Source organism: Salmo salar, chromosome 03, assembly GCF_965601325.2.
Source record: "Salmo salar chromosome 03, fSalSal1, whole genome shotgun sequence".
Classification (NCBI taxonomy): Eukaryota; Metazoa; Chordata; class Actinopteri; order Salmoniformes; family Salmonidae; genus Salmo; species Salmo salar.
Window position 1 is genome coordinate 5,683,626 of NC_138293.1, and position 144,179 is coordinate 5,827,804.

Genomic DNA, 144,179 nt, shown 5'->3' on the forward strand with positions numbered 1-144,179 from the left:
CGTTTATATTTTTGTTCAGTGTAGTTACCATAGCAACAAAATACAGATATACTTAGTTTGAACATTATAGCTGCAAAGGCCTACATGGAGCATTTGACAAAAATGGCACATTGATTAACAGTCATGTAATAGGCTACAGAATACTATTTGTGTGGTTCACTAAAATGCGTTATTTGATTACAGACAGTGTTACTAAAGTGACTTACCGTACACACTCACAAAGCCGTTATTAGAAAATAGGGTGGTAAGCTAATACAGGACTAGTAAAGGCCCAGTACTTTTGGGAATTATTTTTCTTTAATTTAATAATATTTTTTTATTTCATATTTTTTTAATTTCAGACTTCACTCTCAGCACCCCCTTCCCGCAGTTATGTTACGCTATATAACTCAGTAATGATGACTGAATATTCTACATCACACTTTATTTACAGGGCATTTAAAATAGCAACACCAGGCAGTCGCGGTTCACGGTGTAAAAATAAAAGGCATTTAAAATAGCAACACCAGACAGTCGCGGTTAACGGTGTAAAAATAAAAGGCATTTAAAATAGCAACACCAGGCAGTCGCGGTTCACGGTGTAAAAATAAAAGGCATTTAAAATAGCAACACCAGACAGTCGCGGTTAACGGTGTAAAAATAAAAAAACATTTCAGAGTTGAAGACTAGAAGCACAGCTGATAAAAGCGACGGTAGAGGAAGCGTTTGGCATCTCTTGAGTTCCCGTGTGGCTCAGTTTGTAGAGCGTGGTGTTTGCAACGCCAGGGTTGTGGGTTCGATACCCACGGGGGACCAGTACGGAGAAGAAAAAAAATGTATGAAATGTATGCATTCACTACTGTAAGTTGCTCTGTATAAGAGCATCTGCTAAAATGTAAATGTAAAAAAAATCTCTGTCCTTCAGTGGGAAAGTGGTTTCCAGAGTCATGTGATTGTAGCTGTGCTGGTAAACGGAGAGCTTCACTTAGCTAAACACACAGCGACCGAAGCTATTCTCCTCACGAAAGATGTGAGTTTTCTCTCATTTTTCCCCCCCCTTTTTTTTTTTTATTTATGAAGAAAAAAGTTTCTTGAGAATTTGGTTGCAATGTTATTGAAGTACAAGTCAGGTGAGTTTGTTGTTTTTGTTGTTGATAGCAAGAAGAAACGCTACTGGCTAGCGCACGATTCGAGCTAGCTAACGTTAGTGTTTGGGATGTCCGTTAGCCTACGTTAAGATTTGTTCAAAACTCAAACTAAACTAGCTAACGTTAGCCACTATTTTAAAGAATTGCATTTTCGATCATGTAATTTGGTTTCAGAGTTTTATCATTTTACTTTTAATTTCACAATGAAATTGACGTTCGAGTGGCTGCTAACGTTAGGAAAGTAACAGCTGCTCCTATGTAAAAATGTAGTCTTATTTTGTCGTTTGTTGTACAGTCGCCTAAAAACAAAATGCATTTAACCGTTACAGGTGTAACGTTGTTAACAGTTGTAAGAACAATGTAACATGTTTACGAACTGCACTGTAATTACCAGGATTGGGGAGTAACCGATTACATGTAATCTGATTACATGTAATCTGATTACAAAGAACTAACTGTAATCAGTTACGTTACTAGCAAAAAAAATACATCTTTGTAATCAGATTACAGATACTTTTGGAAAAACTAGATAAATTACTCTTTGGATGATTTTTTTAAATTCAGAAAGGATGTTTGCTGGAAGAGAAAAAAAAACGACAAAAAAAAAACATTATGACACCTTAAGTTTTCTTAATGACATTCAATTCAGCATTGAAAAAAGAGGCATGTTTTAAGTACTGTTCCACCTGAGCGAGATTACTATGATAACACACCAAATGTGTTTGTTTGATGGATCATTATTTTTTTTGTCTTCTAATGTCTCTTAAGGGGAATGTAACTGAAAGTAACTGAAAATAATCAGATTACATTTACTGAGTGGGTAATACAAAGGTTACTTTACTGTTTACAATTCTGGACAAGTAACTAGTAACTGTAACAGATTACATTTAGAATGTAACCTACCCAACCCTGGTAATTGGCTAGGTATTTATGTTAATGTTATTAATACAAGCTCAATATTCTCCAATTAGAAGTTATCTATAAATTTATTTACACACAAAACAAACATGTGTTTTGACAGAAAAGAAAGTTAAATAACATTTGAAATGTAGTAAAAACAAACAAATAAATAAAAGGACACAGCCTCTGTTTTTTCAGGGCCCCAAACCGGGACCGGTCTGGACCACCCATATGGGGTGTAACACAGCCCAGTGGTCTGTAGCATATTCTAGGTAGTTTCATCGGGCTAGAACCAGTGGCAGTGACCCGCTGGGATGTTACGGAAGAGCAGTGACACTGGAGGAGGAGGAGGAGGAGGAGAGAATAATACTAAACAGAACAAACAGCATCGCTCCAGCTCTACCCAGGGCCTGTCTCGCCTCTCCAACCCAAACACAGGGTCACCGTCGGCTGGGTCAACAAAGACCTGGGACATGGGCAGGAGCTCCAGGACTACTAACCCTCTGGGGAGTATGGGGCTGGGGTTCACCGTGGTAGGAGCGCCTGGGGTGGATCCGGATTACGTCATGCAGCTGTTGAACGACGTGCGGAGGTTCGCAGATGTACTGCTCAGCCTTAAAGAAACCTGCCACTCTAAAGGTGAGTCAGTGCCAAATGGCACCCTATTCCCTACTTAGTGCACTACTTTGAACCAAATGGCAACTTATAGGTGAGACCAGAAAGGAAGTTACAGTACTAGTACCTAGTGTGTGGCAGGGTGGGTGATTAGTTGGTTGGTTGTCATGGTTTTTAGGCTAACTACAGTAGCATACCTCATGCCAAGGTTTCACAGAATAAGTCATGTTTGTATTTTCTGTCTGTCTGTGTATAACAAAAGTTATAACAAAATGCTTGTTCCAGTCAGAGCCAGCCAGGCTAGCTAACCAGTTGAGTGTCAGCTCTTGGAGAAGATTGACAACCTCTGTGCCGACACAACGTTATCTTAGCGCTCCCATCTATCCCCTTATCCTGTCCGCTGGCTCAGTGATTCCACAGACTCGCGTCCAAAACGTCACATTGCGATAAATATAATAATTTTGTACGATAATGATAAATACAACAATAAATGACTTACTTTTCATTAGTGCAGGCCTCTAGACAAGCTATTTCATCTAATATCCAGGGAATGATTGATTGATATTTTGATATGCAACGTGTCAAAAAATATAATCCAGAATGATCAGATTTAAATTTGCCAACTTCTTTGCATATTGGCCTAAGCTATATTATTAACCGCTTGAGGAACTGGGAACTTCAAAACACTTAGCTAGATTTAACTTTAAATATAATACCTGTTGCTAGATAGATGAATCAATTAGCCTATATGGCTATCAGTAAATGTAATGTCCCACAAAAAACTTTCCTCCAAAATCGTCACGCTCTGCTCCGCGGTCGCATCAAAACAATACTACATAGCCTACTCCGGTTGTAAAATGGTGCAGTGAACTCAATATTGAGGAGGTGATAAATAAACGATGTACTCCCAGAAGGCTGTGTGTGACTCTCCTCCTATGTTGCTAGAATAACAGTAGTTGCTTTGAAAACATTCTCCTCCTCCTCCTCCCCCCGCAATTTAGGGCTAGGTGATATGGCCAAAATATCATATCACAATATTTTTAACGGTATTTGATGATATTTTGTTTTAGTTATAAATATGCTTGATGATCTAGGGGCAACACATGTATACATTTATAAGTGATTTCAATGGCGCTTTTTCCATTCTCAATGTTTTATGTTTCAATCCAACTCCAAAATAAAATTATTTATACATTTCTGCACTTTTATCATAATTTCTACACTGTGCCCCTCAGAGCTAGCTGCATAATATGGGTAAAAATCTATGCCTAGTTATTTGGTGAACTGTTGGAGTCATGGAAATAGAATGATTATTTTAATCATTCTGCATCTCAGTGCTAGAGGCTTAACTACAGACCCTGGTTTGATTCCAGACTGTATCACAACTGGCTGTGATTGGGAGTCCCATAGGGCGGTGCACAATTGGCCCGGCGTCGTTAGGGTTTGGCCGGTGTAAGCCGTCATTGTAAATAAGAATTTGTTCTTAACTGACTGACTGTCCAAAATGCTCAATTTTAGTCTCTATGTTTGGTGAGTCTCCCACATTCCTTTTGGTAAACACCAAATGTGTTGGCTTATTTTTTTTCTTTAAGCAATGGCTTTTTCTGGCCACTCTTCCGTAAAGCCCAGCTCTGTGGAGTGTACGGCTTAAAGTGGTCCAATGGACAGATACTCCAATCTCCACTGGAGAGCTTTGCAGCTCTTTCAGGGTTATCTTTCGTCTCTTTGTTGCCTCTCTGATTAATGCCCTCTTTGCCTGGTCCGTGAGTTTTGGTGGGTGGCCCTCTCTTGGCAGGTTTGTTGTGGTGCCATATTCTTTCCATTTTTTAATAATGGATTTAATGGTGCTCCGAGCGATGTTCAAAGTTTCTAATATTTTTTTAATAATACCCTGATCTGTACTTCTCCACAACTTTGTTCCTGGCCTGTTTGGAGAGCTCCTTGGTCTCTATGGTGCTGCTTATTGGTGTTGCAGACTCTGGGGCCTTTCAGAACATGTATATATACTGTATACTGAGATCATGTGACACTTAGATTGCACACAGGTGGACTTTATTTAGCTAATTATGTGACTTCTGAAACTATTTTGGACTATTTTGTGTATGGTCCATTACATGAAATCCAAATAAAAATCCACTTAAATTACAGGTTGTAATGTAACAAAATTGGAAAAACTCCAAGGGGGGTGAATACTTTTGCAAGGCACTGTATCATATCGTCAGTCAGTCCTAAACTGTGGGTGAGACACTCAGACATGAGCTTACCTACTGTCTGGTCCCTAGACCCTCAACAGATTACTATAGAACTAGGCTACTACTCATTACTCCTCTTACCAAGCTATAGGGCTTATCCCAAATGGAACCCTATTCTCTCAATAGTGGTTTTGAACAGATCCCAATGGAGTCTGGTCGAAACTAGTGCACTATATAGGGTGCTATTTGGGACACAGGTCAAGACCCACTGCTGATTTACTCCACATAGAGACAAGGAAACATCCCCTTTCAGTTGTTTCTGCCCACTGGGTAGCTGTCAACAACCCTGTTAGAATTCAGGGCAGATCTGTCTTACTGTTCATAATGAAAGGATAACTCAGGGGTGATCCTTAATACTGTTCATGGTGAAATGATAACTCGGAGATCTGTCATACTGTTCATAGTGAAAGATGTGATAGCCTACCCTTTGTCTGTGTAAGTACTAGCCTATCACCTGATTCGGCACAAATGAGGCCAATCATTACTGAACTTAATCGTCACTTTTTGCTCTGTACAGCGAGATTGTTTTACTTTTCTTAAATTTAAAACAAAACAAAGCCATTTATTTTACTTGTCGACTAAAGTGGAACAGGACAGTTGCATCACAAACGGTCCTTGCAGCTTCTCTTGACCACGACAGCTGTAGTTTCCTGTATTACACAACCCCAGTCCAGAGACAGAAACGTGACAGTTGTCTGCATCTAATGACATACTAACTATGTTATTGCTGTCTCGTCAGTAAACACTAAAACAATGCCATGCATTCTCTGCAATGGGTGACCTGAGGGTCACAATGTAACGGGTCATAATTCTGATTTTAATTTACAGATTATACGTGGCTGCTATGTAACCTAGAATCTAATGTGGTAAAATTTCAAACTGCCAAAATTCCAAGCTAACACCTTTTTCTAGTCTGGTCAAAAATGCAAACTATAATTCACTCCAAAGCACTTATGCCGCTTTCACGTCATGTCTGGAACTCGTAAACATGACCTTCTTACTGCACGTGAACGACACTCCAACATGGAAACTCTGATATGATCTCTGGACCCCGATCTTTCCCACATGCTGAACTCTGACGTCACGTACCCCACTGAAAATAGCAACAAACATGGCCGCGATTTCAACTGTCAATGGTGAGAATGGTTCTTGTGTTCCTTACTGAGCTCCGAACACGTGAACGCTCGGAAGTCGTTTCTCTCAAGTAAACAAGCCGTTCCTCTGATCACCCCCCCCCCCCCAACACGTGAACACGGCACTAGACCTAACAAGCTGATGGTGGTCACACATCCTATAGGCTTCTCAGTGGGGAACAATGGCTTCTTCTATGGCCTTGAATGATGCAGCTGCCAGTGGTAGTGGTGGGATCATTATTGTTTCAAATCTCTTTCCGATGTTTAATTGATGTCAATACTCTAATCTGTTTCTCTTTCTCATCTTTCCCCCCGAAAGCCAGGACGGCTATGACAACTACGTAATGAAGTTATCGACCCTATTCTGTTAAAAGATTTTACTTGACAGATCTCTTTGTCCTCCTCTTCCAGAGTCCCATGACGCTCTCCCTCAGCGGGTACAGGAGAGGTTGGGAGAGCTGCTGCGTGTTCTCAAGTCTGTCATCGGCAAACACCAGACCCTCAACTCTGTAGACATCCTCAGGGCTGCTGGGACCGTCATCGCTAAGGTCAAAGGTTAGTATCCTCATATTTTCATTTAATTTTATATAAATAAAAAACTTTTTTTTTAATTTATTTGCGTTAGATAGGAAAGGTAGGAGAGAGTTCAAGTCAAAGGGCACTGGGGCGGATTTCAATTGTTATGTTATATATATATATATATATATATATATATATATATATATATATATATATATATACACTGCTCAAAAAAATAAAGGGAACACTTAAACAACACAATGGAACTCCAAGTCAATCACACTTCTGTGAAATCAAACTGTCTACTTAGGGAGCAACACTGATTGACAATAAATTTCACATGCTGTTGTGCAAATGGAATAGACAACAGGTGGAAATTATAGGCAATTAGCAAGACACCCCCAATAAAGGAGTGGTTCTGCAGGTGGGGACCACAGACCACTTCTCAGTTCCTATGCTTCCTGGCTGATGTTTTGGTAACTTTTGAATGCTGGCGGTGCTTTCACTCTAGTGGTAGCATGAGACGGCGTCTACAACCCACACAAGTGGCTCAGGTAGTGCAGCTCATCCAGGATGGCACATCAATGCGAGCTGTAGCAAGAAGGTTTGCTGTGTCTGTCAGCGTAGTGTCCAGAGCATGGAGGCGCTACCAGGAGACAGGCCAGTACATCAGGAGATGTGGAGGGGGCCGTAGGAGGGCAACAACCCAGCAGCAGGACCGCTACCTCCGCCTTTGTGCAAGGAGGACCAGGAGGAGCACTGCCAGAGCCCTGCAAAATGACCTCCAGCAGGCCACAAATGTGCATGTGTCTACTCAAACGGTCAGAAACCGACTCCATGAGGGTGGTATGAGGGCCCGACGTCCACAGCTGGGGGTTGTGCTTACAGCCCAACACCGTGCAGGAGGTTTGGCATTTGCCAGAGAACACCAAGATTGGCAAATTCGCCACTGGCGCCCTGTGCTCTTCACAGATGAAAGCAGGTTCACACTGAGCACATGTGACAGACGTGACAGAGTCTGGAGACGCCGTGGAGAACGTTCTGCTGCCTGCAACATCCTCCAGCATGACCGGTTTGGCGGTGGGTCAGTCATGGTGTGGGGTGGCATTTATTTGGGGGGCCGCACAGCCCTCCATGTGCTCGCCAGAGGTAGCCTGACTGCCATTAGGTACCGAGATGAGATCCTCAGACCCCTTGTGAGACCAAATGCTGGTGCGGTTGGCCCTGGGTTCCTCCTAATGCAAGACAATGCTAGACCTCATGTGGCTGGATTGTGTCAGCAGTTCCTGCAAGAGGAAGGCATTGATGCTATGGAGTGGCCCGCCCGTTCCCCAGACCTGAATCCAATTGAGCACATCTGGGACATCATGTCTCGCTCCATCCACCAACGCCACGTTGCACCACAGACTGTCCAGGAGTTGGCGGATGCTTTAGTCCAGGTCTGGGAGGAGATCCAGGAGCATGCCCAAGCGTTGTAGGGAGGTCATACAGGCACGTGGAGGCCACACACACTACTGAGCTTCATTTTTACTTGTTTTAAGGACATTACATCAAAGTTGGATCAGCCTGTAGTGTGGTTTTCCACTTTAATTTTGACTGTGACTCCAAATCCAGAGCTCCATGGGTTGATAAATTGGATTTCCATTGATTATTTTTGTGTGATTTTGTTGTCAGCACATTCAACTATGTAAAGAAAAAAGTATTTAATAAGATTATTTCTTTCATTCAGATCTAGGATGTGTTGTTTAAGTGTTCCCTTTATTTTTTTGAGTAGTATATATCATACAGTGAGGGGGAAAAAGTATTTGATCCCCTGCTGATTTTGTACGTTTGCCCACTGATAAAGAAATTATCAGTCTATAATTTTAATGGTAGGTATATTTGAACAGTGAGTGACAGAATAACAACAAAAAAATCCAGAAAAACGCATGTCAAAAATGTTATAAATTGATTTTCATTTTAATTCCCTCACTGTAAATATCACAGGAGGTTGGTTCTACCTTAATTTTGGGAGGACACGCTCGTTGTTATGGCTGGAGCGGAATATAGTGGAATGGTATCAAACACATTCTTCCCAGGTGTTTGATGCCTTTCTATTAGCTCTGTTCCAGCCATTGTTATGAGCCGTCCTCCCCTGGTGTATATGCCGTGGTCTGCGGCTCTAACCGCCAGACCATACAGGCCACCTCATCCACACTTCTGATTAGTTCTTCGAAGATATGACTTGGTTTTCTCCAACTCTGTACTGTTGAACGTTCAGGAAAGAAGATCTTTATTCTTTTACTTATCATGCTTATTCCCTATGGGCCCTGGTCAAAAGTAGTTCACTACTACTACCCCTATGGGCCCTGGTCAAAAGTAGTGCACTACTACCCCTATGGGCCCTGGTCAAAAGTAGTGCACTACTACTACCCCTATGGGCTCTGGTCAAAAGTAGTGCACTACTACCCCTATGGGCCCTGGTCAAAAGTAGTTCACTACTACTACCCCTATGGGCCCTGGTCAAAAGTAGTTCACTACTACTACCCCTATGGGCCCTGGTCAAAAGTAGTTCACTACTACTACCCCTATGGGCCCTGGTCAAAAGTAGTTCACTACTACTACCCCTATGGGCCCTGGTCAAAAGTAGTTCACTACTACTACCCCTATGGGCCCTGGTCAAAAGTAGTGCACTACTACCCCTATGGGCCCTGGTCAAAAGTAGTGCTCTACTACCCCTATGGGCTCTGGTCCAAAGTAATGCACTACTACCCCTATGGGCTCTGGTCAAAAGTAGTGCTCTACTACCCCTATGGGCTCTGGTCAAAAGTAGTGCACTACTATCCCTATGGGCCCTGGTCAAAAGTATTGCACTATTTAGGGAATAATAGGGTGCCATTTGGTATGCAGATCTACAAACTTCTGGAACATTCTTGTGCTGAAGCCAAGAGAAGAATCTCTCCCTCGGCGGAATGATCACGTCTTGGTTTTGTAGAAAGTAGAAACTTAGAATTCCTTTTGTCAGCGTGGCACTGTGTTGACAATAATAATTTATTCTCACGTCTACAACTTTCAGAAACAATTAAAGTCCTAGGTGCCAACTCCCAACTAACAGATGTGTCCCAGCGCAGTCAAGAGTCAAAAGGATCTTTCTTGATCAATCAACAGTATGGTTGAAGGAAACTGGGATGCAGGCTTTTTATTCTGTTGAAAACTGTTCTGGCGGTGGAAGTCAGCTCGTGGGTCCTAGTGAGGTGCAGTTTGCCAACCATTCTTTCTTTTTGAACGACTGTTTACAGACTCGAGAGCATGAGTCGTTTTTTTTTTCCCGTCATTTAGCAGACGCTCTTATCCAGAGCGACTTACAAGTTGGTGCAATCACCTTATGATATCCAGTGGAACAACCACTTTATAATAGTACATCTATATCTTTTTTTGGGGGGGAAGGGTAGGGGGGAGGGTTAGAAGGATTACTTTATCCTATCCCAGGTATTCCTTAAAGAGGTGGGGTTTCAGGTGTCTCCGGAAGGTGGTGATTGACTCCGCTGTCCTGGCGTCGTGAGGGAGCTTGTTCCACCATTGGGGTGCCAGAGCAGCGAACAGTTTTGACTGGGCTGAGTGGGAACTGTGCTTCCACAGAGGTAGGGAGGCGAGCAGGCCAGAGGTGGATGAACGCAGTGCCCTTGTTTGGGTGTAGGGACAGATCAGAGCCTGAAGGTACGGAGGTGCCGTTCCCCTCACAGCTCCGTAGGCAAGCACCATGGTCTTGTAGCAGATGCGAGCTTCAACTGGAAGCCAGTAGAGTGTGCGGAGGAGCGGGGTGACGTGAGAGAACTTGGGAAGGTTGAACACCAGACGGGCTGCGGCGTTCTGGATGAGTTGTAGGGGTTTAATGGCACAGGCAGGGAGCCCCGCCAACAGCGAGTTGCAGTAATCCAGACGGGAGATGACAAGTGCCTGGATTAGGACCTGCGCCGCTTCCTGTGTAAGGCAGGACTCGTTCATTTTAGTCGTTCGACCTAGCCGCAATTAATTCTACAGCGGGATTAATACGCGCTCAGGAGGTGCTCCGACCAGGGACTGTCGGTCATGCATGCGCTGAAAATACTTACTGTTGCAGGCAGCATAGAACAGACTTGAGATTATTTTTTTGCCTCATTTAGATGTTTCTGTTTTATAATTTCTGACATTTTGGCTTTTTGATAGTCAACTTGTCTATAATTAGATACAGGCAACTTTCCGTTTTGTCATACGTTGCCCTAGAAGATTAAATAAAGCCTGGTTCACCACAATGTCATAACTAATAGAATGAATGTCTAACTAACTTTACCCATGTCAACTAAATTGTTCTCGGTCATATCTGCAAAGATGTTTAGGGACCGGGGAGAAATATTTGAAACGATTTTCTGTGCAAAATGTCCAAATGACATCAGTCCGATCGGTTGTAAAGGAAATGGAAAGCTGTGGGGGGGAAAAAACGACCCAACGTGTTTCTGATCAGATTTCAGTTTGGCTTGGATGCATGTGACCGCATCACATCCATGTAAAGAAGATGGCTACGCTAGCCAGATAAGTTAGCCAACTAGCTAGCACGGCTAATGGAGGCAATTTTGCTGCACTCCCTGTCTTTCTTTGTCTACTCCATTCAGATTAAACAACAGCCAGTCTGTTGTTCGTTACTGTCCAGTCCTTCTCATTAAGGTGACTTCATTGTGTAATTTTAATTTACATTTTCCATATTATAAATATCTGCTATGCTACATACAGAATTTTCATTTGAGCCTGTTTGCTAAAGCATGAAAATAATCCTGCAGCAACAGGAAATGTGGTTTGTAATTGAACTCAGCACAACTGATTGGCTCAATGCATTAAGAAGGAAAGAAATTCCACAAATTAACTTTTAACAAGGCCCACCTGTTAATTGAAATGCATTCCAGGTGAATACCTCATAAAACTGGTTGAGAGAATGCCAAGAGTGTGCAAAGCTGTCAAGGAAAAGGCTGGCTACTTTGAATTGTGGAGACCAACACCAGGGGCTGAGGATTTTTCTAGAATAGTAGCCAATTCGTTGATGTAAATATTGAAGAGTGCAGGGCTCAGATTGCAACTGTGGCGAAGGCCTCGCCCCTGGTTAAAGAATTCTGTTCTTTTCTTGCCAATTTTGATGCTGCACGTATTGCCAGTATACATTGATTTAATTATGTCATGTTTTACCCCCTACACCACTTTAAGTAACTTTGTAGCAGTCCTGTATGCCAAATAGAATCAAATGCTGGTGGACATGTTTATCTATCAGGGTGTGTGAGGATAAATATGATCAGTCATGCGATGTTTTTGATATAAATCCAATTTGGCTTTTACTCAAGACATTGTGCTTTATTAAGGAAGTTTAGAACTCTTACATTTATAATACTACAGAAAACCTTCCCCAGGTTACTGTTCACACAAATTCCTCTGTAATTGTTAGGGTCAAATTTTGTCTCTGTTCTTAAAGATTGGGGTTATGATTCCAGATGTCAGGGAAATAACCTACACTCAGGATCAAATTAAACAGTTTTAATATAGCCAATAGAAATTATTTTTGCACTAGTGAGTTTGAGCAGCTCATTTAGGCTGTATGATTATTTTTAAATTGAGGGCCTGAAGTTTCTTATAGAGCTTCTGGTCAGTAATTGGAGGGTCCAATGGATTTTGATTGTCCTTTAGCTTTTTCTAATCCATTCAACTTCTCATGAATTTGGCATTGCTCTGTGTTTGCATCAATTTAATGTTGTAGTGTCACCATTTTTGTATCGCTAATTCCTCTTGTTTAGATGTTCCTAGGTTTTTTCCAATTTTGCCAGAAGTTTTTTGTGTTTATAGACTCTTCAATTAGTGTCAGCTGCTTGCTGTTGTACTGTGCTTTATGGGTTCTGAGTTTATAGAGTTTTAAAGTTTCACAGTTTAATTGTGTTCTAAAACAGTTTCTCTCTCTCTCGATCCTATTCTAGCCATCTATTTTTTCATACACCAATGAGCCCATAAATTGTCGTCCTCTGTCAAGAAAAATATAGTGTGTCATTGTGATCACAGACAGAATGACAGCAGAACTACCACACTAAGAAACTCTCTGCAACAGGCTCATTGTGATCACAGACAGTGTTGTCATGCTCTTAAGAACGGAAAGTCACAATGCGTCCTGGCCTGGGCGTGAATGATGCAGTTCCCATATTTGGCGCGTTGCGATTGGTGGCAGCCAGCGGTGGTATCATTGTTGTAGGACTGCAGGATGTCCTGAGGAAGACGCTCCGCACTCTTGCCTCTACAGGGGCCAGTAGAGCACAGCAGCAGAGCGCAGAACAAACAGCTGTCTAGCGTTCACGGCAGGGAGGCACGCTCTACACCTCTATCACCCCCTCGGCCTCCTGAGGTGCTGCCCTGGCCTGGAACGTGGGCTGTGGAGATCCCGTCTTCTCCAACCCCCCCCCCCCCCTCCTGAAGGGAACCGGAAATTTGACTTTTTGTTTCAGTTTTGTGTCTTTTTGGTTTTGTCGGCTCTACTGCATCATCAGGACAAAGTTCAAGTGTCAAGAAAGTGTTATGAAGAGAAGACTGCTCTTCTGTACAGGGAGGGCAGAGGAGAGCATAGACAATAGAGCTAGGAGGTTTTTGGAGTGTTCTCTCCAATTGACCGGACAGACCGTTGACTAGACAGAGAGACGGAGTGGGTAAGTTTTTTTTGCAGTGGTTGTTTTAAAGGTTTTCTGAGAATTCAAGCTGCCTGAGTCGTTTCCTGTGGCGGAGAGACAGGAAGCTACTATGTCAAGTCTGATTCCTCTTCTCTCTCTCTCTCTGCATGTTTTATTGGGCTTCCTCAACCTGGCTTCTGTGTCTCGCATACTGATCTGAACTGTTTCCTGTGTAAGAAAGCGAACGTGTGCGCCGCTGTCTTCTCGAAGAATCGTCGAAACTCTGTGTCCTCAATATTCCTTCAAAGCATTTGGACAGTGTATTTTCGGGCTGCTCACAGGAAAGGGAATATGGCTGTAGTCTTGACCGGCTCAGTGAGTCTGACCTGATAGTACATATGAATTGGAAACGTACATATTAAAGTGTATGAAAACCACCTGATAATAATCTGATGCTTTGGTTACACCATTCTCTTCTCCTGCGCTTCAAGAAGATTTCCAATACATTTTTTTAGACACAGAAAAACGGTCCAAAATGGACAACCCTGACTGTTCCGGTCCAGATGGACATCCCTGACTGTTTCGGTCCAAATGGACATCCCTGACTGTTCCGGTCCAGACGGACATCCCTGACTGTTCCGGTCCAGATGGACATCCCTGACTGTTCCGGTCCAAATGGACATCCCTGACTGTTCCGGTCCAGATGGACATCCCTGACTGTTCCGGTCCAGATGGACATCCCTGACTGTGTTCCTGTTAGTATCCATTTACAGTATGTCTGTATTTGTGACAATTTTGCCCAGGTTGCTGTTTGTATTTATTATGGATCCTGGGGTTTATTATGGATCCCCATTAGTTCCTGCCAAGACAGCAGCTACTCTTCCTGGAGTTTATTATGTATCCCCATTAGTTCCTGCCAAGGCAACAGCTACTCTTCCTGGGGTTTATTATGGATCCCCATTAGTTCCTGCCAAGACAGCAGCTACTCTTCCTGGGGTTTATTATGGATCCCCATTAGTTCCTGCCAAGGCAGCAGCTACTCTTCCTGGGGTTTATTATGGATCCCCATTAGTTCCTGCCAAGACAGCAGCTACTCTTCCTGGGGTTTATTATGGATCCCCATTAGTTCCTGCCAAGACAGCAGCTACTCTTCCTGGGGTTTATTATGTATCCCCATTAGTTCCTGCCAAGACAGCAGCTACTCTGCCTGGGGTTTATTATGGATCCCCATTAGTTCCTGCCAAGACAGCAGCTACTCTTCCTGGGGTTTATTATGGATCCCCATTAGTTCCTGCCAAGACAGCAGCTACTCTTCCTGGGGTTTATTATGTATCCCCATTAGTTCCTGCCAAGACAGCAGATACTCTGCCTGGGGTTTATTATGGATCCCCATTAGTTCCTGCCAAGACAGCAGCTACTCTTCCTGGGGTTTATTATGGATCCCCATTAGTTCCTGCCAAGACAGCAGCTACTCTTCCTGGGGTCCAAAACACATTAAGGCACTTACTTACATTACATATGAAACAAAAGATAAAACAGCACATCATATAACATCCCTACACCACTACATATGTACAATACAACATGTATAATATCACCATACAACAATATTACTGTGTGTGTGTGTGTGTCTCTTCACAGTCCCCGTTGTTCCATAAGGTGTATTTTATTTATCTAATTTGACTGCATTACCTGATGTGGAATAGAGTTCCATGTAGTCATGGCTTTGTGTAGTACTGTGTGTTTCCCATAGTCTGTTCTGGACTTGGGAACTGTGAAAAGACCTCTGGTGGCATGTTTTTTGGGGTATACATGGATGTCTGAGCTGTGTGCTAATCATTTGAACAGACAGCTCGGTGCTTTCAACATGTCGTGGTCATATTGTGTGAGTTAATGGTTCTGAAAGAGCTATCACACTGATTTGGCATGTTTAGTGTCAACACCTTTTCCAAAGTCCATGAAAAAAAAAATATATATATATATATAAATCCTAATACACAGTTGCCTTACTATCTGCATCTACAGAAACTAGGAAGTTATTACATGTAGCTTATTTCTTAAGTGCTTCATTTACTGTAGGCCCTAATGAATGAAATGACTAAATTGAATTAAATCAGCCCAATTAATGAAGCCATTATAGTGTTGATCTAACATGACAGCCATCTTACTGTGTTGTGTGTGTGTGTGTGTGTGTGTGTGTGTGTGTGTGTGTGTGTGTGTGTGTGTGTGTGTGTGTGTGTGTGTGTGTGTGTGTGTGTGTGTGTGTGTGTGTGTTGTCATGCTGACAACATACAGATCCATTATTTAGCTTTATGACCAGGCTAGCTTTATGACCAGGCTAACTCTATGACCAGGCTAGCTTTATGACCAGGCTAGCTTTATGACCAGGCTAACTGTATGACCAGGCTAACTCTATGACCAGGCTAGCTTTATGACCAGGCTAGCTTTATGACCAGGCTAGCTATATGACCAGGCTAACTCTATGACCAGGCTAACTCTATGACCAGGCTAGCTTTATGACCAGGCTAGCTTTATGACCAGGCTAGCTTTATGACCAGGCTAACTCTATGACCAGGCTAACTCTATGACCAGGCTAACTCTATGACCAGGCTAACTCTATGACCAGGCTAACTCTATGACCAGGCTAGCTTTATGACCAGGCTAACTCTATGACCAGGCTAACTCTATGACCAGGCTAGCTTTATGACCAGGCTAGCTTTATGACCAGGCTAACTCTATGACCAGGCTAGCTTTATGACCAGGCTAACTCTATGACCAGGCTAACTCTATGACCAGGCTAGCTTTATGACCAGGCTAACTCTATGACCAGGCTAACTCTATGACCAGGCTAACTCTATGACCAGGCTAGCTTTATGACCAGGCTAACTCTATGACCAGGCTAATTCTATGACCAGGCTAACTCTGACTGCTTTTTGTTGCCTGTTTGCTGGCTTGTTGAATGTAATTTGGTCTCTGGTTGATGTTCTCATGTGGTTTTTATCACTTTCCAACAGGAATTAACTTCAAGGAGGTAAACCAAGAAAACAAAACCGCTATATTTGGCGAGATACACGCGTCCATTGACACTTTGGCATTCACATTTGGCAATGTGTGAGTACGACTTTTTTTGTTTACCTTTTTTCAACACTGTTGTTGGCTTTTTAGTAACCTCTTGTCAGTTGGCCAGAGATTATATATTTTCTGCTAACAGTCAAAAGAACAAGTCTTGATTGTAATAGTACAAATGATGAATAGGCTCATGTTAACTATGTCCACATGAACATTTCACTTAAACCACACTGAACATTGTTAGGTAATGGTCTACATAAATATGTAACTACCCTTTTTTTTTTTAACTTGGACACTTATCTTTAACCTCTAGCCTTGGACTCTTTGTTATTTGATTGAATAAATATGTTTTAACCTCCTAGTCTTGGATCACTTAGTTTTCTCAGTATTGCTCACTTGTCTTTTTGTTAGGCCTATTTATTCAAATCAACTATATTTAAACCTCTAGTCTGGGATACTTAGCTTTGCTAGTCTTGCTCACTTGATAATGCTGACTCGTCTTCTTCCTGACTTCCTCCTCAGAGTGTCTGACTTTCTTATGGGAGATGTGGACAGCCAATCAGGGTTGGGGATCCCACCTACCAGGAGAAGCAGGGTATGCCATCAGACACTGACTCTGTGAACGATTCTAAATGTAGTCTAAACCCTGTTGAATTGTGTTGAATGTTCGGTTTACAGAACGTTTTCAGTAAAGTAGATACAAGTGGAAAAAAATATATAAATATTTTGGTTGTTTTTTTGTGATCAAATGTATTTATTTTTTTGCAAAACAGTTCCAAAATGACAAATGCAGACAACTATATTGAAGAAATGTCTCCATGTTGTGTTATTTCTAGTCTTCTGAGAATCTCTCTGTGGATTCTGGGAGATGTGTTCCAGAGAAGGATTCTGGGTGGAAGAATGACCTAGTGGGTAAGAGTCTCATTTAGTTATTTCTTCTCTCCCTTTTTCTTCTGTTTCCTTTTTCTTTGTTTTCCATTACCATTAACAGCAACTACAACAACAATATTAATGAGAATAATAATACATTACAGCAATAGTAGTAGACCAGTCTCAACCTGACTGAGAAGACACATGACCTGGTATGAAAGACAAAACGAAATGGGAAATATTAATTGACATTACATTGCACTTTTCACTGGCTGTCATTTAGGTGGTGGCCGGGGGACATATATTTGGCTGCCAAAACTGCACAATTGTGGCTTTTCACCCAATAAATATTTCATCTTTTATATTTTTTCAAATTCTTTGTACTGAATGATAATTTTGGGAAAGAAATATTCTCTTAGGTCTGAGTATTTAGTCATAGTGTAATAGGAAATGCAGCTCTCTCTCTACCTCTCCCCTGGAGCAGAGTGAGCACAGCCTGTCCTCTCTGGGCAGCCAGGTTTGTCTGTGACGACCGGTCTCTATAGCCAGACTGTCCTCTCTGGGCAGCCAGGTTTGTCTGTGACGACCGGTCTCTATAGCCAGACTGTCCTCTCTGGGCAGCCAGGTTTGTCTGTGACGACCGGTCTCTATAGCCAGACTGTCCTCTCTGGGCAGCCAGGTTTGTCTGTGACGACCGGTCTCTATAGCCAGACTGTCCTCTCTGGGCAGCCAGGTTTGTCTGTGACGACCGGTCTCTATAGCCAGACTGTCCTCTCTGGGCAGCCAGGTTTGTCTGTGACGACCGGTCTCTATAGCCAGACTGTCCTCTCTGGGCAGCCAGGTTTGTCTGTGACGACCGGTCTCTATAGCCAGACTGTCCTCTCTGGGCAGCCAGGTTTGTCTGTGACGACCGGTCTCTATAGCCAGACTGTCCTCTCTGGGCAGCCAGGTTTGTCTGTGACGACCGGTCTCTATAGCCAGACTGTCCTCTCTGGGCAGCCAGGTTTGTCTGTGACGACCGGTCTCTATAGCCAGACTGTCCTCTCTGGGCAGCCAGGTTTGTCTGTGACGACCGGTCTCTATAGCCAGACTGTCCTCAGTTTTCTCTCAGTCACAGTGGTCAGATATTCTGCCACCAGGTACAGTCTGTTTAGAGACAAATAGTACTGAAGTTTACTTAGATTTCTTTATGGTGTCTTTCCAATAGGTGATATATTTTTATTTTTGCTTTGTGATTATTTGGTTGGGCCATATTTTCTGAGTGCTGTCCTGAGGCTCTACGGGGTTGGTTTGGGTTGGTGAACTGAGCCTCAGAACCAGCTGGCTGAGGGGACTCTTGTTTCATCTCATGACATTGTAGAGCTGTGTGATGGAATGTTTTGGGGTCACTTGTTTTTAGATGGCTGTAAAATGTGATGGCTCTTTTTTTCCCTATTTGAATAAAGAGGGGGTTGTTGGCCTCATTCTGCTCTACCTGCTTTATTTTATTAGACAACAGACCCGTACTTCGCTGCCATGTAGAGGAGCAATTGGTTCTATAACTAATTGGAAAATGTTGAGCCAGATTCTAATTGGAATTTAGATTTTTAATGTTCCTTTTAATGGCATAGAATGCTCTTCTTAGTTTGTCTCTCAGCTCGTTCACTCATTCACACAAGCTACCTGTGTTGCTGATATTTAGTCCTGGATACTTGACGTTTTTAGTGTGTTCTAATAGAACTGTGTCCTAATAGAATTTATATTTTTCATCCTGATTTCCTGACCTTTTTTGTAATATCATTATATTCATTTTTTTTGGAGGGGGGGGTTTAACGGTCAGAGTCCAGGTCTGACAGAACCTGTGATTTAACGGTCAGAGCCCAGGTCTGACAGAACCTGTGATTTAACGGTCAGAGCCCAGGTCTGACAGAAACTGTGATTAACGTCAGAGCCCAGGTCTGACAGAAACTGTGCAGATGATCTAGGTGCACCAGGTCATCTGTGTACAGAAGACCCTCCTTAGTGGGAGACAGCAGCACCAGGTCATCTGTCTACAGCAGACCCTCCTTAGTGGGAGACAGCAGCACCAGGTCCTCTGTGTACAGCAGACCCTCCTTAGTGGGAGACAACAGCACCAGGTCATCTGTCTACAGCAGACCCTCCTTAGTGGGAGATAGCAGCACCAGGTCATCTGTCTACAGCAGACCCTCCTTAGTGGGAGACAGCAGCACCAGGTCCTCTGTGTACAGCAGACCCTCCTTAGTGGGAGACAGCAGCACCAGGTCATCTGTCTACAGCAGACCCTCCTTAGTGGGAGACAGCAGCACCAGGTCATCTGTCTACAGCAGACCCTCCTTAGTGGGAGACAGCAGCACCAGGTCATCTGTGTACAGCAGACCCTCCTTAGTGGGAGACAGCAGCACCAGGTCATCTGTCTACAGCAGACCCTCCTTAGTGGGAGACAGCAGCACCAGGTCATCTGTCTACAGCAGACCCTCCTTAGTGGGAGACAGCAGCACCAGGTCATCTGTGTACAGCAGACCCTCCTTAGTGGGAGACAGCAGCACCAGGTCATCTGTCTACAGCAGACCCTCCTTAGTGGGAGACAGCAGCACCAGGTCATCTGTCTACAGCAGACCCTCCTTAGTGGGAGACAGCAGCACCAGGTCATCTGTCTACAGCAGACCCTCCTTAGTGGGAGACAGCAGCACCAGGTCATCTGTCTACAGCAGACCCTCCTTAGTGGGAGACAGCAGCACCAGGTCATCTGTCTACAGCAGACCCTCCTTAGTGGGAGACAGCAGCACCAGGTCATCTGTCTACAGCAGACCCTCCTTAGTGGGAGACAGCAGCACCAGGTCATCTGTCTACAGCAGACCCTCCTTAGTGGGAGACAGCAGCACCAGGTCATCTGTCTACAGCAGACCCTCCTTAGTGGGAGACAGCAGCACCAGGTCATCTGTCTACAGCAGACCCTCCTTAGTGGGAGACAGCAGCACCAGGTCATCTGTCTACAGCAGACCCTCCTTAGTGGGAGACAGCAGCACCAGGTCATCTGCGTACAGCAGACACTCCTTAGTGGGAGACAGCAGCACCAGGTCATCTGTCTACAGCAGACCCTCCTTAGTGGGAGACAGCAGCACCAGGTCATCTGTCTACAGCAGACCCTCCTTAGTGGGAGACAGCAGCACCAGGTCATCTGCGTACAGCAGACCCTCCTTAGTGGGAGACAGCAGCACCAGGTCATCTGTCTACAGCAGACCCTCCTTAGTGGGAGACAGCAGCACCAGGTCATCTGTCTACAGCAGACCCTCCTTAGTGGGAGACAGCAGCACCAGGTCATCTGTGTACAGCAGACCCTCCTTAGTGGGAGACAGCAGCACCAGGTCATCTGTCTACAGCAGACCCTCCTTAGTGGGAGACAGCAGCACCAGGTCATCTGTCTACAGCAGACCCTCCTTAGTGGGAGACAGCAGCACCAGGTCATCTGTCTACAGTAGACCCTCCTTAGTGGGAGACAGCAGCACCAGGTCATCTGTCTACAGCAGACCCTCCTTAGTGGGAGACAGCAGCACCAGGTCCTCTGTCTACAGCAGACCCTCCTTAGTGGGAGACAGCAGCACCAGGTCATCTGTGTACAGCAGACACTTGATATCAGTGTTGTTTAGGGTGAGACCAGGTGCTGCCCATTCTTCTAATGTTTTTGCCAATTAATTAATGTAGACGTTAAATAGTGTTGGTCTTGAGCTGCCCTGTCTGTTTGCTTGTTGCCAATTTTAATATTTATTTTTTATTTTTAGTGTTATTTCATAATATCACATTTTCCCTCCAATACCACTTTCTATTAGTCTATAAAAAGACCTTTGTGCCAAATTGAATCAAATTATTACTTGAAGTCTACAAAACAGGAGTAGATTGTACCTTTTGTTTTGGTTAACTTGTTTGAGTGTGGAGGGTGGAAATGTGGTCAGTTGTACGATAATATTTTTTAAATCCAATCTTCTGCTCAGGTGGTGTTCATCAAGGAAATTATGTAGTCTGCTATTCCTCTGTAATTATTTGGGTCAAATTTGTCTCCATTTTTATAGATTGGTGTGATCAATCTAAGGTTCCAAATATCGGGGAAAATACCTGCGGTGAGGATAATGTTGAGGAGTTTGAGTATAGCCAAATTTGAATTTGTGGTGTGTATATTTGATCATTTCATTTAAAATACCATCAGCACCACAGGCTTTTTTGGGTTGGAGAGAGTGCATAGTTTTTCCAATAATTATTATTCTGTAATTGGGGTATCCACAGGATTCTGAAATAATCTTTGACTGCTGATTTCAAGGATTTGTAATGTTTCTTGTATATATTTTTGTTCTGGGCTCCTCGTTATATTGCTGTAGAGGTTTGCTAAGTGGTTTCTTCACATATCCAATCCCTCATGATGAGGTTTGTTTAATTTATTCCAATTCTCCCAGAAGTGGTTTGATTCTATGGATTCCTCAATTCCATCCAGCTGATTTCTAATGTGCTGTTCCTTTTTTGTTCTTAGGGTGTGTTTGTATTGCTTCCCGCCTTATTGAAGGTGTATATTTTTTGGTTGTGTGGTTCTCTGTTTTTGATTTAGATGTATTTTTTGGGGCGGTTTCCTCTTATGTTTCTGTAGATTAGCCAAGGAGGCTAATTTGTCATATATGAAGTGTATGTTCCAAACGGCCAAGTTTACACCTTCATTGTTGCAGCAGAATGTTAAGACTAAAACGTTGTCCAGGACGGATTGTATTTTTTGGCTACAATTTTGTTTTTGAGATTTCTGTATCTAGTGGTCTGTTTTAGTACCATTTCTTGGGCCGTGATGCTTCATGGTTGGGTTCCGCTTTTCTCAGATACGCTGTGATTTTACTGTGGTCTGAGCGAGGTGTTAGTGGGCTGACTGTGAAAGCTCTGAGAGACTCTGGGTTGAGGTCGGTGAGGAAGTAGTCTACAGTGCTGCTGCCAAGGGATGAGCTGTAGGTGTACCTACCAAAAGAGTCCCCTCTCAGCCTACCATTGACTATGTACAGACCCAGTGTTCGACAGAGCTTCACGAGCTGTACTCCATTTTAATTTTTCACTTTGTCATAGTTGTTTCTGGGGAGGGGGTATGTGGGGAGGGAAAGGTTGTTGCTTCCTGGTAGGTGTTTATTCCCATGACTGTTAATAGTGTCTGTTCTAGCATTCGGGTCTCCACAGACCAGTATGTTGCCTTGGGCCTGAAAGTGACTCATCTCCCCCTCTAGAATGGAGAAACTCTCTTCATTAAAGTAGGGTGACTTTGAGGGGTGGAACATACAGTTGAAGTTGGAAGTTCACATTTCACAAACTCGTTTTTCAACCACTCCACACATTTCTTGTTAACAAACTATAGTTTTGGCAAGTCGGTTAGGACATCTACTTGGCGCATGACACAGGTAATTTTTCCAATAATTGTTTACAGACAGATTATTTCACTTATAATTCACTGTATCACAATTCCAGTGGGTCAGAAGTTTACATACACTAAGTTGACTGTGCCTTTAAACAGCTTGGAAAATTCCAGAAAATTATGTCATGGCTTTAGAAACTTCTAATAAGCTAATTGACTGACTTTGAGTCAATTGGAGGTGTACCTGTGGATGTATTTCAAGGCCTACCTTCAAACTCAGTGCCTCTTTGGTTGACATCATGGGAAAATCAAAAGAAATCAGCCAAGACCTCAGAAAAAAAATTGTAGACCTCCACAAGTCTGGTTCATCCTTTGGCGCAATTTCCAAATGTCTGAAGGTACCACGTACATCTGTACAAACAATAGTACGCAAGTATAAACACCATGGGACCACGCAGCCGTCATACCGCTCAGGAAGGAGACGCGTTCTGTCTCCTAGAGATGAACGTGCTTTGGTGCAAAAAGTGCAAATCAATCCCAGAACAACAGCAAAGGACCTTGTGAAGATGCTGGAGGAAACGGGTACAAAAGTATCTATATCGACAGTAAAACGAGTCCTATATCCACATAACCTGAAAGGCCACTCAGTAAGGAAGAAGCCACTGCTCCAAAACCGCCATAAAAAAGCCAGACTACTGTTTGCAACTGCACATGGGGACAAAGATTGTACTGTTTGGAGAAATGTCCTCTTGCCTGATGAAACAAAAATAGAACTGTTTGGCCATAATGACCATCGTTATGTTTTGAGGAAAAAGGGGGACGCTTGCAAGCCGAAGAACACCATCCCAACCGTGAAGCACAGGGTGGCAGCATCATGTTGTGGGGGTGCTTTTCTGCAGGAGGGACTGGTGCACTTCACAAAATAGATGGCATGAGGATGGAAAATTATGTGGATATATTGAAGCAACATGTCAAGACATCAGTCAGGAAGTTAAATCTTGGTTATAAATGGGTCTTCCAAATGGACAATGACCCCAAGCATACTTCCAAAGTTGTGGCAAAATGGCTTAAGGACAACAAAGTCAAGGTATTGGAGTGGCCCTGACTTCAATCCGATAGAAGATTTGTGGGTAGAACTGAAAAATTGTGTGCGAGCAAGGAGGCCTACAAACCTGACTCAGTTACACCAGCTCTGTCAGGAGGAATGGGCCAAAATTCACCCAACTTATTGTGGGAAGCTTGTGGAATGCTACCCAAAACGTTTGACCCAAGTTAAACAATTTAAAGGCAATGCTACCAAATACTAATTGAGTGTATGTAAACTTCTGACCCACTGGGAATGTGATGAAAGAAATAAAAGCTGAAATAAATCATTCTCTCTACTATTATTCTGACATTTCACATTCTTAAAATAAAGTGGTGATCCTAACTGACCTAAAACAGGGAATTTTTACTAGGATTAAATGTCTGGAATTGTGAAAAACTGAGTTTAAATGTATTTGTCCAAGGTGTATGTCAACTTCCGACTTCAACTGTTTGTGGCACAGAGGAGGATGTTTTTATATGTTAGCCTCCTTGTTGATTTTTGATCAATTCGATTGATTGAGTTAGTTCAGTTTTATACCATATTAACATTCCCCCTGAGTCTCTGTCTCTGTGGGCTGGGAAGGTGTGCAGCAGGCAGGGCTGGGGAAGCCTGGCTGGTTGAGGTGGGCCCCTCTGCTGTGTTAGGGCAGGGCTGGGGAGACCTGGCTGGTTGAGGTGGGCCCCTCTGCTGTGTGAGGGCAGGTCATAGAGTGGTGATCTAGCTGCTCCTGCAGCCTGTCCTCTCTTAGTGTGGTCAGCTCTTTATTACTGCTCTGCCTGTCCTTTAGGAGCTCTCTCACCTCCTTTGTTAGATCAGCCAGCTCTCTTGAGTCCGTCTCTCTTGCTGAACCTCTTTCAGCTGTGTTGCAAGGCTGCTGTCCTGCTCTGTCCGTACCTTGGTTAGGAGCTCCTCTAAGGTGTGGATATCTGGTGGCTGTTTGCTCTCACACTGAGCAGGACCACCTCCCCCCTCCAGTCTGGTGAACTCATCCCTCATGGCAGCCATGGTGGTGAGGAGGGCCTGAGCCTGCTCTGCACTGAGGGGGGTCGCTCTCCTCCTGGGGTGTGTCCTCCACTATGGTGGGAAGAGAGGTGCTGGATGTGCCTTTTTTGGGTGGGGAGAGTAGGGGTGAGGGTGGTGCTGGTGGGAGGGCATGTCACTGGTGGTGTCTTCTCTCTCCGCTCTCTCCTTAATAGTCTGAAAGTCTGTTTCAAACAGCCTGATGTTAGCTGGCACCATGACAGTCCCAGTCTGTTACCTGACACCATGACAGTCCCAGTCTGTTACCTGGCACCATGACAGTCCCAGTCTGTTACCTGGCACCATGACAGTCCCAGTCTGTTACCTGGCACCATGACAGTCCCAGTCTGTTACCTGGCACCATGACAGTCCCAGTCTGTTACCTGGCACCATGACAGTCCCAGTCTGTTACCTGGCACCATGACAGTCCCAGTCTGTTACCTGGCACCATGACAGTCCCAGTCTGTTACCTGGCACCATGACAGTCCCAGTCTGTTACCTGACACCATGACAGTCCCAGTCTGTTACCTGGCACCATGACAGTCCCAGTCTGTTACCTGACACCATGACAGTCCCAGTCTGTTACCTGACACCATGACAGTCCCAGTCTGTTACCTGGCACCATGACAGTCCCAGTCTGTTACCTGGCACCATGACAGTCCCAGTCTGTTACCTGACACCATGACAGTCCCAGTCTGTTACCTGGCACCATGACAGTCCCAGTCTGTCACCTGACACCATGACAGTCCCAGTCTTGTAGAGGTTGATTGTTATCATGGTGCTGTCAGGGGGTTGTCTGACTTTCAGCTTCCACCCATTACAGACCGCTGAGCGCCATGCGTTTGGCTGGTCAGTGAGAAAGATGAGGTTACTCCTATCACAGTTTTTTTGTGTAGGTCTGCAAAAAAGAGTTTCTGGCCTCCACTTTAGTAGTTTCTGTTTTAAAAGCTTTCCTCGTTGTGTCATTTTTGGCCTCTGGGAGGTGGATAATGGACGTTGAGGGGGAGTGGGGACATGGTGCCTCTGGGCTCTGCTGCTGCTCTGTCCTGCTGCGCCGTTGCCATGGCAACCCATTTTGTTTGTCTTCTGCTGTTGCTACCTAGCAAGCTCAAAAGCCAGCAAAAATAGTGAAATATTCACACAAAAAAAAACAGAAGATATGTTTAAAGTTAAGAGTCCGTGCTCCTTTTTGCTTTACTCACTCAGTTTGGTCATTTGATGTAACTCCCCTTACAAGGTTCAGTGTGTCAGATCTGAGGGCCTGTTGTCCGGGCCTCTGGCAGTCTCTATGGGGGTGCCACAGGGTTCAATTCTTGGGCCGACTCTCTTCTCTGTATATATCAATGATGTCGCTCTTGCTGCTGGTGATTCTCTGATCCACCTCTACGCAGACGACATTTACTTCGCCACCATGGCCTATTTATTGCCTTTACCTCCCTTATCTCACCTCATTTGCTCACATTGTATATAGACTTAATTTTTCCACTGTATTATTGACTGTATGTTTGTTTTTACTCCATGTGTAACTCTTGTGTTGTTGTATGTTGTCGAAACTGCTTTGCTTTATCTTGGCCAGGTCACAGTTGTAAATGAGAACTGGTTAAATAAAGGACTTGTTCTCAACTGGCCTTCCTGGTTAAATAAAGGTGGAATAAATAAAGGTTTGTTCTAGCTTTTTTTTCTGGCTAGCTTGTTAGCCTGCTAGCTAGGTTTTTGTTGTGCTAGCGAGAGTCAACTTCTTAATTTGAGGCGTAAAGTGTATATATATTTTTTTTTCTATTCTGATTGAATAGAGTTCAAAACTGTCAACGGGACAACAGTAACAATAACCAAGGGTCAAAATAACCATACATTGAACAATAAGCATACAAGACATGTGCAGTTTGATTGGTCTGTCAGACACTGTCCCTTATCTTATGGCAGGCAGCAATGTAGTGCGCTGCCAACCCACAGCTCTCTGCGTCCTCCCCTAACAGGACGGGTAGCCTATTCTCATCAGAACCTTGAGTGTCATTTCCCCAAATTTGGGGAAATGACTCTAGTAGTTTTATACTTTTGACATTTTGTCAGGAAATGCAGCTCTGTCTCAGGCTATGCTGTGGTTGCACAGCCTTCTCTCTCTCTCTCTCTCTCTCTCTCTCTCTCTCTCTCTCTCTCTCTCTCTCTCTCTCTCTCTCTCTCAATTCGCTTTATTGGAATGACGTAACAATGTGCACATTGCCACAGCTTTCTTTGGAGATTTACAATATTAATATAATCAAAATTGTCGACGGGACAACAGTAACCAAGGGTCAAAATAACCATACATTGAACAATAAGCATATAGGTCTGTCAGACACCGTCCCTCATCTTATGGCAGGCAGCAATGTAGTGCGCTGCCAACCCACAGCTCTCTGCGTCTTCCCCCAACAGGATGGGTAGTCTATTCTCATCAGAGAGATCTTTTGAAACCTTGAATGAGGGTTTCAAATTTGGGGAAATGACACTCTCTAATTGTTTTATATTTTTTACATTTTGTCAGGAAATACAGCTCCGTCTCAGGTTCTGCTGTTGTGCAGTGGTTGCACAGCCTTTCCTCTACAGGGAGCCAGGTTTTCCTGTGTCTACCCTTCTCAATGACAAGGCTGTGCTCACTGAGCCTGTACTTTTGGTAAGGTTTTTCTAAGGTTTTGATCAGTAACCATGGTCAATAACCCATAATGACACAGCAAAAACAGTTTTTTTTTACATATAAAATGGAAATATCACATTTACATAAGTATTCAGATCCTTTACTCAGTACTTTGTTGAAGCACCTTTGGCAGCGATTACAGTCTCAAGTCTTCTTGGATATGACACTACAAGCTTGGCACACCTGTATTTGGGGAGTTTCTCCCATTCTTCTCTGCAGATCCTCTTAAGCTCTGTCAGGTTGGATGGGGAGCGTTGCTGCAGAGCTATTTTCAGGTCTCTCCAGAAATGTTCATTCAGGTTCAAGTCCGGGCTCTGGCTGGGCCACTCAAGGACATTCAGAAACTTGTCCCAAAGCCACTCCTGCATTTTCTTGGCTGTGTGATTAGGCTCGTTGTCCTGTTGGAAGGTGAACCTTCGCCCCAGTCTGAGATCCTGAGCACTCTGGAGCAGGTTTTCATCAAGGATCTCGCTGTACTTTGCTCCGTTTACCTTGATCCTGACCTAACATTTTTTTATTTAACCTTTATTTAACTAGGCAAGTCAGTTAAGAACAAGTTCTTATTTACAATGACAGCCTACCCCAGCCAAACCTGGACAACCTTTGGGCAATCTTGTGTCGCCCTATGGGACTCCCAATCACAGCCGGATGTGATACAGCCCGGATTCAAACCAGGGACTGTAGTGATGCCTCTTGCACTGAGATGCAGTGCCTTAGACCGCTGCACCACTCGGGAGCCCAATCCCTGCTGCTGAAAAACATCCCCACAGCATGACGCTGCCACCACAATGATTCACCGTACGGATAGTTCCAGCTTTCCTCCAGATGTGATGCTTGGCATTCAGACCAAAGAGTTCAATGTTGGTTTCATTAGAACAGTGAATCTTGTTTCTCATGGTCTGAGAGTCCTTTAGGTACCTTTTTGGAAAACTCCAAGCGGGTTGTCATGTGCCTTTTACTAAGGAGGGGCTTCTGTCTGGCCATTCTACCATAAAGGCCTGATTGCTAGAGTGCTGCAGAGATGGTTGTCCTTCTGGAAGGCTCTCCCATCTCCACAGAGGAGCTCTGTCAGAGTGACCATTGGGTTCTTGGTCACCTCCCTGACCAAGGCCCTTTTCCCCCGATTGCTCAGGCGGCCAGCTCTAGGAAGAGTCTTGGTGGTTCCAAGCTTCTTCCATTTAAGAATGGAGGCCACTGTGTTCTTGGGGTTCTTCATTGCTGCAGACATTTTTTGGTACCCTTCCCCAGATCTGTGCCTCCACACAATCCTGTTTCGCAGCTCTACGGACAATTCCTTCGACCTCATGGCTTGGTTTTTGCTCTGACATGCACTGTCAACTGTGGGACCATATTTAGACGGATGTGTCTTTCCAAATCATGTCCAATCAATTGTATTTACCACAGGTGGACTCCAATCAAGATGTAGAAACATCTCAAGGATGATCAATGGAAATAGGATGTACCTGAGCTCAATTTCAAGTCTCATAGCAAAGTGTCTGAATACTTATGTAAATCTGGTATTTCTGTTTTTAATTTTTTTATACATTTGCAAAAAATGTCTTAACCTGTTTATGCTTTGTCGTTATGGGGTATTGTGTGTAGATTGGGGGGGGACGATTTGAATTTTAGAATAAGGCTGTAACGTAACAAAATGTGGAAAATTCAAGGGGTCTGAATACTTTCCCGAATGCACTGTATATTTTAAGAATGTCATCTTTAAGAAGGAACACCAAAATAAAGCTAGACCATCAGGGAGTAAAAAAATTTAAAAAACTATTTAATTTAGCAGTATTGATTTTGTTATTATGTTTGCGCAAAGTTACACATTAGTAGATCTAGGTGATATGGACAAACAGTCATACGGCCATAAATTGACCCATTTTGCTTGATAATGATAAATACACCAATATGTTTTAATGGGCAGTTACTTTCCGTTAGTGGCAGGGCTCTAGACTGAATTTTTCTAGTGCCAAGTAAGACATGAATGATGTTGGCTATTTTCTCTTACGTGTTCAGGGAATGAATGGTGGATATTTTGATGTCAACAGTAGGGAGTTATTTTTAACTCTTTAGAGATTATTTTGAATGTTCTTTTGGCCTAGGCTATATGCTACATTATTTACCACCTGAGAAAGTGGGAAACACATTAGCTAGTTTGCTAACTTGAAATATGATATTGTTGGTAGTTATCCATGCAATTCATCGAACAATAAACTTTTTTTTTTTTTTTTTTACATCCATTCCGCTGGCGGATCATCTCAATTACTTTCTCTGTTTGTAAAGTGGTGTTATGTCCTCTATATTAACAGATGAGAAATAATTGTTAATACTCACATAAAGCTGAGAACCTCCTATTTAAAAAAAATAATAATTCATAAACAGAAACTGTAGTTTTAAAAACGTTGTCTTTCCCACAATTTACATTTTTGAAATGTTGCTCAACTGTCAGTAATGCTTGCTCATCAGAATGCATCTGTGTACAAAGAGGGAGAGGGAGTCAGCGGCGACACGGCGACAGGGCAGATACTACCATTGCAGGTTACTGTACGTTACTGTTGACCAAATAATGGTTTTAGAACCCCAAAAAAATCTACAGGAATGTTGTGTAGCCTAATCACAGAAATTGTCGACATAAGTAAAATTGCTTCCGTAAGAGAAGGGTGTTTTCTTCGTCCCAGCTCTGAACATTAGTCAGGCAAAAGGCATAGAATTGCTGAAATTAGCTTTAAAACTGCAACATTTCTCTCAGCTCCATGGCACTGTGTAGAATTATAGGAAATTAGCTTTAAAACTGCAAAAATGTCTCACCTCCATGTGGAAATGTATATAATTGCTGGAAATTGGCTTAAAAATTCACAAATTTCTCCACACCGCCAAGATTGGGCCTCCAATAAAACATCTAGTTGTGCTGATGGGCTGACCGCACCTATTGTCACTCCCCTACCACGCCCACCACCTTGAATATCCCTTTTGAGCATGGTGAAGTTATTAATTATACTTTCGATAGTGTATCAATACACCCAGTCACTACAAAGAGACAGGTGTCTTTCCTAACTCAGTTGCTGGAGAGGAAGGAAACAGCTCAGGGATTTCACCATGAGGTCAATTGTGATTTTAAAAGTTTGAGTTTAATGGCTGATAAGAAAACTGAGGATGGATCAACAACATTGTAGTTATGCCATAATACTAATCATATTGACAGAGTGAAAAAGAAGCCTGTACAGAATACAAATATTCCAAAACATGCATCCTGTTTACAATAAGGCACTTAAAGTTATACTGCAAAAAAATGTTGCAAAGAAATTCACTTTTTGTCCAGAATACAAAGTGTTATGTTTGGGGCAAATCTAACACAACAAATCACTGAATACCACTCTTCATATTTCCAAGAATAGTGGTGGCTGCATCATGTTATGGGTATGCTTGTCATTGTCAAGAACTAGGGATTTTTTTTATTTTTTTTGTAAAAGGTATTGACTTAAATTGGCTTATAAATCTATTGCAAGACTTTAAAATGGCTGTCTTGCAATGATCAACAACCAACTTGACAGAGCTTGAAGATGAGAAAAAAAAAAGAAAAGAATAATTGGCAAATATTGTGCACTCCAGGTGTGCAAAGCTCTTAGATTTACCCAGAAACACTCACAGCTGTAATCGCTGTCAAAGGTCATTCTAACATGTATTAACTCGGGGGGGTACTTATCTAATCAATATATATTAGTGTTTTATTTTCCATACATTTCATTTGAAATGTTAGAATTTTTCTTCTACTTTGACATTGTATTATTTTGTGTAGATCGTTGAATCCTACTTTGTAATAGTTTCTGAAGGAACTGTCTCTTGTACACATAACGCTTCTAAGTGTAAGAAACAACCCTATTGGAATGTACAGTGTAATCCATTACAGGTGTCCTTTATGTACGCGGAGCCCATACATAAGATCACCTGTAGCTAAATGATAAATGTGTAAAATGTGTCCGTCCACTATTGTAATGTACTATTAATAATAACTCATTACCGCTATGCAGATCTCCATAGATCGTGAGTAGCTTAGGGCTGACTGAGTGTCAGCTAAGCAGCTAAATGATATAGACCTTCAGATTCCTTTAATGGTGGTGGACCCCACCCTTAGCCTTTAGCCCTTAGCCTTTAGCACATACCCTTGTTAATTCTGCTACAGATGGTGTTCAGCCTGGGCTGTGGCTTTTTACCACCAAATGGCTGACATTCTTTGGCTGTTGTAGAAGTAGTTCTGTGTGATGCAAAACACATGGATCAAGTCCCAAATGGCACCCTAGTCTCTGTGTAGTGCCCCTAGTCTCTGCGTAGTGCCCCTGGTCTCTGTGTAGTGCCCTACTTTAGACCAGTGCCAATCGGGGTAGTGCACTTCTTTAGACCAGGGCTCATAGGGGTAGTGCACTTCTTTTAGACCAGGGCTCACAGGGCTCATAGGATTAGTGCACTTCTTTAGACCAGGGCCCATAGGGGTAGTGCACTTCTTTAGACCAGGGCCCATAGGGGATGCAGCATGGGGTTTCTGTAGAACCAGATACCAAGCAGATGGATGGGAGGGGTGACTGTGTTAGCTCTGTAATGCTGAAGCCTGTATTGAATCATATGGAAGGCAGCTAGGATGTGAGGTCAGAAGTTATGACAGGGTTTTATGACATCGCTATGCACGCATAGCATAGAATTTAAAACTAGGCCATATAAAGCTATATGTTGTGCTTTTACTATATAGGAGTGTTTTTTTGTCATTCATACCTGCATTCTGGGGCGGCAGGGTAGCCTAGTGGTTAGAGCGTTTGGACTAGTAACCGAAAGGTTGCAAGATCGAATCCCCAGGCTGACAAGGTAAAAAAATGTGTCGTTCTACCCCTGAACAAAGGCAGTTAAACCACTGTTCCTAGGCCGTCATTGAAAAATAAGAATTTGTTCATCACTGACTCCCCTAGTTAAATAAAAAAGTTGATTTACGCTGCTATATGTCACACTTCTAGGTGTACTGAATGTGTCATTCATACCTGTCCTAGCTTTCTCATCGCTTAGTGTAGGGTGGGTCTCCAGTCTAGAGCCCAGTCTAAGACTATCCTAGTCAACTCACATGAATACATATGGACTCTATGGGACTGAAAGAGCAGCTTAACCGGGCAATCTCAATTATCAAAGCACCGGTCGGGCACCCTGCCACTGTTTTGGTAAACAGCTGAGGTAATGGGGCTGGAAATTTAACCACTCAAATTTATAGGTAAAAATGAATTTACCTATCGCGGACTGCCCATTTAACTGTGTGAATAATTCTTCCTCTGATTCACTGTATCTGTTAGGTCATGTGGTTAGGAACCCCCCCTCCCCTGTGAAAAGCAGTCGTGTAGAAACAACAGTAGAAACTGTATGATAGATGCTCCTCCTGTACTACATCTCCAGGCCCAGAGGTGGCGCTGTCTGAGGAGGAGGATGTTGACCTGACGCTGCAGAGGAACGACAGCGGGGTGGAGTCAGCTCTGCTCTATGCCAAGACCTGGTCTAAGTACACCAAAGATCTACTGGCCTGGGTCGACAAACGCCTGGGACTGGGTTAGTTAGACGCATGCATTCACCTGCAAGCATGCACACACGCATGACCTACACACACACACACACATACACATACACGACTCACACATACACACCTGGCTAGAAAATACCCCAAGCCCAACTCATATAGTGCAGTGAAAGTATTTACCTCAGATCTTTAGTCAAAACCTACTAATTAAATAATTGGAATCAAAATGTTGATACTCATTTCATTCATTTAATTAACACGTTATGTGTAACACCCAATTCCCCTGTGTGGAAAAAGTAATTGCCCCCTTTTACACTCAATAACTGGTTGTGCCACCTTTAGCTGTAATGTTTCCAACCAAACACTTCCTGTAGCTGTTGATCAGTCTCTCACGTCACTGTGGAGGAAATGTTGGCCCACTCTTCAATGCAGAACTGCTTAAACTGAGCTAGACATCCATGTTAGTGGACATACACTATATATACAAAAGTATGTGGACACCCCTTCAAATTAGTGGATTCAGCTAATTCAGCCACACCTGTTGCTGACTGGTGTATATATTCGAGCACACAAAGCCATGCAATCTCCATAGACAAATATTGGCAGTAGAATAGCCTTACTGAAGAGCTCAGTGACTTTCAACGTGCCACCGTCATAGGATGCCACCTTTCCAAGAAGTCAGTTCGTTAAATTTCTGCCCTTCTAGAGCAGCCCCGGTCAACTGTAAGGGCTTTTATTGTGAAGTGGAAATCGTCTGTGCTCGGTTGCAACTGTTCGTCTGGAGCTTCATGAAATGGGTTTCCATGGTCAAGCGGCAGCACAGAAGCCTGAGATCACCATGCGCAATGCCAAGCGTCGGGCTGGAGTGGTGTAAAGCTCGCCGCCATTGGACTCTGGAGCAGTGGAAACACGTTCTCTGGAGTGATGAATCACACTTCACCATCTGGCAATCCGACGGAAGAATCTTGATTTGGTGGGTGCCAGGATAACGCTACCTGCCTGAATGCGTAGTGCCAACTGCAAAGTTTAGTGGATGAAGAATAATGGTCTGGGGCTGTTTTTCATTGTTCGGGCCCCTTAGTTCCAGTGAAGGGAAATCTTAACTCTACAGCATACAATGACATTCTAGACGATTCTGTGCTTCCAACTTTTTGGCAACAGTTTGGGGAAGGCCCTTTCCTGTTTCAGCATGACAATGCCCCCGTGCACAAAGTGAGGTCCAAACCGAAAAGGTTTGTCGAGACCGGTGTGGAAGAACTTGACTGGCCTGCACAGAGCCCTGACCTCAACCCCATCAAACACCTTTGGGATGAATTGAAACACCGACTGCGAGCCAGGCCTAATCGTCCAACGTCAGTACCCGACCTCACTAATGCTCTTGTGGCTGAATGGAAGAAAGTCCCCGCAGCAATGTTCCAATATCTAGTGGAAAGCCTTCCCAGAAGAGTGGAGGCTGTTATAGCAGCAAAGGAGGGACCAACTCCATATTAATGCCCATGATTTTGGAATTAGATGTTTGATGAGCAGGTGTCCATGTACTTTTGGTCATGTAGTGTATTAGACGTCCATGGTAGTGGACGGACGTGCTTACTAATTTATGAACCCTGTCAACAACACATCAACACTGACTTATCTGCTATATCTCCCCCCCCCCCCCCCCCAGACATCGAATGTGCCAAGAGCTGTGCCAAAATGGCAGAATCTGCAAAGATGCTTGCGAGTCAACAGGTAATATGTTTTTGTCTAACAATAATTTAACACAAGCACGGATATACACTGGGTGTACAAAACATTAGGAACACCATCCTAATATTGAGTTGCACCACCTCTCCCCCCCTTTTGCCCTCAGAACAGCCTCAATTCGACTCTACAAGGTGTTGAAAGTGTTCCACAGGGATGCTGGCCCATGTTGACTCCAATGCTTGCTACAGTTGTGTGAAGTTGGCTGTTTTTTTCTTAAACTGGTGCACCTGGCACTTACTACCATACCCTGTTTAAAGGCACTTCAATATTTTGTCTTGCCCATTCACCCTCTGAATGGCACACATACACAATCCATGTCCCAATTGTCTCAAAGCTTAAAAAGCCTTCTCTAACTTGTCTCCTCCCCTTCATCTACACTGATTTGAAGTGAATTTAATCTACATTCACCTGGTGTGGTCTGTCATGGAAAGAGCAGGTGTTGCTAATGTTTTGTACACTTTAAAACTGCAGCTAAACAGATTAAAACATAGCTTACCCTCTTAAACTGATGGCAGTGAACAACTTCACTGATAGAAAACAGCCTATGTGCATCGATATTAGTCCAACATTTGATTCTAGTGTCAAAATTAACTACAAAGTATAAATTAGATAATTTTGTTCATAAAGTCAGTCTTGTCCAAAACAGAGGTTTGTAAGTGAGTTCGTTATGACTTTGGGTTTATATATTTAAAAAAAAAAAAATAATGTTTTTGCGACAATGCCCACTAACACGTGATAAACAGCTACAGTCATTGCTCTCTATCCAATCCTACTGCAGAACAGACAGTGAGACAGACCGGCCCAGCAGCGCAGTGGATCGGACATAGTTTAAATAAGATGACACGTCGGACATTTTGTGTCTTGAGAAATACTTCACCAAAAAAACATCTTAGCTAGATGTAAAATTGCTCGACTTAAACCTTGTCAAAATGAATGAAAGATTTCATGAGTTTACCTTAGAGATTCTGACTATTTTGAGGAAGCGATCCCTCATTTGGTTCCTAATTTGTCTCACGGGGGAAAGAACCTCAGTAACTGCCTCATCAAAACCACATCCCCAAAAAAAACCTGAAATCTCGTTTTTCTTAAATGAGCAACAGAAAAACGAGGAATCGGTGTGTTCAGTCGCTCTTTTGAAGTGCAGAAGAGGATATGACTAATGATATGTTTCTATGTGTCTGTTTTGTCTGGCCCACAGGACTACATGCCATTCAGGGATACCTATATCTCTACATTTAAGAATGACACAGAGTACAGCCAACTCCTCCTGCAGACTGCCACTGCCCTGCAGACCAACAAATTCCTACAGGTAGGACTGGCACGCTATAACACACTAGTACAGGTAGGACTGACATGCTATAACACACTATAACAGGTAGGACTGGCACGCTATAACACACTAGTACAGGTAGAACTGACATGCTATAACACACTATAACAGGTAGGACTGACACGCTATAACACACTATAACAGGTAGGACTGGCACGCTATAACACACTAGTACAGGTAGGACTGACATGCTATAACACACTATAACAGGTAGGACTGGCACGCTATAACACACTAGTACAGGTAGGACTGACATGCTATAACACACTATAACAGGTAGGACTGACATGCTATAACACACTAGTACAGGTAGGACTGACACGCTATAACACACTATAACAGGTAGGACTGACATGCTATAACACACTAGTACAGGTAGGACTGACACGCTATAACACACTATAACAGGTAGGACTGGCACGCTATAACACACTAGTACAGGTAGGACTGACATGCTATAACACACTATAACAGGTAGGACTGACATGCTATAACACACTAGTACAGGTAGGACTGACACGCTATAACACTATAACAGGTAGGACTGGCACGCTATAACACACTAGTACAGATAGGACTGACATGCTATAACACACTATAACAGGTAGGACTGACATGCTATAACACACTAGTACAGGTAGGACTGACACGCTATAACACACTATAACAGGTAGGACTGACATGCTATAACACACTATAACAGGTAGGACTGACACGCTATAACACACTATAACAGGTAGGACTGACATGCTATAACACACTATAAAAGGTAGGACTGGCACGCTATAACACACTAGTACAGGTAGGACTGACATGCTATAACACACTATAACAGGTAGGACTGACATGCTATAACACACTAGTACAGGTAGGACTGACACGCTATAACACACTAGTACAGATAGGACTGACATGCTATAACACACTATAACAGGTAGGACTGACACGCTATAACACACTATTAACAGGTAGGACTGACACGCTATAACACACTATTACAGGTAGGACTGACACGCTATAACACACTATTACAGGTAGGACTGACACGCTATAACACACTATAACAGGTAGGACTGACACGCTATAACACACTATAACAGGTAGGACTGACACGCTATAACACACTATAACAGGTAGGACTGACACGCTATAACACACTATTACAGGTAGGACTGACACGCTATAACACACTATTACAGGTAGGACTGACACGCTATAACACACTATAACAGGTAGGACTGACACGCTATAACACACTATTACAGGTAGGACTGACACGCTATAACACACTATAACAGGTAGGACTGACACTAACAAACCTTCAAGACTCAATAATGTAGCAATCGATGGTGATCTGACCTCTGACAAGGCAACATTTTTCATTTGGGTTTAACATTTAAAAAAAAAAATTAAAGTGCAATGTACACAATCCTGTATTTTGTGCCTCTTTGTGCGTCCTGTAGCCGCTGTTGTCCAGAAAGACTGAGCTGGACAAACTGAGGAAAGACCTTAACGAGCAGTGGCAGAGAGAACAGAAGAAAATGGTCTGTGAGACTTCTGTCCCTCTGCCTTTCTCTATGTGTGTGTGTTACTTCACTCACCTGTGTGTGTGTGTGTGTGTGTGTGTGTGTACTTCACTCACCTGTGTGTGTGTGTGTGTGTGTGTGTGTGTTACTTCACTCACCTGTGTGTGTGTGTGTGTGTGTGTGTTACTTCACTCACCTGTGTGTGTGTGTGTGTGTGTGTGTGTGTCTGTGTGTGTGTGTGTGTTACTTCACTCACCGTGTGTGTGTGTGTGTGTGTGTGTGTGTTACTTCACTCACCTGTGTGTGTGTGTGTGTGTGTGTGTGTGTGTTACTTCACTCACCTGTGTGTGTGTGTGTGTGTGTGTGTGTGTGTGTGTGTGTTACTTCACTCACCTGTGTGTGTGTGTGTGTGTGTGTGTGTGTGTGTGTATCTCCCGTGCAGCAAGAGTCCGAGGCGGCTCTGCGTAAGGCCCAGTGGACCCAGACCCAGAGGACAGACGAGTACCAGAAGGCCCAGTCGTCAGCCAGCCGCTCCCAGGAGGAACAGCCCAGACAGCTGGAGAAGAAGAAGAAACTGGAGCAGGAGGCGCTACAGAAGGTATAGAGGAAGTTTACTCCATTTAACTGTTGTCAATAGGCTATGCTTGATTGTCCCAATTAGAAAATCTGTTATGTTAAGTTCCTTGCTCAAGGGCCCAGCAGCAGTAGGTGAATCTGACCCATTTGCCAGGTCTCTCCCGCTATATATCTCTCCTCCCTGTGTCCCAGGCTGAGGATGTGAAGGACCACTACAGACTGTGTTATTCCTCTCCTCTCTCCCTGTCTCCCAGGCTGAGGATGTGAAGGACCACTACAGACTGTGTTATTCCTCTCCTCTCTCCCTGTGTCCCAGGCTGAGGATGTGAAGGACCAGTACAGACTGTGTTATTCCTCTCCTCTCTCCCTGTCTCCCAGGCTGAGGATGTGAAGGACCAGTACAGACTGTGTTATTCCTCTCCTCTCTCCCTGTCTCCCAGGCTGAGGATGTGAAGGACCAGTACAGACTGTGTTATTCCTCTCCTCTCTCCCTGTCTACCAGGCTGAGGATGTGAAGGACCCGTACAGACTGTGTTATTCCTCTCCTCTCTCCCTGTCTCCCAGGCTGAGGATGTGAAGGACCAGTACAGACTGTGTTATTCCTCTCCTCTCTCCCTGTCTCCCAGGCTGAGGATGTGAAGGACCAGTACAGACTGTGTTATTCCTCTCCTCTCTCCCTGTCTCCCAGGCTGAGGATGTGAAGGACCAGTACAGACTGTGTTATTCCTCTCCTCTCCTCCCTGTCTCCCAGGCTGAGGATGTGAAGGACCAGTACAGACTGTGTTATTCCTCTCCTCTCTCCCTGTCTCCCAGGCTGAGGATGCGAGGGACCACTACAGATCGTGTGTAGCTGATGCAGGAGTCAGGAGGGCAGAGCTGGCCAGCACCAAGACAGTCATCCTCACTCAGATCAGAGAACTGCTGGCTCAGTGTGACCTCACACTCAAAGCTGTGAGTTGTAATCCACAGGATATAGTTATTGATGGATCAGGGTTCAGGGACCGTACACAACATGAGCATAGCGTCAGAGTTTGGGTGACTTATTGACTTGACTTTCTCTCTCTAACTGTATATCCCCTTCCCTCCAGGTGACAGTCAACTGGTTCCAGCTGCAGCAGGCCCAAACCTCGTCTCTCCCCGTCCACTACCAGGCCCTGTGTGAGAACGCTAAAATGTACGAGCCTGGACAGAGATACGCTGAGTTTGTCAGAAATCTACCCAAAGATCAGATACACATGGAGTCCTTCTCCATTGATGGACGGTAAGTCAATAACACTTCCTTATACAGGCTGTGGTTTATACAGGCCGTCACCCAACTGGTACCTTTTCCCTTTATAGTGCGCTACTTTTGTCCAGGGCCCATAAAGGATTTTTCTTCTGCATAGAAAAGTATTGGGGCGGCCCACCCAAGACACACATTTTTGGGATGGTAAAAGGTTTTTAGTGAAAACTTAAAACAACATAAACCAGATCTAAAGTATGTATAAAATATGATATTTATAAATGAGATCATCTTTGAGAACTATCAATCACCAAAATAAAAGCTAGACAGTCAGGGAGAATAAAAAAAAAAAAAAAATTGCATTCAGGAATATTTTTGTCATGGAATGGGGATTTTGTTGTAAATGTTTGAGTCACTCAGAAAGCATAAGAACATGGCATTAGCCATGGCAGAAGATGTTGAAATCCAGGAAATTAGCTTTAAAAAGGCACATTTTCTCTAAACACTAATGCAAAAGGTGTGGAATTTCAGAACATTTTCTTTTAAAACAGCAACATTTTGTCTCTGCGACTCAGAGGTGGGCCTCTAAAATGTTTGGTCGGGACCGAGCCATTGGCCACGCCCACTGCCACGCCCTGCCAATAGTAGTGCACTATATTATAGAGGCCTGTCCTTACGTACTTCCTTCTAGAATAGTCCCATATCTCTCTAGCTTGGCAGAAACCACTCAGGAAGGATGAGTTAGGTGTCAGACAGACAAATATCTCTCAGGATCTTTGGAACTCACAAGCTCCTCCTGCACGGCAAGGTGGCAGTCCATGGAGTATTGAATAATACAAGCAAACAGTAATTTGGCCACCATTTTGGAACAACAACCAAAAGCAATGTTTATTTTTTTTATTTTTTTTTTCAATCCTTGTTTTTGGTCAAGTAATAATGTTGATACAGGTGTTTTTGATTATAGTTTGATGTTTGCTAGAGACTAACCATCCTGCTTTTAGTTTGACAGGTGGAGCTTTGTAAACTTCTATCTTATGTACTGTAACCCTACTGTAGAAATCTGCTGACTGCTCAGAAAGAGGATAGCGAGTCAGGGTGAGGCACGGCGAGTCAGGGTGAGGCACGGCGAGTCAGGGTGAGGCACGGCGAGTCAGGGTGAGGCACGGCGAGTCAGGGTGAGGCACGGCGAGTCAGGGTGAGAGAGGGAGTAAGATTCGGTGTGAGTAAAGGTGTCCGCATGCTTCCCGTCCAAAACACTTCAGAACAGTTATATTATGACAACATATTCTGACGTTTTTGTTTGTTTTAGGCCTTCGGGTTTTCTCTGCTCTTTGTGTGCACCTTTTTCTCTCGAGGGAAGCCGAAGTTCTGAAGCCGAAGTCTATGACCTTTCGTCTGTGATTGGTCAACAGAAGTGTTTGTTGTCATTCAAATATAAACGACTCCTTTTCATGCACATTTTTTCACTTGAGAAATACTGCACCAAACATCCTAGTTAGATGTAAAATTGTGCGAATAAGATCACACATGCAAAATCAAAAAAATTTAGGACAGATTTCTTGAGTGATCTTTGGTTAAATCTGAGTAGATGGACAAACAGTACTTCTTTTTTTTTTTTTCATCATTTTTCAAGCGAAGGTCTTTACAAACGAGCACACTCGTACAATTCGCCTACCCGAATCGCCAGCCGAAACGAAACATGCGGGAAGCCTTAAGGGAGAGGCGGGAGGGAGGGAGGGATATGGTAAGAGCCAAAGTGTGATGGGAGACTGAATGACAGTCTGAAAGAGTCAGAGCGATATTTAGGGAGAGAGAAAGTTTGTAAGAGGAAAAAGTGTGCGTTGAATTCATGCCCTTCCTGAGGAAATATCTGTGGCGAGCGCTGAATGCAGCAGAGGAGATTGTGAGCGTGAGATTCTCCCTGTGCTTTTTTAAACGAGCACATAAGTGTTGCCTCGTGAGAGTCTTTTTTTTTTATCAGCTAACCTCTACTCTGCTCACTGTTCTATGCAGTGGTTGTTGTTAACACCTTCAGCCACTGATTCACAATCACTTTCATCATTTAGACTAGATTCAGAGTAGGCTTCATGCTGTCCTCATCCCTGTGCTGTTGCTGCTGCCAGCATGTAAACCAGGGAAGTCCTCATGCCCTTGTTGTTGTTGTTGCCAGCAAGAAAACCAGGGAAGTGCTCATCCCCTTGTTGTTACTGCTGCCAGCATGTAAACCAGGGAAGTCCTAATCCCCTTGTTATTGCTGCTGCCACCATATAAACCAGGGAAGTCTCAAGCATGGGATTGTCTCAAAAATGGCAGTTAAGCTTGCGCTTCGAGTTAGTATTCAAAAATATTGACTGTGTCTCTGTCTCCCCCGTCCAGGTTTGCTTTGTTCAGCAAGCGTTCGCTGGGCAGCACCAGTTCCCATGGTAACTTGTCCCAGGTGTCCCTGACCTCCGATGACGTCCTGAGTGGGGACGAGGTGGACAGTCCCCTGGGGTCGGGACCTGGGAAGAGGTCCAACAGCGCCACAGACATACAAGGTAGAGTCAGACAGACATAAAAGTACACAGTCAGACATGCATACAAGGTACAGTAGTATAGTACAACACAGTATAGTACACCAGTAGTACAGTGCTGTAAAAAAAAGATCTGGGGACCCATGCCAAATCTTTTCAGTCTCCTGAGCGGGAAAAGGTGTGGTCTCTGACCTCCCTATAGGCTGTCTCATCGTTGTTGGTGATCAGGCCTACTATGGTGAGGGCACTACCACTGTTGTGTCATCTGCAAACTTAATGATAGTGTTGGAGTCGTGCTTGGCCACGCAGTCGTGGGTGAACAGGGAGTACAGGAGGGGACTAAGTACACACCCCTGAGGGGCCCCAGTGTTGAGGATCAGCATGGCAGACGTGTTGTTGCCTACTCTTACCACCTGGGGGCGGCCCTTCAGGAAGTCCAGGATCCAGTTGCCGAGGGAGGTGTTTAGTCCCAGGGTCCTTAGCTTAGTGATGAGCTTTGAGGGTACTATGGTGTTGAACACTGAGCTGTACTCAATGAACAGCATTCTCACATAGGTGTTCCTTTTTTCCAGGTGGGATTGAGATTGTGTGGAGTACACCAGTATAATACAGCACAGTATAATAGTTTTGTAGTACAGTACACTGTGTATAATATATTAGTACAGTATACCAGTGGTACAGTACACCAGTGGTACAGTATAGTATATTCGTGTGGTGGAGTACACCGTTAGTGTGTGTGTGTGTATGTGTATATATATATATGTATATATAGTGGTGTGTGTGTATATATAGTGGTGTGTGTGTGTGTGTGTATATATATATATATATATATATATATATATATATATATATATATATATATATATATATATATATATATATATATATATATATATATACACATGGGAGTTACCTGTTCATAACTCGATTGCCCAATCACAAATGATCACCTAACCCCCAGACGCTCTTATCCAGAGCGACTTAGTTAGTGGATTAATCTTAAACTAGCTAGGTGAGACATTTCTCCTCATTTTTAAAGTAGCTATCAGCAAAGTCAGAGCTAGTAGGAAAAGACAAGTGAGACAGACAGGATCTTATGATCTTAGAGTATCTGAGAAGTATTGGGTTCCCGAGTAGCGCAGTGGTCTCAAGGTACTGCATCTCAGTGCTAGATGCGTCACTACAGTCCCTGGTTCGATTCCAGCCTGTATCACATGCGGCTGTGATTGGGAGTCCCATAGGGCGGCGCACAATTGGCCCAGTGTCGTCCTGATTTGGCCGGTGTTGTCCGGATTTGGCCGGCGCCCCCAACACGGGCCAGCGCCCCCAACACGGGCCGGCGCCCCCAACACGGGCCAGCGCCCCCAACACGGGCCAGCGCCCCCAACACGGGCCAGCGCCCCCAACACGGGCCAGCGCCCCCAACACGGGCCAGCGCCCCCAACACGGGCCAGCGCCCCCAACACGGGCCAGCGCCCCCAACACGGGCCAGCGCCCCCAACACGGGCCAGCGCCCCCAACACGGGCCAGCGCCCCCAACACGGGCCAGCGCCCCCAACACGGGCCAGCTGCTTCATAATGTATAGGAGGGGTGTCATTAGAATCTTTGGTTTTATACCCCAATTCATGTTGTTAAGTTAAAAACAGAATGTAAGATAAAAAAAATTGCTGACACCATTTAATCCGATGAGAGTTGAGGAACTTTAAAGCCAAATATCTCAGAATATATATTTTTCTTCAGATTAAACCCTGTAGTTCTGAGGTCACAAGTTATTTTGATTTAACCGTTACTGTGACATTCCAGTTGATCTTGTACACTGCCAATAAGGAAGTTAGTCAAAAATGACTTTGAAGTGCATGTGACCAATATGAGAAACTTTTGAAGTGTAACAGGCAGCTGATCCTAAAGGGTTTATTTCAGGAGAAGTGAAGCCAACCGCCTTGGCTCATCAGCTCCACATTGGCCAACAATCGTGCCAATGTGGACATGTTTGCTGAGTATAATACTGTGTGTATATATACGCTGTTAAAAAAATGTGATGGTTATCTGTCATGTTATAGCAAATGTGTATGTTTATCAATTCACTAAAAACAATTCTACAGAAAAAGAGAATGGTCTGATCTAAACAATGTTAAATGACGTTGCTATTTTTTAATGTGAGTTTTGAGGAAGTTTTTTTTTTTTTTTACTTCCTGTTGTCAGGTGACTTTAAACGCAGACTACCCAGAACCCCCTCCACTGGCACCATGTCCTCAGCAGATGACCTGGACGAGAGACAACCACCCTCAGACAACGGTAAGAGAGAGTCAGTCAGTCAGTCAGTCTAAAGAGACCAGGTCTGAAGTTGTTTTGGTGTGTCTGCTTGCATGTGCCTGTGTGTATCTCTGCATGTAACCCTCAGACCAAATGTTTTTTACTCAGCTGTAGTGAATGAGATGAGGTGTGTTGGTTTTGGCTTGCGTCCCCAGCTAGCTAGTTCCTGTCTTTAGCCTGACCTCTCTCTCTCTCTCTACAGGAGAATGTGTTATTTTTTCTTTGTTGTTCGAGGCATCAGGGGCTCTGCACAGGTTTTAACCAACTCAATACAACTCTAATTCTGTGCTTTATTATTGTGGATTTTCTGGTTTAAGGAATGGATCTGATTAGACCAATATAGGTTGTTGTAATACTTGTGTAATTTACACGACCAATTATTCTGTGTGTGTGTGTGTGTGTGTGTGTGTGTGTGTGTGTGTGTGTGTGTGTGTGTGTGTGTGTGTGTGTGTGTGTGTGTGTGTGTGTGTGTGTGTGTGTGTGTGTGTGTGTGTGTGTGTGTGTGTGTGTGTGTGTGTGTGTGTGTGTGTGTGTGTTGTGTGAAGATTAGCAGAAGTGATATGGCCCATTTGTTTACAGACAGTTCTATTTCTAAGGACTCTTGATCTGTAAAAATACAATACTGAGATCCTCTCTCTCTCTCTCTCTCTCTCTCTCTCTCTCTCCCCTCAGGTCTGGGTGAGATGGTGACCGAGGCAGACGCTTCCCCTGGTCCGTTTCGTAACGCCCAGATGTCCAAGGCGTCTCAGACACACAAGCTGAGGAAACTCCGAGCGCCGTCTAAGTGCAGGGAGTGTGACAGTCTGGTGGTGTTCCACGGAGCAGAATGTGAAGAGGTAGAAATAAACCGATAGTACACACAAGCTCTGGAGGGGGCTGGGGATGCTGGGGGGATGCTGGAGGGTGCTGGGGATGCTGGAGGGGGCTGGGGGGATGCTGGAGGGGGTTGGGGGGATGCTGGAGGGGGCTGGGGATGCTGGAGGGGGCTGGAGGGGGCTGGGGATGCTGGAGGGGGCTGGGGGGATGCTGGAGGGGGCTGGGGATGTTGGAGGGGGCTGGGGATGCTGGGGGGGGCTGGCGATGCTGAGGGGCTACTGGCTAGGGCTGCTGGGGGGGCTGCTAGGGGGCGCTGCTGGCTAGGGCTGCTGGGGGGGCTGCTGGCTAGGGCTGCTAGGAGGGGCTAGTGGCTACGGCTGCTAGGGGGGGCTACTGGCTAGGGCTGCTGGGGGGGCTACTGGCTAGGGCTGCTGGGGGGGCTACTGGCTAGGGCTGCTGGGGGGGGCTACTGGCTAGGGCTGCTAGGGGGGACTAGTGGCTAGGGCTACTAAGGGGGCTACTGGCTAGGGCTGCTAGGGGGGACTAGTGGCTAGGGCTGCTAGGGGGGACTAGTGGCTGGGGCTGCTAGGGGGGCTACTGGCTAGGGCTGCTAGGAGGGGCTACTGGCTAGGGCTGCTGGGGGGGCTACTGGCTAGGGCTGCTAGGGGGGACTAGTGGCTAGGGCTGCTAGGGGGACTAGTGGCTGGGGCTGCTAGGGGGGCTACTGGCTAGAGCTGCTAGGGGGGACTAGTGGCTAGGGCTGCTAGGGGGGGCTACTGGCTAGGGCTGCTAGGGGGGGCTACTGGCTAGGGCTGCTGGGGGGGCTACTGGCTAGGGCTGCTGGGGGGGCTACTGGCTAGGGCTGCTAGGGGGGACTAGTGGCTGGGGCTGCTAGGGGGGGCTACTGGCTGGGGCTGCTAGGGGGGACTAGTGGCTGGGGCTGCTAGGGGGGGCTACTGGCTGGGGCTGCTAGGGGGGGCTACTGGCTAGGGCTGCTGGGGGGGCTACTGGCTAGGGCTGCTGGGGGGGACTAGTGGCTGGGGCTGCTGGGGGGGGCTACTGGCTAGGGCTGCTAGGGGGGACTAGTGGCTAGGGCTGCTAGGGGGGGGCTACTGGCTAGGGCTGCTGGGGGGGCTACTGGCTAGGGCTGCTGGGGGGGGCTACTGGCTAGGGCTGCTGGGGGGGACTAGTGGCTGGGGCTGCTGGGGGGGGCTACTGGCTAGGGCTGCTAGGGGGGGCTACTGGCTAGGGCTGCTGGGGGGGCTACTGGCTAGGGCTGCTGGGGGGGGGCTACTGGCTAGGGCTGCTAGGGGGGACTAGTGGCTAGGGCTGCTAGGGGGACTAGTGGCTGGGGCTGCTAGGGGGGCTACTGGGGGGGACTAGTGGCTGGGGCTGCTAGGGGGGACTAGTGGCTGGGGCTGCTAGGGGGGCTGCTGGGGGGGACTAGTGGCTGGGGCTGCTAGGGGGGACTAGTGGCTGGGGATGCTAGGGGGGGCTACTGGCTGGGGCTGCTAGGGGGGGCTACTGGCTAGGGCTGCTGGGGGGGGGCTACTGGCTAGGGCTGCTAGGGGGGGGGCTACTGGGGTTCAAAGTAGAAGATATAAATAATCTATGCTCCAAAGTGTGGTTTGTACCAGTCACCTTCCCCATGTCTCTCCCCGTCTCCTGTCCCAGTGCTCCCTGGCCTGTCATAAGAAGTGTCTGGAGACTCTGGCCATCCAGTGTGGTCATAAGAAGCTGCAGGGAAGATTACATCTGTTTGGGATAGACTTTACCCAGGCAGCTAAGAACAGCCCAGACGGAATCCCCTTCATCATCAGGAAGTGTACCTCTGAGATCGAGGGCAGAGCACTCAACCTCAAGGTAAAAACAAGGTTAGAAACGAGAGAGAGAGAGAGAGAGAGAGAGAGAGAGAGAGAGAGAGAGAGAGAGAGAGAGAGAGAGAGAGAGAGAGAGAGAGAGAGAGAGAGAGAGAGAGAGAGAGAGAGAGAGAGAGAGAGAGAGAGAGAGAGAGAGAGAGAGAGAGAGAGGAGAGAGAGAGAGAGAGAGAGAGAGAGAGAGAGAGAGAGAGAGAGAGAGAGAGAGAGAGAGAGAGAGAGAGAGAGAGAGAGAGAGAGAGAGAGAGAGAGAAAAAAACAGCCTGCGGTCTAACTTTGATTTCTAAATGTGTGTTAAAATGATGTAGGGAAGTTAGCTAGCGCTCAGGACATCTTCCTTCATAATGGGCATCTGCAATAGCAGCTGTTTCTTCATCCTGGTCCTGGGGACCATAAAAGGGGTTCACATTTTAGTTGTTGCCCGAGCAATACACTAACGATTCCACTAATCAACTCGTCAAACATATTTGATGATTTTGAATCAGGTGTGTGTAGTTTCTCGGTCAACAACTAAAATGTGAACCCTTTACGTCCCCAGGACCAGGATTAAGAAACACTATGTTAGAGCAATGACTATCTGTCCAGGGTATATGTGATGGTATCTGTCCAGGGTATATGTGATGGTATCTTTCCAGGGTATATGTGATGGTATCTGGCCAGGATATCTGTCCAGGGTATGTGTGATGGTATCTGGCCAGGGTATCTGTCCAGGGTATCTGTGATGGTATCTGTCCAGGGTATATGTGATGGTATCTGTCCAGGGTATATGTGATGGTATCTTTCCAGGGTATATGTGATGGTATCTGGCCAGGGTATGTGTGATGGTATCTGGCCAGGATATCTGTCCAGGGTATGTGTGATGGTATCTTGCCAGGGTATGCGTGATGGTATCTGGCCAGGGTATATGTGATGGTATCTGTGATGGTATCTGGCCAGGGTATATGTGATGGTATCTGTGATGGTATCTGGCCAGGGTATATGTGATGGTATCTGGCCAGGGTATATGTGATGGTATCTGGCCAGGGTATATGTGATGGTATCTGGCCAGGGTATATGTGATGGTATTTGTGATGGTATCTGGCCAGGGTATGCGTGATGGTATCTGGCCAGGGTATGCGTGATGGTATCTGGCCAGGGTATATGTGATGGTATCTGTCCAGGGTATGCGTGATGGTATCTGGCCAGGGTATGCGTGATGGTATATGTGATGGTATCTGGCCAGGGTATATGTGATGGTATCTGGCCAGGGTATGCGTGATGGTATCTGGCCAGGGTATGCGTGATGGTATCTGGCCAGGGTATACGTGATGGTATCTGGCCAGGGTATGCGTGATGGTATCTGGCCAGGGTATACGTGATGGTATCTGGCCAGGGTATGCGTGATGGTATCTGGCCAGGGTATGCGTGATGGTATCTGGCCAGGGTATATGTGCCTGACGGTGTCTGTCATGGCTGTGATGTTGATGAGCTGGTATATTGTGTGTTCTTGTCCAGGGAATCTACCGTGTGAACGGGGCTAAGTCTCGTGTGGAGAAGCTGTGTCAGGCGTTTGAGAACGGCAAGGACCTGGTTGAGCTCTCTGACCTCTCACCCCACGACATCGGCAACGTGCTCAAACTCTACCTGAGACAGGTGGGACAGTCTAAATTCAAATGGGGATAAAGAGCATCCTTGTTTTACACCGCTAAATCATTCTAATATAATAATGTACAACACATTTCCCAAAGATATTGATTGATTACTTGATTGATTTTATATCTTCTGTAGTTACCAGAGCCGCTGATCCTGTACCGTTACTATAATGACTTCATCGGATTGGCCAAGGAGAGCCAGAGGGTGATCATCGAAGAGAAGGCTGCAGCCAGGGCCCTCCAGGACCAGGGGCGGCCAGGGGGAGAACAACCCCGACCAGGAGGCACCCAGCCTGGGGTAGAGGGAGAGCAGCCTCCCCTGAAAACCAGCCAGCCTGGAGGAGACCAGCCCAGTATCAAACTCAATCGAGTCATCTTTAAGATTAGAGACCTGTTACGACAGCTACCTCCTGCAAACTACAAGACCCTACGCTTCCTCGTCGCACACCTACACAGGTAAAAGATGGGTATATACACGCACACCTACACACTACAGAAGCCTTTCCTCAGAGCTCACCTACACACTACAGAAGCCTTTCCTCAGAGCTCACCTACACACTACAGAAGCCTTTCCTCATAGCTCACCTACACACTACAGAAGCCTTTCCTCATAGCTCACCTACACACTACAGAAGCCTTTCCTCATAGCTCACCTACACACTACAGAAGCCTTTCTTCATAGCTCACCTACACAGGTAAGATATGGGTAGAAATGCATGCACAAAGGCACACACACACCAAACCAAGGTTATTGTAGTTTTGTGTTTTTATATTTGTTTGTATTTCTAATTGTTTTTGTTTTTTATTCCAAGTTTTAGTTTGTTAGTTTTCCGACTTGATTTACTAGTTTTATTTTTATTTTTGATAAAAATATTCCTATTTCATTTTGTTCTATAATTTAATTTCAGTTGTTGTGTTAGAGGCAGAAAGTAGCTTCTGCATGGGAGGTTCTGAGTAATTTATGTGTTTTGGGGAAGATGTCGGATTCTCTTGGACATTTCCCGATGCAAAACCTTTTGCAGTGGTTTTAGTGAAGGTAGATGATGTAAACTAGTCACTTGCAAAATGTACCTAATTAGAAATAACTTCTGCGTTCTCCCTCTAGCTAGCTAGCTACTAGTTTGTGTCTGCCTGGGATGTTGACGCTAGGGTAGCAAGCTGATAAGGCCGTGACGTCACTGGATAAGGCAGTGACTCTCTTCCCTGTTCCATTAGAGATGTATAAGAGATCATTATATGGAAATAACCCGTTTTTGCTATTGAGGGCTTCCACCATTTTTAAAGTAGTGGGGGTTTCCTATGGGTTGGGAGTGATCAGCCAATGATCAGAGAACATTGTCTTCTTCAAGTTGGTTGAAGCCTAGTTTGTAAATGTCTTTAAGCTATATCACCGCCATCTAGTGGCTACAATAAATTAATGACACAAGATTTGATTTAGTCCTCCAGCACTGCAGGCGACAGTATGTCACCGATATTAGTTTTAGACTTTTTCAAACATAAAAATAAGGAAATGTACTTATTTGTAAAGGTAGTCTCAGTGGTGTTGTCATAATGGCACAGATACAATGTTGTAATCTCAATATATATCTATGCCCTGTTCTGACTGACGGCAGGAACTTGTGCAGACAAGACGTGCCTGCTGGAACCATAGAGATATATAGAGGACTCTAGTGCCCAAAGCCAGTTTTAGCATGGGCAGCACCATTGAAGACTTTCACCATTTTGAAGTAGTCAACTGGGTGGGACTTCTTATGGGTTAAGGAAGGATCACATAATTCCATCCAGGTCATCAGGAGGGATCAGCCAATGAAATATACTGGTGAGAAAACTTTCCATAACTGTAGATGGCAGTAAATCACTAACCTTGGCTTTATACCTGTTCAGACAACACCCTCCAGGTGGCAGTGTGCACCCTTTCAGGTTTGTTTACCAACTCATTGAAGTTGTAGGAAAATAAAAATGGGCTACTTCAAAATGGAGATTGCCTTAATAGCCATAATCTCGCCCACCAGCCTCTGTCGAACGGGACTCGACTGGGAGCCAATGGCAGGAGTGGATAAAACAACCAATGGTTTTAATTGGCTGATCTCTCTCTGTCCATCAATATCGAGCTCAACCCTTAGAACTTCCCCCTTAGTGTGCTGCATCCAGAGGCCAGTATAGTTTTAATTGGCTGATCGCTCTGTCCATCACTATCTAGGACAACCCTTAGAACCTCCCCTTTAGTGTGCTGCATCCAGGGGCCAGTATGGTTTTGTGTTTGTGTGCAACTCGGTTAGCTCGTGCAATATGAATATTTTCTTTCTCGATAATAAACTTCCTATTCTCCCCAATTCACAGCTGCGTTTGTGGTAGAGTCCAACACTTTTTCACAAACTGCCAGTGGCAAGCCATCTCCCACAGAGATGGGTCCAAATCGCTCCTCCAGTTCTTTACAGTAGTCGTAGCGTTCTGAATCGTTGCCATTGGTGCTGAAAAGACAGAGCTTGCACTTTTTACTGGGATAGTGTTCTGCACAACCACGACATCATTCTGCCTTCGATGGCATGTCTTACCTTTTTCTATTTGAAGACGGTGTACATCGGGTTACAGGACGACTAGCAAGAGTTACGCTGACTAACTATTAGTATGAACGGTGATATCGAAGATGGTTTAGTAGTTTAGAAACTCTGGGGCCAGGTGTTCCTGCTACCTCAGTGGTTCAGTGGTTTAGAAACTCTGGGGCCAGGTGTCCTGCTACTTCAGTGGTTTAGAAACTCTGGGGCCAGGTGTTCCTGCTACCTCAGGGGTTTAGAAACTCTGGGGCCAGGTGTTCCTGCTACTTCAGTGGTTTAGAAACTCTGGGGCCAGGTGTTCCTGCTACCTCAGTAGTTTAGAAACTCTGGGGCCAGGTGTTCCTGCTACCTCAGTGGTTTAGAAACTCTGGGGCCAGGTGCTCCTGCTACCTCAGTGGTTCAGTGGTTTAGAAACTCTGGGCCAGGTGTTCCTGCTACCTCAGTGGTTTAGAAACTCTGGGGCCAGGTGTTCCTACTACCTCAGGGGTTTAGAAACTCTGGGGCCAGGTGCTCCTGCTACCTCAGTGGTTCAGTGGTTTAGAAACTCTGGGGCCAGGTGTTCCTGCTACCTCAGTGGTTTAGAAACTCTGGGCCTGGTGTTCCTGCTACCTCAGTAGCTACCTCAGTAGTTTAGAAACTCTGGGGCCAGGTGTTCCTGCTACCTCAGTAGTTTAGTAGTTTAGAAACTCTGGGGCCAGGTGTTCCTGCTACCTCAGTAGTTTAGAAACTCTGGGGCCAGGTGTTCCTGCTACCTCAGTAGTTTAGTAGTTTAGAAACTCTGGGCCAGGTGTTCCTGCTACCTCAGTAGCTACCTCAGTAGTTTAGAAACTCTGGGGCCAGGTGTTCCTGCTACCTCAGTAGTTTAGAAACTCTGGGGCCAGGTGCTCCTGCTACCTCAGTGGTTCAGTGGTTTAGAAACTCTGGGGCCAGGTGTTTCCTGCTACCTCAGTGGTTTAGAAACTCTGGGGCCAGGTGTTCCTGCTACCTCAGTAGTTTAGAAACTCTGGGGCCAGGTGTTCCTGCTACCTCAGTGGTTTAGAAACTCTGGGGCCAGGTGTTCCTGCTACCTCAGTGGTTTAGAAACTCTGGGGCCAGGTGTTCCTGCTACCTCAGTAGTTTAGAAACTCTGGGGCCAGGTGCTCCTGCTACCTCAGTGGTTCAGTGGTTTAGAAACTCTGGGGCCAGGTGTCCTGCTACCTCAGTAGTTTAGAAACTCTGGGGCCAGGTGTTCCTGCTACCTCAGGGGTTTAGAAACTCTGGGGCCAGGTGTTCCTGCTACCTCAGTGGTTTAGAAACTCTGGGCCAGGTGTTCCTGCTACCTCAGTAGTTTAGTAGTTTAGAAACTCTGGGGACAGGTGTTCCTGCTACCTCAGTAGTTTAGAAACTCTGGGGCCAGGTGTTCCTGCTACCTCAGTGATTTAGAAACTCTGGGCCAGGTGTTCCTGCTACCTCAGTAGTTTAGAAACTCTGGGGCCAGGTGTTCCTGCTACCTCAGTAGTTTAGTAGTTTAGAAACTCTGGGGCCAGGTGTTCCTGCTACCTCAGTGGTTTAGAAACTCTGGGGCCAGGTAGCAGGGGCCAGGTGTTCCTGCTACCTCAGTGGTTTAGAAACTCTGGGGCCAGGTGTTCCTGCTACCTCAGTAGTTTAGAAACTCTGGGCCAGGTGTTCCTGCTACCTCAGTAGTTTAGTAGTTTAGAAACTCTGGGGCCAGGTGTTCCTGCTACCTCAGTAGTTTAGTAGTTTAGAAACTCTGGGGCCAGGTGTTCCTGCTACCTCAGTAGTTTAGAAACTCTGGGCCAGGTGTTCCTGCTACCTCAGTGGTTTAGAAACTCTGGGGCCAGGTGTTCCTGCCATAAAACACTTTTCCAGCTCGATTTGGAGCCACGCCCCCCATAGTGGTGGGATTCGCTCAGAATTTGAATTGATTGTCAAGTCACTCAGTAAATCCATAATTTCTGTACCCCACACATACAATTATCTGTAAGGTCCCTCAGTCGAGCAATGAATTTCGAACACAGATTCAACACAGGTGAGGAAGGAAACTGCTCAGGGATTTAACCATGAGGCCAATGGTGACTTTAAAACAGTTACAGAGTTTAATGGCTGTGATAGGAGAAAACTGAGGATGGATCAACAACATTGTAGTTACTCCACAATACTAACCTAATTGACAGAGTGAAAAGGAAGCCTGTGCAGAATGAAAATATTCTAAAACATGCATCCTGTTTGCAATCAGACACTAAAGTGAAATTGCAAAAAATGTGTCAAAGAAATTAACTTTACAAAGTGTTGGGGGTGAATCCAACAAAACACATCACTGAGTACCACTCTTCATATTTTCAAGCATAGTGGTGGCTGCATCATGTTATGGGTATGCTTGTCATCATGAAGGACTAAACAATTTTATACAAGACATTGGAAAGATCTATAATTTACTCAAACCCACAGGCAAAATCCTAGAGGAAATCCTGGTTCAGTCTGCTTTCCACCAGACACTGGGAGATGAATTCACCTTTTCAGCAGGACAATAACCTAAAACACAAGGCCAAATATACACTGGAGTTGCTTACCAAGACGATGTTGAATGTTTCTCGAGTGGCCTAGTTACAGTTTTGACTTAAATTGGCTTGAATATCTATGGCAATACCTGAAAATGGCTGTCAAGAAATGATCAACAATACAACTTGACAGAGCTTAAATATTATTTTTTTGTAGAGCACTATCCCAGTATGTAGATTGGTAAGGAAACGGCTGTAACGTGGAATACATCAAGCAGTATCCCTTTCTGACTGTATATAGTCAACACCAATCTCTCCCCTCCCCCAGAGACAGATATTAGGAAATCATATCCTTCATCTGTAAATATTATTTTATATATGTATTATTCTTAATCTGTTAATATTGTATTAATATGTACCTCTTCTCTCAGAGTGACAGAGCAGGCGGAGGAAAACAAGATGACAGCCAGTAACCTGGGCATTATTTTCGGCCCTACGCTGGTCAAACCACGACAGACTGATGCAGAGGTTTCCCTGTCTTCTCTGGTTGATTACCCTTACCAGGTGAGCTCCTGTAAACTAACCCTTACCAGGTGAGCTCCTGTAAACTAACCCTTACCAGGTGTGTACCTGGAGACTAACCCTACCAGGTGAGCTCCTGTAAACTAACCCTTACCAGGTGAGCTCCTGTAAACTAACCCTACCAGGTGAGCTCCTGTAAACTAACCTTTACCAGGTGAGTTCCTGTAAACTAACCCTACCAGGTGAGCTCCTGTAAACTAACCCTTACCAGGTGAGCTCCGTAAACTAACCCTTACCAGGTGAGCTCCTGTAAACTAAACCTTACCAGGTGTGTACCTGGAGACTAACCCTACCAGGTGAGCTCCTGTAAACTAACCCTACCAGGTGAGCTCCTGTAAACTAACCCTTACCAGGTGAGCTCCTGTAAACTAACCCTACCAGGTGAGCTCCTGTAAACTAACCTTTACCAGGTGAGTTCCTGTAAACTAACCCTACCAGGTGAGCTCCTGTAAACTAACCCTTACCAGGTGAGTTCCTGTAAACTAACCCTTACCAGGTGAGCTCCTGTAAACTAACCCTTACCAGGTGAGCTCCTGTAAACTAACCCTTACCAGCTGAGCTCCTGTAAACTAACCCTTACCAGGTGAGCTCCTGTAAACTAACCCTTACCAGGTGTCTTCCTGTAAACTAACCCTTACCAGGTGTGTACCTGGAGACTAACCCTTACCAGGTGTGTACCTGGAGACTAACCCTTACCAGGTGTGTACCTGGAGACTAACCCTTACCAGGTGTGTACCTGGAGACTAACCCTTACCAGGTGTGTACCTGGAGGCTAACCCTTACCAGGTGTGTACCTGGAGACTAACCCTTACCAGGTGTGTACCTGGAGACTTATCATTTCGTTATCCAGTCTATGACCTATCAATAACTCTTGTAATGAAAAGCGCTATATAAATTAAATTTGTTGCCTGTGACCTTTACAAATCAAAATGATCACCTTAGTTTTTTGCTCCTTTATTTACTGATGACTTTTATCCTCCCAGGCACTGATGGTGGAGTTGCTGGTACGTCACTTCAAGATGATCTTTGACTTTGCCAGCACCGTCTCCTCTTCCTCCTCACCCACCAACACCTCCACGGCGGACCAGACCTCCACCCGACTCAGCCTTCAGGAGGAGCAGAGACTCAGCCGTCACTCCACCTCCCTGCTCGACATCAAGGAGGTGAGGAGGTCCAAGTGTCTTGAATGATTCAATCATTTCTGCAAAGTCAGACCCATTGCAGAGGAGATGAACTGGAGTCTGAGGAAACACACATCACTTTAGGGGTTATTTATTATATTAATCAAAGGTGGCAATTGTACTGGGCGGGTAAGGTTGTACTGGGCGGGTAAGGTTGTACGGTGCAGGTAAGGTTGTACTGTGCGGGTAAGGTTGTACTGTGCGGGTAAGGTTGTACGGGGCGGGTAAGGTTGTACGGGGCGGGTAAGGTTGTACGGAGCGGGTAAGGTTGTACGGGGCGGGTAAGGTTGTACGGAGCGGGTAAGGTTGTACGGAGCGGGTAAGGTTGTACGGTGCGGGTAAGGTTGTACGGGTGCGGGTAAGGTTGTACGGGTGCGGGTAAGGTTGTACGGGTGCGGGTAAGGTTGTACGGGTGCGGGTAAGGTTGTACGGGTGCGGGTAAGGTTGTACGGTGCGGGTAAGGTTGTATTTAACGATTGACCACCTTGATAAGAATCAATTGACTGTTTGGCTTTGTTTTGGGTCTTTGTCGTTCCTAACCCTTTTGCTTGTTTCCAAGCAGAGCACCAAAGTCTGCAAGAGACACTCGTCGGTCATCCCATCCTCTCATATCCTGGATGAGGTGAAGACAGGAAGGACAGGACCAGACAGGACAGGACCAGACAGAGAGTTAACAGCCCTGGAGAGACTCAACGGCGTTGGCTCTGCTACTGCTGGTGCTCCCAAGGTTTGTTTCTGAGTGAGATAGTCAGTTAGTTATGAAATGTATTTGACAGGGACAGTGCATATTAATCATCGTAGCAACATCAACAGGTTCAACATCATTGCTAAAGTGTCAAGAGTTAGGAATCAGCAAGGAAGCTAATTCTCTGTCTATTCTGTCCCATAGGTGCAGAGGTCTACCCTTGTGTTTGGCCGTCCCAGCATCAACCTCTCCTCCTCTACCTCCTCTACGGCCCCTCGGGTCCAACTTCGCTCCCAGCGATCTAGAATACTGTTCCGACCAATCAGCATGCCCTTGGAGCGCCAGCCCCTCCCCACCCCCTGCCAGGTCAACACCCATCACTTTAATATTTTTTTTTTAGGACAATATAATGGAATTGTCTTCTGATGGTTTTTAATGTTGTCTAGTATTGCTATTTTTTTTTACTGTGGCTGTAAGTATGATAAACCTACAGTATTTCCCTTCATGGGGATTAATAAAGTACAATCTCATCTCTCAGGTCGTTGAGAGAAACAGCCAGAACACCAACGACGCCGCCATGTTGGATCCTACCGCTGACTCCATCATGGAGTCGGCCGAGCCGGAGAAGGAAAAGCCTCGGATTGGTGAGGGGTCAAGGGTCAGTACCTATTTTATCACACCCTTCAATCCCCAGGCCGTGCAGCGTAAGACCTGGGACAGGAAGTACAAACACTACAATGTCACGCCACGCACCGCCATGATCGTGGCTAATTTACCGCCTGCCGGTACTGGCCCCGGAACACAGCCGACAGGGAAGCAGCCGACGATGTCGACACAACCGTCCGTATCTGGGCCGACAAGCTCTGCTCTCCCATCCAGTGGTAGTGTCGACACCATATTCCCCAACAGCCCTTACACGTTGTCGGTGAAGGCTGGCCAGACGTCCAGAAGAGGCAGAGAGGAGACTAAGGACAGGCCTAACTCTGCTGCTGGAGGTGGTGGTGGGGAGACTAGAACCTCTACCAACTCCCCCATAGTGTTCAGACAACCAAGGAATCTGCAGCCTCCGCCCGGAACCTTCTACAAGCCTCCTGGTTCTTCATGCACGAGAGGCTGGCCATCATCAAGTACCTCTGGGACCTCTAGCCCCATCAATATGTCCCCAACTTCTACTGTTAAAACCTCTTCCCCGACTTCCCCTACTGTTAAAACCTCTTCCCCGACTTCTACTGTTAAAACCTCTTCCCCGACTTCTCCTACTGTTAAAACCTCTTCCCCGACTTCTCCTACTGTTAAAACCTGTTCCCCAACCTCTCCTACTGTTAAAACCTCTTCCCCGACCTCTCCTACTGTTAAAACCTCTTCCCCGACTTCCCCTACTGCTCTCCTCCTCGCTTCCTCCCATTCCTCCACCATTACTTTCTCCTCTACCCCTATGGTTACCACCGCCACCCTTCAGACCTCAAACCTTCCCATACACTGTCCACAGCACTCGGTGGACAGCTCTGTTAGCGTTGACCCTGAGGTTGAGACCTCCGCTGACCTTTCACCTCCCCAGTCCCCTCCCCCCAGCAGCTCAGAGGACCTCAGCCCCACTGAGGCCAAACCGCTGCACCAAAGACTGAGACCTCGGCCCAAACCCAGCGCTCCTGGCGAGGCCCACTTTGTCTGAACAGTGATGTCATCACACGCAGCTGGGGACACAGAAAACAACGACAACAACATCGGCAAAAGACTGCCGTGATAATGGTCACGTTCCTGCCCGACGACAGTGCAGATGTGTGCCAGATCTGACGACGCCCGAACAGGTACTATCAGCTAACCACGTCATATGATATAAGCCGTCTGATGCCCAACTGCACAGTCCGTGACGTGGCACACAACCATAGGCAGTCATTACTTTACATCAACCAATCTCTTTCCTCCCTTTTGCGTGGCTCTAGGGAACAGGGGCGATTATTGGGGGAAAACCCAACAGTGGCAGTCTTGAATTACTGTTGACGTCTGTCTGTAAGCAGGAAGTCTCCCCACTGTGGATGATGTCATATTGCCGAGTCTACTTTTACAGCCAAAAACCTTTTTTTATATATGTGTGTGTGTGTGTGTCTGTAAATCATTTCTATAGTGTGTATCTCTGTACCAGATTGTATATTGGGAAAAATAACTATTATTTTGATGTCAGAAGGTGTGTGAAAGGTAGAACAGGAAAGTGTTACCTACATGTGTTTTAATATATTATAGTGTTGGGCCAGTAACCAAAAGGTTGCTGGATCGAATCCCCGAGCTGACATGGTAAAAATGTGTCGTTCTGCCTCTGAACAAGGCAGTTAACCCACTGTTCGCCAGGCGCTGAAGATGTGGATGTTGATTAAGGCAGCCCCCCGCGGCACCTCTCTGATTCAGAGGGGTTGGGTTAAATGCAGAAGACACATTTCAGTTGAATCCATTCAGTTGTACAACTTGACTAGGTATCCCCCCTTTCTATGTTCTATGATGAATTCAGAACAAATAAATGCATAAGCAGAGGCCGGTCCATCCTAATCAAATATACTTCTCAAAGCACTATACAGAATCCCACCATCTGCAATTCATTGAATTCTGTGTCAATATTGTGTTATGTCCTGGTCAACACTGCCTATTACATCTGTTGACCTGGTCAACACTTCCTGTTACATCTGTTTTCCTGGTCAACACTTCCTGTTACATCTGTTATCCTGGTCAACACTTCCTGTTACATCTGATTGTCCTGGTCAACACTGCCTGTTACATCTGTTTGTCTGGTCAACACTTCCTGTTACATCTGATTGGTCAACACTTCCTGTTACATCTGATACCCTGGTCAACACTGCTTGTTACATCTGTTCACCTGGTCAACACTGCCTGTTACATCTGTTTGTCTGGTCAACACTTCCTGTTACATCTGATTGTCCTGGTCAACACTTCCTGTTACATCTGTTATCCTGGTCAACACTTCCTGTTACATCTGATTGTCCTGGTCAACACTGCCTGTTACATCTGTTTGTCTGGTCAACACTTCCTGTTACATCTGATTGTCTGGTCAACACTTCCTGTTACATCTGATTGTCTGGTCAACACTTCCTGTTACATCTGATGTCCTGGTCAACACTGCTTGTTACATCTGTTCACCTGGTCAACACTTCCTGTTACATCTGATTGTCTGGTCAACACTTCCTGTTACATCTGATTGTCTGGTCAACACTTCCTGTTACATCTGTTGTCCTGGTCAACACTTCCTGTTACATCTGTTGTCCTGGTCAACACTGCCTGTTACATGTTTGAATTAGTTACAAATATATTCGACCTGCCATCTCATCACAAACTGTATGTTTTTTTTTTTTGGGGGGGGGGGTTCCAAAATGGAACTGTAACTTAAATTAAGTTCGTTTTCTCAATGAAATCATGTAATCAGTTCTTGTAGTCATGTTAGAGAGAAACAATTAATTAGTTCTATTGGGAATTAAATAAAAATGTTGTTTTTACTTGTACAATTAATTATACAGTGCAGGAAATGTTGTCATTTGTTCCTGTTCTGGATGTCGGGATTTGATTCTATCCTCGTGATGCACTTACTTACTTAATTCAGGTTCAATGTTTTTACAAGCTTTTTTATTGTATTTTTATTGTGCAGTGAATGGATTGAATTTTTTTTTATTTTTTTTTACCCATAATCCTGTTCAGATTAGCATCTGATACTTCATGTCACTTTTTTTTGTGTTTACCTGTTTACGTTTTATATCCGTTACTTCCAAACGGAACGTTTTGTTGCAGTGAATTATTTGTCAACGTCTTGTGACCATACAAAAAGACATGCAAAAACATCTTGCATCACATTAAAAGTATAGTTGAAACTTTACCTGAGTGTTGACATTTTGTTATTAGCAAATGTCCAATTAAGTCATTAACAATTAACATACAGTGCCTTCAGAAAGTATTCACACCCCTTGACTTTTACACATTTTGTTACAGCCTGAATTTAAAATGGATTAAATATAGATTTTTTTTTGACACAGGCCTACACACATTGTCAATTCATGTTTTTTTATATATATATATTATACAGATTAATTCTAAATGAAAATCTGAAATGTCTTGAGTCAATAAGTATTCAACCCCTTTTGTAATGGCACACCTAAATAAGTTCAGGACTAACATTTTTACTTAACAAGTCACATAAGTTGCATGGACTCGCTCTGTGTGCAATAATAAGGATTTTTGAATGACTACCTCATCTCTGTACCCCACACATACAATTATCTGTATAAGCATTCAACATGGATGCTGGCCCATGTCGACTCCAATGCTTCCCACAGTTGTGTCAAGTTGGCTGGATTTCCTTTGGGTGGTGGACCATTCTTGATACACACAGGAAACTGTTGAGGGTGAAAATCCTGTTGCTGGACGCTGCTTGGGCCTGATGGATGTATCCCATAATCGAATGGGCCTGTGCTACCTGGGACTTATCTGTCCCTGTGCTACCTGGGACTTGTCATCTAACCCTATCCGAATGGCCTGTGCTACCTGGAACTTAAGTGCCGAGGACGTTGTCTCCATCTTTGCCGTACCAGGCGGTGATACAGCCTGATACAGATTGTGCATCTGTAAAAAGTTTGAGTGTTTTAGGTGACAAGCCACATTTCTCCAGCCTCCGGAGGTTGAAGAGGCGCTGCTGCGCCTTCTTCACCACGCTGTCTGTGTGGGTGGACCATTTCAGTTTGTCCGTGATGTGTACGCCGAGGAACTTAAACAACTTTCCACCTTCTCCACTACTGTCCCGTCGATGTGGATAGGGGGGTGCTCCCTCTGCTGTTTCCTGAAGTCCACGTTCATCTCCTTTGTTTTGTTGACATTGAGTGTGAGGTTATTTTCCTGACACCACACTCCGAGGGCCCTCACCTCCTCCCTGTAGGCCGTCTCGTCGTTGTTGGTAATCAAGCCTACAACTGTAGTGTCGTCTGCAAACTTGATGACTGAGTTGGAGGCGTACATGGCCACGCAGTCATGGGTGAACAGGGAGTACAGGAGAGGGCTGAGAACGCACCCTTGTGGGGCCCCGGTGTTGAGGATCAGCGGGGTGGAGGTGTTGTTTCCTACCCTCACCACCTGGGGGCGACCCGTCAGAAAGTCCAGGACCCAGTTGCAGGGCGGGGGTCTCGAGCTTAATGACGAGTTTGGAGGGTACTATGGTGTTAAATGCTGAGCTGTAGTCGATGAACAGCATTCTTACATAGGTATTCCTCTTGTCCAGATGGGATAGGGCAGTGTGCAGTGTGATTGCGATTGCATCGTCTGTGGACCTGTTGGTAAGCAAATTGGAATGGGTCTAGGGTGCCAGGTAGGGTGGAGGTGATATGATCCTTGACTAGTCTCTCAAAGCACTTCATGATGACAGAAGTGAGTGCTACGGGGCGATTGTCATTTAGCTCAGTTACCTTAGCTTTCTTGGGAACAGGAACAATGGTGGCTCTCTTGAAGCATGTGGGAACAGCAGACTGGGATAAGGATTGATTGAATATCTCCGTAAACACACCAGCCAGCTGGTCTGCGTATGCTCTGAGGACGCGGCTAGGGATGCCGTCTGGGCCGGAAGCCTTGCAAGGGTTCGTTTAAATGTTTTACTCACGTTGGCCGCGGTGAAGGAGAGCCCGCAGGTTTTGGTAGCGGGCCGTGTCAGTGGCACTGTATTGTCCTCAAAGCAAGCAAAGAAGTTGTTTACTTTGTCTGGGAGCAAGACATCATGGTCCGCGACGGGGCTGGTTTTCCTTTTGTAGTCTGTGATTGACTGTAGACCCTGCAACATACCTCTCGTGTCTGAGCCGTTGAATTGCGACTCTACTTTGTCTCTATACTGACGCTTAGCTTGTTTGATTGCCTTGTGGAGGGAATAGCTACACTGTTTGTATTCGGTCATGTTTCTGGTCACCTTGCCCTGATTAAAAGCAGTGGTTCGCGCTTTCAGTTTTGCCCAAATGCTGCCATCAATCTACGGTTTCTGGTTGGGGAATGTTTTAATAGACGCTGTGGGTACAACATCACCGATGCACTTGCTAATAAACTCGCTCACCGAATCAGCGTATTCATCAATGTTATTGTTCGACACTAATGGAACATATCCCAGTCCACGTGATCGATGTAATCTTGAAACGTGGAATCCAATTGGTCAGACCAGCGTTGAACAGACCTGGGCACGGGCGCTTCCTGTTTTTAGTTTCTGTCTAGCAACAAAATGGACTCGTGGTCAGATTTTCCAAAAGGAGGGCGGCGGAGGGCTTTATATGCGTTGCGGAAGTTAGAATAACATCGATCTAGTGTTTTGCCAGCCTGGTTCGCGCATTTGGTATGCCGATAAAATTTAGGGAGCCTTGTTTTCAGATTAGCCTTGTTAAAATCCCCACCTACAATAAATGCAGCCTCAGGATATGTGGTTTTCAGTTTACATAGAGTCAAGTGAAGTTCTTTCAGGGCCGTCGATGTGTCTGCTTGGGGGGGGATATCCACGACTGTGATTATGATCGAAGAGAATTCTCTCGGTAGATAATGCGGTCGGCGTTTGATTGTAAGGAATTCTAGGTCAGGTGAACAAAAGGACTTGAGTTCCTGTATGTTGTTATGATCACACCACGTCTCGTTAATCATAAGGCATACACCCCGCCCTTCTTCTTACCAGAGAAATGTTTGTTTCTGTCGGCGCGATGCGTGAAGAAACCAGGTGGCTGTACCGACTGACGTATCCCGAGTGAGCCATGTTTCCGTGAAACAAAAAACGTTACAATCTCTGATGTCTCTCTGGAAGGCAACCCTTGCTTGGATTTCGTCCACCTTGTTGTCAAGAGACTGGACATTGGCGAGTAGTATGCTCGGGAGCGGTGTGCGATGTGCCTGTCTACGGAGCCTGACCAGAAGACCGCTCCGTCTGCCCCTTCTGCGGTGCCGTTGTTTTGGGTCGCCGGCTGGGTCCGATCCATTGTCCTGGGTGGTGGACCAAACAGAGGATCCGCTTCGGCAAAGACGGAGGCATCGGCCCACTCCGCGTGGTTAGTGACGAAGCTGTAGCAGTGCCCTCTGAAGGGCAACCAGAACCTAGGGCTGTTCCAAAAACTGAACTCCTCTTCCTCCTCCTCCTCCTGTGTACACTCCTCGGGGTACTGGGATGGGGCCGTGGGCGGGACGGCTATGGGGGAACCAACCAATAGGATTACGGCACTGCACAGGGATCGGTGACTGTCTCACCTGGTGACTACTAACACACGGTTAGGTACCTGTCTCACCTGGGGACTACTAACACACTGGGGTAGGTACCTGTCTCACCTGGGGACTATTAACACACTGGGGTAGGTACCTGTCTCACCTGGTGACTACTAATACACTGGGGTAGGTACCTGTCTCACCTGGTGACTACTAACACACTGGGGTAGGTACCTGTCTCACCTGGTGACTACTAACACACGGTTAGGTACCTGTCTCACCTGGGGACTACTAACACACTGGGGTAGGTACCTGTCTCACCTGGTGACTACTAACACACTGGGGTAGGTACCTGTCTCACCTGGTGACTACTAACACACTGGGGTAGGTACCTGTCTCACCTGGTGACTACTAACACACTGGGTTATGTACCTGTCTCACCTGGGGACTACTAACACACTGGGGTAGGTACCTGTCTCACCTGGTGACTACTAACACACTGGGTTATGTACCTGTCTCACCTGGGGACTACTAACACACGGTTAGGTACCTGTCTCACCTGGGGACTACTAACACACTGGGGTAGGTACCTGTCTCACCTGGTGACTACAAACACACTGGGGTAGGTGACTGTCTCACCTGGTGACTACTAACACACTGGGGTAGGTACCTGTCTCACCTGGTGACTACTAACACACTGGGGTTGGTGACTGTCACCTGGGGTAGGTGTGGTTACAAAGGGCTGTCTTGCAGGTGCCTTCCACGTCCAGGTAGACACAGGGCCAGTCTCTGTTTGGCTCGTCTTGGGCCAGGCTCAGGGACCATCCGTCCATCCACCTGAGTAGCCTTGCGTCTGGAAAAAAAACACAACATCTGTATGAATTATATTTATTTTTGTGTCAATCTCGCCAATTGGCAACTCATCCCTTATGGGATTAATTGACACATAAACAAACATTACAATAATTCACTGTTGTAATTCAGTGATAGTTCTTCTTCTAGTGTTCTCTGCAGTACGCATAGCATGGAGAGTGAAATAACATCTATACCTAATAGCAAACAATAATTATATCCAGCAGTAACACATATACATACATATCATATACAGATAAATAAATCCTGAAAAATGTGTTTTTGAGAGACCTCTTAGCACCCCTTCACTCCTGTTGAATAGTCCAGAACAGAACACTCCGTGTTTGATACAGTTTGGAATATGTAGCATAACCAATATTTTTAAGTGGGTTAGTTTCCCATAACTCCCCCCCAAGAGCTCTATTTGCTGAGTCGGACCAGGGCAGATGTTCATCGATTTAAAAAGACCCAAATATTTATCATTGCTAGTAAACTCAAGAATGGTCTTCACAGAAACGGAAAAACACTTCTCTTAGTACCTGGTTTTCTAAATGTCATTATCTGTGTTTTTGTCTGGTTGATCGTGAGTCTCCATCTTATGCACCAATTGACTGTATATAACAACATTTTCTGCAGGTCTTGTTCAGTTTCTGCCATCAAAATAATATCATCAGTATATAGGATAAAAGGATACTTAGCATTTCCTCATATCTTAATGTTTAATTTACATTTTAGCAGACGCTCTTATTCAGAGCGACATACAGTAGTGAATACATACATTTCATTCTCATGCATTTTTTTTTTTTTGGTACTGGCCCCCGTGGGAATCGAACCCATAACCCTGGCGTTGCACACACCATGCTGGCGTTGCAAACACCATGCTCTACCAACTGAGCCACAGGGAATTTATGAATAAACATAGCAAACAAAGTAGGTGATAAGGTGTCTCCTTGTTTTACACCTGAGTGTGTGGGGGAAACCAATCTGTACGATATTCATTAACACGCACACAAGCAAATTGGTACTTTGTAAAGAGACTGGATTATGTGATAAAATGTCCCATCAACCCCTGTCTTTAACAAAATACAGGCTAAAAGATCCCAATGTACAAAATCAAAAGCTTTCTGGGAATCAACGAAACACGCAAAAGTAGGCTTCTCTTCTTGTCATCTATTTCTGACTGTTGTATAGACCCAGAAGATATTTATTATTTGTATTTAATTTCACCTTTATTTAACCAGGTAGGCCAGTTGAGAACAAGTTCTCATTTACAACTGCGACCTGGCCAAGATAAAGCAAAGCAGTTCGACACAAACAACAACACAGAGTTACACATGGAGTAAACAAAAGTACAGTCAATAACACAATAGAAAAATCTATATAGAGTGTGTGCAAATGGTATGATCTATACAGGCTCTGGATTTACAAAAAAAAACATTTTGTTCTTCCACCAGAATGTTTTGATCCTCCAAAAAGGTCTTTATTTAACCTTTATTTAACCTTTATTTAACTAGGCAAGTCAGTTAAAAACAAATTCTTATTTACAATGACGGGCCTACCCCGGGCAAACCCTGATGACGCTGGGCCAATTGTGCACCGCCCTATGGGACTCCCAATCACGGCCGGTTGTGATGCAGCCTGGAATCGAACCAGGGTCTGTAGTGATGCCGCTTGCACTGAGATGACCGTACTTTATAGGCCGTACTTAATAAACTTATGCCTCTATAGTTCAGTGGCACTCTCGGGTCAATTTTTTTTTAAAGATTTGAGAATGGGATTCCCTATAGACTTATACCAAAGTGGATGTTAGTATACTGTACTCAAAACACATTTGGAGCAAATTATATAGGACGTCAATTAATTTAGGGGATTTTAAAACTTCATTAGGTAGTTCATCAATGCCAAATGCTTTTTCAATTTTTTTTTTCGGGCATCAATCACCTTGAGTTCTGCCACAGACAGCTCCTCAATTAAATATGGGTTACATAGTGTAACGACCTGTCACAACATCCACAGAAGGGGGCGCCTCTCCTCGGTCGAGCGGCGCTCGGCGGTCGTCGTCGCCGGCCTACTAGCTGCCACCGATCTGTGTTTCAGTGTCTATTAGTTATGTCTGGTGTTTGTTTGCACCTGTTTTGTGTTTTGTCATTAGTGGGGGGGTTATTTAGTCTGTCTGTGTTTAGCTAGGATTTTGTGCGGGATTGTTCGTTGTTACGTGTGGTGTTACTTTTATTATCTAGGCATTAGGGTTGCCGGGCTGCGCCCCGTCTGCCTTTTGAACGGAGCTTCTTTTTGTCCATTTTTCTGACTGTTATGCTCCCAGCCGTATGTGAAACTTACCCGTGGATTTATTAAATTAAGATTGTTCCAACGGACCTCAGTCTCCTGCGTTTGACTCACTCCTTAAACTGTTCATTCCGCTCGTGACAAGACCCTGGGTTTATAAGCGCGGATATCGACTCTGTCGCTCGAGCATGCTTTTGCGTGCTTGACTTCGGGCTAGAAGGTCGAGGGTTCCAGACCGAACCCAATGCTCCCTGCCTGTTTCATTACAATATATAAGAGGGTTCTAGAATGTTTCATTACAATATATAAGAGGGTTCTAGAATGTTTCATTACAATATATAAGAGGGTTCTAGAATGTTTCATTACAATATATAAGAGGGTTCTAACATAGTATCTTCCAGTTTAGCTTGCAGGGAACATATGTCTTTATAAAAGTGATTCCTTAAAATATGCCTCATTTTCGTTTCCTGAGAACAAACCCCTTCTCCCACTTCTTAAGTACCTGTATAATGTCAGAGTTCAGCCCCCCCCCCCCCCCTTCCTGCTCTTCTCTGATTTCCATTTGGAATTTTCTTATGTCGTATTGGTACCAACTTATTGATTTGGCTCATTTTGTTGAGGATTTCTTGTCTGTATCTGCTCGAGGTGTAATAACAGCCCTCTCTGACATCTCCGTTTTAAATAGTCTTTTTATCAAACACTTGCTGTTTTTTCTTAAATTCCTTCCTAAAATGTCCTCTTGTATTTGTCTTTACACTGTATAAATAAGTACTCAGACTTGTGCATTACAAACTACAAGTCCGTTAACTCATTAACTCATCATTAACTCATCATTTTAATAAAGGTTTGGTTTGGTGGTGCATTCTTTATTCACATCCTTTCCCCCCCCCCCCCTGTTTCAGAATATATAATATCACTAAATGTTTCATACCACACGTCTAAATCAAAATGTTGTTTCTTTGCAGATGTTCAATGATTTCCACCAGAGCTCTACATGCTAATTCAGAACATAGAAAGTCATTTGGCCCGTTTCTGTTCTTACATTTAGTCCTATACGGGGTATGTATATTTTGCCCCGTGTGATGCACAGTAATACCTGGTTGAGAAAGTTCATGGCCAACAGAAAATATCATAAATAAAAAAAGAGAATGATCAGGAAGTCTACTTTCTTCTCCAATTAAGTCAAAACATCCACATTCTTCAACCATCTGTGTAGGGGGGTAAAACCTTAAATTCCAAACAAGTTTATAGACAGTCGTGGAGGGTAACTATATAGTCCACCACAGCTTTTCCCTTTGCCAGATATGAATGCATAGTTATCGCTTAAGCCTTAAGGGGCATATCCTACCATTAATGATACACCTTTTAGAGTAAATTCTTAAAGGGTTTTCCTATGATGATTAAGTCATTCAGAGTAACACGCAATGGAATATCATCAATATAATGTATATAGTCATCTAGCGTCCCATCTAACCTCCCATCTAACGTCCCATCTAACCTCCCATCTAACCTCCCTTCTAACTTCCCATCTAACCTCCCGATTCACCTCCCATCTAACCTCCCTTCTAACTTCCCATCTAACTTCCCGTCTAACCTCCCGTCCAACCTCCCATCTAACCTCCCATCTACCCTCCCATCTAACCTCCCGATTCATCTCCCATCTATTCTCCCTTCTAACTTCCCATCTAACTTCCAATCTAACGTCCCATCTAACCTCCCGATTTCACCTCCCATCTAACCTCCCATCTAACCTCCCGATTCATCTCCCATCTAACCTCCCATCTAACGTCCCATCTAACCTCCCATCTAACTTCCCATCTAACCTCCCATCTAACGTCCCATCTATCCTCCTGATTCACCTCCCATCTAACGTCCCATCTACCTCCCATCTAACCTCCCGATTCTTCTCCCATCTAAGCTCCCATCTAACCTCCCGATTCTTCTCCCATCTTATCGCCATCTAACCTCCCATCTAAGCTCCCATCTAAGCTCCCATCTAAGCTCCCATCTAACCTCCCGATTCTTCTCCCATCTTATCTCCATCTAAGCTCCCATCTAAGCTCCCATCTAAGCTCCCGATTCACCTCCCGATTCATCTCCCATCTAACGTCCCATCTAATCTCCCATCCAACCTCCCATCTAACCTCCCGATAAGACTATTAACCTCTCCACATATGTAAATAGGATCTGCTTCTATATACAGGTATACAGTGCGTTCAGAAATGATTCAGACCCCTTGACTTTTTCCACATTTTGTTACGTTACAGCCATATTCTAAAATGGATTCAATTGTTGTTTTTTCTTTTCAATCACCCACAATACTCCATAATGACAAAGCAAGAACAGGTTTAGAAATTGTTGCTAATTTATTAGAAATACAAAACTGAAATATCATAATTACACTAACATGCTTCACCGTAGGAATGGTGCCAGGTTTCCTCCAGACATGACGCTTGGCATTCAGGCCAAGGAGTTCAATATTGGTTTCATTAGACCAGAGAATATTGTTTCTCATGGTCTGAGAGTCCTTTAGGTGCCTTTTGGCAAACTCCAAGCGGGCTGTCATGTGTCTTTTACTGAAGAGTGGCTTCCGTCTGGCCACTCTACCGTAAAGGCCTGATTGGTAGAGAGTTGCAGAGATGGTTGTCCTTCTGGAAGGTTCTCCCATCTCCACAGAGGAACTCTGGAGCTCTGTCAGAGTGACCATCGGGTTCTTGGTCACCTCCCTGACCAAGGCCCTTCTCCCCCGATTGCTCAGTTTGGCCGGGCAGCCAGCTCTAGGAAGAGTCTTGGTGGTTCCAAACTTCTTCCATTTAAGAATGATGGAGGCCACTGTGTTCTTGGGGATCTTCAATGCTGCAGAAATGTTTTGGTGCCCTTCCCCAGATCTGTGCCTCGACACAATCCTGTCTCCGGAGCTCTACGGACAATTCCTTCGACCTCATGGCTTGGTTTTTGCTCTGACATGCACTTTCAACAGTGGGACCTTACAGTGAGGGAAAAAAGTATTTGATCCCCTGCTGATTTTGTACGTTTGCCCACTGACAAAGAAATGATCAGTCTATAATTTTAATGGTAGGTTTATTTGAACAGTGAGAGACAGAATAACATAAAAAAAATCCAGAAAAACGCATATCAGAAATGTTATAAATTAATTTGCATTTTAATGATGGAAATAAGTATTTGACCCCTCTGCAAAACTTGACTTAGTACTTGGGGGCAAAACCCTTGTTGGCAATCACAGAGGTCAGACGTTTCTTGTAGTTGGCCACCAGATTTGCACACATCTCAGATTATTTCACTTATAACTCACTGTATCACAATTCCAGAGGGTCAGAAGTTTACATACACTAAGTTGACTGTGCCTTTAAACACCTTGGAAAATTCCAGAAAATGATGTCATGGCTTTAGAAGCTTCTGATAGGCTAATTTACATCATTTGAGTCAATTGGAGGTGTACCTGTGGATGTATTTCAAGGCCTACCTTCAAACTCAGTGCCTCTTTGCTTAACATCATGGGAAAATCAAAACAAAATCAGCCAAGACCTCAGAAAAGGAATTGTATACCTCTACAGGTCTGGTTCATCCTTGGGAGCAATTTCCAAATGCCTGAAGGTACCGCATTCATCTGTACAAACAATACTATGCAAGTATAAACACCATGGGACCACGCAGCCGTCATACCGCTCAGGAAGGAGACGCGTTCTGTCTCCTAGAGATGAACGTACTTTGGTGAGAAAAGTGCAAATCAATCCCAAAACTACAGCAAAGGACCTTGTGAAGATGCTGGAGGAAGCAGGTCCATAAGTATCTATATCCACAGTAAAACGAGTCCTAAGTCAACCAATCCTGAAAGGCCGCTCCGCAAGGAAGAGATTATAACAGAACATGGCCAAGATGTTCAAATGTTCATAGATGACCAGCAGGGTCAAATAATAATAATCACAGTGGTTGTCGAGGGTGCAACAGGTCAGCACCTCAGGAGTAAATGTCATTTGGCTTTTCATAGCCGATCATTCAGAGTATCTCTACCGCTCCTGCTGTCTCTAGAGAGTTGAAAACAGCAGGTCTGGGACAGGTAGCACGTCCGGTGAACAGGTCAGGGTTCCACAGCCGCAGGCAGAACAGTTGAAACCGGAGTAGCAGCACGGCTAGGTGGACTGGGGACAGCAAGGAGTCAACAAGCCAGGTAGTCCTGAGGCATGGTCCTAGGGCTCAGGTCCTCCTGGAGAGAGAAAGAAAGAGAGAGAGAATTAGAGAGAGCATACTTAAAATTCACACAGGACACCGGATAAGACAGGAGAAATACTCCAGATATAACAGACTGACCCTAGCCCCCCGACACATAAACTACTGCAGCATAAATACTGGAGGCTGAGACAGGAGGGGTCGGGAGACACTGTGGCCCCATCCGATGATACCCCCGGACAGGGGCCAAACAGGCAGGATATAACCCCACCCACTTTGCCAAAGCACAGCCCCCACACCACTAGAGGGATATCTCCAACCACCATCCTGAGACAAGGCCGAGTATAGCCCACAAAGATCTCCGCCACGGCACAACCCAAGGGGGGTCGCCAACCCAGACATGAAGATCACGTCAGTGACTCAACCCACTCAAGTGACGCACCCCTCCTAGGGACGGCATGGAAGAGCACCAGTAAGCCAGTGACTCAGCCCCTGTAATAGGGTTAGAGGCAGAGAATCCCAGTGGAGAGAGGGGAACCGGCCAGGCAGAGACAGCAAGGGCGGTTTGTTGCTCCAGTGCCTTTCCGGTCACCTTCACACTCCTGGGCAGTAAGAAGCTTCCTCTTGAGCGGACAGCTTGATGAAAACCAGTCAATATTCAGGTCCCCAAGAAAGTAGACCTCTCTGTTTACATCACATACACTATCAAGCATTTCACACATTATATTTAGATACTGACTGTTAGCACTTGGTGGCCTATAGCAACACCACAAAAGAAAAGGCTTGTGCCAGTTGAACCTGCAACCACAACACTTCAATAACACTTGACATAAGATCTTCTCTAAGTATTACAGGGATATGGCTCTGAATATATACAGCAACTCCTCCCCCATAAGCATTCCTGTCTCTTCTATGGATGTTATATCCTTGTATTGCTACTGATGTATCATCAAATGAATGATCTAAGTGAGTCTAAGAAAATGGCTAACATATGAATGTTATCTGATGTTAACAAGTTATTGATTTCATGAACCTTATTTCTAAGGCTACATATATTAATATGGGCTATTTACAGCCCTTTCCTGGGTAGCTTATCAGAGAGACATAATGTGGCCAGGGTTAGGGGGTGTTAGGGTTAGGGGGTGTTAGGGTTAGGGGGTGTTAGGGTTAGGGGGGTGTTAGGGGGTGTTAGGGTTAGGGGGTGTTAGGGTCAGGGGGTGTTAGGGTTAGGGGGTGTTAGGGTTAGGGGGTGTTAGGGCCAGGGTTAGGGGGTGTTAGGGTTAGGGGGTGTTAGGGCCAGGGTTAGGGGGAGTTAGGGTTAGGGGGTGTTAGGGTTAGGGGGTGTTAGGGGGTGTTAGGGTTAGGGGGTGTTAGGGTTAGGGGGGTGTTAGGGTTAGGGGGTGTTAGGGTTAGGGGGTGTTAGGGGGTGTTAGGGTTAGGGGGTGTTAGGGTTAGGGGGGTGTTAGGGTTAGGGGGTGTTAGGGTTAGGGGGGTGTTAGGGTTAGGGGGTGTTAGGGTTAGGGGGGTGTTAGGGTTAGGGGTGTTAGGGTTAGGGGGGTGTTAGGGTTAGGGGGTGTTAGGGTTAGGGGGTGTTAGGGTTAGGGGGTGTTAGGGGGTGTTAGGGTTAGGGGGTGTTAGGGTTAGGGAGTGTTAGGGTTAGGGAGTGTTAGGGCCATGGTTAGGGGGTGTTAGGGGGTGTTAGGGTTAGGGAGTGTTAGGGTTAGGGGGTGTTAGGGTTAGGGGGGTGTTAGGGTTAGGGGGGTGTTAGGGTTAGGGGGGTGTTAGGGTTAGGGGGTGTTAGGGTTAGGGGGTGTTAGGGCCATGGTTAGGGGGTGTTAGGGGGTGTTAGGGTTAGGGAGTGTTAGGGTTAGGGGGGTGTTAGGGTTAGGGGGTGTTAGGGTTAGGGGGTGTTAGGGTTAGGGGGGTGTTAGGGTTAGGGGGTGTTAGGGCCAGGGTAGGGGGTGTTAGGGCCAGGGTTAGGGGGTGTTAGGGCCATGGTTAGGGGGTGTTAGGGGGTGTTAGGGTTAGGGGGTGTTAGGGTTAGGGAGTGTTAGGGTTAGGGGGTGTTAGGGTTAGGGGGTGTTAGGGGGGTGTTAGGGGGTGTTAGGGTTAGGGGGTGTTAGGGGGGTGTTAGGGGGTGTTAGGGTTAGGGGGTGTTAGGGTTAGGGGGGTGTTAGGGTTAGGGGGGTGTTAGGGTTAGGGGGTGTTAATGGGTGTTAGGACCAGGGTTAAGGGTTGTTAGGGAGTGTTATTGCCAGGGTTAAGGGTTGTTAGGGAGTGTTAGGGCCAGGGTTAAGGGTTGTTAGGGAGTGTTAGGGCCAGGGTTAAGGGTTGTTAGGGAGTGTTAGGGCCAGGGTTAAGGGTTGTTAGGGAGTGTTATGGCCAGGGTTAAGGGTTGTTAGGGAGTGTTAGGGTTAGAGGGCAGAGTGGAGGAGGGGGATGGTACAGTGGGGAGTATACCGTACCTCTCCTCTGACCAAGACACAGTTGCCCTCCCTTGGCATGGCTTCGTCCCACCTGGTGAAGGTGACAGCGGATTGGTCGCTCCACTCAAACAGCTGAGGCATCTTGATGTCGTTCATCCCGATCCACAGCTCGTCAGCTTCCTCTGGAACAGAGGAGAGGGGTGGAGGAGGGAAGGGAAAGGAAAGGAGGGGAGGGTTAGACTTAACCTTTTCACTCACTGTCTAACATGTGAGCTCGAGCGTGTCGGTGTTTCACTGACCATGTCCCAGCTGTGACATCACCAAGCTGTGCTGCTCAGTGTTGTGTATGCTGGCCAGGTCGCCTCCGTCCTTGCGACATTCTGTCTGAGCACTCGGTTCAGGTCTTCTTAGTACGCTGGAGGAGGAAGCACCTGTTAGCGTAGGGAATCCATGGACTGGAGCAGAAACCTGTCTCTTCTGTTGATCACCAACACAGGGAAACACACTGTAGAATACTGTGCTACAATAAACACACTGTAGAAATACTGTGCTACAATAAACACATTGTAGAAATACTGTGCTACAATAAACACATTGTAGAAATACTGTGCTACAATAAACACACTGATCAATCCGTAGCAGTCAGACGTCTTTGTCCTTCGTCTTGTCGTGTCCCGTGTATATATCTTATTATATATACTTTTATATATATATATATATTTCTTCGCTTATCTTTTTAAAAATATTTTTCTAAACCTCAACTTCTAAATACTCTCCTGCAACCCGCCTCACCCAATGTGGTGTGGATCTGTTTTTATTCTAAAGTATTTCTATTTACCTCGGAAACCGGAATCCCCCAACAGAAGCTAGCTAGCTAACTAGCTACTAGCTAGTAGTCAGCTAACCATTACAAGCGGTCATCGGCTAACCTTTAGCTCGGAAAGCTCTCGCTAGTTTGTACAACGTGATTCACACCAGAGCATACCGGACCAATTTTTTACTAGGATTAAATGTCAGGAATCGTAAAAAAAACTGAGTTTAAATGTATTTGGCTAAGGTGTATGTAAACTTCCGACTTCAACTGCACATATGAGATGGGTGATGAAATATTTACACACAATTAAAGTGACTAAGATACCGTAAAATAGTATAGAGTACAGTTTATACATATGAGATGAGTAATGCAAGATACGGAGATGTGTGTTTGTCTCTGTGTTACTATTTGCTTTTGTTTTTTTGTTTTTTTTCGATAGAAATATACTGTCAGATTTACTTCTATGTAACCTGGATCTTTCTCCTGCTTTTTTAAAAACTTATTTTTTTAACCTTGCTTGTTGTGAAGTGTTTTGAGACTTAGTGTAAAATTCACTTTACAATCCTAATAAACGAGAAACTGGCCATTCTAATCACGTACCTCTGTGGGTCCTTGAGTAGGGGCCGTCGGTTGTACCAGAGATGATTCAGCGACTCCGAGGCCCCGTGTCTCTGGACAGCACCGGATCATTGTTGTCGTTGACGTGGAGGTACAGAGTCTGTCCTTTCAGAGCGAGCAGTGTGTTGTTACTACACTCCCACTGCTGAAGGTGGCTGTTCTCATCACAGTCAGAATTCACCAGGGTACTACCCTCTGTCTTCCCAGAAACCCCAGCACACTTCCTAATGTTGGTGTAGTAGAGAAGTCCCTCTGACACCCAACATGCCAGCCCTTGTCTAATGCCACTGTCTGCATTGAAGAGATTGAAGGGACCGTCTACAAAGATAAATTACAACAATCACTAACCAGCATTGACATAATAGGCAAACATTTGAACACTTTAATTGAACCCTCTTTCATAAGTGCTTTTTAACAGTCATAGGGCTACATAACACTGTTATAGGGCTATATAACTCTGTTGTATGGCTACCTAAATCCTTTTAAGGCCATGCACCATACCCTCATAGGCTGTTTTTATCCCCTTAAATCATATAACAATCAACTTTTACCAGTGGAATGTAAACACTAAATATAATACTGTTTAGGCATATATTTTTTTCTCTCTGAAATATGTTATTAATATATGCAAATGAGGTGATCTCAATAAATATGCACAAACAATTTTGCATATCCCGCAAATCTATTTTTCTGGACACTGGATGAAGTCAGACTAAATATTTTGGTTTAATTTTGTTAAGACACTCCAGGACCGGACTTGTCCAGAGCACATTGTGACATCTTTTCTTGACATGACATCTTTTTTCCCCCCATTAACAAATGTCATGAGACATTTCAACACTAGTAACCTTTTCTTGTGAATGAGAGGGACCCCTGAAACACCTTCGATTAGCCAACATTTACATTTGCTAGTTGTCCGACTACACCCGGCTAACGGCTAGTTGTCCGACTACACCCGGCTAACGGCTAGCTGTCCGACTACACCCAGCTAACAGCTAGGTGTCCGACTACACCTGGCTAATGGCTAGATGTCAGACTATACCTGGCTAACGGCTAGCTGTCAGACTACACCCGGCTAACGGCTAGCAATCAGACTATACCTGGCTAATGGCTAGCTGTCCGACTACACCTGGCTAACGGCTAGCTGTCCGACTACACCCAGCTAACGGCTAGCTGTCAGACTATACCTGGCTAACGGCTAGCTGTCAGACTACATCTGGCTAATGACTAGCTTTCTGTTTAATGATCACCACTCTTTCAGGAAGAGTGATTGGTATACTCTACCCTTCAGTGTCAATTGGAACACACACACACACACACACACACACACACACACACACACACACACACACACACACACACACACACACACACACACACACACACACACACACACACACACACACACACACACACACACACACACACACACACACACACACACACTTGACCCTGAGCCCAGGGAGGGATAGAAACTAGTCTGTTGTGAAAAAATGTCATGCTGACAGCTCTGATTCATCCCTGAGCACACACAGAGAGAGTGTGTGTGTTTGTGTCTAAAAGGAGAAGGTGGCCTCCATCACCCCGCCCCCTCGAAGAGAGGAAGGACAGAGGGGACGTGATTCACCAGGACACAGGAAGCAACTGGCTGAGTGCCATGGAAGACAAATACCAGCCAGGTCTACTATCCTACTGAAACCTATAGACCAGCTAGGTCTACTATCCTACTGAAACCTATAGACCAGCTAGGTCTACTATCCTACTGGAACCTATAGACCAGCTAGGTCTACTATCCTACTGGAACCTATAGACCTACAGCTAGGTCTGCTATCCTACTGGAACCTATAGACCTACAGCTAGGTCTACTATCCTACTGAAACCTATAGACCAGCTAGGTCTACTATCCTACTGGAACCTATAGACCTACAGCTAGGTCTACTATCCTACTGGAACCTATAGACCTACAGCTAGGTCTACTATCCTACTGGAACCTATAGACCAGCTAGGTCTACTATCCTACTGGAACCTATAGACCTACAGCTAGGTCTGCTATCCTACTGGAACCTATAGACCAGCTAGGTCTACTATCCTACTGGAACCTATAGACCAGCTAGGTCTACTATCCTACTGGAACCTATAGACCAGCTAGGTCTACTATCCTACTGGAACCTATAGACCTACAGCTAGGTCTACTATCCTACTGGAACCTATAGACCAGCTAGGTCTACTATCCTACTGGAACCTATAGACCAGCTAGGTCTACTATCCTACTGGAACCTATAGACCAGCTAGGTCTACTATCCTACTGGAACCTATAGACCTACAGCTAGGTCTACTATCCTACTGGAACCTATAGACCAGCTAGGTCTACTATCCTACTGGAACCTACAGACCTACAGCTAGGTCTACTATCCTACTGGAACCTATAGACCTACAGCTAGGTCTACTATCCTACTGGAACCTATAGACCAGCTAGGTCTACTATCCTACTGGAACCTATAGACCAGCTAGGTCTACTATCCTACTGGAACCTATAGACCAGCTAGGTCTACTATCCTACTGGAACCTATAGACCAGCTAGGTCTACTATCCTACTGGAACCTATAGACCAGCTAGGTCTACTATCCTACTGGAACCTATAGACCTACAGCTAGGTCTACTATCCTACTGGAACCTATAGACCAGCTAGGTCTACTATCCTACTGGAACCTATAGACCAGCTAGGTCTACTATCCTACTGGAACCTATAGACCAGCTAGGTCTACTATCCTACTGGAACCTATAGACCAGCTAGGTCTACTATCCTACTGGAACCTATAGACCAGCTAGGTCTACTATCCTACTGGAACCTATAGACCAGCTAGGTCTACTATCCTACTGGAACCTATAGACCTACAGCCAGGTCTACTATCCTATTGGAACCTATAGACCAGCTAGGTCTACTATCCTACTGGAACCTATAGACCAGCTAGGTCTACTATCCTACTGGAACCTATAGACCTACAGCCAGGTCTACTATCCTACTGGAACCTATAGACCTACAGCTAGGTCTACTATCCTACTGGAACCTACAGACCAAACAGGTCCCAGTAGCATAAATAGATACAGTGTATACAGAAACAGCAGGGCCCAGTACCAACCCTTTAAGAACACAGAATTTGACTTCAGAGCTGTGTACTTTTATGCTATCTAAGAATTTGTTCTCAATATCCAACCAAGTTTTCAGGTGTGTTAAGATTTTTTTTCGTTTTTAATGAGAAATAGTTTTGAAGTGAACGGTGGTGCAGAGAAGTGAACCCGGGACGCTGGCATGAAAGATTAGAGTAAAGTGTTACTTTTATTTATTCCAACTTGGAGAATTGTTTTATCGCAGCATGCATCATCAATGACTTACAAATGACGGGACACGCAACAATGACCAACACGTGATCAAATAATATGCATCATAGTATCTGGATTGGGTTTTTTTTGTAGACATGGTGAGGATTCTCCTTCCAGTTCAGTCTGTTGTCCACTATTACACCCAGGAACTTATAAGAGTCAACAGTGCCAATCTCCTCACCATTAATACAAAAAAAAAAATGGGATAAAAAAAAAACATCTTTCTTTTCCCTAAAATCTACCACTAGCTCCTTGGTCTTCAAAATAAATTCAGGTCCAAGGAATTTGGCCTCAAACCATTTCACAAAGGACTCTGTTATATCCCTGTGATGAGCAGTCTCCTCTCATCACACAGCTGACTATAGCAGAGTCATCAGATCATTTCTGTAAGTGGCTCAGTTCACCGTTGTGTTTGTTAAGTCATTTGTGGAAAAGTTAAACAGAAATGTTGAAAGGACTGTCCACTGCGGTGCCCTTGTGTTTGTATATATCCGATCTGATACTACCTGATTCAGTGTTACGAACTGTGGTCAGGTAGTTCACAATCCATTTGATTGTGTGTAGATTTACTTGTATGTCCTTTATCTTTTGGGCCAGCAGGTGGGGTTGTACGGTATTGAAAGCACTGGAGAAGTCAAAGAACATTGTTCTTTGGTAGACCTAGGTCTTCAGGTAGACCTATTCTTACCTGTATTTACTGTGTGTGTTAATGTGTGCTCCTACCTGTATTTAATGTGTGTCTTCCTACCTGTGTATCATGTGTGTCTTCCTACCTTAACTTAATGTGTTTTTTGTTCCTACCTGTATTTCATGTGTGTGTGTTCCTACCTGTATTTGTCACATCCTGATCTGGTTCACCTGTCATTGTGATTGTCTCCTCCCCTCCAGGTGTCGCTTATTTTCCCCAGTGTATATATCCCTGTGTTTCCTGTCTCTCTGTGCCAGTTCGTCTTGTTTGCCAAGTGAACCAGCGTTTTTCCTTGCTTCTATTTTTCCCAGTCTCTGTTTGTTTCTAGTCCTCCTGGTTTCGACCCCTTGCCTGTCCTGACTCCGAACCCGCCTGCCTGACCACTCTGCCTCTTCTGAATACAAACCTGCCCATTCCCTTGTACTGTTTTTGGACTCTGATCTGATTTCTGACCCCTGCCGGTCCTGACCTCGAGCCTGCCTATCGCCTGGTACTGTTTGGACTCTGACCTGGTTATAAACTCTCGCCTGTCCCCGACCTGCTTTTGCCTACTTATAATAAATATCGGAGCTCAACCATCTGCCTCCTGTGTCTACATGTGGGTCTCGCCTTGTGCCCTTATAGTATTAATGTGTGTGTGTTCATACCTGTATTAATGTGTGTGTTCCTACCTGTATTAATGTGTGTGTGTGTTTCTGCCTGTATTCATGTGTGTGTGTTTCTACTTGTATTCATGTGTGTGTGTGATTCTACCTGCATTAATGTGTGTTTGTGTTCCTACCTGTATTAATGTGTGTGTTTGTTTCTACCTGTATTGAATGTGTGTGTGTGTTCCTACCTGTATTAATGTGTGTGTGTGTTTCTACCTGTATTAATGTGTGTGTGTTTCTACCTGTATTGAATGTGTGTGTGTGTTTCTACCTGTATTGAATGTGTGTGTGTGTATCTACCTGTATTAATGTGTGTGTGTTTCTACCTGTATTGAATGTGTGTGTGTGTATCTACCTGTATTAATGTGTGTGTGTTTCTACCTGTATTGAATGTGTGTGTGTGTTTCTACCTGTATTGAATGTGTGTGTGTGTGTCTACCTGTATTCATGTGTGTGTGTGTTTCTACCTGTATTAATGTGTGGGTGTGTTCCTACCTGTATTGAATGTGTGGGTGTGTTCCTACCTGTATTGAATGTGTGGGTGTGTTCCTACCTGTATTGAATGTGTGGGTGTGTTTCTACCTGTATTGAATGTGTGGGTGTGTTCCTACCTGTATTAATGTGTGCGTGTGTTTCTACCTGTATTGAATGTATGTGTGTGTTCATACCTGTATTAATGTGTTTGTGTTTCTACCTGTATTGAATGTGTGCGTTTCTACCTGTATTAATGTGTGTGTGTTTCTACCTGTATTGAATGTGTGGGTGTGTTTCTACCTGTATTGAATGTGTGGGTGTGGTCCTACCTGTATTAATGTGTGTGTGTTCCTACCTGTATTGAATGTGTGTGTGTGTTTCTACCTGTATTGAATGTGTGGGTGTGCTGCTACCTGTATTGAATGTGTGGGTGTGTTCCTACCTGTATTGAATGTGTGGGTGTGTTTCTACCTGTATTGAATGTGTGGGTGTGTTTCTACCTGTATTGATTGTGTGGGTGTGTTTCTACCTGTATTGAATGTGTGGGTGTGTTTCTACCTGTATTTGATGTGTGGGTGTGTTTCTACCTGTATTGAATGTGTGGGTGTGTTTCTACCTGTATTTGATGTGTGGGTGTGATCCTACCTGTATTAATGTGTGTGTGTTTCTACCTGTATTGAATGTGTGGGTGTGTTTCTACCTGTATTGAATGTGTGGGTGTATCTACCTGTATTGAATGTGTGGGTGTGTTTCTACCTGTATTGAATGTGTGGGTGTTTTTTTCTACCTGTATTGAATGTGTGTGTGTGTTTCTACCTGTATTAATGTGTGTGTTTGTTTCTACCTGTATTGAATGTGTGGGTGTGTTTCTACCTGTATTGAATGTGTGGGTGTGTTTCTACCTGTATTAATGTGTGGGTGTGTTTCTACCTGTATTGAATGTGTGGGTGTGTTTCTACCTGTATTGAATGTGTGGGTGTGTTCCTACCTGTATTAATGTGTGCGTGTGTTTCTACCTGTATTGAATGTATGTTTGTGTTCATACCTGTATTCATGTGTTTGTGTTTCTACCTGTATTGAATGTGTGTGTGTTTCTACCTGTATTCATGTGTTTGTGTGTTTCTACCTGTATTGAATGTGTGGGTGTGGTCCTACCTGTATTAATGTGTGTGTGTTCCTACCTGTATTGAATGTGTGAGTGTGTTTCTACCTGTATTGAATGTGTGGGTGTTTTTTCTACCTGTATTGAATGTGTGGGTGTGTTTCTACCTGTATTAATGTGTGTGTGTGTTTCTACCTGTATTGAATGTGTGGGTGTGTTTCTACCTGTATTGAATGTGTGGGTGTGTTCCTACCTGTATTAATGTGTGCGTGTGTTTCTACCTGTATTGAATGTATGTTTGTGTTCATACCTGTATTAATGTGTTTGTGTTTCTACCTGTATTGAATGTGTGGGTGTGTTTCTACCTGTATTGAATGTGTGGGTGTGGTCCTACCTGTATTAATGTGTGTGTGTTCCTACCTGTATTGAATGTGTGAGTGTGTTTCTACCTGTATTGAATGTGTGGGTGTGTTTCTACCTGTATTGATTGTGTGGGTGTGTTTCTACCTGTATTTAATGTGTGGGTGTGTTTCTACCTGTATTGAATGTGTGGGTGTGTTTCTACCTGTATTGAATATGTGGGTGTGTTTCTACTGTATTGAATGTGTGGGTGTGTTTCTACCTGTATTAATGTGTGTGTGTTCCTTCCTGTATTGAATGTGTGGGTGTGTTTCTACCTGTATTAATGTGTTTGTGTTTCTACCTGTATTGAATGTGTGGGTGTGTTCCTACCTGTATTAATGTGTTTGTGTTTCTAAACGTATTGAATTTGTGGGTGTGTTCCTACCTGTACTAATGTGTTTGTGTTTCTACCTGTATTGAATGTGTGGGTGTGTTTCTACCTGTATTGAATGTGTGGGTGTGTTCCTACCTATATTAATGTCTTTGTGTTTCTACCTGTATTGAATGTGTGGGTGTGTTCCTACCTGTATTAATGTGTGTTTGTGTTTCTACCTGTATTGAATGTGTGTGTGTGTTTCTACCTGTATTAATGTGTGGGTGTGGTCCTACCTGTATTGAATGTGTGGGTGTGTTTCTATCTGTATTGAATGTGTGGGTGTGTTTCTACCTGTATTAATGTGTGGGTGTGTTTCTACCTGTATTGAATATGTGGGTGTGTTTCTACCTGTATTAATGTGTGTTAGTGTTTCTACCTGTATTGAATGTGTGGGTGTGTTTCTACCTGTATTGAATGTGTGGGTGTGTTTCTACCTGTATTAATGTGTGGGTGTGTTTCTACCTGTATTGAATGTGTGGGTGTGTTTCTACCTGTATTGAATGTGTGGGTGTGTTTCTACCTGTATTGAATGTGTGGGTGTGTTTCTACCTGTATTGAATGTGTGGGTGTGTTTCTACCTGTATTGAATGTGTGGGTGTGTTTCTACCTGTATTAATGTGTGGGTGTGTTTCTACCTGTATTGAATGTGTGGGTGTGTTTCTACCTGTATTTAATGTGTGTGTGTGTTTATACCTGTATTAATGTGGGTGTGATTCTACCTGTATTGAATGTGTGGGTGTGTTTCTACCTGTATTGAATGTGTGGGTGTGTTTCTACCTGTATTTAATGTGTGTGTGTGTTTCTACCTGTATTAATGTGGGTGTGTTTCTACCTGTATTGAATGTGTGGGTGTGTTTCTACCTGTATTGAATGTGTGGGTGTGTTCCTACCTCTATTGAATGTGTGGGTGTGTTTCTACCTGTATTGAATGTGTGGGTGTGTTTCTACCTGTATTGAATGTGTGGGTGTGTTTCTATCTGTATTGAATGTGTGGGTGTGTTTCTACCTGTATTAATGTGTGTTAGTGTTTCTACCTGTATTAATTTGTGTTAGTGTTTCTACCTGTATTAATGTGTGTTAGTGTTTCTACCTGTATTGAATGTGTGGGTGTGTTTCTACCTGTATTGAATGTGTGGGTGTGTTTCTACCTGTATTGAATGTGTGGGTGTGTTTCTACCTGTATTAATGTGTGGGTGTGTTTCTACCTGTATTGAATGTGTGGGTGTGTTTCTACCTGTATTGAATGTGTGGGTGTGTTCCTACCTGTATTGAATGTGTGGGTGTGTTTCTACCTGTATTGAATGTGTGGGTGTGTTTCTACCTGTATTGAATGTGTGGGTGTGTTTCTACCTGTATTGAATGTGTGGGTGTGTTCCCACCTGTATTAATGTGTGCGTGTGTTTCTACCTGTATTGAATGTATGTTTGTGTTCATACCTGTATTAATGTGTTTGTGTTTCTACCTGTATTGAATGTGTGGGTGTGTTTCTACCTGTATTGAATGTGTGGGTGTGGTCCTACCTGTATTAATGTGTGTGTGTTCCTACCTGTATTGAATGTGTGAGTGTGTTTCTACCTGTATTGAATGTGTGGGTGTGTTTCTACCTGTATTGATTGTGTGGGTGTGTTTCTACCTGTATTTAATGTGTGGGTGTGTTTCTACCTGTATTGAATGTGTGGGTGTGTTTCTACCTGTATTGAATATGTGGGTGTGTTTCTACTGTATTGAATGTGTGGGTGTGTTTCTACCTGTATTAATGTGTGTGTGTTCCTACCTGTATTGAATGTGTGGGTGTGTTTCTACCTGTATTAATGTGTTTGTGTTTCTACCTGTATTGAATGTGTGGGTGTGTTCCTACCTGTATTAATGTGTTTGTGTTTCTACCTGTATTGAATTTGTGGGTGTGTTCCTACCTGTACTAATGTGTTTGTGTTTCTACCTGTATTGAATGTGTGGGTGTGTTTCTACCTGTATTGAATGTGTGGGTGTGTTCCTACCTATATTAATGTGTTTGTGTTTCTACCTGTATTGAATGTGTGGGTGTGTTCCTACCTGTATTAATGTGTGTTTGTGTTTCTACCTGTATTGAATGTGTGTGTGTGTTTCTACCTGTATTAATGTGTGGGTGTGGTCCTACCTGTATTGAATGTGTGGGTGTGTTTCTATCTGTATTGAATGTGTGGGTGTGTTTCTACCTGTATTAATGTGTGGGTGTGTTTCTACCTGTATTGAATATGTGGGTGTGTTTCTACCTGTATTAATGTGTGTTATTGTTTCTACCTGTATTGAATGTGTGGGTGTGTTTCTACCTGTATTGAATGTGTGGGTGTGTTTCTACCTGTATTAATGTGTGGGTGTGTTTCTACCTGTATTGAATGTGTGGGTGTGTTTCTACCTGTATTGAATGTGTGGGTGTGTTTCTACCTGTATTGAATGTGTGGGTGTGTTTCTACCTGTATTGAATGTGTGGGTGTGTTCCTACCTGTATTAATGTGTGCGTGTGTTTCTACCTGTATTGAATGTATGTGTGTGTTCATACCTGTATTAATGTGTTTGTGTTTCTACCTGTATTGAATGTGTGCGTTTCTACCTGTATTAATGTGTGTGTGTTTCTACCTGTATTGAATGTGTGGGTGTGTTTCTACCTGTATTGAATGTGTGGGTGTGGTCCTACCTGTATTAATGTGTGTGTGTTCCTACCTGTATTGAATGTGTGTGTGTGTTTCTACCTGTATTGAATGTGTGGGTGTGCTGCTACCTGTATTGAATGTGTGGGTGTGTTCCTACCTGTATTGAATGTGTGGGTGTGTTTCTACCTGTATTGAATGTGTGGGTGTGTTTCTACCTGTATTGATTGTGTGGGTGTGTTTCTACCTGTATTGAATGTGTGGGTGTGTTTCTACCTGTATTTGATGTGTGGGTGTGTTTCTACCTGTATTGAATGTGTGGGTGTGTTTCTACCTGTATTTGATGTGTGGGTGTGATCCTACCTGTATTAATGTGTGTGTGTTTCTACCTGTATTGAATGTGTGGGTGTGTTTCTACCTGTATTGAATGTGTGGGTGTATCTACCTGTATTGAATGTGTGGGTGTGTTTCTACCTGTATTGAATGTGTGGGTGTTTTTTTCTACCTGTATTGAATGTGTGTGTGTGTTTCTACCTGTATTAATGTGTGTGTTTGTTTCTACCTGTATTGAATGTGTGGGTGTGTTTCTACCTGTATTGAATGTGTGGGTGTGTTTCTACCTGTATTAATGTGTGGGTGTGTTTCTACCTGTATTGAATGTGTGGGTGTGTTTCTACCTGTATTGAATGTGTGGGTGTGTTCCTACCTGTATTAATGTGTGCGTGTGTTTCTACCTGTATTGAATGTATGTTTGTGTTCATACCTGTATTCATGTGTTTGTGTTTCTACCTGTATTGAATGTGTGTGTGTTTCTACCTGTATTCATGTGTTTGTGTGTTTCTACCTGTATTGAATGTGTGGGTGTGGTCCTACCTGTATTAATGTGTGTGTGTTCCTACCTGTATTGAATGTGTGAGTGTGTTTCTACCTGTATTGAATGTGTGGGTGTTTTTTCTACCTGTATTGAATGTGTGGGTGTGTTTCTACCTGTATTAATGTGTGTGTGTGTTTCTACCTGTATTGAATGTGTGGGTGTGTTTCTACCTGTATTGAATGTGTGGGTGTGTTCCTACCTGTATTAATGTGTGCGTGTGTTTCTACCTGTATTGAATGTATGTTTGTGTTCATACCTGTATTAATGTGTTTGTGTTTCTACCTGTATTGAATGTGTGGGTGTGTTTCTACCTGTATTGAATGTGTGGGTGTGGTCCTACCTGTATTAATGTGTGTGTTTCCTACCTGTATTGAATGTGTGAGTGTGTTTCTACCTGTATTGAATGTGTGGGTGTGTTTCTACCTGTATTCAATGTGTGGGTGTGTTTCTACCTGTATTGAATGTGTGGGTGTGTTTCTACCTGTATTAATGTGTGGGTGTGTTTCTACCTGTATTGAATGTGTGGGTGTGTTTCTACCTGTATTTAATGTGTGTGTGTGTTTATACCTGTATTAATGTGGGTGTGATTCTACCTGTATTGAATGTGTGGGTGTGTTTCTACCTGTATTGAATGTGTGGGTGTGTTTCTACCTGTATTTAATGTGTGTGTGTGTTTCTACCTGTATTAATGTGGGTGTGTTTCTACCTGTATTGAATGTGTGGGTGTGTTTCTACCTGTATTGAATGTGTGGGTGTGTTCCTACCTCTATTGAATGTGTGGGTGTGTTTCTACCTGTATTGAATGTGTGGGTGTGTTTCTACCTGTATTGAATGTGTGGGTGTGTTTCTATCTGTATTGAATGTGTGGGTGTGTTTCTACCTGTATTAATGTGTGTTAGTGTTTCTACCTGTATTAATTTGTGTTAGTGTTTCTACCTGTATTAATGTGTGTTAGTGTTTCTACCTGTATTGAATGTGTGGGTGTGTTTCTACCTGTATTGAATGTGTGGGTGTGTTTCTACCTGTATTGAATGTGTGGGTGTGTTTCTACCTGTATTAATGTGTGGGTGTGTTTCTACCTGTATTGAATGTGTGGGTGTGTTTCTACCTGTATTGAATGTGTGGGTGTGTTCCTACCTGTATTGAATGTGTGGGTGTGTTTCTACCTGTATTGAATGTGTGGGTGTGTTTCTACCTGTATTGAATGTGTCGGTGTGTTTCTACCTGTATTGAATGTGTGGGTGTGTTCCTACCTGTATTAATGTGTGCGTGTGTTTCTACCTGTATTGAATGTATGTTTGTGTTCATACCTGTATTAATGTGTTTGTGTTTCTACCTGTATTGAATGTGTGGGTGTGTTTCTACCTGTATTGAATGTGTGGGTGTGGTCCTACCTGTATTAATGTGTGTGTGTTCCTACCTGTATTGAATGTGTGAGTGTGTTTCTACCTGTATTGAATGTGTGGGTGTGTTTCTACCTGTATTGATTGTGTGGGTGTGTTTCTACCTGTATTTAATGTGTGGGTGTGTTTCTACCTGTATTGAATGTGTGGGTGTGTTTCTACCTGTATAGAATATGTGGGTGTGTTTCTACTGTATTGAATGTGTGGGTGTGTTTCTACCTGTATTAATGTGTGTGTGTTCCTACCTGTATTGAATGTGTGGGTGTGTTTCTACCTGTATTAATGTGTTTGTGTTTCTACCTGTATTGAATGTGTGGGTGTGTTCCTACCTGTATTAATGTGTTTGTGTTTCTACCTGTATTGAATTTGTGGGTGTGTTCCTACCTGTACTAATGTGTTTGTGTTTCTACCTGTATTGAATGTGTGGGTGTGTTTCTACCTGTATTGAATGTGTGGGTGTGTTCCTACCTATATTAATGTGTTTGTGTTTCTACCTGTATTGAATGTGTGGGTGTGTTCCTACCTGTATTAATGTGTGTTTGTGTTTCTACCTGTATTGAATGTGTGTGTGTGTTTCTACCTGTATTAATGTGTGGGTGTGGTCCTACCTGTATTGAATGTGTGGGTGTGTTTCTATCTGTATTGAATGTGTGGGTGTGTTTCTACCTGTATTAATGTGTGGGTGTGTTTCTACCTGTATTGAATATGTGGGTGTGTTTCTACCTGTATTAATGTGTGTTATTGTTTCTACCTGTATTGAATGTGTGGGTGTGTTTCTACCTGTATTGAATGTGTGGGTGTGTTTCTACCTGTATTAATGTGTGGGTGTGTTTCTACCTGTATTGAATGTGTGGGTGTGTTTCTACCTGTATTGAATGTGTGGGTGTGTTTCTACCTGTATTGAATGTGTGGGTGTGTTTCTACCTGTATTGAATGTGTGGGTGTGTTCCTACCTGTATTAATGTGTGCGTGTGTTTCTACCTGTATTGAATGTATGTGTGTGTTCATACCTGTATTAATGTGTTTGTGTTTCTACCTGTATTGAATGTGTGCGTTTCTACCTGTATTAATGTGTGTGTGTTTCTACCTGTATTGAATGTGTGGGTGTGTTTCTACCTGTATTGAATGTGTGGGTGTGGTCCTACCTGTATTAATGTGTGTGTGTTCCTACCTGTATTGAATGTGTGTGTGTGTTTCTACCTGTATTGAATGTGTGGGTGTGCTGCTACCTGTATTGAATGTGTGGGTGTGTTCCTACCTGTATTGAATGTGTGGGTGTGTTTCTACCTGTATTGAATGTGTGGGTGTGTTTCTACCTGTATTGATTGTGTGGGTGTGTTTCTACCTGTATTGAATGTGTGGGTGTGTTTCTACCTGTATTTGATGTGTGGGTGTGTTTCTACCTGTATTGAATGTGTGGGTGTGTTTCTACCTGTATTTGATGTGTGGGTGTGATCCTACCTGTATTAATGTGTGTGTGTTTCTACCTGTATTGAATGTGTGGGTGTGTTTCTACCTGTATTGAATGTGTGGGTGTATCTACCTGTATTGAATGTGTGGGTGTGTTTCTACCTGTATTGAATGTGTGGGTGTTTTTTTCTACCTGTATTGAATGTGTGTGTGTGTTTCTACCTGTATTAATGTGTGTGTTTGTTTCTACCTGTATTGAATGTGTGGGTGTGTTTCTACCTGTATTGAATGTGTGGGTGTGTTTCTACCTGTATTAATGTGTGGGTGTGTTTCTACCTGTATTGAATGTGTGGGTGTGTTTCTACCTGTATTGAATGTGTGGGTGTGTTCCTACCTGTATTAATGTGTGCGTGTGTTTCTACCTGTATTGAATGTATGTTTGTGTTCATACCTGTATTCATGTGTTTGTGTTTCTACCTGTATTGAATGTGTGTGTGTTTCTACCTGTATTCATGTGTTTGTGTGTTTCTACCTGTATTGAATGTGTGGGTGTGGTCCTACCTGTATTAATGTGTGTGTGTTCCTACCTGTATTGAATGTGTGAGTGTGTTTCTACCTGTATTGAATGTGTGGGTGTTTTTTCTACCTGTATTGAATGTGTGGGTGTGTTTCTACCTGTATTAATGTGTGTGTGTGTTTCTACCTGTATTGAATGTGTGGGTGTGTTTCTACCTGTATTGAATGTGTGGGTGTGTTCCTACCTGTATTAATGTGTGCGTGTGTTTCTACCTGTATTGAATGTATGTTTGTGTTCATACCTGTATTAATGTGTTTGTGTTTCTACCTGTATTGAATGTGTGGGTGTGTTTCTACCTGTATTGAATGTGTGGGTGTGGTCCTACCTGTATTAATGTGTGTGTGTTCCTACCTGTATTGAATGTGTGAGTGTGTTTCTACCTGTATTGAATGTGTGGGTGTGTTTCTACCTGTATTGATTGTGTGGGTGTGTTTCTACCTGTATTTAATGTGTGGGTGTGTTTCTACCTGTATTGAATGTGTGGGTGTGTTTCTACCTGTATTGAATATGTGGGTGTGTTTCTACTGTATTGAATGTGTGGGTGTGTTTCTACCTGTATTAATGTGTGTGTGTTCCTTCCTGTATTGAATGTGTGGGTGTGTTTCTACCTGTATTAATGTGTTTGTGTTTCTACCTGTATTGAATGTGTGGGTGTGTTCCTACCTGTATTAATGTGTTTGTGTTTCTAAACGTATTGAATTTGTGGGTGTGTTCCTACCTGTACTAATGTGTTTGTGTTTCTACCTGTATTGAATGTGTGGGTGTGTTTCTACCTGTATTGAATGTGTGGGTGTGTTCCTACCTATATTAATGTCTTTGTGTTTCTACCTGTATTGAATGTGTGGGTGTGTTCCTACCTGTATTAATGTGTGTTTGTGTTTCTACCTGTATTGAATGTGTGTGTGTGTTTCTACCTGTATTAATGTGTGGGTGTGGTCCTACCTGTATTGAATGTGTGGGTGTGTTTCTATCTGTATTGAATGTGTGGGTGTGTTTCTACCTGTATTAATGTGTGGGTGTGTTTCTACCTGTATTGAATATGTGGGTGTGTTTCTACCTGTATTAATGTGTGTTAGTGTTTCTACCTGTATTGAATGTGTGGGTGTGTTTCTACCTGTATTGAATGTGTGGGTGTGTTTCTACCTGTATTAATGTGTGGGTGTGTTTCTACCTGTATTGAATGTGTGGGTGTGTTTCTACCTGTATTGAATGTGTGGGTGTGTTTCTACCTGTATTGAATGTGTGGGTGTGTTTCTACCTGTATTGAATGTGTGGGTGTGTTTCTACCTGTATTGAATGTGTGGGTGTGTTTCTACCTGTATTAATGTGTGGGTGTGTTTCTACCTGTATTGAATGTGTGGGTGTGTTTCTACCTGTATTTAATGTGTGTGTGTGTTTATACCTGTATTAATGTGGGTGTGATTCTACCTGTATTGAATGTGTGGGTGTGTTTCTACCTGTATTGAATGTGTGGGTGTGTTTCTACCTGTATTTAATGTGTGTGTGTGTTTCTACCTGTATTAATGTGGGTGTGTTTCTACCTGTATTGAATGTGTGGGTGTGTTTCTACCTGTATTGAATGTGTGGGTGTGTTCCTACCTCTATTGAATGTGTGGGTGTGTTTCTACCTGTATTGAATGTGTGGGTGTGTTTCTACCTGTATTGAATGTGTGGGTGTGTTTCTATCTGTATTGAATGTGTGGGTGTGTTTCTACCTGTATTAATGTGTGTTAGTGTTTCTACCTGTATTAATTTGTGTTAGTGTTTCTACCTGTATTAATGTGTGTTAGTGTTTCTACCTGTATTGAATGTGTGGGTGTGTTTCTACCTGTATTGAATGTGTGGGTGTGTTTCTACCTGTATTGAATGTGTGGGTGTGTTTCTACCTGTATTAATGTGTGGGTGTGTTTCTACCTGTATTGAATGTGTGGGTGTGTTTCTACCTGTATTGAATGTGTGGGTGTGTTCCTACCTGTATTGAATGTGTGGGTGTGTTTCTACCTGTATTGAATGTGTGGGTGTGTTTCTACCTGTATTGAATGTGTGGGTGTGTTTCTACCTGTATTGAATGTGTGGGTGTGTTCCTACCTGTATTAATGTGTGCGTGTGTTTCTACCTGTATTGAATGTATGTTTGTGTTCATACCTGTATTAATGTGTTTGTGTTTCTACCTGTATTGAATGTGTGGGTGTGTTTCTACCTGTATTGAATGTGTGGGTGTGGTCCTACCTGTATTAATGTGTGTGTGTTCCTACCTGTATTGAATGTGTGAGTGTGTTTCTACCTGTATTGAATGTGTGGGTGTGTTTCTACCTGTATTGATTGTGTGGGTGTGTTTCTACCTGTATTTAATGTGTGGGTGTGTTTCTACCTGTATTGAATGTGTGGGTGTGTTTCTACCTGTATTGAATATGTGGGTGTGTTTCTACTGTATTGAATGTGTGGGTGTGTTTCTACCTGTATTAATGTGTGTGTGTTCCTACCTGTATTGAATGTGTGGGTGTGTTTCTACCTGTATTAATGTGTTTGTGTTTCTACCTGTATTGAATGTGTGGGTGTGTTCCTACCTGTATTAATGTGTTTGTGTTTCTACCTGTATTGAATTTGTGGGTGTGTTCCTACCTGTACTAATGTGTTTGTGTTTCTACCTGTATTGAATGTGTGGGTGTGTTTCTACCTGTATTGAATGTGTGGGTGTGTTCCTACCTATATTAATGTGTTTGTGTTTCTACCTGTATTGAATGTGTGGGTGTGTTCCTACCTGTATTAATGTGTGTTTGTGTTTCTACCTGTATTGAATGTGTGTGTGTGTTTCTACCTGTATTAATGTGTGGGTGTGGTCCTACCTGTATTGAATGTGTGGGTGTGTTTCTATCTGTATTGAATGTGTGGGTGTGTTTCTACCTGTATTAATGTGTGGGTGTGTTTCTACCTGTATTGAATATGTGGGTGTGTTTCTACCTGTATTAATGTGTGTTATTGTTTCTACCTGTATTGAATGTGTGGGTGTGTTTCTACCTGTATTGAATGTGTGGGTGTGTTTCTACCTGTATTAATGTGTGGGTGTGTTTCTACCTGTATTGAATGTGTGGGTGTGTTTCTACCTGTATTGAATGTGTGGGTGTGTTTCTACCTGTATTGAATGTGTGGGTGTGTTTCTACCTGTATTGAATGTGTGGGTGTGTTTCTACCTGTATTGAATGTGTGGGTGTGTTTCTACCTGTATTAATGTGTGGGTGTGTTTCTACCTGTATTGAATGTGTGGGTGTGTTTCTACCTGTATTTAATGTGTGTGTGTGTTTATACCTGTATTAATGTGGGTGTGATTCTACCTGTATTGAATGTGTGGGTGTGTTCCTACCTGTATTAATGTGTTTGTGTTTCTAAACGTATTGAATTTGTGGGTGTGTTCCTACCTGTACTAATGTGTTTGTGTTTCTACCTGTATTGAATGTGTGGGTGTGTTTCTACCTGTATTGAATGTGTGGGTGTGTTCCTACCTATATTAATGTCTTTGTGTTTCTACCTGTATTGAATGTGTGGGTGTGTTCCTACCTGTATTAATGTGTGTTTGTGTTTCTACCTGTATTGAATGTGTGTGTGTGTTTCTACCTGTATTAATGTGTGGGTGTGGTCCTACCTGTATTGAATGTGTGGGTGTGTTTCTATCTGTATTGAATGTGTGGGTGTGTTTCTACCTGTATTAATGTGTGGGTGTGTTTCTACCTGTATTGAATATGTGGGTGTGTTTCTACCTGTATTAATGTGTGTTAGTGTTTCTACCTGTATTGAATGTGTGGGTGTTTTTCTACCTGTATTGAATGTGTGGGTGTGTTTCTACCTGTATTAATGTGTGGGTGTGTTTCTACCTGTATTGAATGTGTGGGTGTGTTTCTACCTGTATTGAATGTGTGGGTGTGTTTCTACCTGTATTGAATGTGTGGGTGTGTTTCTACCTGTATTGAATGTGTGGGTGCGTTTCTACCTGTATTGAATGTGTGGGTGTGTTTCTACCTGTATTAATGTGTGGGTGTGTTTCTACCTGTATTGAATGTGTGGGTGTGTTTCTACCTGTATTTAATGTGTGTGTGTGTTTCTACCTGTATTAATGTGGGTGTGATTCTACCTGTATTGAATGTGTGGGTGTGTTTCTACCTGTATTGAATGTGTGGGTGTGTTTCTACCTGTATTTAATGTGTGTGTGTGTTTCTACCTGTATTAATGTGGGTGTGTTTCTACCTGTATTGAATGTGTGGGTGTGTTTCTACCTGTATTGAATGTGTGGGTGTGTTCCTACCTCTATTGAATGTGTGGGTGTGTTTCTACCTGTATTGAATGTGTGGGTGTGTTTCTACCTGTATTGAATGTGTGGGTGTGTTTCTATCTGTATTGAATGTGTGGGTGTGTTTCTACCTGTATTAATGTGTGTTAGTGTTTCTACCTGTATTAATTTGTGTTAGTGTTCCTACCTGTATTAATGTGTGTTAGTGTTTCTACCTGTATTGAATGTGTGGGTGTGTTTCTACCTGTATTGAATGTGTGGGTGTGTTTCTACCTGTATTGAATGTGTGGGTGTGTTTCTACCTGTATTAATGTGTGGGTGTGTTTCTACCTGTATTGAATGTGTGGGTGTGTTTCTACCTGTATTGAATGTGTGGGTGTGTTCCTACCTGTATTGAATGTGTGGGTGTGTTTCTACCTGTATTGAATGTGTGGGTGTGTTTCTACCTGTATTGAATGTGTGGGTGTGTTTCTACCTGTATTGAATGTGTGGGTGTGTTCCTACCTGTATTGAATGTGTGGGTGTGTTTCTACCTGTATTAATGTATGTTTGTGTTCATACCTGTATTAATGTGTTTGTGTTTCTACCTGTATTGAATGTGTGGGTGTGTTTCTACCTGTATTGAATGTGTGGGTGTGGTCCTACCTGTATTAATGTGTGTGTGTTCCTACCTGTATTGAATGTGTGAGTGTGTTTCTACCTGTATTGAATGTGTGGGTGTGTTTCTACCTGTATTGATTGTGTGGGTGTGTTTCTACCTGTATTTAATGTGTGGGTGTGTTTCTACCTGTATTGAATGTGTGGGTGTGTTTCTACCTGTATTGAATATGTGGGTGTGTTTCTACTGTATTGAATGTGTGGGTGTGTTTCTACCTGTATTAATGTGTGTGTGTTCCTACCTGTATTGAATGTGTGGGTGTGTTTCTACCTGTATTAATGTGTTTGTGTTTCTACCTGTATTGAATGTGTGGGTGTGTTCCTACCTGTATTAATGTGTTTGTGTTTCTACCTGTATTGAATTTGTGGGTGTGTTCCTACCTGTACTAATGTGTTTGTGTTTCTACCTGTATTGAATGTGTGGGTGTGTTTCTACCTGTATTGAATGTGTGGGTGTGTTCCTACCTATATTAATGTGTTTGTGTTTCTACCTGTATTGAATGTGTGGGTGTGTTCCTACCTGTATTAATGTGTGTTTGTGTTTCTACCTGTATTGAATGTGTGTGTGTGTTTCTACCTGTATTAATGTGTGGGTGTGGTCCTACCTGTATTGAATGTGTGGGTGTGTTTCTATCTGTATTGAATGTGTGGGTGTGTTTCTACCTGTATTAATGTGTGGGTGTGTTTCTACCTGTATTGAATATGTGGGTGTGTTTCTACCTGTATTAATGTGTGTTATTGTTTCTACCTGTATTGAATGTGTGGGTGTGTTTCTACCTGTATTGAATGTGTGGGTGTGTTTCTACCTGTATTAATGTGTGGGTGTGTTTCTACCTGTATTGAATGTGTGGGTGTGTTTCTACCTGTATTGAATGTGTGGGTGTGTTTCTACCTGTATTGAATGTGTGGGTGTGTTTCTACCTGTATTGAATGTGTGGGTGTGTTTCTACCTGTATTGAATGTGTGGGTGTGTTTCTACCTGTATTAATGTGTGGGTGTGTTTCTACCTGTATTGAATGTGTGGGTGTGTTTCTACCTGTATTTAATGTGTGTGTGTGTTTATACCTGTATTAATGTGGGTGTGATTCTACCTGTATTGAATGTGTGGGTGTGTTTCTACCTGTATTGAATGTGTGGGTGTGTTTCTACCTGTATTTAATGTGTGTGTGTGTTTCTACCTGTATTAATGTGGGTGTGTTTCTACCTGTATTGAATGTGTGGGTGTGTTTCTACCTGTATTGAATGTGTGGGTGTGTTCCTACCTGTATTGAATGTGTGGGTGTGTTTCTACCTGTATTGAATGTGTGGGTGTGTTTCTACCTGTATTGAATGTGTGGGTGTGTTTCTATCTGTATTGAATGTGTGGGTGTGTTTCTACCTGTATTAATGTGTGGGTGTGTTTCTACCTGTATTGAATATGTGGGTGTGTTTCTACCTGTATTAATGTGTGTTAGTGTTTCTACCTGTATTAATGTGTGTTAGTGTTTCTACCTGTATTAATGTGTGTTAGTGTTTCTACCTGTATTAATGTGTGTTAGTGTTTCTACCTGTATTGAATGTGTGGGTGTGTTTCTACCTGTATTAATGTGTGGGTGTGTTTCTACCTGTATTGAATGTGTGGGTGTGTTTCTACCTGTATTGAATGTGTGGGTGTGTTTATTACCTGTATTGAATGTGTGGGTGTGTTTCTACCTGTATTGAATGTGTGGGTGTGTTTCTACCTGTATTGAATGTGTGGGTGTGTTTCTACCTGTATTGAATGTGTGGGTGTGTTCCTACCTGCAGAGCCCCAAGTCCAATGAGTATATCCTCTGGTGTGTTGATGTTCTCCGTATCCATAGCCAGAATGATTTTGCAGTGCATGGTGATCAAACAGGTTTCCTGTTATATTCATCAGATGTGTAGAGAGGGTGTGAATCCCCTCCAAAAATTGTAATTATACAATTATACAGTAATTAACAAAACATACACGACATTCTTCATACATAGGTTTTTTTTGTGGTAAATGTGAATAAAAAGCTGTTTTGATAATGGTATTCATACACATACCTTGTCCATACTGTAGAGGCCTATGGGATATTGATTGAAGAGGTCAGGGAGGAAGGAGGATGGTAAATGTGATCTGCATAACATACCAATACCATCTCATCTGTATACCTGCAGATGTAACAGTGTAGGTTCCATCCCTCTCTTCGCCCCAACCTGGGCTCGAACCAGGTACCCTTGCAGACATCAACAACTGACACCCACGAAGCATCGTTACCCATCGCGCCACAAAAGCCACGGCCCTTGTAACGCAAGGGGAAACCCTACTTCAAGTCTCAGAGCGAGTGACGTCACTGATTGAAACGCTATTAGCGCACACCACCGCTAACTAACTAGCCATTTCACATCGGTTACACAGACACAAAGTGAGCCGTTCAGTCATTTTCCCACAATACATCTTGCCTTCAACATATTCTTATAGCCTACATATTCTTACCTCTTTGTTGATTGATATCCATTGAATTGTGTCCATTTTCTGTTTTAGAAAGATTTGCACAAATATGAAAAGATAGACGGTATCATCATGAAAAAATCTACATTTAAATCATTTAAGTGAAAAACCTTACCTTAAATTATGAAGTTCTTTACATTTTTCAGTTAAGTGCTTGCACCTGCTGTCCTTTCAAATAAAAATGTTTCAGTTGGGCAGTTAGGTTCCTGCAAGAACCCCCACCAACTAAGGAGGCACCTCGATGAACCCCACCTTCTATGGGGTTCTTAGAATAACCTTTTGGGTGCCATGTATCAGGGCCAAAAATTGTATGTTCTTCAAAGAACTTTGAGGATCATAGAATAACCCTTGTTGAACCATACATTTTTAGAGTGTATACTCCTCAATGCCCTGCAAGAGGTTCTGACTGTCTACCCATCCAGACAAATGGACACATGCTCTGATATAGATTTTATATATAGTCACAGCCATCTTGAAACTGACTGAGGCACATTTAAAGCAGGTGTCCATCAGAAGTTATTGAAGACTCCTCTCTTCAGTAGGTCCTATGATTGAGTGTAGTCTGGCCCAGGAGTGTGAAGGTGAACGGAAAGGCACTGGAGCGACAAACCACCCTTGCTGTCTCTGCTTGGCTGGTTCCCCTCTCTCCACTGGGATTCTCTGCCTCTAACCCTATTACAGGGGCTGAGTCACTGGCTTACTGGTGCTCTTCCATGCCGTCCCTAGGAGGGGTGTGTCACTTGAGTGGGTTGAGTCACTGACGTGATCTTTCTGTCCGGATTGGCGCCCCCCTCGGGTTCGTGCCATGGGGGAGATCTTTGTGGGCTATACTCAGCCTTGTCTCAGGGTAGTAAGTTTGAAGATATCCCTCTAGTGGTGTGGGGGCTGTGCTTTGGGTGGGGTGGTATCCTGCTTGTTTGGCCCTGTCCGGGGGTATCGTCGGATGGGGCCACAGTGTCTCCCGACCCCTCCTATTCTCAGCCTCCAGTATTTATGCTGCAGTAGTTTATGTGTCGGGGGGGCTAGGGTCAGTTATATCTGGAGTATTTATCCTGTCTTATCATTTTTTACATTTTAGTCATTTAGCAGACGCTCTTATCCAGAGCGACTTACAAATTGGTGCATTCACCTATAATATCCAGTGGAACAACCACTTTACAATAGTGCATCTAAATCTTTTAAGGGGGGGGTTAGAAGGATTACTTTATCCTATCCCAGGTATTCCTTGAAGAGGTGGGGTTTCAGGTGTCTCCGGAAGGTGGTGATTGACTCCGCTGTCCTGGCGTCGTGAGGGAGCTTGTTCCACCATTGGGGTGCCAGAGCAGCGAACAGTTTTGACTGGGCTGAGCGGGAACTGTGCTTCCTCAGAGGTAGGGAGGCGAGCAGGCCAGAGGTGGATGAACGGAGTGCCCTTGTTTGGGTGTAGGGCCTGATCAGTGCCTGAAGGTATGGAGGTGCCGTTCCCCTCACAGCTCCGTAGGCAAGCACCATGGTCTTGTAGCGGATGCGAGCTTCGACTGGAAGCCAGTGGAGAGAGCGGAGGAGCGGGGTGACGTGAGAGAACTTGGGAAGGTTGAACACCAGACGGGCTGCGGCGTTCTGGATGAGTTGTAGGGGTTTAATGGCACAGGCAGGGAGCCCAGCCAACAGCGAGTTGCAATAATCCAGACGGGAGATGACAAGTGCCTGGATTAGGACCTGCGCCGCTTCCTGTGTGAGGCAGGGTCGTACTCTGCGAATGTTGTAGAGCATGAACCTACAGGATCGGGTCACCGCCTTGATGTTGGTGGAGAACGACAGGGTGTTGTCCAGGGTCACGCCAAGGCTCTTAGCACTCTGGGAGGAGGACACAAGGGAGTTGTCAACCGTGATGGCGAGATCATGGAACGGGCAGTCCTTCCCCGGGAGGAAGAGCAGCTCCGTCTTGCCGAGGTTCAGCTTGAGGTGGTGATCCGTCATCCACACTGATATGTCTGCCAGACATGCAGAGATGCGATTCGCCACCTGGTTGTCAGAAGGGGGAAAGGAGAAGATTAATTGTGTGTCATCTGCATAGCAATGATATGAGAGACCATGTGAGGATATGACAGAGCCAAGTGACTTGGTGTATAGCGAGAATAGGAGTGGGCCAAGAACAGAGCCCTGGGGGACACCAGTGGTGAGAGCACGTGGTGCGGAGACAGATTCTCGCCACGCCACCTGGTAGGAGCGACCTGTCAGGTAGGACGCAATCCAAGCGTGCGCGGTGCCGGAGATGCCCAGCTCGGAGAGGGTGGAGAGGAGGATCTGATGGTTCACGGTATCAAAGGCAGCAGATAGGTCTAGAAGGATGAGAGCAGAGGAGAGAGAGTTAGCTTATCCTGTGTCCTGTGTGAATTTAAGTATGCTCCCTTTAATTCTCTCTCCCTCTCCCTCCCCTCCCGGAGGACCTGAGCCCTAGGACCATGCCTCAGGACTACCTGGACTGATGACTTCTGGCTGTCCTCAGTCCACCTGGTCGTGCTGCTGCTCCAGTTTCAACTCTTCTAACTGTGGCTACGGAACCCTGACCTGTTCATCGGACGTGCTACCTTGTCCCGGTCCTGCTGTTTTCAACTCTCGCTCTCTACCGCACCTGCTGTCTCTAACTCTGAATGCTCGGCTATGAAAAAGCCAACTGACATTTACTCCTAAGGTGCTGACCTGTTGCACCTTCTACAACCACTGTGATTATTATTATTTGACCTTGCTGGTCATCTATGAACATTTGAAGATCTTGTACTGTTATAATCTCCACCTGGCATAGCCAGAGGAGGACTGGCTACCCCTCATAGCCTGGTTCCACTCTAGGTTTCTTCCTAGGTTCTGGCCTTTCTAGGGAGTTTTTCCCCTAGCCACCGTGCTTCTACATCTGCATTGCTTGCTGTTTGGGGTTTTAGGCTGGGTTTCTGTACAAGCACTTTGTGACATCGGCTGATGTAAAAAGGGCTTTATAAATACATTTGATTGATTGATTGATTGACGTCAGACCAGAGCAACAGATCAGCTGTTTGCTGACCAGGTCTTCAACCCCAAAAATGCACCCTATTCACTATACAGTATAGTGCACTACTTTGGACCAGCTCTGGTCAAACGTAGTGCACTATAGAGGCAATAGGATGCCATTTGGGATGCAGAAATCCTCTGAGGACAGTATGGCGTCTCATTAGTAAGACATCAATCACATCTATTGATCGGGTTCAATGTAAAGTGCTGTACGCACAGGGTGAGATGGCTATGAAACAGCTGTTCCATCATTAATCACGAGAAGGCAACATTTGGTGTTCTGAACAACATCACTTTAGGGCAGGACTGTTGTTGAATAGCAGAGAAGATTTAAAAAAAATCATTCATTTTTATATTCAGACAGTAGAATATAGAGGGGGGAGACAGATCACAAATGGTCAGCCTGTACCGGGAAGCAAACCCTGGTCTCCGGCGCAGGGATGCAGTATCCTGGTTCAGGAGAGACTTCAGAGATGGGGTATCCTGGTTCAGGAGAGACTTCAGGAGATGTGGTATCCTCGTTCAGGAGAGACTTCAGAGATGTGGTATCCTCGTTCAGGAGAGACTTCAGAGATGTGGTATCCTGGTTCAGGAGAGACTTCAGAGATGTGGTATCCTCGTTCAGGAGAGACTTCAGAGATGTGGTATCCTGGTTCAGGAGAGACTTCAGGAGATGTGGTATCCTCGTTCAGGAGAGACTTCTGGAGATGTGGTATCCTGGTTCAGGAGATACTTCAGAGATGTGGTATTCTGGTTCAGGAGAGACTTCAGGAGATGTGGTATCCTCGTTCAGGAGAAACTTCAGAGATGTGGTATTCTGGTTCAGGAGAGACTTCAGGAGATGTGGTATCCTCGTTCAGGAGAAACTTCAGGAGATGTGGTATCCTCGTTCAGGAGAAACTTCAGAGATGTGGTATTCTGGTTCAGGAGATACTTCAGAGATGTGGTATTCTGGTTCAGGAGAGACTTCTGGAGATGTGGTATCCTGGTTCAGGAGATACTTCAGAGATGTGGTATTCTGGTTCAGGAGAGACTTCAGGAGATATGGTATCCTCGTTCAGGAGAAACTTCAGAGATGTGGTATTCTGGTTCAGGAGAGACTTCAGGAGATGTGGTATCCTCGTTCAGGAGAAACTTCAGGAGATGTGGTATCCTCGTTCAGGAGAAACTTCAGAGATGTGGTATTCTGGTTCAGGAGATACTTCAGAGATGTGGTATTCTGGTTCAGGAGAGACTTCTGGAGATGTGGTATCCTGGTTCAGGAGATACTTCAGAGATGTGGTATTCTGGTTCAGGAGAGACTTCAGGAGATGTGGTATCCTCGTTCAGGAGAAACTTCAGGAGATGTGGTATCCTGGTTCAGGAGAAACTTCAGAGGTGGGGTGGCAGGTAGTTTAGTGGTTAGAGCGTTGGGCTAGTAATCGAAAGGTTGCTAGATCGAATCCCCGAGCTGACAAGGCACAAATCTGTTGTTCTGCCCCTGAACAAGGCAGTTAACCCACTGTTCCTAGGCTGTCATTGAAAATAAGAATTTGTTCTTAACTGACTTGCCTAGTTAAATAAAGGTAAAATATAAATGTGGTATCCTGGTTTAGTAGGTGTGTCCAAATGGGTGTTAACCAGCCCTGATGTTCTAAAACATGGGGTTAACCAGCCCTGGTATTGTAAAACTTGGTGTTAAACAGCCCTAAACCACACTAATGGTTTAGGTGAGGGGACAGCTGATCCTAGTTCTGGGCAGTTGTTCCCAAAAGGTGTGCCTTGAGGAACTCTCAGGTGTGCCAAAAAATGTATCCTAATCTTGATAATATAATCACTCACTGATAAACGTGACCTGTAGAATGCACATTGGACTGTTGACTTGGGAGCACTAGTGGAGGTCAGATAAAACAGTAAACATGTCACATGGTTACATCTGTGGGGTTGTTTTAACTCCAGTGTTCTCAGGCTGTTGTTACATTTGAATCACTTGAGAGGCGCGTATCACGAGCAAAGTCAATTGGATCATTTGAGGGGCATGCATCACGAGCAAAGTGATTTGGATCATTTGACTTTGTCTGTGAAAACCATTAGCACAGGCAAGTCTGAATAAGTTTTATTTCTTCACATACAGTACCAATCAAACGTTTGGACACAGCTACTCATTACAGGGGTTTTCTTTATTTTTACTATTTTCTACACTGTAGAAAGACATTCCACAAATCAACTTTTAAGAAAACACACCTGTTAATTGAAATGCATTCCAGGTGACTATTTCATGAAGCTGATTGAGTGAATACCAAGAGTGTGCAAAGCTGTCATCAAGGCAAAGGGTTGACATTTGAAGAATCTCAAATATAAAATATATTTTGATTTGTTTAACACTCTTTTGGTTACTACATCATTCCATATGTGTTATTTTATAGTTTTGATGTCTTCACTATTTTTCTACAATGTAGAAAATAGTAAAAAATATATAAAAACCTCTGAATAAGTAAGTGTTCAAAAACTTTGGACCGGTAGTGTGTGTGGGAACTCCTTCAAGACTGTTGGAAAAGCATTCCAGGTGAAGCTGGTTGAGAAAATGCCAGGAGTGTTTAAAGCTGTCATCAAGCCAAAGGGTGGCTACTTTGAAGAATATAAAATATACTTTGATTTGTTTAGCACTTTTGGGTTAATACATGATTCCATATGTGATTTTTCATAGTTGTGATGTCTTCACTATTATTGTACAATGTAGAAAATAGTCCAAATAAAGAAAAACTCTGGAATGAGTAGGTTTGTCCACACTTTTGACTGGTGCTGTATGTCTCTGGTCTTAGCTAAACCACAGCCTCTGGTACTGTATGTCTCTGGTCTTAGCTGTACCACAGCCTCTGGTACTGTATGTCTCTGGTCTTAGCTGTACCACAGCCTCTGGTACTGTATGTCTCTGGTACTGTATGTCTCTGGTCTTAGCTGTACCACAGCCTCTGGTACTGTATGTCTCTGGTACTGTATGTCTCTGGTACTGTATGTCTCTGGTCTTAGCTGAACCACAGCCTCTGGTACTGTATGTCTCTGGTACTGTATGTCTCTGGTCTTAGCTATACCTCAGCCTCTGGTACTGTATGTCTCTGGTCTTAGCTGTACCACAGCCTCTGGTACTGTATGTCTCTGGTACTGTATGTCTCTGGTACTGTATGTCTCTGGTCTTAGCTATACCACAGCCTCTGGTACTGTATGTCTCTGGTACTGTATGTCTCTGGTACTGTATGTCTCTGGTCTTAGCTGAACCACAGCTTCTGGTACTGTATGTCTCTGGTATTGTCTGGTTTAGGAGAGAGAGCTGGTAGTGGGTAGGGATTCTGGAGCTGGTGGTGGGTAGGGATTCTGGAACTGGTGGTGGGTAGGGATTCTGGAACTGGTGGTGGGTAGGGATTCTGGATTCTGGAGCTGGTAGTGGGTAGGGATTCTGGATTCTAGAGCTGGTGGTGGGTAGGGATTCTGGAACTGGTGGTGGGTAGGGATTCTGGATTCTGGAGCTGGTGGTGGGTAGGGATTCTGGATTCTAGAGCTGGTGGTGGGTAGGGATTCTGGATTCTAGAGCTGCTGGTGGGTAGGGATTCTGGATTCTGGAGCTGGTGGTGGGTAGGGATTCTGGATTCTGGAGCTGGTAGTGGGTAGGGATTCTGGATTCTAGAGCTGGTGGTGGGTAGGGATTCTGGATTCTGGAGCTGGTAGTGGGTAGGGATTCTGGATTCTGGAGCTGGTGGTGGGTAGGGATTCTGGATTCTGGAGCTGGTAGTGGGTAGGGATTCTGGATTCTGGAGCTGGTGGTGGGTAGGGATTCTGGATTCTGGAGCTGGTAGTGGGTAGGGATTCTGGATTCTGGAGCTGGTAGTGGGTAGGGATTCTGGATTCTGGAGCTGGTGGTGGGTAGGGATTCTGGATTCTGGAGCTGGTGGTGGGTAGGGATTCTGGATTCTAGAGCTGGTGGTGGGTAGGGATTCTGGATTCTGGAGCTGGTGGTGGGTAGGGATTCTGGATTCTGGAGCTGGTGGTGGGTAGGGATTCTGGATTCTGGAGCTGGTGGTGGGTAGGGATTCTGGATTCTGGAGCTGGTGGTGGGTAGGGATTCTGGATTCTGGAGCTGGTGGTGGGTAGGGATTCTGGAACTGGTGGTGGGTAGGGATTCTGGTGGGGAGGTCAGGGTGTTTTGGTGCATGGTCGTCTGGACACACACACACACACACACACACACACACACACACACACACACACACACACACACACACACACACACACACACACACACACACACACACACACACACACACAATGGCAACAACACTCAGGTCAGACCTGATAGAGTGGTAATCACCATAGGAGCTCATTTACTCTGCTATTCTCCTGAAATTCTGATTAGAAAGGCTTCAGTTGTTTCTGATAGAGATCACTAACAAATGCGAATATATCACATGTTCTTGTGACCCGATTCACACTGGAAACTTGGACTTAAGTCATTAAAACATGGAAGTAAAGCTGGAATCCTTAATGGTGAAACTGCCTCGTCCGTTGGTGATATTACAACAACAAAGAAGTCACAGCAAACAACCAACACTGTTTTTTTACCCTCTGACATCATTGCTCTAACATCATTGCTCTAACATCATTGCTCTGACATCATTGCTCTGACATCATTGTACACGTGATAGAACAACGCAATATGTACTCTACTTTTTTTTTTTACCAGGTGCCCAGTGGCGCTGTTTCCCCATTCGGCGCATTCCATCTTTAAGGCAAAATGTTTGACTTAAGTCCATATTAAGTGAACTTATCTTAAGTCTGAATAGGGCCCATAGAGATCACTGTTTGCATAATGTGTTATCACAGACAATCGATTCCCTCATCAAGTTACAAAATAAAGATACTACATCGTAGTAACATTGCAGTTCGACACAAACTAATATTCTGAGCAAATCAATACTCCGGCTACAAAACTTAATCAAGAACAATAATAACTTTATTTCCATAATGTAACAGTAATTATGTATATAAATGTGTATTTTCCTGTTTATCCATATACAGTATAATCAGACAATAATCATTAATTGTGTTACAATGGGAAAGAGAGATGGTTGCCGAGAGAGTCCACAGACAGAGTTATAGATGCTATCAGGACAGCCATACGTTGAATCCAAAATGGCATCCTATTCCCTATATAGTGTGCTACTTTTGACCAGAGCCCTTTGGGACCTAGGGTGCCATTTTGGATGCAAATCACAGAGAGCTAGACATGCTATCATAGACATTCATGCAGGACAGGACACCTGTTATCCTATGGACTTACAGAACAGACTGCACTGAATAAGGCATACTCCTATTGACACTGTTGCAATGGATACAAAAGCTAAGTTACCCAAGCCCACCCAATCAGAGGTATGTTACCCAAGCCCACCCAATCAGAGGTATGTTACCCAAGCCCACCCAACCAGAGGCATGTTACCCAAGCCCCGCCAACCAGAGGCATGTTACCCAAGCCCAGCCAATCAGAGGCATGTTGCCCAAGCCCAGCCAATCAGAGGCATGTTACCCAGCCCAGACAATCTCTCATAGAGTCCAGTGTAGAGTAGCTGAAAGGAAAGGGATAAAGTGAAAATAAAGGCTTGTGTCAAAAGAGAGGAAAATGAATTTAAAAAAAACCAAGAGGAAGACTGTCAGGGCATGATGTCATCGTTAGAGGGCCAGATGATTTAAAATTGGGGTTGCTAGGTAGAACTACCATAGAATATCATGACTCTGTCATGACATTGGGAGACAGTTCAGAGTTCAGAGGCCAACATCTTTAGTAATTCTTGCATTAGGAATTTGAAAGGGAAGCCAATAGATCCGAAGATGGATTGTCAAAAGAAGATAGCAAAAAAATACCATTTAGAGACCCAACAATAGAACTCCCACAATGACTGACGTAACACCGGAACACCAGGAATGTTAGTCAGTGGAATCCTTTGAGTTCCTCGGCGGTTCTTCCTCCTCACGAATCGTCCTCTGTCTTGATGATATGGAACAACGTGACGTTGAACAGAACCTGGTGTCCATTGTTCCAGCCGTACAGCGCCCGGTCCCTGGCGTTATAGTCCAGCATGGACATGTGGAAGAACTGGTTATGGAAGGGAATGTCTGTGTACTCATAGTTAGAGGTCTTGGTGGAGTATGCGTAGTAAACCTTAGCACCAGTCAGGTGAGAGTTGGTGATGTAGAGTGTTCCACAGATCATAAAGGACTCCCCGGCGTTCCGTTTGGAATATTCCGTGTTCCAGGTTCCGAGGACCTGTAGCGTGTCGGGGTTGAGCTGGCTGATGACGATGTTTCCTGCGTTCTGATTGGTGGCGTAGACGGCCCACAGGCCCAGCTCGTCGGCCATGAGGTCTATGTCGGAGAAGCCTCCCCAGGTGTAAGGGTAGACGTTGTGGAAGCCGGCGTTCTCCAGGGCTCTCTGGGTCACAACGCGGCCCGTCTCGAAGCGGTAACACACCACGATGTTGCTCTGGACCTTGTTGTAGTACAGAGAGCCGTTGTACACCACGTGATCGGTCCCGGCCCACTTGAACGGCAGGTTGTAGGTTCGAGACTCGGCCCCGGAAACAAAGTCTGCTATGGACTTGTACTCTTTGACGATCTTGTTGTTGGTGTAGCTATCCATGTACCAGACCTGTGGTTAGAACACAAGTACAAGAGAACATAAGCAATTTAAAGGTCTACTCTGTACGTACATTAGTCACAACATAGCACATGGGTCGTTCCACCAATCCTTTTGAAGTGTACTGTAACTATTTTATACCGAATTTCAACATTGTCATAAAAAGTACGTTAAACTTGTTTTCCCATCTCAAGAGGTTAAATAACAATACATACTATAGTAATAAGTGCATATTAAGTATCAAATAAAGTAACAGGGTTCATCTTGGATCAGCCATAAATTCCCTTGTGACAGGAGGAATGGAAGCGTGTTGTATGAAACAGGGAGTGACAATTGAATGCAAGCTTCACATAAAAAAAAATGTATACATTTTACATTTCTAGTCTGTCTATCTATTAGTACAGGGTTTACGTGTTATGCTCGTTCCACTCAGTTTTCCACCACAAAACACCTGAAAAATTGACAAAAAGAGTGTAACCAGCTCACCTGCGTTAACGCTATTATTTTACTATTAGATGTTTCTTTAGAAAAAAAATATTCTGAAAATAAATAGTTTTACCATATTAAAAGGAGAATTCAGTTCACGTAAAAGTGTTGACCATAAAATGAGGGACACTATTTTGAATCACTATTATCTTTATAAATGACTTTGTCAAAGAAACAAAAATAACTAGGGCTTTGCAATGATGGTGCAAACTTGCGATACATTTTGGGATTAATTGGGTTAAAATATTCCTAGAAGTGACACAGGGTTGACAGAGGGTCAAAATACTGAATTTTGGCACTTTAGCAAGTCTTTATTCATATAAAACAAATCTGAATTACTGAATTATCCATGTAGTCTGTATTAAAGTGCACTTTGTGTAATATAACAAGTTTATAAAATTCAATATTGGTGCACAATTTCTACTTAAAATATCAAAGGGACCCAAAAGGCCCTCTTTTCGTGGAAAGACCCACATACAGCCAAAACAGAAGGTTGGACAAAGCCACATCAGCTCTTTGTCTCAAATGCCTTTCCATCACTTTGAAAGCAGCAGCAGTATGATGTAGTTAGACCAGCCCAAAAGTATATTTAAGCAATAAGGCACCAGGGGGGTTGTGGTATATGACCGATATTGTCACGCTCTGACCTATGAGAGCTGTTTTTTCTCTGTGTAGTTAGGACAGGGGGTGATATGGGTGGGCAGTCTATGTTTGTTGTTTCTATGTTTAGTTCTTGTTTTTCTATTTCTATGTTGAGTTTTGGGATGATCTCCAATTAGAGGCAACTGGTTCGTGTTGTCTCTAATTGGAGATCATATTTAAGTTGGGGGTTTTCTATGGTGTTTTGTGGGTAGTTGTTTTCCGTTTTGTGGTTGTTGCCTGACGGAACTGTTTGCTGTCGTTTTTGTTCCTTTGTAAAGTGTTTCATTTTTCCATTAAATAATAATCATGAGCACTCACCTTGCCGTGCCTTGGTCCCCTCTATACGACTGCCGTTACAGATATACCACAGCTAAGGGCTGTTCTTATGCATGACACATTGCGGGACACATTGCAGAGTGCCTGAACACAGTCTTTAGCCGTGGTATATTGGCCATATACCACAAACCCCTGAGGTGCCTTATTGCTATTATAAACTGGTTACCAATGTAATTAGAGTAGTACAAATAAATGTTTTGTCATACCCATAATATATAGTCTGATATACCATGGCTGTCAGCCAATCAGCATTCAGGGATCGAACCACCCAGTTTATAATTATTCATAGATATAACACCCATGAACTACATCTATCTATCTGTCTAATCTATCTATTGTGGCGTACCGCGGACTAGCCACCAGAGGGAGTCTCGTCGAGGCCTGGTGAAAGACTGAGTCTACATCACGCGGTGGTGGCTACCTCTGCTGGACGTGCCAGGTCTGGACGGGTCCACCAGCCAGGACTAATTGGGGCTGATTGAGGCTGGAGAGTAATCTAGGGGCTGATTGCTCACCAGCCGTATGGGGCCCATAAAGCTGCCAGGAGGGAGAGGTTGGAAGAGGTGAAAGGTTGATATACGTCCTCATGGTCAGCTAGAACCGAGGGCCTCGGTGTTCTACCCCAGAGGAGACAGCATTCCCCGGAGCCCAGAAGGTGGTAACCCGGAAGAGGTCTCCTGGAGGAGGTCTCCTGGAAGAGGTCTCCTGGAGGAGGTCTCCTGGGAGAGGTGTACTGGAAGAGGTCTCCTGGAAGAGGTCTCTTGGAGGAGGTCTCTTGGAGGAGGTCTACTGGAAGAGGTCTCCTGGAAGAGGTCTCCTGGAGGAGGTCTCCTGGAAGAGGTCTACTGGAAGAGGTCTCCTGGAGGAGGTCTCCCGGAGCAGGTCTCCCGGAGGAGGTCTGCTGGAGGAGACCGGTTAATTTTCTTTTTCTTTATTGGTTTAAATAAACACCCTTGAAACTGAGGTATCACACTTGTGTCTGTGTTTAGATCAAACCCCCTGGTCTAAGAAACTATCTATATATCTGTCAGTCTGTCGGTCGGTCGGTCCTCCCTCCACTCACCCGGTTGTTTCTAGGGGAGGCCTGTGGATCAGTCATCCAAGCTCCAAACCGTGTACCAGAGGTCTTCACCGTCACAGGTCCAGTGATCTTCATCAGTTTACCACATGCTGTTCACACACACACACACACACACACACACACACACACACACACACACACACACACACACACACACACACACACACACACACACACACACACACACACACAACTCAGAATAGATCTCCCCTGACTGTGTTAGTTCTTAACAGCTCATTTCATGACTCTGACAACTGGAACACTCCACCTGTTATCAAATTAATCTGTGACCAGGGCTGCGTCCCAAATGGAACGCTATTCCTTATTCCCATAAAGCTCTGGTCAAAACTAGTGCAAAAGAGACCGTCACAGTTCACTCCAACATCAAAGTTGATCAGTTTTCAGACCTCCACATGTACAGTGGCTTGTGAAAGTATTCACCCCCTTGGCATTTTTCCTATTTTGTTGCCTTACAACCTGGAATTAAAATTGATTTTTAGGGGGGTTTGTATCATCTGACTTACACAACATGCCTACCACTTTGAAGTTGCAAAATATTTTATTGAGAAACAAACAAGAAATAACACAGAAAACAGAAAACTTGAGCGTGCATAACTATTCACCCCTCCCAAAGTCAATACTTTGTAGAGCCACCTTTTGCAGCAACTACAGCTGCAAGTCTCTTGGGGTGTGTCTCTATAAGCTTGGCACATCTAGCCACTGGGATTTTTGCCCATTCTTCAAGGCAAAACTGCTCAGCTCCTTCAAGGTGGATGGGTTCCGCTGGTGTAAAGAAGTCATAACACAGATTCTCAATTGGATTGAGGTCTGGGCTTTCACTAGGCCATTCCAAGACATTTAAATGTTTCCCATTAAACCACTCAAGTGTTGCTTTAGCAGTATGCTTAGGGTCATTGTCCTGCTGGAAGGTGATCCTCTGTCCCAATTTCAAATCTGTGAAACTGGTTTCCCCTCAAGAATTTCCCTGTATTTAGAGCCATCCATCATTCCTTCAATTCTGACCAGTTTCCCAGTCCCTGCCGATGAAAAACATCATGCTTCACTGTAGGGATGGTGTTCTCGGGGTGATGGGAGGTGTTGGGTTTGCACCAGACATAGCGTTTTCCTTGATGGCAAAAAAGCTAAATTTTAGTCTCATCTGACCAGAGTACCTTCTTCCATATGTTTGGGGAGTCTCCCACATGCCTTTTGGCGAACACCAAACATGTTTGCATATTTTTTTCTGGCCACTCCTCCGTAAAGCCCAGCTCTGTGGAGTGTACGGCTTAAAGTGGTCCTATGGACAGATACTCCAAACTCCGTTGTTGTCACAGTTGTCGTAGTGATGAGACCAAAACGCAGCAGGTATGTGTATGCTCATCTTGACGTTTAATAAATTCAAAATGAACACCAAAATAACAAAAGAACGAATGATCAACAAAACAGTCTGGCAAGGCACAAGGATAAACACAGAACAATCTCCCACAAATGACAAACACAAACACACCCTAATATATGGGACTCTCAATCAAAGGCAAATAGACAACACCTGTCTTCAACTGAGAGTCCCAACCCCAATTAACCAAACATAGAAACAGACATACTAGACTCAACATAGAATACATGAAAATAAAACAGTGCCCAAAAACCCCGGAATACTTAAATCAAATGCCCCTTCAACAAACACACCACCCCGAACCACATAAAACGAATACCCTCTGCCACGTCCTGACCAAACTACAATGACAATTAACCCTTAGTAGTAGTAGTAGTAGTATGAATAGTAGCAGTAGCAATAGTAGTAGAAGTAGTAGTAGTTGTAGTAGTAGGAATAGTAGCAGTAGTAGTAGTAGTAGTAGTAGTAGTAGTAGTAGTAGTAGCAGTAGTAGGAATATTAGCAGTAGTTGTAGTAGTAAGAATAGTAGCAGGAGTAGTAGGAATAGTAGCATTAGTAGTAGGAATAGTAGTAGTAGTAGTAGGAATAGTAGGAATAGTAGCAGTGGCATTAGTAGCAGTAGTAGGAATAGTAGTAGTAGTAGTAGTAGTAGTAGAAATAGTAGCAGTAGCATTAGTAGCAGTAGTAGTAGTAGTAGGACTAGTAGTAGTGGTAGTAGTAGTAGTAGTAGTAGTAGTAGTAGTAGTAGTAGTAGTAGTAGGAATAGTAGCAGTAGCATTAGTAGTAGTAGTAGTAGTGGGAATAGTAGTAGTAGTAGTAGTAGTAGTAGTAGGAATAGTAGCAGTGGCATTAGTAGCAGTAGTAGGAATAGGATTAGTCAGAATAGTAGCAGTAGTAGTAGTAGGAATAGTAGTAGTATTAGTAGTAGTAGGAATAGTAGCAGTAGCATTAGTAGCAGTAGTAGTAGTAGTAGTAGTAGGAATAGCAGTAGTGGTAGTAGTAGTAGTAGTAGTAGTAGTAGTAGTAGCAGAAGTAGGAATATTAGCAGTAGTAGTAGTAGGAATAGTAGCAGTAGCATTAGTAGTAGTAGTAGGAATAGGATTAGTCAGAATAGTAGCAGTAGTAGTAGTAGGAATAGTAGTAGTATTAGTAGTAGTAGGAATAGTAGCAGTAGCATTAGTAGCAGTAGTAGGAATAGTAGTAGTAGTAGTAGTAGTAGTAGTAGAAGTAGCAGTAGTAGGAATATTAGCAGTAGTTGTAGTAGTAAAAAAAGTAGCAGTAGTAGTAGGAATAGTAGCAGTAGCATTAGTAGTATGAATAGTAGTAGTAGGAATAGTAGTAGTAGTAGTAGTAGTAGTAGTAGTAGTAGTAGTAGTAGTAGTAGTAGTAGGAATAGTAGCAGTAGCATTAGTAGCAGTAGTAGGAATAGTAGTAGTAGTAGTAGTAGTAGTAGTAGTAGGAATAGTAGCAGTAGCATTAGTAGCAGTAGTAGTAGTAGTATTAGTAGGAATAGTAGTAGTGGTAGTAGTAGTAGTAGTAGTAGTAGTAGTAGTAGTAGCAGCAGAAGTAGGAATATTAGCAGTAGTAGTAGTAGGAATAGTAGCAGTAGCATTAGTAGTAGTAGTAGTAGTAGGAATAGGATTAGTAGTAGCAGTAGTAGTAGTAGGAATAGTAGCATTAGTAGTAGTAGTAGTAGGAATAGTAGTAGTAGTAGTAGTAGTAGTAGTAGTAGTAGGAATAGTAGCAGTAGCATTAGTAGCAGTAGTAGGAATAGTAGTAGTAGTAGTAGTAGTAGTAGTAGGAATAGTAGCAGTAGCATTAGTAGCAGTAGTAGGAATAGTAGTAGTAGTAGTAGTAGTAGTAGGAATAGTAGCAGTAGCATTAGTAGCAGTAGTAGTAGTAGTATTAGTAGGAATAGTAGTAGTAGTAGTAGCAGAAGTAGGAATATTAGCAGTAGTAGTAGTAGGAATAGTAGCAGTAGCATTAGTAGTAGTAGTAGTAGTAGTAGAATAGGATTAGTAGTAGTAGTAGTAGTAGTAGTAGTAGTAGGAATAGTAGCATTAGTAGTAGCAGTAGTAGGAATAGTAGTAGTAGTAGTAGTAGTCAGAATAGTAGCAGTAGTAGTAGGAATAGTAGTAGTAGTAGTAGTAGCAGTAGTAGTGGTAGTAGTAGTAGTAGTAGTAGTAGTAGTATGAATAGTAGTAGTAGTAGTAGTGTCAGTAGTAGTAGTAGTGTCAGTAGTAGTAGGAATATTAGCAGTAGTAGTAGTAGGAATAGTAGTAGTAGTAGCAGTAGTAGTAGTAGTAGTAGGAATAATAGTAGTAGTAGTAGTAGTAATTGTAGTAGTAGTAGTAGTAGTAGTAGGAATAGTAGCAGTAGCATTAGTAGTAGTAGTAGTAGTGGGAATAGTAGTAGTAGTAGTGGGAATAGTAGTAGTAGTAGTAGTAGTAGTAGTAGTAGGAATAGTAGCAGTGGCATTAGTAGCAGTAGTAGGAATAGTAGTAGTAGTAGTAGTAGTAGTAGTAGTAGGAATAGTAGCAGTAGCATTAGTAGTAGTAGTAGTAGTGGGAATAGTAGTAGTAGTAGTGGGAATAGTAGTAGTAGCAGTAGCATTAGTAGCAGTAGTAGTAGTAGTAGTAGTAGGAATAGCAGTAGTGGTAGTAGTAGTAGTAGTAGTAGTAGTAGTAGTAGCAGAAGTAGGAATATTAGCAGTAGTAGTAGTAGGAATAGTAGCAGTAGCATTAGTAGTAGTAGTAGGAATAGGATTAGTCAGAATAGTAGCAGTAGTAGTAGTAGGAATAGTAGTAGTATTAGTAGTAGTAGGAATAGTAGCAGTAGCATTAGTAGCAGTAGTAGGAATAGTAGTAGTAGTAGTAGTAGTAGTAGTAGAAGTAGCAGTAGTAGGAATATTAGCAGTAGTTGTAGTAGTAAAAAAAGTAGCAGTAGTAGTAGGAATAGTAGCAGTAGCATTAGTAGTATGAATAGTAGTAGTATGAATAGTAGTAGTAGTAGTAGGAATAGTAGTAGTAGTAGTAGTAGTAGTAGTAGTAGTAGTAGTAGTAGTAGTAGTAGGAATAGTAGCAGTAGCATTAGTAGCAGTAGTAGGAATAGTAATAGTAGTAGTAGTAGTAGTAGTAGGAATAGTAGCAGTAGCATTAGTAGCAGTAGTAGTAGTAGTATTAGTAGGAATAGTAGTAGTGGTAGTAGTAGTAGTAGTAGTAGTAGTAGTAGTAGTAGCAGCAGAAGTAGGAATATTAGCAGTAGTAGTAGTAGGAATAGTAGCAGTAGCATTAGTAGTAGTAGTAGTAGTAGGAATAGGATTAGTAGTAGTTGTAGTAGTAGTAGGAATAGTAGCATTAGTAGTAGTAGTAGTAGGAATAGTAGTAGTAGTAGTAGTAGTAGTAGTAGTAGTAGGAATAGTAGCAGTAGCATTAGTAGCAGTAGTAGGAATAGTAGTAGTAGTAGTAGTAGTAGTAGTAGGAATAGTAGCAGTAGCATTAGTAGCAGTAGTAGGAATAGTAGTAGTAGTAGTAGTAGTAGTAGGAATAGTAGCAGTAGCATTAGTAGCAGTAGTAGTAGTAGTATTAGTAGGAATAGTAGTAGTAGTAGTAGCAGAAGTAGGAATATTAGCAGTAGTAGTAGTAGGAATAGTAGCAGTAGCATTAGTAGTAGTAGTAGTAGTAGTAGAATAGGATTAGTAGTAGTAGTAGTAGTAGTAGTAGTAGGAATAGTAGCATTAGTAGTAGCAGTAGTAGGAATAGTAGTAGTAGTAGTAGTAGTCAGAATAGTAGCAGTAGTAGTAGGAATAGTAGTAGTAGTAGTAGTAGCAGTAGTAGTAGTAGGAATAGTAGTATTAGTATTAGTAGTAGTAGTAGTAGTAGTAGTGGGAATAGTAGTTGTAGTGGTAGGAATAGTAGTAGTAGTAGCAGTAGCATTAGTAGTAGTATTAGAAGGAATAGTAGTAGTTGTAGCAGTTGCAATATTAGTAGTAGGAATGGTAGTAGTAGTAGTAGTGGGAATAGTAGTTGTAGTGGAAGGAATAGTAGTAGTAGTAGCAGTAGCATTAGTAGTAGTAGTAGAAGGAATAGTAGTAGTAGTAGTAGTAGTAGTATGAATAGTAGCAGTAGCAATAGTAGTAGAAGTAGTAGTAGTTGTAGTAGTAGGAATAGTAGCAGTAGCATTAGTAGTAGAAGTAGTAGTAGTTGTAGTAGGAATAGTAGTAGTAGTAGTAGGAATAGTAGTAGTAGTAGTAGTAGTAGGAATAGTAGCATTAGTAGCAGTAGTAGGAAGGGGATTAGTAGTAGTAGTAGTAGTAGTAGGAATAGTAGCATTAGTAGTAGCAGTAGTAGGAATAGTAGTAGTAGTAGTAGTAGTCGGAATAGTAGCAGTAGTAGTAGTAGTAGTAGCAGTAGTAGTAGTAGTAGCAGTAGTAGTAGGAATAGTAGTAGTAGTAGTAGTAGCAGTAGTAGTAGTAGGAATAGTAGTAGTAGTATTAGTAGTAGGAATAGTAGCAGTAGCATTAGTAGTGGTAGTAGCAGTAGGAATAGTAGTAGTAGTAGGAATATTAGCAGTAGTAGTAGCAGTAGTAGTAGCAGTAGTAGTAGCAGTAGTCGTAATAGCAGTAGTAGTAGTAGTAGTAGTAGCAGTAGTAGTGGTAGGAATAGTAGTAATAGTAGTAGCAGTAGTCGTAGTTGCATTAGTAGCAGTAGTAGTAGTAGTAGTAGCAGTAGTAGTGGTAGTAGTAGTAGTAGTAGTAGTATGAATAGTAGTAGTAGTACTAGTAGTAGTAGTAGTAGTAGTAGCAGTAGTAGTAGGAATATTAGCAGTAGTAGTGGTAGTAGTAGCAGTAGTAGTGGTAGTAGTAGTAGTAGTAGTAGTAGTAGTAGTAGTAGTAGTAGTAGTAGTGTCAGTAGTAGTAGGAATATTAGCAGTAGTAGTAGTAGGAATAGTTGTAGTAGTAGCAGTAGTAGTAGTAGTAGTAGGAATAGTAGTAGTAGTAGTAGCAGTAGTAGTGGTAGGAATAGTAGTAGTAGTAGTTGTAGTAGTAGTAGTAGCAGTAGTAGTGGTAGGAATAGTAGTAACAGTAGTAGCAGTAGTCGTAGTAGCATTAGTAGCAGTAGTAGTGGTAGTAGTAGTAGTAGTAGTAGTAGTAGTATGAATAGTAGTAGTAGTAGTAGTGTCAGTAGTAGTAGTAGTGTCAGTAGTAGTAGGAATATTAGCAGTAGTAGTAGTAGGAATAGTAGTAGTAGTAGCAGTAGTAGTAGTAGTAGTAGGAATAATAGTAGTAGTAGTAGTAGTAATTGTAGTAGTAGTAGTAGTAGCAGTAGTAGTGGTAGGAATAGTAGTAATAGTAGTAGCAGTAGTCGTAGTAGCATTAGTAGCAGTAGTAGTAGTAGTAGTAGCAGTAGTAGTGGTAGTAGTAGTAGTACTAGTAGTATGAATAGTAGTAGTAGTAGTAGTAGCAGTAGTAGTAGTGTCAGTAGTAGTAGGAATATTAGCAGTAGTAGTAGTAGGAATAGTAGTAGTAGTAGCAGTAGTAGTAGTAGTAGTAGTAGGAATAGTAGTAGTAGTAGTAGCAGTAGTAGTGGTAGGAATAGTAGTAGTAGTAGTAGTAGTAGTAGTAGAAGTAGCAGTAGTAGTGGTAGGAATAGTAGTAATAGTAGTAGCAGTAGACGTAGTAGCATTAGTAGCAGTAGTAGTAGTAGTAGTAGCAGTAGTAGTGGTAGTAGTAGTAGTAGTAGTAGTAGTAGTAGTAGTAGTAGCAGTAGTAGTGGTAGGAATAGTAGTAGTAGTAGTAGTAGTAGTAGTAGCAGTAGTAGTGGTAGGAATAGTAGTAATAGTAGTAGCAGTAGTCGTAGTAGCATTAGTAGCAGTAGTAGTAGTAGTAGTAGCAGTAGTAGTGGTAGTAGTAGTAGTAGTAGTAGTATGAATAGTAGTAGTAATAGTAGTAGTAGTAGCCGTAGTAGTAGTGTCAGTAGTAGTAGGAATATTAGCAGTAGTAGTAGTAGGAATAGTAGTAGTAGTAGCAGTAGTAGTAGTAGTAGTAGTAGTAGTAGTAGTAGTAGTAGCAGTAGTAGTGGTAGGAATAGTAGTAGTAGTAGTAGTAGTAGTAGTAGTAGAAGTAGTAGTAGCAGTAGTAGTGGTAGGAATAGTAGTAATAGTAGTAGCAGTAGTCGTAGTAGCATTAGTAGCAGTAGTAGTAGTAGTAGTAGCAGTAGTATTGGTAGTAGTAGTAGTAGTAGTAGTAGTAGTAGGAATAGTAGTAGTAGTAGTAGCAGTAGTAGTGGTAGGAATAGTAGTAGTAGGAATAGTAGTAGTAGTAGTAGCAGTAGTAGTGGTAGGAATAGTAGTAGTAGTAGTAGTAGTAGTAGTAGTAGCAGTAGTAGTGGTAGGAATAGTAGTAATAGTAGTAGCAGTAGTCGTAGTAGCAGTAGTAGTAGTAGTAGTAGCAGTAGTAGTGGTAGTAGTAGTAGTAGTAGTAGTATGAATAGTAGTAGTAATAGTAGTAGTAGCCGTAGTAGTAGTGTCAGTAGTAGTAGGAATATTAGCAGTAGTAGTAGTAGGAATAGTAGTAGTAGTAGTAGTAGCAGTAGTAGTAGTAGTAGTAGTAGTAGTAGTAGTAGTAGTAGTAGTAGTAGTAGTAGCAGTAGTAGTAGTAGTAGCAGTAGTAGTGGTAGGAATAGTAGTAGTAGTAGTAGTAGTAGTAGCAGTAGTAGTGGTAGGAATAGTAGTAATAGTAGTAGCAGTAGTCGTAGTAGCATGAGTAGCAGTAGTAGTAGTAGCAGTAGTAGTGGTAGTAGTAGTAGTAGTAGTAGTAGTAGTAGTAGTATGAATAGTAGTAGTAGTAGTAGTAGCAGTAGTAGTAGTAGTGTCAGTAGTAGTAGGAATAGTAGTAGTAGTAGCAGTAGTAGTAGTAGTAGTAGGAATAGTAGTAGTAGTAGTAGTAGTAGGAATAGTAGTAGTAGTAGTAGTAGGAATAGTAGTAGGAATAGTAGTAGTAGTAGTAGTAGTAGTAGCAGTAGTAGTGGTAGGAATAGTACTAATAGTAGTAGTAGTAGTAGTAGCAGTAGTGGTAGTGTCAGTATTAGTAGGAATATTAGCAGTAGTAGTAGTAGGAATAGTAGTAGTAGTAGTAGTAGTAGGAATAGTAGTAGTAGTAGTAGTAGGAATAGTAGTAGGAATAGTAGTAGTAGGAATAGTAGTAGTAGTAGTAGTAGTAGTAGCAGTAGTAGTAGTAGCATTAGTAGCAGTAGTAGTAGTAGTAGTAGTAGTATGAATAGTAGTAGTAGTAGTAGTAGCAGTAGTGGTAGTGTCAGTATTAGTAGGAATATTAGCAGTAGTAGTAGTAGGAATAGTAGTAGTAGTAGTAGTAGTAGTAGTAGTAGGAATAGTAGTAGTAGTAGTAGTAGTAGTAGTAGTAGTAGTAGTAGTAGTAGTAGTAGTAGTAGTAGTAGTAGTAGTAGTGTCAGTATTAGTAGGAATAGTAGCAGTAGTAGTAGTGTCAGTAGTAGTAGGAATAGTAGTAGTAGTAGTAGTAGTAGCAGTAGTATAATGAATAGTAGTAGTAGTAGTAGTAGTAGCAGTATTAGTAGTGTCAGTATTAGTAGGAATAGTAGCAGTAGTAGTAGTGTCAGTAGTAGTAGGAATAGTAGTAGTAGTAGTAGTAGTAGCAGTAGTAGTAGTAGTAGCAGTAGTAGTAGTGTCAGTAGTAGTAGGAATATTAGCAGTAGTAGTAGTAGTAATAGCAGCAGTTTTAGCAGTTGTAGTAGCAGTGTGCAAAGCTGTCATCAAGGGAAGGGTGGCTATTTGAAGAATCTCAAATATAAAATATATTTTCGTTTGTTTAACACTTATTTGGTTACTACATGATTCCATATGTGTTATTTCATAGTTTTGATGTCTTCAATATTATTCTACAACATAGAAAATAGTTTAAAAAAACTGGAATGAGTAGGTGTTCTAAAACGTGCGTGTGTGTGTGTGCGCGTGTGCGTGCGTGCGTGTGTTTGCGTGCGTGGCAGTGGAGGCTCCTCAGAAGAGCAAGGGGAGGACTATCTTACTCAGTGAATCTCACAAAAATAAAAAAAATAGTGAAACGTTTTAAAGAGTTATCCTTTTTAAATAAAACTATACTAAATATATTCACGTCATCAAATAACTGATTGAAGGTCAACGAAGGTCTACAGTAGCCTCAACAGCACTCTGTAGGGTAGCATCATGGTGTAACCGGAGGACAGCTAGCTTCCGCCCTCCTCTGGGTACATTGACTTCAATAGAAATCCTAGGAGGCTCAAGGTTCTCACCCCCTTCCATAAACTTACACAGTAATTATGACTTCTGGAGGACGTCCTCCAAACTATCAGAGCTCTTGCAGCACTGAACTGACATGTTGTCCATCCAATCAAAGGATCAGAGAATGAATCTAGTACTGAAAGCTTAAACTATAGCTACATAGCACTGCAGTGCATAACATTTTCTTTTAATTATTATTCCACCTTTATTTAACCAGGTAGGCCAGTTGAGAACAAGTTCTCATTTACAACTGCGACCTGGCCAAGATAAAGCAAAGCAATGCGACAAAAACAACAACACAGAGTTACACATGGATTAAACAAATGTACAGTCTTGTTGTGTAGAGAGAGAAAGACAATAGTTGAACAGATTTGAACAAATTCATTTCTTCTTAGTTTACCTTTCACTTACTTAGCCAATGCAGCTAATTATACTGAACAAAAAATATAAACGCAACATGTAAATTGTTGGTCCCATGTTTCATGTGCTGAAATAAAAGATCACAGACATTTTCCATACACACAAAAAGCTTACAGTATTTCGCTCAAAATGTTGTGCGCAAATTTGATTACATCCTTGTTAGTGAGCATTTCTCCTTTGTCAAGATAATCCATCCACCTGACAGGTTTGGCATATCATGAAGCTGATTAAACAGCATGATCATAACACAGGTGCACCTTGTGCTGGGGACACTAAAAGGCCACTCTATAATGTGCAGTTTTGTCACACAACACAAAGCCACAGATGTCCTCAAGTTTTGAGGAGGTGTGTAATTGGCATGGTGACTACAGGAATGTTCTGTTGCCAGAGAATTGAATGTTAATTTCTCTACCATAAGCCACCTCCAACATTGTTTTAGAGAATTTGACAGTACGTCCAACTGGCCTCACAACCGCCGACCACGTGTAACCACGCCAGCCCAGGACCTCTACATCCAGCTTCTTCACACTCCTACTGCAGGTCTAATGGTGCCTATAACTGATTAGCTAATGTTCTTGTCCAAATATCTTCACAAGTTCAGGCCGATGTTGTCTATGTATGATTAACCCATGTGCGTGTCCAGTAGCCTTCACAAGATCAGATGTGGCCCAGACCAGTCACATCTTGTGTTGGTCTACCTTGCCTCATCCAGATGGATTCTGCTTACGTTTGTTTTTTACATGTTTACATGGTGGTGGCAGCATCATGCTGTGGGGATGTTTTTCCATCAGCAGGGACTGGAAAACTGGTCAGAATTGAAGGAATGATGGATGGCTCTAAATACAGGGAAATTCTAGAGGGAAACTTGTTTCAGTCTTCCAGAGATTTGAGATTGGGACAGAGGTTCACCTTCCAGCAGGACAATGACCCTAAGCATACTGCTAAAGCAACACTCGAGTGGTTTAATGGGAAACACTTAAATGTCTTGGAATGGCCCAGACCTCAATCCAATTGTGAATCTGCGGTATGACAAAGATTGCTGTAGACCAGAGGAAAACATCCAGCTTGAAGGAGCTGGAGCAGGATTGCCTTGAAGAATGGACAAAAATCCCAGTGGCTAGATGTGCCAAATTTAAAGAGACATACAACAAGAGACTTGCAGCTGTAGTTGCTGCAAAAGGTGGCTCTACAAAGATTGACTTATTGAATAGTTATGCATGCTCAAGTTCAGTTTTTTTGTCTTATTTCTTGTTTGTTTCACAATAAAAAATATTTTGCATCTTCAAAGTGGTAGGCATGTTGTGTAAATCAAATGATACAACCCCCCCCCCCCCCCCCAACATTAATTTTAATTCCAGGTTGTAAGGCAACAAAATAGGAAAAATGACAAGGGGGTGAATACCTTCGCAAGCCACTGTAGTAGCCTAAACCTATCGCTGTTACATTGAGCTGGGTGAATAGAATATGAATGACAGTCATCCAATATGCTATAATAGAAACCATGCTCAGAAAAAGAATCCTGAACGTCACAAACCGCCACTGATGTGTCTGTCCGTGTGTTTGCTTGTGACTCACTGAGTTTGCTCATGCAGTTGCGTAGCCTGCTCTCCAGATTCAGGACCCTCTGTTGTAGTTCCTCATAGTCATAGGTTCCTATCTCCTCCTGGATGGCTGTGAGCACCATGGAGAGGTTCCTGATCTCCTGTTTAAACTGGGAGATGAGCTGGGCATCTGTCTTGTACTGCTCCAACACAGGGATCAGAGGCTGTAGGGCATCCATCTTACCCTTCAACTCCTATAGGGAGGGAAACACAGGGTTAAATTAAATTCAGTTCAACTCCTGGGGAAGGACAAACACAATTCCAGAGGACAAAATGTTGCATGGAGCATCAATCATTATAATCCCGGAACATCAATCATTAGCATCCTGGAGTTTTCTGATTGCAGATAAATCACATAACAAGATTAGAAGAAAAAAAAAATCAGTTGACAACCTGACCATGATGTCACAAAATATGTTAATTTGAAAGCTTGGTAGCTTGTGTCAAAGGGTATTGTATGTCCCTGCAAATGTTCCTCTAATTTTCCTATTGTCACGTCCTGGCCAGTATATAAGGTTAATTGTTTTGTAGTTTGGTCAGGGCGTGGCAGGGGGTATTTGTTTTATGTGGTTCGGGGTGGTGTGTTTGTGTAAAGGGTGTTTGATTTAGTATTTTCGGGTTTTGGTTTATGTCTAGGTAGTTCTATGTGGAGTCTAGTGAGTGTATGTCTATGTTTGGTTAATTGGGGTTGGGACTCTCAGTTGAAGGCAGGTGTTGTCTATCTGCCTTTGATTGAGAGTCCCATATATTAGGGTGTGTTTGTGTGTGTGATTTGTGGGTGATTGTTCTGTGTTTCGCCTTGTGCCTTACCAGACTGTTTTTGTTGATCGTTCGTGTTTTGTTATTTTGTACGTTCATTTTGAAGATAATTAAAAATCAAGATGAGCATTCACGTACCTGCTGCGTTTTGGTCCTCATTCACCGGCAACAACCTTGACACCTATCAAACAGACTGACCTGGAAGTTCCTGTTGACCTGTGTCTTCCTGTTGGTCTCTATCTGTCTGAACTTTGACCTTAGCTCTTTGAACTGGCCTTCCATCCTCATGATGTACTGGAAGTCTCTCTGAGTCCGCAGGTTTAGCACCTCGATTGACTGGGACATGTTCTGGACCTACAGTACAAGAGAAGAAGAAGAAGAGGCATCACATTAGTTGTTCTGCACCTCAACGAAAGAGAAGAAGAAGAGGCATCACATTAGTTGTTCTGCACCTCAATGAAAGAGAAGAAGAGGCATCATATTAGTTGCTCTGCACCTCAATGAAAGAGGAGAAGAGGCATCACATTAGTTGTTCTGCACCTCAATTAAAGAGAAGAAGAAGAGGCATCACATTAGTTGTTCTGCACTTCAATTAAAGAGAAGAAGAAGAGGCATCACATTAGTTGTTCTGCACTTCAATTAAAGAGAAGAAGAAGAGGCATCACATTAGTTGTTCTGCACCTTAACGAAAGAGAAGAAGAAGAGGCATCATATTAGTTGTTCTGCACCTCAACGAAAGAGAAGAAGAGGCATCATATTAGCTGTTCTTTACCTCAATGAAAGAGAAGAAGAGGGATCATATTAGCTGTTCTTCACCTCAATGAAAGAGAAGAAGAGGCATCATATTAGTTGTTCTGCACCTCAACGAAAGAGAAGAAGAGGCATCATATTAGTTGTTCTTCACCTCAATGAAAGAGAAGAAGAGGCATCACATTAGTTGTTCTGCACCTCAACGGAAGAGGAGAAGAGGCATCACATTAGTTGTTCTGCACCTCAATGAAAGAGGAGAAGAAGACACAACATTGGTTTTCTGCACCCACAAGATTCAAATGTTTTGATTTTATTTTGTAACATTTTGTTTTCATATATATATATATTTTTATTTTAATTTTTTAATTTTTAATGGATAGGGACAACAGTGGTGGGTTTAATTTGAAGTTAATTTTTATTACATTTTTTATAGCTCTTCAATTGGTGTGGAACGGGTCTGGACCAAGTTCAGCCAACAGTTAGTTACAATGCTTCCTCCATTGTGTTTGACTTTTACAGAAAATAATCAACAAAATCACCACTACGTCAAACTCAAACTCTGTGCTACATTACCCACACTCCTCTGTTTCCAATGGTGGGATCCTGAAATGGCCTGGTTGAAACTGCCCTAAGGCATGTTTGTACATTAGTGTTAACTTTACCACACTGGACCACAGTGAATAAGATAGAGAAACCCCCTGGCTTGCTATACAGACAGAATACATTAAAGGCCCATGTTTCATAGATTATTATCATAGATGAGAGTAATACTAGTGACGTTGGTTCATAATGAGTGTGAGAGTGCATCTCTGTGTGTGTGTGTGTGTGTGTGTGTGTGTGTGTGTGTGTGTGTGTGTGTGTGTGTGTGTGTGTGTGTGTGTGTGTGTGTGTGTGTGTGTGTGTGTGTGTGTGTCCAGTACCTTCTCCAGTAGATGTCGGAGCTGTCCCTCCTTGGCATCTCTGGAGCAGAGGTTCTGTTCAGGAGCCACTACTGTACAGATACACCTCCCCTCTGAATCCTGGGCCGAGCTGTACACCTGCCAGCCTTCCTTAGGCTTGACTGTCTACTCACACACACACACACACACACACACACACACACACACACACACACACACACACACACACACACACACACACACACACACACACACACACACACACACACACACACACACACACACACACACACACACACAATGTTCAAGTGAGCTCATTAAACAGTAAAATGGTCTCTGATGGATATTCCTCCTGACAATAATTAACCAATGCAAGAGTCCCGTCATGTGGCCATCGGCTAACACAGTATCTGTATGGTTAACAGTATCTGTGTGGTTAACAGTATCTGTGTGGTTAGCAGTATCTGTATGGTTAACAGTATCTGTCTGGTTAACAGTATCTGTCTGGTTAACAGTATCTGTCTGGTTAACAGTATCTGTGTGGTTAGCAGTATCTGTATGGTTAACAGTATCTGTATGGTTAACAGTATCTGTCTGGTTAACAGTATCTGTATGGTTAACAGTATCTGTCTGGTTAACAGTATCTGTCTGGTTAACAGTATCTGTGTGGTTAACAGTATCTGTGTGGTTAGCAGTATCTGTATGGTTAACAGTATCTGTATGGTTAACAGTATCTGTCTGGTTAACAGTATCTGTATGGTTAACAGTATCTGTGTGGTTAACAGTATCTGTGTGGTTAGCAGTATCTGTATGGTTAACAGTATCTGTCTGGTTAACAGTATCTGTCTGGTTAACAGTATCTGTCTGGTTAACAGTATCTGTGTGGTTAGCAGTATCTGTATGGTTAACAGTATCTGTATGGTTAACAGTATCTGTCTGGTTAACAGTATCTGTATGGTTAACAGTATCTGTCTGGTTAACAGTATCTGTGTGGTTAACAGTATCTGTGTGGTTAACAGTATCTGTCTGGTTAACATTATCTGTGTGGTTAACAGTATCTGTCTGGTTAACAGTATCTGTCTGGTTAACAGTATCTGTCTGGTTAACAGTATCTGTGTGGTTAGCAGTATCTGTCTGGTTAACAGTATCTGTGTGGTTAACAGTATCTGTGTGGTTAACAGTATCTGTATGGTTAACAGTATCTGTGTGGTTAACAGTATCTGTCTGGTTAACATTATCTGTGTGGTTAACAGTATCTGTATGGTTAACAGTATCTGTGTGGTTAACAGTATCTGTATGGTTAACAGTATCTGTGTGGTTAACAGTATCTGTGTGGTTAACAGTATCTGTGTGGTTAACAGTATCTGTGTGGTTAACAGTATCTGTGTGGTTAACAGTATCTGTGTGGTTAACAGTATCTGTATGGTTAACAGTATCTGTCTGGTTAACAGTATCTGTGTGGTTAACAGTATCTGTGTGATTAACAGTATCTGTATGGTTAACAGTATCTGTCTGGTTAACAGTATCTGTCTGGTTAACATTATCTGTCTGGTTAACAGTATCTGTGTGGTTAACAGTATCTGTGTGGTTAACAGTATCTGTCTGGTTAACATTATCTGTATGGTTAACAGTATCTGTCTGGTTAACAGTATCTGTATGGTTAACAGTATCTGTCTGGTTAACATTATCTGTGTGGTTAACAGTATCTGTATGGTTAACAGTATCTGTGTGGTTAACAGTATCTGTCTGGTTAACAGTATCTGTGTGGTTAACAGTATCTGTCTGGTTAACAGTATCTGTATGGTTAACAGTATCTGTCTGGTTAACAGTATCTGTGTGGTTAACAGTATCTGTGTGGTTAACAGTATCTGTGTGGTTAACAGTATCTGTATGGTTAACAGTATCTGTCTGGTTAACAGTATCTGTCTGGTTAACAGTATCTGTGTGGTTAACAGTATCTGTGTGGTTAACAGTATCTGTGTGGTTAACAGTATCTGTGTGGTTAACAGTATCTGTCTGGTTAACAGTATCTGTCTGGTTAACAGTATCTGTATGGTTAACAGTATCTGTGTGGTTAACAGTATCTGTATGGTTAACAGTATCTGTGTGGTTAACAGTATCTGTGTGGTTAACAGTATCTGTGTGGTTAACAGTATCTGTGTGGTTAACAGTATCTGTGTGGTTAACAGTATCTGTATGGTTAACAGTATCTGTGTGGTTAACAGTATCTGTCTGGTTAACAGTATCTGTGTGGTTATGGTTATGTCTAAAATGATGTGAAGGTGATGTCGATACCCCTTGTCTCTCCACACTCCATTTCAACTCCGGAAGCCTTGAAGGACCAGCGGGTAAATCTCTTTCAATTCAATCCCTTTTGTTTTATACAGAATCCCTTTTGATTTGAAGGAAAGCTTCCATACAGAGTCTTTTTGGACCTGAATGCCAACAATTCAAGAGATAAAGGTGTTCTGAGTTGATCTATTTTGCATACCCCACCATACCATCACTGGAAACGATAAACACTTGAGATTGCTATCATTTAAATGCTTACAAACAGTGTTGTCTAACTATTTTATAATTTCTTAAAATACGTTTTTTTATTTTAATTTTATGTATGTAATCTTTTAATCTTAAATGTATATTATCTAAAAATGCATAGACAACGATTATTTTCATATTCGCATATGTTGTAGCCGAACCTATTTTACATAATAGGAGGTTTCATGTTGTGTCCGCCATCATCCTTTTGAATACAGGGTCAAGTGTCAAGTTTTGGCAGATAAATGTATTTTCAAACGGTACCACAAAGATGGTTGGAGTTCCACACATCAGACAACGTTGACTTGAATGGGAATATCAGTTGTTTTAAAATAATACTGTCAATCCTCCAAGAGGAAACCTATTGAAATCATAGAACTATAGGTAATACGATAGATGTGGCCATTTAAGTTGACATTCGATGGTGGGCTGGACCGGCGGCCATCTTTGTGGTAATAATAAGAAGTTGGCACATTCTGAAATATGATGATAGTCTCGTTAATGTGTTTTCTGATCTTCCCCTGGTCGTATTCTCGCGGGGCAGAAATCTCAGAGACCAATTGGTAAACTCTGATTTACCACCCCAAGATATTCCTGATCACAACGTCTATTTGCGCCCCCTACTGGATGGAAACTGTAAGTGTAACGGCTGAGCTCAATGCAATGGCCCTTATAAATGTAGATCCTTCAAACACCCCCAAACAGGGAAATCTATCCCAATTAAAGGTGTTATTACGTGTTCCACTAAGGCAGTTATTTATCTTATAACTTGTTCTTGTGGTAAAAATGATGTGGGTAAAACAAAGCGTGAATTAAAAGTACGTATCTCAGAGCATCGTAACACCATTAGGTGCAAAAGCTTAACTTACCCAGTTGGGGCCCACTTTTTGGAAGCAAACCATCCGATTTCGTCTCTGCGTTATATTGGTATCGAACATGTCACCCTCCCGAGGAGAGGGGGTGACCTTGATAATTTATTGTTAAAACGAGAGGCTGCCTGGATCTTTAATTTAAAGACCCTTGCTCCCTTCGGTCTCAACATAGACTTTGATCTGAAGCCATTCTTGTGATTATTGTGATTTTGCCATTGTAATTGTTTGTTAGATACATTTTAGACTACAAATGCTATGATCGTATGCTATCCATTTGTTTGTCTTTTTGTATGTTCTTTGTATGCCATTTTTTAAAATATTTGAGTTAACCAATGATATTAGGCCATACTTGGCCATGATTACAAACACCTGTGTGTCTCTTGACACTATATAAATGACTCATCTTGCAGTGTTTGTGATGATACCCTGATGAAGACAGCTTCGCTGTCGAAACGTTGGTTATTATATTTTTGCATCTGAGCTCTTAGTGTGTGCGGCTTTCCTTTATTTTCTAGTGTTCTACTCCGCTAGCCAGCACCTCGCCTTTAAAGGTGTGCGTTTCTTTTTTCTAGATAGTAATAAGAAGTTATCGTTTCAATTGAAATTTCAGTGGTCTGAAGGTATAGGTCCATTCTATGATTGAAATGACACCCATCCGGGGATTCAAGAGCATGTTGTGTTTCAAACAATGGCGCGTACAACACAAAAAACCTCAGATGATGTGAAGCAGGGTCTAATCTACAGGGTCTAATCTACAGGGTCTAATCTACAAGGTCTAATCTACAAGGTCTAATCTACAGGGTCTAATCTACAGGGTCTAATCTACAAGGTCTAATCTACAAGGTCTAATCTACAGGGTCTAATCTACAGGGTCTAATCTACAGGGTCTAATCTACAGGGTCTAATCTACAGGGTCTAATCTACAAGGTCTAATCTACAGGGTCTAATCTACAGGGTCTAATCTACAGGGTCTAATCTACAAGGTCTAATCTACAAGGTCTAATCTACAGGGTCTAATCTACAAGGTCTAATCTACAGGGTCTAATCTACAAGGTCTAATCTACAGGGTCTAATCTACAAGGTCTAATCTACAGGGTCTAATCTACAGGGTCTAATCTACAAGGTCTAATCTACAGGGTCTAATCTACAGGGTCTAATCTACAAGGTCTAATCTACAAGGTCTAATCTACAGGTTCTAATCTACAGGGTCTAATCTACAAGGTCTAATCTACAAGGTCTAATCTACAGGGTCTAATCTACAAGGTCTAATCTACAGGGTCTAATCTACAGGGTCTAATCTACAGGGTCTAATCTACAAGGTCTAATCTACAAGGTCTAATCTACAGGGTCTAATCTACAGGGTCTAATCTACAGGGTCTAATCTACAGGGTCTAATCTACAAGGTCTAATCTACAAGGTCTAATCTACAGGGTCTAATCTACAGGGTCTAATCTACAGGGTCTAATCTAGATAATCTACAACACATAGACGGGTTTTTAGATAATTGACGATAAAGATTTTTTGACGTAAAAAAAAAATCGAAATGTATATTTAAAAAGGTCCAATGCAGCCATTTTTAACATTTTTTTATCTCATTATCAAATCATTTCTGGGTAACAATTAAGTTCCTTATAGTAATTGATTTAAATTAAAATGGTCAAAAAGAAACAAAAAATAGTTTCTTAGCAAAGAAGCAATTTCTCAAGCAAGAATTTTGCTCAGACTGTCTGGGAGTGGTCTGAGTGGGGAGGGGAAAACTGACAACTAGCTGTTATTGGCAGAGAGGTTTGGAACTCTCTTTCTTATTGGTTTATTAACTCATTTACCACCTGGTGATGTCACTAGGCAGGCTAAAACTCCAGCTATCTCAACGTGTAGTAATCGAGGTGGAATTACCGACCAGGGGACCCCCATTGATTTTTGTTATTCACTCTCGCTCAGATATCATATTAAAAATGGCAAACATTTCTCTCCACCATGCGGCAAAATGTGTTAGAATTGCATGAAATTAGCTCTAAAACGTATGCTTTTTTCTCTTGACCCTGTTAAAATGTTTTGCTCTCAAGGTGTGGAGGTGCCTCCCAACTAAATGTTGCTTAAGGCCCCCAAAAGGCTAGGGCCGGCTCTGCCTCCATGTGTGGGCATGGATGTGGGTACACAGACCCGCAAGCCACTGTGGTCCCTCATGACGTGTTCAGATTTTCTTTTTGTGCCCCCCATTCCAAATGAAGTTGCCCATCGCTGTCTTAGATGGTCTTTCTATTAGAACCAATAGGAAATTGGCCAGTGTAATTGTGTTGTATAATGATTGAACCCAACATTAAAAAATAGTTACTTCTCTGGCAACTTCCAAGAATCAATATCAGAATACAACCATATACAGTGATGTTGGCAAAGGGAGAAAGAGAGAGGGACAGAGAGAGAGAGAGGGGAGGAGAGGGAAATAGAGTGGGGAGAGAGAGAGAGAGAGAGAGAGAGAGAGAGAGAGAGAGAGAGAGAGAGAGAGAGAGAGAGGGACAGAGAGAGAGAGGGGAGGAGAGGGAAATAGAGTGGGGAGAGAGAGAGAGAGCGGGGTGCAGAGAGAGGGGGAGGGGGAGGGAGAGGGAAATAGAGAGAGAGAGGGGAGGAGAGGGAAATAGAGTGGGGGGAGAGAGAGAGAGAGAGAGAGGGAGGTGCAGAGAGAGGGGGAGGCGGAGGGAGAGGGAAATAGAGTGGGGAGACAGGGGGGCAGAGAGAGCGAGGGGGGAGAGGGGAATGGAGAGAGAGAGAGAGAGGGAGAGAGAGAGGGGGTGGATAGAGAGAGAGAGAGGGGGGAGGGAGAGGGAAATAGAGAGAGAGAGAGACGGTGGAGCAGAGAGAGGGGGGGAATAGAGAGAGAGAGAGAGGGCAGAGAGAGGGGGGACAGAGAGAAAGAGAGAGAGAGAGAGAGAGAGGGGGGGGGCAGAGAGAGGGGGGAATAGAGAAAGAGAGAGAGGGGGCAGAGAGAGGGGGGACGGAGAGAGAGAGAGAGAGAGAGAGAGAGAGGGGGGGGCAGAGAGGGAGGGGGGCAGAGAGAGAGAGAGAGAGAGGGGGGCCAGAGAGAGAGGGGGGGCAGAGAGAGAGAAAAAGAGAGAGCGAGAGAGACAGAGGGGATGGAGGCAGAGAGTGAGAGGGGGGCAGAGAGAGAGAGGGGGAGGGGGGGGAGAGAGAGGGGGGAGGGAGAGGGAAAAAGAAGGGGAGAGAGAGACAGAGGGGATGAGACAGAGAGAGAGGGGGGGTGGTGGTGGTGGAGACTGAACAATCTGTCTGACAGCCATAACAAGTCAAATGCAGCTGTCTGTTTCTCTTTGTCTTAACAGTCATTAATCAGTTCAATTTAAACACTGTAGACTAGGGTACTTCAAAATTATATATAATATATTTATTAAGGGTGTTCTGCTAAATTTTCCCTTAAATGTATAAAAAAAAATGAATTCAAAACACACCAACGCAACAGTTAAGAGGGGAAAGCATTACAATACTGTATCCATTACAATACTGTATCCACTGAATGGCTTACAGATGTTTCAAACAATGAAAAACAAACAAAGCGATTCAAGCTTGTATTTGTGTTCTCAACATCGTTCCAACACCACCCCGTTGTAATACGAACTTCAAATCCCAACATTGTATCAGTCTATCTGTCTAAAAGTATAATTATGCAGTTGGTTTTTAATCTAGCTAATAGTCTAACTCCTCACGCAGTGTCTTGCCGATGAAAAGGGCAGTCAGTGGAACTCAACTCACCACAGAAGGGCAATAGCTGAACAGCAGTAGAAACAGCAGCGGATTCAGCACCACGGACAGCGCCCGCATTCTGCCCACAAACGGGGTCGCCTCCTGTTCCTCTGTCTCGGTATGTTTCAAGCACGTCGCTCAGTCAGTGTGGAAGATGACTGGTGATTGTGCCTGTTGAGAAGAAGAAAGAAAAAAAAAAAACGGTCAAATGCCCGTCTATTTAACGACTCCGGAGAAAGAGACGAAGGGTAGATCAATGCCAGCGGACTAGTCATCACATTTACCACTGCTCCGAACGCGCATGCTATGCAGGCAGCGCGAGAGACAACACCAGCCGCTCGTGACTGAGTACGAGGTGGAAAAGTTTGTGGCAGCAGAAGGGGTGGTGGAACATCAGCAATGTACAGGGACCTGCAAAGCGGATATGACATAATTTAGGGATACTCGTCTCATCGGCCCGATTAATTAATATGATCAATAAAGGCTCAATTGTGAATCTGTGCTAAATATTATACACTGGAGAGAGAGAGACAGAGAGAGAGAGAGAGAGAGAGAGAGAGAGAGAGAGAGAGACAGAGCGAGACAGACGAGACAGACAGACAGACAGACAGACAGACAGACAGACAGACAGACAGACAGACAGACAGACAGACGAGAGGTAAACATGTAAACATTGGCAATGTAAGCATGTTTTCCGTGGCAATAAAGCCCTTAAATTGAATTGAGAGAAAGATATTTAAATACATGCATATAAGATATCGATGGAAAGCAAAAGCTGTATGCAAATATTCTAAGTTATTATACTTAAGTAATCACTTACATTTTGTTAAATATGGGAAAATACAACATTTCCCTGAATGCATTAGTTTAACCCTCAAGTTGGCCATAAAGCCTTCAAAAAAGAAGCCAAACAAATGAAATGGTTGGTGGAAATAGAACGGTCTATTCTAAACACTAAGGTTAAAAGGTATATGAGTATTGTTTCCAGAGAAAAGTGATATATTCTTTGTTATCTAAAAGTGTGACCTGTCAGATTCAATGAAAGTCTCATGTTCTCTACGACAGAATGGATTTTTTTTATTTTTTTTGAATTGTACTGAATTAAAATCTACTTCCTGTCACTCAAACTCAAATTCTAATTATACTGTACATCCTGTGGGGATGTGGCCAATTCAATTCGAATTTCAACTCATGAGTTAAATGGGAGTGAATTCCAACGTTCTGAATTGAGCCTAACCCTGGTGGAGCCCTCTACATTATGAATTTAACTTTGGTCACTACCATTCTTTTTGTATATTGTTTTCCCCCCAGAAACAAGGGTGGCTCAATTTACCGCTTTGGCTCAATTTACCCCACTCTCCATTAGGATGAACGTGGCTCACCTTTTAGCCAGGTACATTTATATGGCAACGAATCCTTCCGATCTAATAGTTTGCTAGAGTTCGTTCATCTATTATGACGACATTTTGTGACGTTTCTGTTCGTTTTGGGACTTCAGTTTAGTTTTTTTTTTCGTCTGTTCGGGCACACAACATTTTTTCGGAACGCAAGCCAAAGTTCAGAGCGGAAGTCTACGCCCCTTTCCGTCGGTGATTGGTCAACAGTAGGGATTCTTCAATAAAGTCTTTGTTGTCAACAAGAGACCAATCGTTTTCATGCACATTTTTTAATTGAAAGAATATTGTAAAATGTAAAATTTCTTGAGTTATCTTAGATGTATACTGACTAAGGTGTCTCAAAATGGACAAACAAGACTATTGGAAGGGGGGGGATCAAAGATCAATTTGCTAATAGATTTAGAATTTTAATACCACTTGAAGTATCCCAAAAATATATAAGAAAATGATTTGATAAAAATGTTTTTGTGGCATTACTGCTATTAACCCATACAAACGCAATGAATAACAGATTCACTACATGGAACACCAAAAAATCTAAACGAAGTTTGTTCTGAAATGTCTTTCATATGTCTGAGAGGCATAAGAAAGATCAGGAAACATTATTATTATTGTTATGATTTTTTTTAAATGTATTTAACCCCTTATTTTTGGGACTAAACAGTCTCCATATATACTTCCATAAATGTTTTCGTCTGGTATCACAGGACTTTCAGAGGAGTTCTTTTGAGGCCTGTGGGCATCCTAGAGAGTCTCACCTTTACACAGAGGGTTCACATTAGTCTGTTTGGATGCAGCAGACAGAAGTTGGCAGATCGGCTGTATCGACTTCATACGAGTCCCAAGACGTTTGTGGGGGTTTGTAGAGCAAAATGGAGAACAACATCGTCTTCGTCAGAGTCTCATCTTTCCATAGATGGGTGTGTAAAGCCAAACCGTTCAGACGTTACAGACGATTTAGTGAGAATTTTTTGGGATGTCTCATGGTCTGACAAACATCGCACCATTTCTGTCAGATGCGGAAGTGTTACATAGACGGATGCGGTGGATTGAGACGCATCTCTCTAGTTTAAACTGACACATTTTTATGGGGATTTTTTTTTTTTATCATGCTAATTTGATTTCAGCGGGGGCACGGACATCAACTTTAGGAGTATGCGAGAGTCCGGCTAGCCGAGTTCGTGTCTGAGCAAAGATTGCGTCATCATCCTCGTCATTTGAGGAAGACAACTGATTGAAAATGTTATTAATCAAATGTGTTTTTTTTGTGTGTTAAAAATAGTAATGTTAAAATTCCTATCACATTACAAATTTAGTAATGACTAATTAATTTGAAACTTCATGCACAGTAAAAATGTTGTATGTCTTACTGTAACACACATATTTTATTTACATTTTAGTCATTTAGCAGACACTCTTATCCAGAGTGACTTACAGTAGGGAATGCATACATTTCATACATTTTTTTTTTAGGTACTGGTCCCCCGTGGGAATCAAACCCACAACCCTGGTGTTGCAAACACCATGCTCTACCAACTGAGCCACACGGGACTAGGAGTGGGGAAAAAAGGTGCTCATTTATTGACAACCACAAACCCAAAGTAATAAAATAAAGACAGCACCTGTAAAGGTCTATTTCACACCATAGTGGGCTGATGTTTCAGCATTGTTTCAATGAATAGTTCGGCTTTTCACTAGCCACTGTGCGACACGCTAGAGTTAGTGGCAGGCGGATGAGCAATATCCTTTGTCGTAGTATGGATGAGCCTGACCTGGAATGGGAAGCTAGCTTTAGAAAACCGTGAGCAGATCTAGCTTGCTTCCCCTCTGGTCTCCAAGGCCCTGGCTGTCTTTCTGCAAGGCCCACTCCACAAGAAGAGGGTGGCTTGGGGGTGGTAGTGACTAGTTACACTAGTCATACGTCCAACTTAAAGGGACAGTCTTGTCAAAAATGTAATTTCCCTGTGTTTTATAATGTATTTATATTTTCACACTATGAGGTTGGAAAAATACTGTGAAATTGTGAAAATGCCCTTTTAGTGTAAGAGCTGTTTTAAAAAGTCAGCTTGTTTCGCATGCCTAGGGTTTTGGATCACCTGGCAACATCACCAGATGGTGTAAGTTAATAGACCAATAACAAAGAGAGTTCCAAACCTCTCTGCCAATAAACAGCTAGTTTTCAGGTTACGACACCCATTTTAATGTACCATCCGAAAGACGGCACCCGACGCAGGGCAATGTCCCCTTCACTGCCCTGGGGCATTGGGATCTTCTCTGGTTTTATGAAACTTTTATAACACGCTGCAGGCTCTAGTTTTGATTATTGTCCAGTCGTGTGGTCGAGTGCTGCAAGGAAAGACCTAGTTAAGCTGCAGTTGGCCCAGAACAGAGTGGGACGTATTGCTCTTCATGGTAATCAGAGGGCTAACATAAATGCTATGCATGCCAGTCTCTCTTGGCTGAGAGTTGAGGAGAGACTGACTGCATCACTTCTTCTTTTTTAGAAGAAACTCTAATGTGTTCCAAGTTGTTTGTATAGTCAATTTACACACAGCTCTGACACACACACTTACCCCACCAGACATGCCACCAGGGGTCTTTTCACAGTCCCCATAATCCAGAACAAATTCAAGTAAGTGTACAGTATTATATAGAGCTATTATTGCATGGAACTCCATTCCATCTCATATTGCTCAAATGAACAGCAAACCTGGTTTCAAAAAACAGATAAAGCAACACCTTGCCTCTCCCCTATTTGACCTAGATAGTTTGTGTGTATGTATCGATATGTAGGCTACGTGTGTCATTTATACATTGATGTAGTTCTGTTCTTGAGCGTTTCTTGTCTATTAATGTTCTGTACTTTGTCATGTTTTGTGTTTTGTGTGTATTCCAGGAGGGATAGCTCCTGCTTTTGCAACAGCTAATAGGGATCCTAATAAAATACCAAATACCTTTGACCAGAGTGCCCTCTACTGGCCCTCCAACACCACTTCTAGCAGCACCTGGTCTCCCAACCAGGGACCGACCAGGACCGACTCTGCTTACCTTCAGAGGCAATCCAGCAGGGTGGTATGCTGTTGAAATGATTTGATATTGAGATAAAAACAACTGCATTGGACCTTTACGGAATCGTTCACACAAGAGTCAGGAAGTTTCGTGCTCAAGCCATGTTCTTCTGAATGTTAAGTTTCAGTCTCTGGTCAGCCATGTTCTTCTGAATGTTAAGTTTCAGTCTCTGATCAGCCATGTTCTTCTGAATGTTAAGTTTCAGTCTCTGCTCAGCCATGTTCTTCTGAATGTTAAGTTTCAGTCTCTGCTCAGCCATGTTATTCTGAATGTTAAGTTTCAGTCTCTGGTCAGCCATGTTATTCTGAATGTTAAGTTTCAGTCTCTGCGTCAGCCATGTTCTTCTGAATGTTAAGTTGTTCACTGTTTGCCAGAGCTAGCGCCATGCGTCTTCACTGACTACCACCATATGGGATGAACAGGGACATGGATGATCAACTAACAGATTAATTGATGATACACTTTTCCAACATACACGCTGAGAAACTGGCACGCATGTAGAATATGAAGCCCCTGCATGTAACACAACATATAACATGTAACACAACATATAACATGTAACACAACATATACTGTGAGATATAACGTGACGTATACCGCCACGCATATCACGACATCTAACATGACATAACAAACATGATTGAAAACAAAGAGAACTAAGTATGACAAGGATATAACAAATATACATTCTGATTGTTTGTCGTTAACTGTGGAGAACACAGTGTATTCTCAATTCTGTCATGACTCTCTCTCTCTCTCTCTCTCTCTCTCTGATGCTCAATTTCTAGTGATTCATCGACTCATTAGTAACACAGTCCGACGTTTGTTTGTGCGTGTGCAGTGTGTGTGTGTCTTTAGAGAGTAATTATGTTGGAAGAAAATGTCTTCAGTTGGTATTTGTTGGTGTTTTTTGTAAACTGCTAGAATTGAGGGAGCAGTGGAAGATTGGATACCTGTCAAATCAAATCACATTTTCTTAGTCACAACAGGTGTAGGCCTTACAGTGAAATGCTTACTTACGAGACCCTAACCAACAATTAAAAAAAATACAAATAAGAATAAGAAATAAAAGTAACAAGACTATATAGAGGGGGGTACCGGTACAGAGTCAATGTGCAGGGGCACCGGTTAATTGAGGTAATATGTACAAGTAGGTAGAGCTATTAAAGTGACTATGCATAGATGATAACAACAGAGAGTAGCAGCAGTGTAGAAGAGGGGGTGGGGGGGGGGGGCAATGCAAATAGTCTGGGTAGCCATTTGATTAGATGTTCAGGAGTCTTATGGCTTGGGGGTAGAATCTGTTTAGAAGCCTCTTGGACCTAGACTTGGTGCTCCGGTACAGCTTGCCATGCAGTAGCAGAGAGAACAGTCTATGACTAGGGCGGCTGGAGTCTTTGCCAATTTTTAGAGCCTTCCTCTGACACCGCCTGGTATAGAGGTCCTGGATGGCAGGAAGCTTGGCCCCAGTGACGTACTGGGCCGTTCGCAATACCCTGTGTAGTGCCTTGCGGTCAGAGGCCGAGCAGTTGCCCTACCAGGCAGTGATGCAACCAGTCAGGATGCTCTTGATGGTGCAGCTGTAGAACCTTTTGAGGATCTGATGACTCATGACAAATCTTTTCAGTCTCCTGAGGGGGAATAGGTTTTGTCGTGCCCTCTTTGACTTGGTGTGCTTAGACCATGCTAGTGTGTTGGTGATGTGGACACTAAGGAACTTGAAGTTCTCAACCTGCTCCACTGCAGCCCCGTCGATGAGAATGGGGGTGTGCTCGGTCATCTTTTTCCTGTAGTCCACCATCATCTCCTTTGTGCTGTCAACATTGAGGGAGAGGTTGTTGTCCTGGCACCATCTGGCCAGGTCTCTGACCTCCTCCCTATAGGCTGTCTCGTCATTGTCAGTGATCAGGCCTACCACTGCTGTGTCATTGGCAAACTTAATGATGGTTTTGGAGTTGTGCCAAGCTGTGCAGTCATGAGTGAACAGGGAGTACAGGAGGGGACTGAGCACTGAGCATGCACCCCAGTGTTGAGGATCACCATGGCGGATGTGTTGCTACCTACCCTTACCACCTGGGAGCGGCCCGTCAGGAAGTCCAGGATCCAGTTGCAGAGGGAGGTGTTTAGTCCCAGGGTCCTTAGCTTAGTGATCAGCTTTGAGGGTACTATGGTGTTGAACACTGAGCTGTAGTCAATGAATAGCATTCTCACATATGTGTTCCTTTTTTCCAGGTGTGAAAGGGCAGTGTGGAGTGCAATAGAGATTGCATCATCTGTGGATCTGTTGGGGCGGTATGCAAATTGGAGTGGGTCTAGGGTTTCTGGGATAAACATGACCAGCCTTTCAAAGCACTTCATGGCTACAGTCGTGAGTGCTATGGGTCTGTAGTCATTTAGGCAGGTAACCTTAGTGTTCTTGGGCACAGGCACTATGGTGGTCTGCTTGAAACATGTTGGTGTTACAGACTCAGTCAGGGAGAGGTTGAAAATGTCTGAGAAGACACTTTCCAGTTGGTCAGCGCATGCTCGCTGTACACATCCTGGTAATCCGTCTGGCCCAGCGGCCTTGTGAATGTTGACATATTTAAAGGTCTTACATTGGCTGTGGACAGCGTGATCACACAGTCTTCCGGAACAGCTAGTGCTCTCATGCCTGTTTCAGTGTTATTTGCCTCGAAGCAAGAATATAACTAGTTTAGCTTATCTGGTAGACTCGTGCCACTGGGCAGCTCTTGGCTGTGCTTCCCTTTGTAGTCTGTAATAGTTTGCAAGCCCTGCCACATTTGACGAGCACCAGAGCCGGTGTAGTACAATTTGATCTTAGTCCTGTATTGACACTTTGCCTGTGTGATGGTTCGTCGGAGGACATAGAGGGATTTCTTATAAGCTTCCGGGTTAGTGTCCCGCTCCTTGAAAGCGGCAGCTCTACCCTTTAGCTCAGTGCGGATGTTGCCTGCAATCCATGGCTTCTGGTTGGGGTATGTACATACGGTCACTGTGGGAACGATGTCATCGATGCACTTATTGATAAAGCCAGTGACTGATGTGGTGTACTCCTCAATGCCATCGGAGGAATCCCGGAACATATTCCAGTCTGTGCTTTCAACACAGTCCTGTAGCTTAGCATCTGCTTCATCTGACCACTTTTTTATTGATCTAGTCACTAGTGCTTCCTGCTTTAATTTTTGTTAGCCGGAATCAGGAGGATAGAATTATGGTCAGAGTTGCCCAATGGAGGGTGAGGGAGAGCTTTGTATGCATCTCTGTGTCTGGAGTAAAGGTGGCCCAGAGTTTTTTTTCCCTCTGGTTGCACATTTAACATGCTGATATAAAATTGGTAAAACAGATTTAAGTTTCCCTGCATCAAAGTCCCCGGCTACTAGAAGCGCCGCCTCTGGGTGAGCATTTTGTTGTTTGCTTATGGCGTAATACAGCTCCTTCAATGCTGTCTTAGTGCCAGCCTCTGACTGTGGTGGTATGTAAACAGCTACGAAAAATACAGATGAAAACTCTCTAGATAGATAGTGTGGTCTACAGCTTATCATGAGATACTCTACCTCTGGCGAGCATTAGCCCGAGACTTCCTTAAATATTGTGCACCATCTGTTATTTACAAAAATACATAGTTCTCCGCCCCTTGTCTTACCAGACACCGCTGTTCTGTCCAGCCGGTACAGCAGCTTATAACCATCCAGCTGTATGTTGATAGTGGTGTTGTTCAGCCACGACTCCGTGAAGCATAAGATATTACAGTTTGGAATGTCCCGTTGGTAGTTTAATCTTCCGCATAGGTCATAAATTGTATTCTCCAAAGATTGCACGTTTGCTAGCAGAATGGAAGGAAGTGGGGGTTTATTCGATCACCTACGAATTCTCAGAAGGCAGCCCGCCCTCTGGCCCCTTTTTCTCCACCTCCTCTTCACGCAAATCACAGGGATCTGGGCCTGTTCCCGAGAAAACAGTATATTGTTCACGTCAGGCTCGTCAGACTCGTTAAAGGAAAAAAGGATTCTGTCAGTCCGTAGTGAGTGATCACAGTCCTGATGTCCAGACGTTATTTTCGGTCATAAGAGACGATAGCGGCAACATTATGTACAAAATAAGTTTAAAAAATAAGTTACGAACAACGCAAATAAACAAACAAAAAAAACACAATTGTTTGGGGACACGTAACATGTCAGTCTTCTTCTCCTGCGCCACCTCCTGGTCTGTCAGGGTAAGGAAGACTTTGCCCTAAAGTTAATCCTGAGAAGCTAGCAGAACTGCCATCCCACTGTGGCCATGTGGAATAAAGCTGTACATTGTTTACAGACCTAGGGCCTAGGGAAACGTCATGTGGAATAAAGCTGTACAGTGTTTACAGACCAAGGGCCTAGGGAAACGTCATGTGGAATAACGCTGTACAGTGTTTACAGACCTAGGGCCTAGGGAAACGTCATGTGGAATAAAGCTGTACAGTGTTTACAGACCTAGGGAAACGTTATGTGGAATAAAGCTGTACAGTGTTTACAGACCTAGGGCCTAGGGAAACATCATGTGGAATAAAGCTGTACAGTGTTTACAGACCTAGGGCCTAGGGAAACGTTATGTGGAATAAAGCAGTACAGTGTTTACAGACCTAGGGCCTAGGGAAACGTCATGTGATGCCAACTGTCTGTACCTTTCATACCGTTTCAGCATGGCCACCATGGCTGTTACACCAAACTCAGAGGGTTGTATCACTTCAATAAATACTCACAGTTACAGTTGAATAAAAGTATTTCATTTATGAGATGTCTTCAAGTGAATGCAAACTATTGTCTCTATTTGAATATGCATTTGGCAAGTTATCAAAACATTTATTTTATATTATTTTTACAACAAGCTGTAAACATAATTGCACAGGTTTGAAAGGTTTAGATGTTTCTCTCTGGTTCAACTTTTACTGCTGTCATATTGTGACAGAAGGAAGGAGAGGGCGATGTAAACGTCACGATCAAAGTCTGGGTCGGAATAGGACAGAGAGAGAGGCGCTTGGAGACAGAACCAGTTGGGGGTGTACCTCGGCATTGTGGGTAGAAACAGAAGCACCATGACCCAGACATATCACACCACAGATTAGCCTAACCTGACAATGTTTAAGATTAGGATTATTTAATCCTTTGATGAAAGGGAAGAATAATCTGTCATAATAAAGCGCCATGGAATCATCATGGAATCACTAGAGATAGTGAAGAATACAGATGGTCAAATCGACACTGTTCAGAATCCAGTTTTAATATGAATCAACCATCAAAAGCACATGGAAACATTTCCTCATTACTGTTACAGGAAAATGGTATAACTGTACAATGAGCTCATTTATTTGGCATCATTCACAAACTGTTAGGAATTGGACATGAAGAACCAACACAAATAAGTATTTTTATTTTTCCCCACCCAAATATATAAACTTAATTGTATACATCAAGGTTTGTCATCCATCCTATAGAGTCTCAACTTTAATGTACGTAGAGCGATTGAGGTATACCATTCTGTGGGATCCTATATACCTGGCAGAAGAAGCTTTAGTTGAGAGGACAATACCTATTGGCTTTGTGGACATTTTTACATTATTCATTCTTGATTTAGCGGGCACAAATAAGAAGAAAAAAAAACAAGATTTAATAGTTTGAAACAACAAGTCCTGTTTAGACAGCTCACTTTGAGTTGATTGTTGTTGTTCAATTTGGTTTAGTAACCCTTAGTAACCATATAAATATATATATAGGCCTACTATGTGTATAACCCTTCACTGTAGAGTAGATTAGAGTATAGTATAGTCTTGGAGGGGGAGAAAAATGCTTTAAGTGCTTTATAATGGTCAATATTTACAAAGGAGATTCTTCATAATTACAAAATAGAGACGATTTGTATTCAACTGCTGATATTAACATTGTATTGCACAAACAACAACAACATAGGACTACTTACTTACTTACCAATTCGTTTCTCAACAGACATTTAAAACAAACAAATATATTTATTGCAAATGTATTTTCTATATAGTGTTACTAACATTTATTTATTAAAACATTATTAAAACATTTTATTAAGAGCCTTGTTACACATGCATGTTTTTTTTTGAAGAGTGGACTCAGAAAGAGAACAGTATTGTACAAAATAATAATAATAATAATAATTACAGTTTATAAAAATGCACTTTTTTGTAGCACCTTTGGTGTTCTGTGTTCCGCACAGAAGCACCTCTGTGGTTGTATCTGGAACAGCACTGGAGTTTCCAGACCGGGAGGCTGGGCTGGGGGAGGAGAGGAGAGGACTGGAGCTACCAGACAGGGAGGCTGGGCTGGGGGAGGGAGAGGAGAGGAGAGGACTGGAGCTACCAGACAGGGAGGCTGGGCTGGGGGAGGGAGGAGAGGAGAGGACTGGAGCTACCAGACAGGGAGGCTGGGCTGGGGGAGGGAGGAGAGGAGAGGAGAGGACTAGAGCTACCAGACAGGGAGGCTGGGCTGGGGGAGGGGGGGGGAGGAGAGGACTGGAGCTTCCAGACAGGGAGGCTGGGCTGGGGGAGGGAGGGAGGGAGGGAGGGAGGAGAGGACTGGAGCTACCAGACAGGGAGGCTGGGCTGGGGGAGGGAGGGAGGAGAGGACTGGAGCTACCAGACAGGGAGGCTGGGCTGGGGGAGGAGAGGAGAGGAGAGGACTGGAGCTACCAGACAGGGAGGCTGGGCTGGGGGAGGGAGGAGAGGACTGGAGCTTCCAGACAGGGAGGCTGGGCTGGGGGAGGGAGGAGAGGACTGGAGCTTCCAGACAGGGAGGCTGGGCTGGGGGAGGGAGGGAGGGAGGAGAGGACTGGAGCTACCAGACAGGGAGGCTGGGCTGGGGGAGGGAGGGAGGGAGGAGAGGACTGGAGCTACCAGACAGGGAGGCTGGGCTGGGGGAGGGAGGGAGGGAGGAGAGGACTGGAGCTACCAGACAGGGAGGCTGGGCTGGGGGAGGGAGGGAGGACTGGAGCTTCCAGACAGGGAGGCTGGGCTGGGGGAGGGAGGGAGGACTGGAGCTTCCAGACAGGGAGGCTGGGCTGGGGGAGGGAGGGAGGAGAAGACTGGAGCTACCAGACAGGGAGGCTGGGCTGAGGGAGGGAAGAGAGGACTGGAGCTACCAGACAGGGAGGCTGGGCTGGGGGAGGGAGGACTGGAGCTTCCAGACAGGGAGGCTGGGCTGGGGGAGGGAGGAGAGGACTGGAGCTTCCAGATAGGGAGGCTGGGCTGGGGAAGGGAGGACTGGAGCTTCCAGACAGGGAGGCTGGGCTGGGGGAGGGAGGTGAGGACTGGAGCTTCCAGACAGGGAGGCTGGGCTGGGGGAGGGAGGAGAGGACTGGAGCTACCAGACAGGGAGGCTGGGCTGGGGGAGGGAGGACTGGAGCTACCAGACAGGGAGGCTGGGCTGGGGGAGGGAGGACTGGAGCTTCCAGACAGGGAGGCTGGGCTGGGCTGGGGGAGGGAGGAGAGGACTGGAGCTTCCAGACAGGGAGGCTGGGCTGGGGGAGGCAAAGGGAGGAAGGGGGCTTGGCAGGTGAGTGGAACGTCTCCCTAGATAAGGTCATGGGGTAAGGTAGGAGAAGGGGGAAGACGAGGAGAGGAAAGGGGGGGGCTTGGGCGTTGGAGTGAGTGGATCCTCCCTCTGTTTGCTGAAAGTGCACCACTGTCCGTCCACGGCATCAAACGTCCTTTATTCCTTATGCCACTCCCTCCTTGTTACAAGTTAAAGTCACTATGTGATTGGCCCTACAAGGGCGAGGAGTATTCCCCTGGGACAATGCTTCTATGACAGGGCAGAGGAGGAGGGGGGTTGGGCAGCGTGCTGGTGGTCTGATCATCTTATCAAGGATATAAAAACACAGGTTTGGTTTAGAAGCCTGAGGCCAGGTCGAGTGGAGAATAGGGCGGGTGAGTGATTGATGTCAGGTATTCATTTGGCAGTACAAGGCATGCATGGAACAGAACGCCCTCTAAAACCCTGTCCTTCAGCTGGTCGAGGAGTGGTGGTGGTGGGGTGGTGGGTGGAGTGGGGGGGGGGGGGGGGGGGTGGTCAGGTCCTAGCCCATGAAGCAGACAGGGCCCACCTCGAAACCGAACCGCTGGCTGGGTTCACCGAAGTCATTGAACATGACGTCGATGATGGGCACCTGGTCGATGCGAGGAGTGTTTATCTCCATCACCGTCTTGGAGTAGCCCGACTTCAGCTGGAGAGGACAGAATGGAAGGAGGGGGGATAGTGGAAGGGCAGGCGGAGGAGGGGGGAGAGTGGAAGGGAAGACGGAGGAGGGGGGATAGTGGAAGGGAAGGCAGAGGAGGGGGGAGAGTGGAATGGAAGGCGGAGGAGGGGGGAGAGTGGAATGGAAGGCGGAGGAGGGGGGAGAGTGGAATGGAAGACGGAGGAGGGGGGAGAGTGGAATGGAAGGCGGAGGAGGGGGGAGAGTGGAATGGAAGGCGGAGGAGGGGGGAGAGTGGAAGGGAAGGCGGAGGAGGGGGGAGAGTGGAAGACGGAGGAGGGGGGAGAGTGGAATGGAAGACGGAGGAGGGGGGAGAGTGGAAGGGAAGGCGGAGGAGGGGGGAGAGTGGAAGGGAAGGCGGAGGAGGGGGGAGAGTGGAAGGGAAGGCGGAGGAGGGGGGAGAGTGGAAGGGAAGGCGGAGGAGGGGGGAGAGTGGAATGGAAGACGGAGGAGGGGGGAGAGTGGAATGGAAGGCGGCGGAGAGGGGGAGAGTGGAAGGCGGAGGAGGGGGGAGAGTGGAAGGGAAGACGGAGGAGGGGGGAGAGTGGAAGGGAAGGCGGAGGAGGGGGGAGAGTGGAATGGAAGACGGAGGAGGGGGGAGAGTGGGATGGAAGGCGGAGGAGGGGGGAGAGTGGAAGGCGGAGGAGGGGGGAGAGTGGAAGACGGAGGAGGGGGGAGAGTGGAAGGCGGAGGAGGGGGGAGAGTGGAAGGCGGAGGAGGGGGGAGAGTGGAAGGGAAGGCGGAGGAGGGGGGAGAGTGGAAGGCGGAGGAGGGGGGAGAGTGGAAGGCGGAGGAGGGGGGAGAGTGGAAGGGAAGGCGGAGGAGGGGGGAGAGTGGAAGGGAAGGCGGAGGAGGGGGGAGAGTGGAAGGGAAGGCGGAGGAGGGGGGAGAGTGGAATGGAAGGCGGAGGAGGGGGGAGAGTGGAATGGAAGGCGGAGGAGGGGGGAGAGTGGAATGGAAGACGGAGGAGGGGGGAGAGTGGAAGGCGGAGGAGGGGGGAGAGTGGAAGGCGGAGGAGGGGGGAGAGTGGAAGGGAAGGCGGAGGAGGGGGGAGAGTGGAAGGCGGAGGAGGGGGGAGAGTGGAAGGGAAGGCGGAGGAGGGGGGAGAGTGGAATGGAGTTACTGTGGTGATCAAGATCTGATAAAGAACTACCAGTTACCAGGATCAATATAACCTGTAAATAACATAACCTATCTAATATAACCTAAATACTGTATATAGCATATCCTAAACACTGTATATAATATAACCTACATAATGTATATAAAATAATCCACATACTGTATATAATATAACCTGTATATAATATAACCTGTATATAATATAATCTACATACTGTATATAATATAACCTGTATATAATATAACCTGTATATAATATAACCTACATACTGTATATAATATAACCTGTATATAATATAATCTACATACTGTATATAATATAACCTGTATATAATATAACCTGTATATAATATAACCTGTATATAATATAATCTACATACTGTATATAATATAACCTATATATAATATAACCTGTATATAATATAACCTGTATAATATAACCTGTATATAATATAACCTGTATATAATATAATCTACATACTGTATATAATATAACCTGTATATAATATAACCTGTATATAATATAACCTGTATATAATATAATCTACATACTGTATATAATATAACCTATATATAATATAACCTGTATATAATATAACCGGTATACAATATAACCTGTATATAATATAACCTGTATATAATATAACCTGTATATAATATAACCTGTATATAATATAACCTGTATAATATAATCTACATACTGTATATAATATAACCTGTATATAATATAACCTGTATATAATATAATCTACATACTGTATATAATATAACCTGTATATAATATAATCTACATACTGTAAATATTTTAACCTGTATATAATATAACCTGTATATAATATAACCTGTAAATAATATAACCTGTATATAATATAACCTGTATATAATATAATCTACATACTGTATATATTTTAACCTGTATATAATATAACCTGTATATAATATAACCTATATATAATATAATCTACATACTCTATCTAATATAACCTAAATACTGTATATAGCATATCCTAAACACTGTATATAATATAACCTACATAATGTATATAAAATAATCCACATACTGTATATAATATAACCTGTATATAATATAACCTATATATAATATAATCTACATACTGTATATAATATAACCTGTATATAATATAATCTACATACTGTATATA

General features: G+C 43.6%; 3 protein-coding genes across 7 annotated transcripts in view; 1 reads left to right on the top strand and 2 right to left on the bottom strand.

Annotated features, from left to right (window-relative positions):
• The first annotated feature begins 435 nt into the window (after positions 1-435).
• LOC106596853 (rho GTPase-activating protein 29) lies at positions 436-59,749 on the top strand. 5 transcript variants are annotated; one of them, XM_082973229.1, is made up of 24 exons: positions 436-1,109; positions 2,211-2,666; positions 6,439-6,582; positions 16,208-16,304; positions 16,785-16,857; positions 17,099-17,174; positions 32,709-32,858; positions 34,490-34,554; positions 35,768-35,878; positions 37,363-37,443; positions 37,868-38,023; positions 38,815-38,952; positions 39,090-39,262; positions 41,600-41,760; positions 43,940-44,032; positions 44,723-44,886; positions 46,541-46,729; positions 48,238-48,375; positions 48,511-48,830; positions 53,859-53,991; positions 54,993-55,172; positions 55,753-55,917; positions 56,080-56,241; positions 56,414-59,749. In XM_082973229.1, exons 2-24 carry the CDS (start codon positions 2,342-2,344, stop codon positions 57,545-57,547), a joined length of 4,428 nt encoding a protein of 1,475 aa, XP_082829355.1. In that variant the 5' UTR covers positions 436-1,109; positions 2,211-2,341; the 3' UTR covers positions 57,548-59,749. The 5 variants fall into 5 exon arrangements, with proteins under 5 accessions (XP_082829355.1, XP_082829354.1, XP_082829357.1 ...); XM_082973228.1 differs by having other exon boundaries at positions 2,226-2,666; XM_082973231.1 differs by having other exon boundaries at positions 436-1,009; positions 2,226-2,666.
• A 43,899-nt stretch (positions 59,750-103,648) lies between these two features.
• On the bottom strand, positions 103,649-122,174 carry LOC106596891 (noelin-3). Its single transcript, XM_014188145.3, has 5 exons — positions 122,031-122,174; positions 120,559-120,714; positions 119,576-119,795; positions 107,875-107,981; positions 103,649-105,359 (listed from the first exon to the last, which is right to left on the bottom strand). Exons 2-5 carry the CDS (start codon positions 120,703-120,705, stop codon positions 104,682-104,684), a joined length of 1,152 nt encoding a protein of 383 aa, XP_014043620.2. The 5' UTR covers positions 120,706-120,714; positions 122,031-122,174; the 3' UTR covers positions 103,649-104,681.
• A 16,702-nt stretch (positions 122,175-138,876) lies between these two features.
• LOC106596897 (collagen alpha-1(XI) chain) overlaps positions 138,877-144,179 on the bottom strand; it is a 184,425-nt gene continuing 179,122 nt past the window's right edge. The window contains exon 64 of the mRNA XM_045714451.2: positions 138,877-141,864. Coding sequence (XP_045570407.2) covers positions 141,718-141,864 — 147 coding nt within the window. The 3' untranslated portion in view covers positions 138,877-141,717. The remainder of the gene's footprint in view (positions 141,865-144,179) is intronic.

Bases quoted from the DNA above. Each gene is read 5' to 3' on its own strand.
- LOC106596853 (XM_082973229.1), top strand. From the start codon at position 2,342: ATGTTACGGAAGAGCAGTGACACTGGAGGAGGAGGAGGAGGAGGAGAG. The intron at 39,263-41,599 runs GTAAGTCAATAA...TCCCCCGTCCAG, and splicing joins TCCTTCTCCATTGATGGACG to GTTTGCTTTGTTCAGCAAGC. The intron at 48,376-48,510 runs GTGGGACAGTCT...TATCTTCTGTAG, and splicing joins TCAAACTCTACCTGAGACAG to TTACCAGAGCCGCTGATCCT.
- LOC106596891 (XM_014188145.3), bottom strand. From the start codon at position 120,705: ATGTCCCAGTCAATCGAGGTGCTAAACCTGCGGACTCAGAGAGACTTC. The intron at 107,982-119,575 runs GTGAGTCACAAG...GTGTGTGAACAG, and splicing joins CAACTGCATGAGCAAACTCA to CATGTGGTAAACTGATGAAG. The intron at 105,360-107,874 runs GTGAGTGGAGGG...TTCTAACCACAG, and splicing joins CCTCCCCTAGAAACAACCGG to GTCTGGTACATGGATAGCTA.